This window comes from Oncorhynchus mykiss, chromosome 3, assembly GCF_057628025.1.
Source record: "Oncorhynchus mykiss isolate SJ-2025 chromosome 3, ASM5762802v1, whole genome shotgun sequence".
Classification (NCBI taxonomy): Eukaryota; Metazoa; Chordata; class Actinopteri; order Salmoniformes; family Salmonidae; genus Oncorhynchus; species Oncorhynchus mykiss.
In genome coordinates, this window is record NC_143024.1 from 44,807,810 (window position 1) to 44,932,500 (window position 124,691).

The 124,691-nt window shown below is 44.0% G+C and overlaps 3 protein-coding genes across 12 annotated transcripts in view; 2 read left to right on the plus strand and 1 right to left on the minus strand.

Annotated features, from left to right (window-relative positions):
• Positions 1 to 36,525: 36,525 nt before the first annotated feature.
• Positions 36,526 to 55,455, minus strand: ube3d (ubiquitin protein ligase E3D). Of its 2 annotated transcripts, none has more exons than XR_005043583.2 (10): positions 55,094 to 55,451; positions 51,782 to 51,987; positions 50,681 to 50,771; positions 50,029 to 50,263; positions 49,116 to 49,188; positions 48,683 to 48,761; positions 48,331 to 48,439; positions 48,009 to 48,240; positions 46,406 to 46,544; positions 36,526 to 36,925 (listed from the first exon to the last, which is right to left on the minus strand). XR_005043583.2 is itself a non-coding variant. In XM_036973905.2 (10 exons), the coding sequence occupies exons 1-10, from the start codon at positions 55,168 to 55,170 to the stop codon at positions 36,905 to 36,907; spliced, it is 1,218 nt and encodes a 405-aa protein (XP_036829800.1). In that variant the 5' UTR covers positions 55,171 to 55,455; the 3' UTR covers positions 36,526 to 36,904. The 2 variants fall into 2 exon arrangements, 1 of the variants encoding a protein (XP_036829800.1); XM_036973905.2 differs by having other exon boundaries at positions 48,053 to 48,240; positions 55,094 to 55,455.
• dop1a (DOP1 leucine zipper like protein A) lies at positions 55,442 to 95,893 on the plus strand. 4 transcript variants are annotated; one of them, XM_021596285.3, is made up of 39 exons: positions 55,444 to 55,845; positions 57,210 to 57,405; positions 57,612 to 57,793; positions 58,202 to 58,372; positions 58,570 to 58,759; positions 59,196 to 59,294; positions 59,593 to 59,692; positions 64,780 to 64,889; positions 65,674 to 65,788; positions 66,110 to 66,230; positions 66,323 to 66,442; positions 66,692 to 66,797; positions 67,258 to 67,287; positions 70,254 to 70,475; positions 72,232 to 72,727; positions 72,955 to 73,262; positions 73,647 to 73,799; positions 73,950 to 74,050; positions 78,256 to 78,530; positions 78,803 to 80,086; positions 80,261 to 81,164; positions 82,767 to 82,878; positions 84,146 to 84,328; positions 84,878 to 85,003; positions 85,123 to 85,257; positions 86,114 to 86,169; positions 86,554 to 86,658; positions 87,454 to 87,520; positions 87,887 to 88,031; positions 88,418 to 88,497; positions 89,015 to 89,124; positions 89,332 to 89,481; positions 89,598 to 89,659; positions 89,806 to 89,958; positions 90,145 to 90,281; positions 90,673 to 90,728; positions 91,097 to 91,261; positions 91,620 to 91,749; positions 95,275 to 95,893. In XM_021596285.3, the coding sequence occupies exons 2-39, from the start codon at positions 57,268 to 57,270 to the stop codon at positions 95,566 to 95,568; spliced, it is 7,491 nt and encodes a 2,496-aa protein (XP_021451960.3). In that variant the 5' UTR covers positions 55,444 to 55,845; positions 57,210 to 57,267; the 3' UTR covers positions 95,569 to 95,893. The 4 variants fall into 4 exon arrangements, with proteins under 4 accessions (XP_021451978.3, XP_036829799.2, XP_021451960.3 ...); XM_021596291.3 differs by having other exon boundaries at positions 72,979 to 73,262; XM_021596303.3 differs by lacking the exon at positions 67,258 to 67,287 and having other exon boundaries at positions 55,442 to 55,845.
• Positions 95,894 to 102,312: 6,419 nt separating this feature from the next.
• Positions 102,313 to 124,691, plus strand: part of snap91a (synaptosome associated protein 91a) — a 56,875-nt gene continuing 34,496 nt past the window's right edge. For 4 of the 6 annotated variants that reach the window (XM_021596324.3, XM_090229342.1, XM_036973910.2 and 1 more), the window contains exon 1: positions 121,555 to 121,806. In XM_021596324.3, coding sequence (XP_021451999.2) covers positions 121,674 to 121,806 — 133 coding nt within the window. In that variant the 5' untranslated portion in view covers positions 121,555 to 121,673. Of the gene's footprint in view, positions 102,633 to 103,064; positions 103,295 to 121,554; positions 121,807 to 124,691 lie in introns of those variants that run through there. The other 2 variants (XM_036973907.2, XM_036973908.2) reach the window with 2 other exon arrangements.

The window sequence follows — 124,691 nt, forward strand, 5'->3', positions numbered from 1 at the left end:
AACTACTACCTTTGCATAGCCCCGAGCTACTGTACAAATCCTCTTACCATAACAATGCCCAGACATCCCTCATTCAGTCACTGGTGGTATGTGCTTTTCGGGAAATGTGTTTGAATGTTAAAGTGGCTCTTGTGTAAACATTTTTTTATTTATTTCCCAGGTTTGTGATCATAGCGATTGTCCAAATGAATGCAGTGTGTGGGTGTTAACCATGTTTCTTTGTCCTTCACTCTCAATATAAAGACAGTCTGTTTGCAGGGTCCAACAAGGATAATGCACTATAACCATTACACAGTAGATTCATTTTAACCCCGGATTGACTTATGGAGATGAGTTTAAAATATGTAGGCCTATCACGTATTTCTTATGTCTGCAATCAATCTTCCCAAGGCATTGTTTGCTTTTTATTTTACCTTTACCTTTTTACCAGGCACGTCAGTTAAGAACAAATTCTTATTTTCAATGACGGCCTTGGAACAGTGGGTTAACTGCCTGTTCAGGGGCAGAACGACAGATTTGTACCTTGTCAGCTCGGGGGTTTGAACTTGCAACCTTCCGGTTACTAGTCCAACACTCTAACCACCCTGCTGTCCCTTTTAAATAAGCCAATAAGGTATCAGGAGTAGAGGCTAGCTATCCATTTCAGGAAACATTGTTTTGTCATCTTAATTAGTTTCCAGCCAACCACTGTTGAGAGATACACACACACACACTACCGTTCAAAAGTTTGGTGTCACTTAGAAATGATTTGAAAGAAAAACACTTTTTTTGTCCATTTTAAAATAACATCAAATTGATCAGAAGCACAGTGTAGACATTGTTAGTGTTGTAAATGACTATTGTAGCTGGAAACGGCAGAATGAGAAAAAAAAGAATGAAAAAAAAAAATGGAATATCTACATAGACGTACAGAGGCCCATTATCAGCAAAACCATCACTCTTGTGTTCCAATGGCATGTTGTGTCAGCTAATCCAAGTTTATCACTTTAAAAGGCTAATTGATCATTAGAAAACCCTTTTGCAATTGTTAGCACAGCTGCACAACACCAGTCTCAACGTCAACAGTAAAGAGATGACTCCGGGATGCTAGCCTTCTAGGCAGAGTTCGTCTGTCCACTGTCTGTGTTATTTTGCCCATCTTAATCTTTTCTTTTTATTGGCCAGTCTGAGATTTTGCTTTTTCTTTGCAACTCTGCCTAGAAGGCCAGCATCCCGGAGTCGCCTCTTCACTGTCGACGTTGAGACTGGTGTTTTGCTGGTACTATTTAATGAAGCTGCCAGTTGAGGACTTGAGGTGTCTGTTTCTCAAACTACACACTAATGTATTTGTCCTCTTGCTCAGTTGTGCACCGGTGCCTCCCACTCCTCTTTCTATTCTGGGTAGAGACCGTTTGCGCTGTTCTGTGAAGGGAGTAGTACACGGTGTTGTATGAGATCTTCAGTTTGTTGGCAATTTCTCGCATGGAATAGCCATCATTTCTCAGAACAAAAATAGACTGTTTCAGAAGAAAGGTATTTTGTTTCTGGCCATTTTGAGCCTGTAATCGAACCCACATGCTGATGCTCCAGATACTCAGCTAGTCTAACTTCTTTGGGATAGTTAAGCTAACGTAGGCTAATGCAATTAGCATGAGGTTGTAAGTAACAAGAGAATTTCCCAGGACATAGACAAATCTGATATTGGCCGAAAGCTTAAATTCTTGTTCAAATAACTGTCCAATTTACAGTAGCTATTACAGTGAAATAATTCCATGCTAGTGTTTGAGAGTGCACAGTTTTGAACATGAAAAGTTATTAATAAACAAATTAGGCACATTTGGGCAGGCTTGATGCATCACTTTTAACAGAAATGCAATGGTTCACTGGATCAGTCTAAAACTTTGCACTTTGCACACACTGCTGCCATCTAGTGGCCAAAATCTAAATGGCTCCTGTGGTGGAAAATACATTATGTCCTTTGTCTTGCATTTCAAAGATGATTGTACAAAAAAAGATGAAACAATGTTTTTTTTTTTGTTTTTTTACCAGATCTGTTTTATATTCTTCTACCTTCCTTTCACATGTCCACAAACGTAAGTGTTTCCTTTTCAAATGGTACCAAGAATATGCTTATCCTTGCTTCAGGGCCCGAGCTTCAGGCAGTTAGATTTGGGTGTGTCTTTTTAGGCGAAAATTGAAAAAAAGGAGTGAATACTTAAGAGCCTAAAGAAGGCCGTTTTTATTGCTTATTTAATCAGAACAACAGTTTTTAGCTGTGCAAACGTAATTGCAAAAGGGTTTTCTAATTATCAATTAGCCTTTTTAAAATGATAAACTTGGATTCATTAACACAACGTGTCATTGGAACACAGGAGTGATGGTTGCTGATAGGTGTACAGAGGCCCATTATGTACATATTCCATTCAATCAGCTGTTTCCAGCTACAGTAGTCATTTACAACATTAACAATGTCTACACTATTTCTGATCAATTTGATGTTATTTTAATGGACAAATAGTTTTTCTTTTAAAAAAAATGACATTTCTAACTTACCCCAAGCTTTTGAACAGCTGGAGATCTATATTTGATTTATTTATTAGTGGAGACAGTATTTCTCAGTGCCCCTTTTGAAATGGGATGGGAAATGTTTTGTAGCACTGCCTCTTTGAAACGGGATGGGAAGTGATTTGTAGCACTATCTTTCTGTCTGGTTTCCTGGTGATGTTTCATGGAGGTCACTGGCTGCCTCTACTATCTAAAGATATCTCAAGTGCTTATATGCCCCCTTTTATTTATCCTACGGTTCTGACTTGGTATGCAGGTTGAACACTAACCATGTTCTGAATTCTGTTGCTGTACATTTCAAAAGTGCTGAACAAATGGTTATACGGATCTCTACGTCCGTCCTAGCTCACTCGTACATGTTTTAATCGAAATTACGGATTGCCTCTTATCTGCTTGTCATCCCCTTATGGCATAGTTTGTACATCTCAATTGTCAGTAGAAATCACATTTGTTTAAGCAAGTTAAATATGTTTTTTATAATCCAGTAAATGAGGCTGAATGAACGGTTTCGCTGCTAGACAAGGCGCCACTAAGAGCCAGGTGTAGCAGTGGTAAGGTGTTGGGACAGCTTATGTAGGCCCGAACAGTTTATGGGCACCGTTTTGAGCGCCATTTGTGTGTGTGATTTGATATCTAAGTCAAAAGTTTGGACACCTACTCATTCCAGACTTTCTATATTTTTACTATTTTCTACATATATAAAATGTATTTTGACTTGCTTAATACAATTTTGGTTACTATGTGATTCCATGTGTTATTTCATAGTTTGTTTTCATTTTACAATGTAAAAAATAAAACCCTGTAATGAGTAGGTGTGTCAACATTTGACTGGTATTGTACTTATTGTTTAAGCTACAGATGCCAGTTAAATTGGTGAATGACAGAACAATGATTTAAAACCTATTTCATGCTCAAGTACCATTAACCTCTTAGATGTCAATTCTCCTATTTGGGTGACTGACCGGTTCTGACTGACATTTTGGTGTACAAGGTGCTCTGTGAACGTGGTATGGTCCCGTGTCCTATAGTGCAAGAGCCCCCCCAAAAAATATTAATTTGTTGAGGGGGGGAATAAATTACTTTTAAAAATGTTTATTTAAAGGGAGAATCTGGCAGATGCAACAATACTAGTTTCATCTCTGTGGTATTTTCAGACGGATTTAGAACTAAATAATAAATCATTTCATAGAATTCATTTAAAACCACTTTCTTGGTCACAGATGAATGAAATCCCTTCATGCTTAAATTTGAGATTCTTCAAAGTAGGCACCCTTTGCCTTGACTGCTTTGCATACTCTTGGCATTCTCTCAACCAGCTTCATGAGGTAGTCACCTGGAATGCATTTCAATTAACAGGTGTGCCTTGTTAAGTTCATTTGTGGAATTTCATTCCTTAATTTGTTTGAGCCAATCAGTTGTGTTGTGACAAGGTAGGGAGGTATACAGAAGATTGCCCTATTTGGTTTAAGACCAAGTCCATATTATGGCAAGAACAGCACAAATAACAAAGAGAAATGACAGTCCATTAATACTTTAAGTCAGGAAGGTCAGTCTCAATATGGAATATTTCAAGAAAGTTTCTTCAAGTGCAGTCGCAAAAACCAGCTAGCGCTATGATAAATGGCTCTCATGAGGACCGCCATAGGAACGGAAGGTCATTAGTTAACTGCACCTCAGATTGCAGCCCAAATAAATGCTTCACAGAGTTCAAGTAACAGACAAATCTCAACATCAACAGTTCAGAGGAGACTGCGTGAATCAGGCCTTCGTGGTCGAATTTCTGCAAAGAAACCACTACTAAAGGACATCAATAATAAGAAGAGACTTGCTTAAGCCAAGAAATGCAAGGAATGGACATTAGGGCGGGGGAAATCTGTCCTTTGGTCTGATGAGTCCAAATTTGAGATTTTTGGTTCAAACTGCCGTGTCTTTGTGAGATGCAGAGTAGGTGAACGGATGATCTCTGCATGTGTAGTTCCCACCGTGAAGCGTGGGGGTGCTTTGCTGGTGACACGGTCTGTGATTTATTTAGAAGTCAGTATTTTCTGCTGGCTGGCCCCCATCACCACAGAAAGCACCGAGCTAGGCTGAAACACATGCCTTACTCAAGAAAACAAAACATATACCATGTTTGTATGCAGCTTTATTAACTCAATGATATGTTACATTTTTTGTTACATTGTTTGCAAACTGATGTGAAAAGTAGGGCTCAAAACAATGACGGGTCGCCACTGCATACATTAGATGTTACTCTGGTATACAATGTATGTAGTGTTTTCAGTAATACCATTACCGATCATGAGCTCCTTAATCCCACCCCTCAGCTCCTCTCAGACCATCCCACCATGTCCGGCCTGCTCATTAGGCAGGATTAGAACGCCGTCTATGGCGGTAGATTGACAAGGGCGGAATTTTCTGCGGTAAACTGACCCAAGATGCATCTCCAGAAACACACAACCTGCCAAAAAAACAATGACAATTTCTCTTAACCAGTTGCATGTGGGATTTTTAGTTGATGCCGCTCTGTGACAAGCAGTGCCCACTTCATCAAAGGCAGGGGCGCAAAGTATTTTGTTTGTCCAGTCCCAGCGCGCCTCTCCAGGGTGCTGTTGTAGATACGCATCGCTGCGGCGTTCCACCAACATTGTGTCAAAAAAAGAATCTAACATAAATCATGTAGCAGATATAGGATATGGTAGAACGATTGTGGCCTTTTCTGAAGCCTACAGGCTGGAGATAAAATGTATGACAATGCAATGAGACGCACGCTTTTTTTTACATCATGCAGGTTTCTGTGATCAAATAGCCTAACCTAAATGGCGCTCAATCAAATAAAGAAATGTGCTGTCACGTTAACAAACAACATATCCTAACAACGGGACAGATCAAAGTCAAATGGACCATATGGAACAGACAATCGCAACTGTTGTCCAGGAGTTTCACCCCATTGTCATGATCAGTGGTTTCAAGTTTGTGTCCATCAATTTTTGACAAGCTGATCGCAAAAAAGAAAATACCCCTGCATTTCCCGCTGTGTAAAGACATTGCAAATAGGCTCACGAATATTGCTTGAAAGTTGGGTAGCTGATATTCAGAACTTAAATAGACATTGCTTAGTAACATGAATCAGGACCAATAAAGCCAATGCAACAGCCTGTTTTACAAACGGTGCGCCTACAACATGGATGGGCATTCATAAAATTGCATTTCAGGCAACGCTGTCGGTGACACCTCAGTAAGTACTGCCCAACAGCTTGTTTTGGTGCAGTCCAGACTTAATTTCCACATCCACAGACATTGGTTTTTGGTCCGTCTGGATCAGCCGTGATTTTGGCCCAAACGTAGACGTCTATAAATGACTTATTTTCAACTTTTATTCAGAACCCCAAATTTGCCTGATTTCAGCATCCACAAAATAGATAAGATCAACATCTGCAAAATACATATTTTCAACATACGGAAAATACGTAGCCTATTTACAACTTTCATTCAGATCTGAAAATGAACCTGATTTCAATGTCTGGAGAATATGTATTTTTCAACGTCCGGAAAAGACGCCTTTTCAACATCCTGTAAAATATATTTTAAACAGATGGAAAATACATTTTCACATTGGTTCAATTTAAGTTCTGAATACAAACTTCAACGTCTGGAAAATACGTATATTGTTTAACATCTTTTCAACGTCATTTTGCTTACTTTTTTGGTTTCGCCAAGGGCGGCAGAACGACAAGGACAGGCCCTGCATTCCACCTATCACCGTAGACCACCATCGTGCCATATTTTTCAACTATGCTGTGATGTTTTACATGATTTTTTTATCTTTGTAATCGCATGGTATCCACCAATTTCGAGCTGAAGATGACAACCTTGACAACTATTATTATATAAGTGATTGATTGACTATGGCTTTCCAAATCACCAAACAATGCTATTTGTAGGGTTCATTTTAAATTAATGTTGTGATTGTTTTTGACATTCCTGAATATGTGACCAGAAGCAACATCTCCCTTCGCAGCAAAATATATTTGTATGCTCTATATATACATTGCTCAAAAAAATAAAGGGAACACTTAAACAGCACAATGTAACTCCAAGTCAATCACACTTCTGTGAAATCAAACTGTCCACTTAGGAAGCAACACTGATTGACAATCAATTTCACATGCTGTTGTACAAACGGAATAGACAACAGGTGGAAATTATAGGCAATTAGCAAGACACCCCCAATAAAGGAGTGGTTCTGCAGGTGGTGACCACAGACCACTTCTCAGTTCCTATGCTTCCTGGCTGATGTTTTGGTCACTTTTGAATGCTGGCGGTGCTTTCACTCTAGTGGTAGCATGAGACGGAGTCTACAACCTACACAAGTGGCTCAGGTAGTGCAGCTCATCCAGGATGGCACATCAATGCGAGCTGTGGCAAGATGTGAGTAACTATCTACTTTGTGCATGACACAAGTAATTTTTCCAACAATTGTTTACAGACAGATTATTTCACTTATAATTCACTGTATCACAATTCCAGTGGGTCAGAAGTTTACATACACTAAGGTGAGTGTGCCTTTAAACAGCTTGTAAAATTCTAGAAAATTATTTAATGGCTTTAGAAGCTTCTGAGGCTAATTGACATCATTTGAGTCAATTGGAGGTGTACCTGTGGATGTATGTCAAGACCTACCTTCAAACTCAGTGCCTCTTTGCTTGACATCATGGGAAAATCAAAAGAACTCAGCCACATTTGGAACAATTAATTGTAGACCTCCACAAGTCTGGTTCATCCTTGGGAGCAATTTCCAAATGTGTGAAGGCACCACGTTCATTTGTACAAACAATAGTGCGCTAGTGTAAACGCCATGGGACCACGCAGCCGCCATACCGCTCAGGAAGGAGACGCGTTCTGTCTCCTAGAGATGAATGCACTTTGGTGTGAAAAGTGCAAATCAATCCCAGAACAACAGCAAAGGACCTTGTGAAGATGCTGGAGGAAACGGGTACAAAAGTATCTATATCCACAGTAAAATTGACATAACCTGAAAGGCCGCTCAGCAAGGAAGAAGCCACTGCTCCAAAACCGCCATAAAAAAGCCAGACTACGGTTTGCAACTGCACAGGGGGGGACAAAGATGGTACTTTTTGGAGAAATGTCCTCTGGTCTGATGAAACAAAAATAGAACTGTTTGGCCATGATGACTTATCGTTATGTTTGGAGGAAAAAGTTGCAAGCCTATCCCACCATCCCAACCGTGAAGCACGGGGGTGGCAGCGTCATGTTGTGGGGGTGCTTTGCTGCAGGAGGGACTAGTGCACTACTCAAAAGAGATGGCCTCATGAGGAAGGAAAATTATGTGGATATATTGAAGCAACATCTCAAGACATCAGTCAGAACAGCAGAACTGAAAAAGTGTGTGCGAGTAAGGAGGCCTACGAACCTGACTCGGTTACACCAGCTCTGTCAGGTGGAATGGGCCAAAATTCACCCAACTTATTGTGGGAAGCTGGTGGAAGGCTACCCGAAACATTTGACCCAAGTTAAACAATTTTAAAGGCAATGCTACCAAATACTAATTGAGTGTATGTGAACTTCTGACCCACTGGGAATGTGATGAAAGAAATAAAAGCTGAAATAAATCTCTATTATTCTGACATTTCACATTCTTAAAATAAAGTGGTGATCCTAACTGACCTAAGACAGGGAATTCTTATTAGGATTAAATGTCAGGAATTGTGAAACTGAGTTTAAATGTATTTGGCTAAGGTGTATGTAAACTTTCGACTTCAACTGCATGTCTTCAAAATGTAATTGTGTTTTACTTTTCATATTTTTTTGACAAATGTTTGAATTTTTCTTCCAAATTGACGTTACAGGATATTTTGTGTGGATTGTTGACAACAAAATTACAATTAAATCCATTTTAATCCTACCTTGTAACACAACAAAATTTGGAAAAAGTCAAGGGGTGTGAATACTTTCTGAAGGCACTGTATTTTGTTAATGTGGCTGGACTGGTCTGTGTTAGCACTCAGAATTGGAATAATATTACGTCAACATATTTCAGTTATGTTACCCAAAATATTGTAGTCTGACCTCTCATTTGAAAAGGATTTCACTTGTTCCTTTGTTGGTTTTTGGGTCTGCTAAATCAACCCCCGCCAAAATCAGCTGGGATGGGGTCTTTTTAATAGCAGAGAGCCCTGTGTGTGCGTGCGCGCATGTGGAGACTGGCGAGGAGCCTAGCGCAGGCACCAGTGAATGAATGCCAGCGCACGTACAGTAGCCCCACCTTCTCCTCCCAACTGGGGAGTGTTCTGTCCTTCTGTCCCGGGAGGAGATACAGGTGTATGCTGCACAATACACACTCCATACTACACTATCTCACGTTTCCACAGCGACCATCTCAGCCCTCACTCACACCACTCAATGACTTTCTGTGAGGAACAGCACTCTGCTTATTTTTTATAATAAGGGTATTCTACGCACCCCTGGGCATACTTGGAGGAGCAGGTGTAATTACGTGGGAGACAATGTGAGGAGTTGAACGGGGGCAGGGGGCGGAGAGAGGTGAGACTGATGAGAGGGAGTGTTCTGATTCAATCACACAGACAGTGCCCCTTTTGTGCTTGTTAAAACAGGTCTCCAAACAGCTCCAACAAGTCCCTCATCACACCTGCTTGATTTATGTTGTTGAGGCCAGGCCAGAAAGGCAGGAGTCTATCAGACAAAGAGAAAGCTGTCTCTGGGTTTTTTATTACCACACACCAACACCAGCCTGTTGACAGAATCCAATTCACATTCAGAGAAAGCAGGACTGGTGTTGTTCCTGTCACAGACTAGAAGCCTTGTTACAGATACACTAGGTGAAGGGAGAGTGACAGTGAGACATTCTCCTTCTTCTTTTGCCTCTCCTGTTGCCATCCTCCTTCCCAATATGTTCCCTACAGATTTCCATCTCTCTTCGTCTTCACTTTCTACTAATACAATCCCCCTTGTCTACTCACTCCTCAACAGAACATATACTGTACTTCCAGTAAGATATATATATATATATAAACACACACACACACACACACACACACAGCCCTGCTCACACTCATGTTTGTCAAGCCACATTTCACATGCCAGTGCTCTCTCCCAGTGTCGAAAAATTGAAGTTATCAGATGGTCAGAGTCCCTAATTATACTGAACAAAAATATAAACCTAACATGGAAAGTGTTGGTCCCATGTTTCATGAGCTAAAATAAAAGATCCCTGAAATTTCCCATTTGCACAAAAAGCTTATTTTTCTTACATTTTGTCCACAAATTTGGTACATCCCTGTTAGTGAGCATTTTCTCTTTGCCAAGATAATTCATCCAACTGACAGGGGTGGCATATCACGAAGCTGATTAAACAGCATGATCATTACACAGGTGCACCTTGTGCAGAGGACAACAAAAGGCCACTTCTAAAATGTGCAGTTTTGTCACACAACATAATGCCACAGATGTCACAAGTTTTGAGGGAGCTTGCAATTGTCATGCTGACTGCAGGAATGTCCACCAGAGCTGTTGCCAGATAATCCAATGTTAATTTCTCTACCATAACTCTCTGTGTAATTTGAGAGAATTTGGCAGTCCGCCCAACCGGCCTCGTGTAACCACGCCAGCCCAGGACCTCCACATTCTGCTGCCTTACCTGCGGGATTATCTGAGACCAGCCGCGTGGACAGCTAATGAAACTGGGTTTGCACAGCCAAAATAATTCTGCACAAACTGTCAGAAACCGTCTCAGGGCAGCTCATCGTCCTCAACAGGGTCTTGACCTGACTGCAGTTTGGCATCATAACTGACTTCAGTGGGCAAATACTCACCTTCGATGGGCACTGGCACACTGGAGATGAATCCTGGTTTCAACTGTACCGGGCAGATGGCATCGTGTGAGGGAGCAGTTTGCTGATGTCAACGTATTGAACAGAGTGCGGTGGGGTTATGGTATGGGCAGGCATAAATTACAAACAACTAACACAATTGCATTTTATTAATGGCAATTTGAATGCACAGAGCGCACACACACTGAGTTAGGTGGAATCAGGATTAATATTGCCATGTGACACGATAACAAAACACAATAGTCTTAGAACAATAGATTTGATTTTGTTTAGTCGCTACAGCCAGAGGTGTCACACACCTCATTTCTTTGAAGGGGCTCTGATCAAACTGAGGGGGCCTTGTCCCCCCTCCCCCACATTTTCAATGGTCATAATGCCCCTGGCTGTAGCAGCTCCTCTGACTTTGGCCTTCTCTCTAGCTGGGTGTTGTTGTGTCTGGTCTAGTCCATGATGGGTGTCACCCCCAGCCAGCCCCTCTCTGTAATACGCCTCTCCCTCCACATGGGATGATTCTTTCCATTCTAAAAGGGAATTTATGGTGCCACACATTAGCGGGCTGTGGCAGCAGCCTCCTGTTGGGCCATGCTGGGCTTTATTAAAGATGCATCCTCCCAAATGAAGACAAATTTGATCTGACATCCCTGCCTCGCTGACCCAGGCCTGCCAGGCCACCACTGAGCACCTGCCAGCCAGGAAAGAAGAGAGCTGAGCGGGGAGAGAACAGAAATTAGTGCCAGTGCTGAGGGGGAAGACATTTTCTCACAAAACTCACAAAACTTTATGACATTGTGTAAAAACAGCATCAGCTACATTAGTGTTACATGCATGTACCACTTTGCATGCATGTACCACTTGTTGATTTAACTTCAACATGTCATTTAGAGCATGCTTTTAAATCTTGGTAGTGTAGCCTAATTTATTAGTGTAGGCCTACCATGTAATAGCTCATAAATACTTGTGTTATGTGATTCCTGTCAGACGTACTGTAAGTGTGGGGTCCAAAATTATTGCAACCCTTGATAAAGATTAGCAAAAATGACTGTATAAAATAAATAACTCAAATAATTAGCTATACCCACAGGGCACATTGAGACATTTCAATGTCTAGTTTTTATTTATCAAATAAGGTGAATTTAACATGAAATCAACTAAATAATTAATCGTGTCATTGAATTTAGTTTAAAAGATGGGTGAAAATACTAAATTCCCTTACGTCAATGATTGTTTACAAATCCAATCAGTTTTCCACATTGATTCAACATCACATTTTTTGTGGTTGTAGAAATGACATCGAAAAACATTGATTCCAACCTGTTTTTGCCCAGTGGGTATTGTATGCCCCCCCAAAATTGGGAAATTGTATTATACTATTGCAATTGCTCAGAGAAAGAGATTTGGTTTAACAAGTAATAATCTATTTTCTCAAAAAGTAGGGGTCAAAACTAGTGACACCCTTGTTTTCAATACTGTTCAATAAAAATCTAATCAAATTGTATTTGTCACATGCGCTGAATACAACAGGTGTAGACCTTTACCGTGAAATGTTTACTTACAAGCCCTTAACCAACAATACAGTTTAAGAAAATATTTACTAAATAATCTAAAGTAAAAAATAAAAAAACGTTTTTTAAAAAGTTTTAAAAATCAGCCTGGATTTGAACCAGGGTGTCTGTAGTGACGCCTTTAGCACTGAGATGCAGTACCTTAGACTGCGCCACTCGGGAGCCGAGTGACATAAGTTGCATGGACTCACTCTGTGTGCAATAGTGTTTAACATGATTTTTGAATTACCTAATCTCTGTACCCCACACGCATACAATTATCTGTAAGGTCCCTTACAGATTCAAATACAAAGACCAGGGAGCTTTTCCAATGACTCACAAGGAAGGACACCTATTGTTAGATGGGTAAAAAAAAGCAGACATTGAATATCCCTTTGAGAAATGGTGAAGTTATTAATTATACTTTGGATGGTGTATCAATACACCCAGTCACTACATGCAGGTGTCCTTCCTAACTCAGTTGCCGGAGGGGAAGGAAACCGCGGAGGGACTTCACTCCCACACACACCTTCCTTCCCCAGTGTCTTGTCAATACAGGGACACAGCAGCAAGCGAAAGAAATACAGAGAGAGAGGGGAAGAGAGAGAGAGAGAGAGAGAGAGAGAGAGGGGAGAAAGACTGATTAAGTGAACCTCAACTGTATTTAAACAAAAATAATAATAATCCAAATAAGCAGTGACCGATTTAATGGCTTTGAAGCCTGGGGAAGCTAGGAGTTATTTACAACAGGAGTGGTAAAGAGGTCAAATGGGTTAAAGGAGAACTGCACCTGCTGATTTAGCCTTGTTTTTGGGTGTGCTCCTCAAGAAATGCTGGGGTTCGTGACAGAAACCAAACGTGAGTTGGCTTGGGTGTGCAGTTTGATGTGGATGTTTCTTGGGTGTGTCCCTGCCACGACCAAGACACACCCATCTGTCAGAACCTTGAGGCTGTTTCCCCCAACTCAGTCCCAACCAAAAAAAACTTCTGCAGGTTGAGTTCAATAACTACAGGCACATGTATTGATGCCGGAGGAAGTTTTGAATAGGTCAGTAGCCTACAGAGTAATATGAGAAGACTGCAATTGCTGAATTTATGTAGATATTCTAAACTAAGTGTTTTGATAACTTGCAAATGTTGTAACAGTTCCATGTAGAATAAACAACCCTTTACATAAAACCATAGAATCAGTGTTCTGCTAATATAACAATGTGCACCTTTCATCAGATACTGTGCATATTGGCATTTTGTCTGGTGGTACTGGGGCTAACTTGGTAAACATGTCAGAGTGGTCATACCTTCCTGCGTGGTGTCCCGTATTCAACAGGAGTTCCCTGATCCTGGCGCAGAATACACAGGGTTTCTCCCTCCCCATATTAACTGATAACATTCAATTCAATAATAAAATTAGACAATACAATTAAAAGGTGTGTCTAGTAAAATTGTTATGCCGAGTGCCAGGTCTCTCTCCATTCAGAGACATCAGTATCAAGTCCGTCTGTCATTTTCGATTTCATCACATCTTTCAAGTCTCCTTGTGCTTGCGCCCAATCTATGGGGTTGAAGGCTGAGCTGTATGTCAATGAACAGCATTCTTACAAAGGTATTCCTCTTGTCCAGATGGGATAGGGCAGAGTGCAGTGCCATGGCGATTGCATTGTCCGTGGATCTATTGGGGCGGTATGCAAATTGCAGTGGGTCTATGGTGTCAAGTAAGGTGGAGGTGATATGATCCTTAACTAGCCTCTCAAAGCACTTCATGATGACAGAAGTGAGTGGTACGGGCGATAGTCATTTTGTTCAGTGACCTTTTGTAACGAATGTCTTTGGGTGAAAGTGAAGAGGACCAAGATGCAGCGTGATGATAATCCATATATTAATGGGAATACTTAAACAAAGAACAAAAACAACAAACCGACAAAAGCAACGAAGACGAAACAGTCCCGTAACGTGAACACTGGAACAAGAACAATCACCCACAAAATACTCAAAGAATATGGCTGCCTAAATATGGTTCCCAATCAGAGACAAACGATAGACAGCTGCCTCTAATTGAGAACCAATCTAGGCAACCATAGACTTACAAAAACAGAGATAGGAAACAACCCCATAAACATACAAAACCCCTAGACAACACTAAAACACATACATCACCCATGTCACACCCTGACCTAACCAAAATAACAAAGATTACTAAGGTCAGGGTGTGACACCTTTGCTTTCTTTGGTATACAGTGGCTTGCGAAAGTATTCACCCCCCTTGGCATTTACCCTATTTTGTTGCTTTACAACCTGGAATTAAAATAGATTTTTGGGGGGGTTGTATCATTTGATTTACACGACATGCCTACCACTTTGAAGATGCATTTTTTAAAATTGTGAAACAAACAAGAAATAACACAAAAAAAACAGAACATTTGAGCGTGCATAACTATTCACCTCACCAAAGTCAATACTTTGTGGAGCCACCTTTTGTAGCAATTACAGATGCAAGTCTCTTGGGGTATGTCTCTATAAGCTTGGCACATCTAGCCAATGTGATTTTTGCCCATTCTTTAAGGCAAATCTACTCCAGCTCCTTCAAGTTGGATGGGTTCCACTGGTGTAGAGCAATCTTTAAGTCATACCATAGATTATGGGATTTGACTAGGCCATTCAAAGACATTTAAATGTTTATCCTTAACCACTCGAGTGTTGCTTTAGCAGTATGCTTAGGGTCACTGTCCTGCTGGAAGGTGAACCTCCGTCCCAGTCTCAAATCTTTGGAAGACTGAAACAGGTTTCCCTCAAGAATTTCCTTGTATTTAGCAACATCCATCATTCCTTCAATTCTGACCAGTTTCCCAGTCCCCACAACATCCCCACAGCATGATGCTGCCACCACCATGCTTCACTGGGATGGGTTTCTCGGGGTGATGAGAGGTGTTGGGTTTGCGCCAGACACAGCGGTTTCCTGGAAGGACAAAAAGCTACATTTTTGTCCCATTTGACCCGAGTACCTTCTTCCATATGTTTGGAGAGTCTCCCACATGCCTTTTGGCGAACACCAAACATGTTTGCTTATTTTTTTCTTTAAGCAATGGCTTTTTTTCTGGCCACTCTTCCGTAAAGCCCAGCTCTGTGGAGAGTACGGCTTAAAGTGGTCCCATGGACAGATACTCCATCCTCCTCTGTGGAGCTTTACAGCTCCTTCAGGGTTATCCTCGCTCTCTGTGTTGCCTCTGATTAATGCCCTCCTTGCCTGGTCCATGAGTTTTGGTGGGCGGCCCTCTCTTTGCAGGTTTGTTGTGGTGCCATTTCTGTTTTTCTAATAAGAGATTTAATGGTGCTCTTTGAGATGTTCAAAGTTTCTGATATTTTTTTACAACCTAACTCTGATCTGTACTGCCCCACAACTTTGTCCCTGACCTGTTTGGAGAGTTCATTGGTCTTCATGGTGCCGCTTGCTTGCTGGTACCCCTTGCTTAGTGGTGTTGCAGACTCTGGGCCTTTCAGAACAGGTGTATATATACTGAGATCATGTGACACTTAAATAAAGTCCACCTGTGTGCAATATAACTAATTATGCGACGTCTGAAGGTAATTGGTTGCACCAGATCTTATTTAGGGGCCTCACATGCATGCACCCCTTTCTCATGTTTTTTTTTTTGTGAATTGTTTTAAAACAAGTTATTTTTTAAATTTCACTTCACAAATGTGGACTATTTTGTGTATGTCATACCATAGATTCTGGGATTTGACTAGGCCATTCAAAGACATTTAAATGTTTCTCCTTAACCACTTGAGTGTTGCTTTACATGAAATCCAAATAAAAATCAATTTAAATTACAGGTTGTAATGCAACAAAATAGGAAAAACGCCAAAGGGGATGAACACTTTTGCAAGGCACTGTAGGAACAATGGTGGACATCTTGAAGCAAGTGAGGACAGCAGACTGAGATATGGAGAGATTGAATATGTCCGTAAACACTCCAGTCAGCTAGTCTGTGCATGCTCTGAGGACGCGGCTAGGGAGGCCGCCTGGGCATGCAACTTTGCGAGGGTTAACACACTTAAATGTCTTACGTCTGCTACGGAGAACGAGGGCCCACAGTCCTTGGGAGCAGCCCGTATCGATGGCACAGTGTTATCCTCAGTGGCCGAAAAAGGTGTTTAGCTTCTTTGGGAGCAAGACTTCGGTGTCCGTGATGTGGCTGGTTTTCCATTTGTAATCCGTGATTGTCTGGAGTCCCAGCCTCATACGTCTTGTGTCTGAGCCGCTAAATTACGACTCCACTTTGACTCTGTACTGACGTTTTGCCTGTTTGATTGCCTTATGGAGGGCATAACTAGACTGTTTGTATTCAACCATATTCCTAGTCACCTTGCCATGGTTAAATGCGGTGGTTCGAGCTTTCAGTTTTGTGTGAATCCACGGTTTGGGTAGTCGTCACAGGGCTAACAACACCCCCGATACACTTCCCTATGAACTCAGTCACCGTGTCAGTGTATATGTCAATGTTATTCTCAGAGGCAACCTGGACCATATCCCAGTCTGTGTGATCAAAACAATCTTGAAGCAGGATTCCAATTGGTCAGACCAGCATTGAATAAGCCTTAGCATTGGTACTTCCTGTCTGAGTTTTTGCCTATAGGAAGGGAAGAGCAGAATGGAGTTATGATCTGATTTGCTGAAGGGAGGGCGGGGGAGGGCCTGGTAGCCATCCCGGAAGGGAGAGTAACTATGGTCGAGAGTTTTTGAAGCGCGAGTACTACAGGCAACGTGTTGATAGAACTTTGCTAGCGTTTTTCTCAGAATTGCTTTGTTAAAATCCCCTGCTACAATAAATGTGGCCTCAGGATATGTGGTTTCCAGTTTGCCCAAAGTTCAGTGTAGTTTCTTGAGGGCCTTCGTGGTATCGGCTGGAGGGGGAATATACACGGCTGTGACAATAACCGAAGAGAATTATCTTGGGAGGTAATGCGGTCGGCATTTGATTGTGAGGTATTTTAGGTCGGGCGAACAAAAGGACTCGAGTTGATGTACATTACCACAATCAAATGCTTGATAATGTATGTGATATCAACAGAGGGGTATATTTTCTGGATTATTTAAATATTGACTGGCTTTCATCATGCTGCCCACTCAAGAGAAAGCTTCAAACTGTAACTAGTGCCGGCAACATAGATCAGGTTATCAGTCAACCTACCAGGGTAGTTACAAACAGCACATGCATTGATCACATCTTTACTAATGCTGCAGAAATTAGCTTGAAAGCAGTATCCAAATCCATTGGATGTAGTGATCACAATATAGTAGCCATATCTAGGAAAACCAAGGTTCCAAAGGCTGGCCCTAATATAGTGTATAAGAGGTCATACAATACGTTTTGTAGTGATTCCTATGTTGTTGATGTAAAGAATATTTGTTGGGCAGTAGTGTGTTATGAGAAGCAACCGGCTACTGCACTTTACACATTTTAAGAAATGTCTTAACCCAGTTACTAATAAGCATGCCCCCATTAAAAAATGACTGTAAAAACGGTTAAATCCCTGTGGATTGATGAGGAATTTAAAAAGTGTATGGTTGAGAGGGATGATGCAAAAGAAATAGCAAATAAGTCTGGCTGCCCAACCGATAAGCAAACACACAAAACCCACTGATATTGCCAACTACATGAATGATTTCTTCATTTGCAAGATTAGCAAACTTTGGCATGTCATGCCAGCAACAAATGCTGACACTACACATCCAAGTATATCTGACCAAATTATGAAATACAAGCATTGTAATTTGAATTCCATAAAGTGAGTGTGGAAGAGGTGAAAAAATAATTGTTGTCTATCAACAATGACAAGCCACCATGACAACATGGATGGAAAATGACTGATGATAATAATGGACGATATTGCCACTCCTATATGCCATATCTTCAATTTCGGCTTACTAGAAAGTGTGTGCTCTCAGGCTTGAAGTGATGCAAAAGTAATTCCCCTACCTAAGAATTGTCTAGCCCCTTTACTGGTGGCAGGTAGCCTCGTGGTTAGAGTTTTGGACTAGTAACTGAAAGGTTGCAAGATCGAATCCCTGAGCTGACGAGGTAAAAATCGGTCATTCTGCCCCTGAACAAGCCTAGGCCGTCATTGAAAATAAGAATTTGTTCTTAACTGACTAGCCTAGTTACATAAAATAGCTGACCAATCAGCCTGTTACCAACCCTTAATGTGTTTGACCAGATACAATGCTATTTTACAGTAAAAATAATTGACAGAAGACTTTCAGCACGCTTATAGGGAAGGACATTCAAAAAGCACAGCACTTACACAAATGACTGATGATTGGCTGAGAGAAACTGATGATAAAAAGGATTGTGGGGGCTATTTTGTTAGACTTCAGTGCGGCTTTTGACATTATCGATCATAGTCTGCTGCTGGAAAAATGAAAGTGTTATGGCTTTACACCCCCTGCAATATTGTGGATAAAGAGTTACCTGTTTAACAGAACACAGGGGGTGTTCTTTAATGGAAGACTATCCAACATAATCCCGGTTGAATCAGGAATTCCCCTGGGCAGCTGTTTAGGACCCTTACTCATTTCAATCTTTACTAACGACATGTCACTGGCTTTGAGCAAAGTGTCTACAGTTGAAGTCGGAAGTTTACATACACCTTAGCCAAATACATTTAAACTCAGTTTTTCACAATTGCTGACATTTAATCCTAGTAAAAATTCCCTGTCTTAGGTCAGTTATGATGACCGCTTTATTTTAAGAATGTGAAATGTCAGAATATTAGTAGAGAGAATGATTTATTTAAGCTTTTATTTCTTTCATCACATTCCCAGTGAGTCAGACGTTTACATACACTCAATTAGTATTTGGTAGCATTGCCTTTAAATTGTTTAACTTTGGGTCAAATGTTTTGGGAAGCCTTCCACAAACTTCCCACAATAACTTGGGTGAATTTCTCCTGACAGAGCTGGTGTAACTGAGTCAGGTTTGTAGGCTTCCTTGCTCACACACACTTTTTCAGTTCTGCCCACAAATTTTCTTTAGGATTGAGGTCAGGGCTTTGTGATGGCCATTCCAATACCTTGACTTTGTTGTCCTTAAGCCATTTTGCCACAACTTTGGAAGTATGTTTGGGGTCATTGTCCATTTGGAAAAACCCATTTGCGACCAACCTTTAACTTCCTGACTGATGTCTTGAGATGTTGCTTCAATATATCCACATAATTATCCATCCTCATGATGTCATCTATTTTGTGAAGTGCACCAGTCCCTCCTGCAGCAAAGCACCCCCGTGCTTCACAGTTGGGATGGTGTTCTTCGGCTTGCAAGCCTCCCCCTTTTTCCTACAAATATAACGATGGTCATTATAGCCAAACAGTTCTATTTTGGTTTCATCAGACCAGAGGACATTTCTTAAAGTATGATCTTTGTCCCCATGTGGAATTGCAAACCGTAGTCTGGCTTTGTTATGGCGGTTTTGGAGCAGTGGCTTCCTCCTTTCTGAGCGGCTTTTCAGGTTATGTCGATATAGGACAAATATTTCACTAATCCTCAACTAAATCTTGTAATTAATAATATGGAAATTGAGCAAGTTGAGGAGACTAAACTTCTTGGAGTAACCCTAGATTGTAAACTTATGGTCAAAACATATTGATACAGTAGTTGAGAAGCGGAGAAGTCTGTCCATAATAAAGTGCTGTTCTGCCTTCTTCACATCACTATCAATAAGGCAGGTCCTACAGGCCCTAGTTTTGTTGCACCTGGACTACTGTTCAGTCATGTTGTCAGGTGCCACAAAGAGGGACTTAGGAAAATGTATATTGGCTCAGAAAATGGTAGTTTGGCTGGCCCTTAGATGTACACACAGAGGTAACGTTAATAATATACATGTCAATCACTCCTGGCTCAAAGTGGAAGAGAGACATGACTTCATCACTACTTGTATTTGTGAGAGGTATTGACATGTTGAGTGCACCGAGCTGTCTGTTTGAACTCCTGGCACACAGCTCAGACAGCCATGCATACCCCACAAGACACGCCACCGGAGGTCTCTTCACAGTCCTCAAGTCCAGATCAGACTATGTGAGGTGCACAGTACTACATAGAACCATGACTACATGAAACTCTATTCCACATCAAGTAACACATGCAAGCAGTAAAATTAGATTTAAAAAACAGATAAAAATACACCTTATGGAACTGCGGGGACTGTGAAGCAACACAAACATTTACACAGACAAGTTCCTCTCGAGTGGTGCAGTGATCTAAGGCACTGCATCTCAGTGCTAGCTGCGCCACTAGAGGTCCAGGCTCTGTTGCAGCCGGCCATGATCAGGAGACCCATGGGGCGGCGCACAATTGGCCCAGCATCGTCTGGGTTAGGGGAGGCTTTGGCTGGTTGGGATGTTCCTGTCCCATTGTGCACTAGCAACTCCTGTGGCGGGATGGGCGCAATGCACGCTGAAACGGTTGCCAGGTGTACGGTGTTTCCTCCGAAGCATTGGTGCTTCTGGGGTAAGTGGGTGTTGTGTCAAGAAGCTGAGTTGTTGGCTGGGTTGTTTTGGGGGACGCACGGCTCTCGACCTTCGCCTCTCCTGATGTTCGCCTCTCCTGTAACTCCGTATGGGAGTTGCAGCGATGGGATAGGACTGTAGCTACCAATTGGGTATAATTAACATTCACACTATACACACACGTACCTTTTGGATTTTGTGTTGTAGAAGAGTAGGGGCCTGAGGGTACAAACTTAATGTGTTGTGAAATCTGTTGTGAATGTATCATAATGTTTTTAAAATGTTATAACTGACGTAATTTTGCTGGACCCTGGGAAGAATACCTGCCTTGGCAGCAGCTAATGGGGATCCATAATAAATACAAATACACCATGAGCAGTTAATCATGAAACATATACCTCCCCCTTTCTTTTTCGCAGAGAGTTCTTTATTCCTATCTGCATTTACTGAGAATCCAATGGCTGTATAGACGGGGACAGTATATCCAGAGAAGGCCATGATTCCTTGAAACAGATTATGTTACAGTCCCTGATGTCTCTCTGGAAGGAGATTCTCGCCCTGAGCTCATCTACTTTATTGTCCAGGGACTTTAACATTAGTGAGTAATATACTCGGAAGCCGTAGATGGTGTGCACGCCTCCTGAGTCAAAGTAGAAGTTTACAGCCAAATACCTCTTCTTCTCCGGTGGCGTCTTGGAGCAACCTTAGGGATAAGTTAAATTGCCTTGGAGGTTATGAACAAAGAATCCAATTCGTGAAAGTCGTATTTCTGGTTGGAATGCTAGTGAGTTACTGCCGCTCTGATATCCAAAAGTTATTTCTGGCTGTATGTAATAACGCAAAAAAACTTTCTGGACTAATAATGTAAGAAATAACACACAAAAATGTATATCGGCACCATTTTGCATCTAAAATAAGCAGCAAATAATGTCAGATTACATAAATTATGCTTCATAATTGGGTTATTAAATGTATGAAAGTAATGAAGTGGGTTACCTTTCGTATTTGTACAAATTATGAGTCTGTGAAAGCTGTTGCCACTGACGGGTGAAGGTTGCTGGCCGGATACTTGCCAACATGTGGCTGACTGTTCCATTCATAGGAATGCTCACAGCGAGGGCATGTCTTCATAATGCTGATGATGGCCCCCTTGCTGGTCTTCTCTATTTTGCATGTTCAGATACACCGTTCAAATGCACTTAAATCTTTTGTCTTGCCCATTCACCCTTTGCATGGCACACATAGACATAGCATGTCTCAACGCTTAAAAATCCTACTTTAACCTGTCTCCTCCCCATCGTCGACACTGATTGAAGTGGATTTAACAGGTGACATCAATAAGGGATCATAGCTTTCATCTGGATTTACCTTGGCAATCCTGGCTTTCCCAGTCCTGGCTTTCTCTCTCTCCACAAGCACCATTTTGTTTTGTGATCTGGTTGATGTTTTTTGATTAGGTGCACCGTTCAACACTTATACACGTTTTACCTTCATCCACACTGGATGAAATTAGATGAACAGTATTGATTACTTTTTTCAAATCCAATTCCCACGTTGATTCCACGTCGCAATACATTGACAAATTACGTTGAAACAATGTTTATTCAACCAGTAAAGGTTATTAAACGTATTATTAAACTTCTGGTAATATGATGCAAACCAGTGCATGTCACAGTGAATAATGACATCACCACCACAGAGGCATGGCGGTGGAGGCTAGAGCGTCAGAGGGAGGAAGCTCTACCACGCCGCACGGCACAGCGGAGCCGCTACCAAGGCCAGATGGAGGCAATCATATTAAAAAAATGTATTTCTTCCAAATTAAAATACTCAACAGACCTTGAAGAGGCAATGCGGCAGTCCCTCCTGAATACAAAAGCTGTGTCCCTGCCATTGATCTGTCTGTCTGGATGTTGGAGAACGGTTAAAGCTACTTACGGAAATCTGGCTCTGTGATATTCTATTTGAGATACACTATGATGTTTTACAGTGTTACACACTGGTCCTACACAGATGCTGTGCGAATTGATTCAACTCAAATGCACTTATCCCAAAGGCGTTATGGCTCATACTTGTAAGCCCGGTTGAATATATTAACACGGATCTTATTCTCTATTTAGGTGCCAACGAGTTCCCGCCTGAATCTGAGAGGTGTGGAGTGTTCTATGTCTGAAATGACATGAAACGACATACCATGCCATTCACCACTTACGTGCATTTGTGTGTGTGTGGGTGTGTATCTTTGTGTGTGTGGTGTATGCATTTATGCACTTGCACATTCATGACAACCCCCGAGTCCATCCATGGAACCTGAGTGCTAGTGGAAACACTCCCATACTACATTTCTCTGGTTACAATATCAGCTCCCTGTTGTCAACTGCATCGTCGTTCCGCCCGCCTGATCTCCATCTTGTCATTTTCCATTCTCTTTATGAAATGAGACGAGTCGCCTCACCAGGGAAGCTTACTGGCAGTCGACACGGGGAATAATGAAATAGGCCTGGGACAGTGAGACACAGACACAGACCGCCTCCCGAGTCGCGACAGATGTAATGCAATATTCTTAAAGTGCTGTGTAATCTGAGTATTACATGTAGATATCAGATCAATTATGTGGCACTTGACTAGACCTCCCGCTATAGTCTACAATCCAACGTTTTGTGCAATTATGCCCCTCTCCACTTACTAACCCCTTCCAATTGGCTCATTCTTCCCCCCTCCTCTCCCCTGTAACTATTCCCCAGGTCGTTGCTGTAAATGAGAATGTGTTGTCAGTCAACTTACCTGGTAAAATAAGGGTTAAGTAAATAAATACAAAATAAAAGTCTATGAGCTCAGAGGAGATGACAAGGATTAAAGCTAATTTAGGTTTGCCGGGACTTGCCTATCTCCCTTGTGCCAGCCCATGTCTAACCACAGACCACACCCAGGTACTTTGTTGTTTCAAATACTGACATAAGTGCTCTCCAGTTGCAAGGGTTGACTGTTGTACTCACGACTCGTGATTTCAAAATGGAAATCCAAATTGTCCTGATAAAAGCAAATTCCTGAAATCCGCTGGAGTAGAGCAGAGCTGTAGAGAGGATTAATCTCTTGTGCTCTCCAACAAATCCCCTTAACTATGTGAAAATAAACGGTGAATAGACCAATAGACGGTTAAACTGTTTCTTTTTAAACCCGATACGACAACTTAGCCTTGAGTTTTTACATGTATTTTATTTAACCCTTATTTTACCAGGTAAGTTGACTGAGAACACATTCTCATTTACAGTCAATCAATCAATCAAATGTTTTTATAAAGCCCTACTTACATCACCTGATGTCACAAAGTGCTGTGCAGAAACCCAGCCTAAAACCCCAAACAGCAAGCAATGCATGTGTAGAAGCACGGTGGCTAGGAAAAACTCCCTAAACAGCAACGACCTGGGGAACAATTACAGGAGAGAAGAGGGGGGTGAATGAGCCAACCTCATTCAATAACCTGTCCAGGGACTGCAGTTGAAAATTAGCCGGCTGGCTAAAACCAGGCACTTTTACTGAAACATTGATTCATGTGCACTGTACCTGTAAAAACTCAATAAATTAAAGAAAAAGTTTAATGATAGGGCAACATTTTTATTTCTACCTAAATAGACACCCCAAAAGTATTTTTTTCCCCAAGAGATGGCCATAAACAATCAATCTTTCTGGAACTAAAATAGTAAATTGCTGAGGTGTACTCACTTTTGAGGACCCAAGCTCAAGTACATAGTACAAATATGATGAAAACATGAATATTCTTATTTAACAAAAGTAGGGCAATAGTGCTTGAAATGACTGGAATGCTTTCTAAATATAGTAACAATACAACTTACTATAAGATTCCACATTTCTTATAACTGTAAAATTAGTGGCAGTACAAATTGGCAGTATTTCTTATCACCGCCGGAAAATAATTTTCTCCTAAACGTCCACTGAACTGCACATAGACACCGTTCAAATGTGGCCAGACTCATTACAACTTCAGCTTCAAGCATGAAGGGTTTCATCTATCTGTGACCAAGAGAAAGTGGTCTTAATTTCATTCTATGAAATTATTGACTATTTGCTTCATGTTGAGAGCTCTAAATCCACAGCGAGATTAAACTAGTTTTGTTGCATCTGCCAGATTCTCCCTTTTCATTAAATAATTTATTTCCCCCAAACAAATGAATATTTTGGGAGGGCTATCTTGCAATATAGGACACGGGACCATACTATGTTCACAGAGCACTTTGTACACCAAAATGTCAGTCGGAACCAGTCCGGAACCGGTCTAAGTCCCCCAAATAGGAGACTTGACATCTAAGAGGTTTTAATGGTACTTGAGTGGGTATTTAGGAATCTGTGCCTATAGGTTTCAATCATTGTTATGCTGTCATTCACCAACTTAACTGGCATCTGTAGCTTAAACAATAACAAGTACAGTACCAGTCAAAAGTTTGGACACACCTACTCATTCCACGCTTTTTCTTTATTTGTACTATTTTCTACATTGTAGAATAATAGTGAAGATCATCACAACTATGAAACAACACATATGGAACCATGTAGTAACCAAAAATGTGTTAAACAAATCAAAATATATTTTATATTTGAGATTCTTCAAAGTAGCCAAGGTTTGGGATGAGTTGGCATATGTGGGAACTTCTTCAAGACTGTTGAAAAAGCATTCCAGGTGAAGCTGGTTGATAGAATGCCAAGAGTGTGCAAAGCTGTCATTAAGGCGTGGCTACTTTGAAGAATATAAAATCGAAAACATATTTTGATTTGTTTAACACTTTTTTGGTTACTACATGATTCCATATGTGTTATTTCATAGTTTTGATGTCTTCACTATTATTCTACAATGTAGAAAATAGTAAAAAAAATAAAGAAAAACCCTTGAATGAGTAGGTGTGTCCTAACTTTTAACTTGTACTGTATATTGTGGATACTGTTATAAGCTATAAGAATCAGGAATACGTAATTCCAATAATCTGCTGTGTATGCTCTCTGCCACTGAAAATGAATTTAGGCTGGTCTAAAACTTACTTTATATCCCTCTTATGTTTTCTGTCTCTCTCTTTCTTCTCTCTTTCCCCAGAGCAACTTGAACAATGCTGAATTCAGATGAATCATTTTAATCACATCACAAAAAACAAATATGCCAAGATCTGGGGAGGAAATCTTCTAAAACAATGGCCGCAGGGCACTGTTCCTTCCAAGTGCATGAAGGAGGAACACGATACAGCCCACTGCATGCTGGGAACTATTCTGTAAATATCTCTGTGATTAGAGTGGATATATTATGATCAGAGCAACCACAGGCAGACCATTCAATTCAAATATCTTTCATTCTGCATTTGTATTCAGCTCGGGTCTCCCTTGTTGAGCTCAGTTTGACCATGCAGTGAGAATATCCAAGTGCATTGAAGACTGAAAACAAAGTGCTACGCTACAAGCTCCCTCAGCCCGGCAAGACAGCAGGTGAGGCTCCGGCAGTAATTACGGGGATCGATTACGAAAGACGGATAGAAGAGAGAAAATGTTTGCTGTGAGAGGGAGAGAAAGGGGGGGGGGGGAATCAGGAGGAGGGAATAAAAAGGGGGATCGAGGGGGTTGTAAAGACGGAGTCAAGCTGGCATCTGCTGTGTTAAACGACCGTTTCCTCCACGTGGTTCTCATTAAGCAAACATTTAGGCAATGTCTCATCAACGCTGAGCCACAAAATGAACTCAGAGTGAGGGCTGAGAGGGGGGATGAGTCAGGGACATGACCGCGGGCACCTACATTTTGGAGATATTATGTCACAAAGGAGTAGTAGTTCTGGCCCTGGTGTAAGTATTAAGCTCTCTCTACCTACATCATAATGGCACTCAAACATAATGCAACATCATCAAATATGCTTATACAGAATGTGTATGCATACACGCATCTTTATTTGATTCGTTTGACTTATATGCGTATGAACATACGTCGGTGGCTCACACACATGCACAAACTAATGGCCTTTAGTGTTCTGATGTGAGACAGTGAGTTTGGACTCCACTCCTCACTGCGGTTTGCAGCAGGAAACTCCATTCCAATAATATGGAACCCAGTCAACCCCACAAACCAATCCTCCGGCCCGCTCATCTGAACAGAGTGCCCTGGGATTGCATGGCAGAAACAGGCATCTGAGCAGAGGAATAGAAAGAGAGAGAGATCGAGAGAGAGAGAGAGACATTCTAATTCAGAGATGGAGACAGGCTTGTGAGACGTCAGATGGAGGCTAGGGATAAATGATAGCTAACAGTTCACTATGACAGCCAGAAACTACTGTAAGTGTGAGGGCATATGGAATTTAAAAAAAAATTGAAACTACTGATAGCGAACTGGAATTTTATACTTTTTTTGTGTGTGCGTGAATTAGCAAGGCTATGCCATGGGATACAAATATAAAAATGTGTTAACATGTTGAAAAGCCACATGGTCTCCAGTTACAATACACTACACAATAACTTGAAATATCTCCTAGCTTTTGATGAGAAGCTGTAATTTGAATTTCAGAAGTCAAAATGGCAGCTAACTGACTGATGAAATAAAGATGGATTTTAAAAAAGGAGAAAGCAGCAACACAGCAGCACAGACATTGCATCAAAAGAAAATAGGGTGTCAGGGGGCGCTTTGAAGAGTGAGACCAAGAAATAAATGTATGATGTCCTCTCTATTTGTTAGGGTGAGCCCGCTCACTTCCTCCGCACCCCATTTGGTTAAGTCTGTCAGAAGACACGGTAACATCTCCAACCCAGAATAAAGTCTGCGATCGGATAGAGCGAGCTGCCTCCGAGACCTTTGTTTGGGGTGAACTGCAATCACAGACTGCTCTGTGAGACAGAACTAACAGATCACAAAGCACCTCAGCGCATCAGAATAATGTGGAAAGTGCATGCCTCAATTCAGCAAGCAAAATAAAGGTTTTTGGTTAGGATGACTTTCAAGTATCCTGCCAAACTCAGATGAATCCAGGGAAATGTGCATGAGACTTCTTCTGCAGAATTTAACAGTACTAGGACAACGTTTAGCCATACACAGACACGCATTCGGGATACTGGCCAGCAGGATTATCTGCTGGACATTATTTCATTTGGTTTCCAGCTCTCTTGAGCTAATCACATGAGTGGGATATTGCTCCCGTGTCCTGAGGCTTTGTCTCCCGCACAAACAGCAGCCCCTCTCATCAGGACCATGATAACTGAAAACAGAGAGACGGAGTAGGAGTGGAAGAGTGAGTGGGAGAGAGAGAGAGAGAGAGAGAGAGAGAGAGGGCGAGAGAAAGACATTTCTCTCTACAGACCTAATTTTCTGATCCTGCTATGACCCGGCAGTTTGAGGTGACAGAACATTTTTCCCTCTGTGCCGATGCTCTTACATGGGTAACGTAGGCTCAGGACACAGCTGCTGCAGGGAGGGATGCCACGAGGCAAACAGAAAATACATTGTCCTGCTCAAATAGGGCCATTCATCTTGGCTTTGGATGCTAACAGATTGCCTCGTCCATAACCCCCTCCATTCATCCATGTATCTATTCACCTCTCATGTAGCACTCACCTAGAGAGGTCAAGTCAGCTAAGCAGTTCACTTTACTGGCATGTCATCTGGCACTTGGTGAGAGACTCGTCCCTGTGTTGGGAGTAAGTGGTTATCATCCCAACTTTCTTCTGTCATGGGGACCTCAGCTAGTCTAACTAGTCATACAAACCCTCAGATACCAGAACTCACACAGCCGAAGACCATGTTAATATATACTGAACTAAAAATATAAAACGCAACATGCAATAATTTCAAAGATTATACTGAGTTACAGTTCATATAAGGAAATCAGTCATTGAAATAAATTCATTTGGCCCTAATCTATGGAATTTCACATGACTGGGCAGGGGTGCTGCCAAGGGTGGGCCCGTGTGCGCATAGGCTCTCCCACTGGGGAGCCAGGCCCAGCCAATCAGAATTAGTTTTTGCCCACAAAAAGGCTTTATTACAGACAGAACTACTCCTCAGCACTTTTTTATTTCAGTTCATGAAACATGAGACCGACACTTTACATGTTGCGTTTATATTTCCGTTCAGTGTAGATTGCTATCTTCATTATAGAAACCATTCCTTTTCCATTCACTTACTTCAGCGGTCTGCTCACCAACTTGACTAAGCTACAACCCAGCGTGCATTTTTGTTCCAGCCCTACACTAAAACATAGGATTCTACTTAACACCTACTCATCTCAGGTGTTTTATTGCCAGGCCGCAACCAATGCCTCTATATCCTGTAGGTCTTTATGACCAAGGTTGATCACCACCATATTCTATGGTTACCACATCATGGAACTTTTCCATATTTATACTATGTGTATGTAATGACAGTAATATACACTGAGTATACAAAACATTAAGAACAAACTGGATGGGTGAAAGCTATGATCCCTTATGGATATCACTTGTTAAATCCACTTCAAATCAGTGGAGATAAAAGGGGAGGAGGTTAAAGAAGGAATTCTAAGCCTTGAGACAATTGAGAGATGAATTGTGTATGTGTGCCATTCAGAGGGTGAATGGGCAAGACACAAGATGTTTCGAAAACTCCGTGCATCGAACTTGCCCCTTATGCGGTTGACCTCGGACAGTGACGTTTATATCTCACTCTAAAATACTGAGCAGCTGTTCTGTTCCTCTTGAAAGATAATAAAATATCTACTGCTGCACCGTACAGGCGCTGTACACCCCGGTCTCATCATTACCAACGCTCCAATCTCCTCCTGTCATCTGTCACTGGAAGGTCTATTCTCCTGACTGTCAGGCCTACCCCTCTGACACTCCATCAATCTACTGAGAACTCCACGCTGCTTTTAAGGAAAGGGTTTTAAAAAAAACACTAAAACAACACATTGGTGTTCAAATGTTTCTTATATAGTTTAGATATACAAGTAACTGCCAAAATAAAGAGTATAGAGTGTCTTAATGGGGCGTTGGCTGCCAGAACAGCTTCAATGCACGTGTCTGGTACTCTATTGGAGGGATGCTGTCACGGTCTTCTATATGTGAAAGAGAGTCGGACCAAAATGCGGCGTGTAGATTGCGATCCATGTTTAATAAACAAACGTAAAACACGAATCGATACAAACACTACAAAACAAAGAACGTAATGAACAAAGAACGTAATGAAAACCGAAACAGCCCTATCTGGTGAACAACACAGAGACAGGAACAAGGACATAAGGACACTAAGGACAATCACCCACAAACACACAGTGAAACCCAGGCTACCTAAATATGGTTCCCAATCAGAGACAATGACTAACACCTGCCTCTGATTGAGAACCATATCAGGCCAGACATAGAAATAGACAAACTAGACAATGAAACAGAATGCCCACTCAGCTCACACCCTGACCAACCAAAACATAGAAATATACAAAGTAAACTATGGTCAGGGTGTGACAGTACCCCCCCCCCCCCCCCCCAAGGTGCGGACTCCGCGGCCGCAAAACCTGAACCTATAGGGGAGAGTCTGGGTGGGCATCTGTCCGCTGTGGCGGCTCTGGTGCTGGACGTGGCCCCCACTTCACCTTAGTCTTCCCCCACCTTGTCCTCTTCCGTGACCTCCTCGCCATGGCAACTCTTCTCAATGGACAGAGGGGCGGAAGCTCTGGACAGAGGGGCGGAAGCTCTGGACAGAGGGGCGGAAGCTCCTGGCTGACTGGCGGCCCCTGGCTGACTGGCAGATCTGGAAGAGTCTGGCTGACTGGCAGATCTGGAAGAGTCTGGCTGACTGGCAGATCTGGAAGAGTCTGGCTGACTGGCAGATCTGGAAGCTCCATGCTGACTGGCTGCTCTGGCTGCTCCATGCTGACTGGTTGCTCCATGCTGACTGGCTGCTCCATGCTGACTGGCGGCTCTGGCTGCTCCATGCTGACTGGCGGCCCTGGCTGCTCCATGCTGACTGGCGGCCCTGGCTGCTCCATGCTGACTGGTGGCCCTGGCTGCTCCATGCTGACTGGCGGCCCTGGCTGCTCCATGCTGACTGGCGGCCCTGGCTGCTCCATGCTGACTGGCGGCCCTGGCTGCTCCATGCTGACTGGTGGCTCTGGCTGCTCCATGCGGACTGGCGGCTCTGGCTGCTCCATGCGGACTGGCGGCTCTGGCTGCTCCATGCAGACTGGCAGCTCTGGCGGCTCCATGCAGACTGGCGGCATCCTGCAGACTGGCAGCTCTGGCGGCTCCTTGCAGACTGGCAGCTCTATGCAGACTGGCAGCTCTATGCAGACTGGCAGCTCTATGCAGACTGGCAGCTCCTTGCAGACTGGCAGCGCTAAACAGGCGGGAGACTCCGGCAGCGCTGGAGAGGCGGAAGGCTCCGGCAGCGCTGGACAGGCGAGGCACACTGTAGGCCTGATGCGTGGTGCTGGCACTGGTGGTACTGGGCCGAGAACACGCACAGGAAGCCTGGTGCGGGGAGCTGCTACCGGAGGGCTGGGGTGTGGAGGTGGTACTGGAAAGACCGGACCGTGCAGGCGCACTGGAGCTCTTGAGCACCGAGCCTGCCCAACCTTACCTGGTTGAATGCTCACGGTCACCCTGCCAGTGCGGCGAGGTGGAATAGCCCGCACTGGGCTATGCAGGCGAACCGGAGACACCGAGCGCAAGGCTGGTGCCATGTAAGCCGGCCCAAGGAGACGCACTGGAGACCAGATGCGTAGAGCCGGCTTCATGGCACTTGGCTCGATGCTCACTCTAGCCCGGCCGATATGCGGAGCTGGAATGTACCGCACCGGGCTATGCAGCCGCACTGGAGACACCGTGCGCACCACAGCATAACACGGTGCCTGCCCGGTCTCAACAAAAGGAGGAATGGACATGGGAGGAGGAATTATTCGGAGAAGGACCCTGGGATCAGCCTGGAGAATATCGCCACCCCAAGGAAGAACTGGAGGCGGCGAGAGCTGAGAGGCGCTGGTATGAGGAGGCAGCGCGGCGACGCGGATGGAAGCCTGAGAGTCAGCCCCAAAAATTTATTGGGGGGGGGGGGGGGGCTCACAGGGAGTATGGCTACGCCAGGTAGGAGACCTGGGCAGACTCCCTGCAGACCTGAGTCTGCCCAGGTCTCCTACCTCCTTCCTGTCAGGAAGTTAAAGCTTGGTCGCAAATGGGTCTTCCAAATGGACAATGACCCCAAGCACACTTCCAAAGTTGTGGAAAAATGGCTTAAGGACAACAAAGTCAAGATATTGGAGTGGCCATCACAAAGCCCTGACCTCAATCCTATAGAACATTTGTGGGCAGAACTGAAAAAGCGTGTGCGAGCAAGGAGGCCTCCAAACCTGACAGTTACACCAGCTCTGTCAGGAGGAATGGGCCAAGATTCCCCCAAGTTATTGTGGGAAGCATGAGGAAGGCTACAAAAATTTTTGACCCAAGTTTAAATTGTTTAAGGCAATGCTACCAAATACTAATTGAGTGTATGTAAACTTCTGACCCACTGAGAATGTGATGAAAGAAATAAAAGCTGAAATAAATCATTCTCTCTACTATTATTCTGACATTTCACATTCTTAAAATAAAGTGGTGATCCTAACTGACCCAAGACAGGGAATTTTTAATAGGATTAAATGTCAGGAATTGTGAAAAACTGAGATTAAATGTATTTGGCAAAGGTGTATGTAAACTTCCGACTTCAACTGTAAATCTTTTGGCTTGCCCATTCAGGCTTAAAAATCCTTCTTTATCTTTTAACTCATCAACACTGATTGAAGTGGATTTAATTGACATCAATAAGGGATCATAGCTTTCACCTGGATTCACCTGGTCAGTCTATGTCATGGAAAGAGCAGGTGTTCCTAATGCCTTGTATAAATCATAAAATATAGATACTGAGCGCACAGATGCTGCTTCAGATTGTTTCGATTAGAATGTTAAAATTGACTGACTGAATGCCATCACACCATCTTGTACAATCATGAGTTTTCGTGGACAGCTGTGGGAGTACAACTCGCCAATTAACAGTTAATTAACATGGAACATACATTAGTAGTGTTTATAATTGTAATGTGTGTCTGCTATGCAATTTACCCATATATTATGGCTTTTTATGTTTTGGAGAACAGTAGCACAGAATCCAGAGCAAGATTTAATCTTGAGCATCTCATGCCCACAGATGTAGTGGTACCACCCTTGCCCAGGGGAGGGCTGGCACTACTGAATGCTCAAACCTTTCATCGTGGGCATGGCATTTTCACGGGTTCTCGTTCAGGGGTGGCACCCAGGCCAATGGGCAAAGGAATGAGTCACAGATGACCCGCAGACACACCACGGTGCCATATTAGTGAGCGGTAGGGAGGGAGAGGGAGTAAGGGAGGCGCAGAGGAGAGAGAGGGGGGGGGGGGGGGGGGATGGGGAGAGAGGATAAGGAGCATAGGAGGGTAATAGCGGAAGTAGCTGAAGGTTTGGAGAAGGACAGAGGGGGATGAGGAAGGGGTTAGGAGAGGAAGAGAGGAAGCTGACAATGGAGTCGTAAGAGCAAGAAGAGAAATGTATCAGACGAGAAAATGAAAGAACAAGGCGAATTATAGAAAGATGGGAAGAGTAATAAGCATGCTCAGAGGGAGAAAAGAGAGAAATAAAAGATGGCAATATTATGTTGGCGTGCCCTACAGCAAAGAAAGATATCATATTAATTCCACCTGCTTTTGATGGCATTTATTTTTTACCCATATATTTTAACCCCAGTAATGACACTGATTCACAAAGAGAGAATATCAAAAGGTTCAGGAATCATTTGTAGGGGGAATAAGCTTGAAGATGCACTTAGGCAGAGAAAACATTAGGGCTGGTTGACTGCAGCAGGAACTCTATCCGATGCCTCATTGACTAAAAGAAATGAGGTAGGAGCTCGGTTCCTCTGACTTCATACCGCTGGATCTCACCCTTTACACAGGTCACATGTAATCGCAGACACCACCCGTCCCAGTTAATCTAAAAATAATACAGAACGAATTCATTTGGGCACATGCCTGGAACATCCAATCTGAAAATGATATCGTAAAGCTCTGAATGGGTCTGTCCATACGTATGTGATGTTATCTAATAATGGACTATCTACAATGGGAGTTGGGAGAAAACTGAAAACACTAGCAGGAGTTGGAGAGTAAAATGGGGTATCAGTGTCTTATTCTCACTGGACTGTTTCCAAGACACAGATAATTTTTTTTTACAAAATCAGTCTCCATTGAAAATATGTCTTAGTCCCAGATTGGACTTAATCTGTGTCTGTTTTGAGGGCACTGAGAGCTCGAGAAGTCAGTGAGGAAGGGGAGAAATATCTATGAAATGTGTTAATGCCATCCACAACTGAATGAGTTTGAATGGGTCCCCTTTCTTAAATTGGTGTGTGTTCTCCAGAAGTAGTGTGTGCCTAATCTCCCATGCAACACATTTTCAATCTTGCAATCACATACAAGCTCCCTGATTGACAAACACACAGTCGCACGCAGCCAGTGTTACCCCTTAGATTAGATACAAATGTAAGACCGTAATCACATTTGAGAGTTACAGTAATAAAGGCTAGTTATAACCTTTTATTCTCTCAAGGTGGGTTTTGATCTCTTCCTTTCTACCTTTCTAAACGGCATCCTCTGAGATGAAAAAACCTGTCAAGCCATATCCAAATCATAGGTCGAAATAGGAAGAAAATTATTCCTGATTTTCAGTTGTGCATCTCTCTTGACATAACTAGCTGAGGAGCCTAATGAGCAGTACAATGACAACACGGGGCAGCCCGACGTCACCTTGGAGGATCATTTTTTCCCATTTGATACCGTTTTCTTTGATCAAAGATGAGGGGAATGAAAGAAGCTGCAAAACGCAGTGATTCCCTACAATAAACACTGTTAATGTATCTGTCGTGTGTGTGTGTGTGTCTTCAGAACGAGGGCAACTCTTCCAGTACCTCTTCCCACTCAGTCTGCTTCGGTTCACGCTGATGGTTTATTTAGAGCTCACATAATTGTCTCTCGTGTGACAAGGGCTGGAAAGAGAGCCGAGACCCTCTTGACTGTTCAACACTGGATATATTTAATTAGCCAATTCACTCTCTGCTTTGCCACCTCAGTGAGCACACAATGTGCCTTTGTATTGTTGCCGCATCAGCACATGGCAGATCCAGGGAGGCAAACAGGGGTATCTACATCTTCTGGGGAGCTTGTAAAAATAACATGACACCTTACGTTGGCAGAGACAATGCTGAATCGTCTCTCATTGTCTGCTATATAACCTATGCAGATAGCTTGTCTTAATCACAAGACAATGGAGAGGGGTAGGCCTGAATAGCTCCAAAACAGAGACAGCAAAAAAATTATCCAGGAATAGAGCTTAGTGCTTGATACATTTGTTCTTTCTGTTGGATCCGTGTTGAGAAGCTCAGCCCCCCCCCCCCCCCTTTATACAGTACTGTTATCGTCTACCTCTGATCTTACTATAGACAGATACAAGCTGGTCTGACTCTGCATCAGCTAGGGTAGACCCTGTTACAGTTCCTTGCTGTTGTACAGCTACCAACAAGGACCACCTTATACTGTACCCGTGTTGGGATTCACTATAGTTGTGTCCTTATATTGGTTAACAAAACCATGAGACAAGATGGGTCTGAAAAGCCTCAAAATAGAGCACAAAAAAAGTACAAATCAGTACATTTGGGTAACTTAGTTTTTCATGAAGCTCAGCTCCTGCTATTCAAATCATGACCTTTCAGCTTCCTAACTATAGACATTAAGTGATACTGAATATAACTCTTCCCTTATTCTTAGTAGTGCAGACCCTGTTCCACTTCATTGCCATTCGGTTTACAGTTGCTACCAACAATGACCTCCTTATAGCCCATGGGGATGCACAATGTGTGTCCTATTATTGGCTATGCCCTGTTTATAGAGCCACTGTAAGAGAACATTAAAATCCTCAAAATGAAACCGAATCACACTGGCTTTCCTTGAGACGAATGGAGCTTTTGAAGAATATTCTGCATAATGTATAATCATTCTGCATCGACCATATGTTGTCATGTAAAGCTGGCTGATTTTCTAGTGCACATGAATCTAGGGAAGTATTTGTAATTATAGCTTTGCTAGCTGACATTCAGAAAACTCTAACGTTCGATCTCATAACCAACCACATAATTACTAGCTCTCTGGTAAAATATGTTTTAAAAAAAAAGTAATTATAGCGGTTATTATAATGACTCTGTCAGCTGATTTTCCTCTCACACAGCAGTAGGTAGTGTGGTTGAGAGGTAAAATGAAAAGCCTGTCCAAAAAGGTACCGCCTGTCACAGAGGTTACATACAGTGCCCTCCGTAATTATTGGGACAGTGAAGCATTATTTCCTCTTTTGGCTCTACACTTCAATAGTTTGGATTTGAAATCAAACAATGACTGAGGTTAAAGTGCAGACTGTCAGCTTTAATTTGAGGGTATTTTCATCCATATCGGGTGAACCGTTTTTGTTGTTGCACATAGACCCCCCATTTTAGGGGAGCAAAAGTATTGGGACAAATTTACTTTTGTGTATTAAAGTAGTAAAAAGTGAAGTATTTGGTCCCATATCCATAGCATGCATTGACTACATCAAGCTTGTGACTACAATTTTTTGGATGCATTTGCTGTTTGTTTTGGTTGTGTTTCAAATGATTTTGTGCCCAACAGAAATGAATGTAAATAATGTGTCATTTGAGTCACTTTTATTGTAAAAAAAAAAAAAAAGAATAGACGGATAATCCTGAAGGAATCGTGAACAATGATGAGTGAGAAAGTTAGACGCACAAATATCATACCTACCACCAAGCCATTTTTTTTTGGGGGGGGGGGGGGTGTATGATATTTGTGCATCTGTAACTTTGTCACTCATCATTATTCACGATTCATTCAGGATTATCCATAATCATGGTAACAACCACATTCATGCCGAAGTGTTTCGAAACATATTCTTTCCTTATTTACAATAAAAGTGACCCCCCCTCGCGCTAAAAAACATGAACTTCAACACGGGCATGTTAGTCAGATTCACTATTTAATCTGGGCAGGTCATCAATAACTCAGTCATTCCATTGGAATGATTAGTTACAAGTCTTTATTTTTTATTTTTTACATAGTCTGCATTACAGCAGCTATCAGGGTCATGTTCAGTAGGACCAAATTGAAGAAACCTTTTCAAAACGTATAACAGAATGATCGTTCTTTTAGGAGGAGAATGCTCGACTCGGAGGTATGCACCAGCTGAACTTGGGCAATGGAACTTGGTTTTCCATTACGTGCGTCTTGAACACAGCCTAAGACAGATAAGTAACTGTACTCTTAGTGTTCCAGTGTTTCTTCTGCTGATCCTCCCTCTAGGAAAGATGAGTGGATCCATGGCTCTTGACCTCTGACATTACAGTCTCATATATGCCACCTGTAAACAATTCAGACAGATCGGGTTAGATCTCTAGTGTAACAATAAGAGATACAGTATTACTTTTCTCACCTGTATATGTAGATTCAGATATACAGCCAGAAAAAAAACATATATCTTCATTACGTACAATGAATCTGACTTATGATGAGTATACTGTATGGATTGTGTTAAAACAAACGAAAAAAAACAGTGACATTTAGGTAAACAATGTGTTCAGATGAAATGTGGATATTTTGTCGGCTCGTGGCACATCCTGTCCTCTCTTACACGGTCACATACACGCACACATACAACTTAAAGCCATCTCCTAGTCCTGGTTGTTTGCCTGGAAGAGGGTCACAGCTCTGCCTGACTGGATCTCCTGTGAGACCGCTATATTGGGATGATGGATGAGGGCATTGGCTTCACTCAAGGCTCCCCCCGAAACTCATGACTCAGCCTGCACACCGCATCAACACTCATTAACACAAATGATAACAAATTAGTATGTGACGGCAGATTAAGCCCAGAGGTGAACGTGCTACAAAATAGCTAAGCCCCCAAAGAAAAATACAAGGTAAAACGTAGCAAGAAACAAGCTACTATTAATTCCCTTTGACTTAAGAGAGTGAACCTCAACCTCTAACGTTAACGCTTTCAAGTATGTACCTTTGAACCAGCTGCTGTCATTGATAGATGGTTGCAATCAGGGATGCAAACTGGTGAGGACCCAAAAAGGTGACCCTTTTTTTTTGCACTGAAACATGCAACAAACAAAAAATCCTCGCCAGGGAGAAATGCAGGTTTTAACTAATTAAAACAGAGAATATGATCTGCAGGATCAGTCTCTGTGTGTCAAATATAAAGTGGTTCATGTGAACCGAACCCACAGCTAAAAATAATGTAAAGAAAGCAACCCAATGTTATGTGTTGCCTAGACTTTACTGCAAATGACACTCAAGTCTTAAGAAAAAACAACACACTAATATTGCAGTTAGCCTTTATAATAGAACGCTTGTGACCACACACACACACACACACACACACAAATATTGCACTTGGGGGGAAAAAAACACCATCTTAAGTAGAAATAGAATGAAACAAACAGGCACAAATTGCTCTATTATAGTGGACACTATAGACGTCGATCAAGTGAACAAGGCTACATGTGTGCAAAAATAACGTTCACTGAGTAAAAACAATTATAACCCCCCCCTCACTTACGCACACGTGTTACTGTCAAGTTCAACACAACAAAAACTATCTTTGGGCTACACTGCATATTATTACATTGTACACGTTCTGCCTGTGGACATCTGTTCTCCAATGTGCCAGCAAAAGTGAGAAAGAGGGAAAGTGTGTGGTGTTCCTTTCACCTCTATAGCGGCATCCAGGTTAAACCAGGCCCAGTTCCAGCTACACTTGATCCCTGAATTCACTTGTTTAACAAGCAACGGCTCATTTTCACCTAATTCTCTCGTTCCGAAAATTAACCACATACTGTAGAGGGAAAACATTAGTTAACATATAGTGGTTAGTTCGTTAACTAGTTAACATTTCACACATATTTCCAGGGTCCAGTAAGCAACTAACACGTTACAACTTGAGGAACGGCAAGGACTCGTATACTAGTTAATACTATCGCGAATTGGTTACATGCTGACCACACCGCTTGCATCGTGTGCGTTGCAAAATACATTTTAACATACACGTCATTCAGCGATTGCACCCACACTGCTCGCGCGTGCCAATGGCCGTCTGTGTTGCCAAGGGCTGACACCGTACCCACACCGGCTGCACGCATGCACCATCGTGCTGAAATTAATTTTGTCCCCTCACACCAAACGCGATCAAGACGCATGTTAAAATATCAAAACAAACTCTAAACCAAATATATTCATTTGGGGACAAGTCGAAAAGCATTAAACATTTATGACAATTTAGATAGCTAGCTTGCAGTTGCTAGCTAATTTGTCCAATTAAGCTAGCTTTCTGTTGCTAGCTAATTTGTCCTGTGATATAAACATTGAGTTGTTATTTTACTTGAAATGCACAAGGTCCTCTACTCCGACAATTAATCCACACATAAAAACGGTCAACCCGAATCGTTTATAGCCATCTCTCCTCCTTCCAGGCCTTTTCTTCTTTGGACTTATATACTTAAATCTAATACTTCTTCCACCACACTTTCTCCCTCACCTCAAACTTTCCAAATGCCAGTTGGTTTTCAGTTACTGCTCATGAAGTATGCTTCATCACCTTCTCACCCCCGTCTCTGTGGCCAGGCTTCTCACCTAACATGCTGACCGTGTTGCGTGCCTCGCAAAATGAATTTAAACATGCATGTTATTCAACTATTGCACCCACACTGCTCGAGTGCGCCAACGAGCGTCTGCGTTGCCAAGCGCTAAAATAGAAGTCAGTTCTATTTGTGACGCTGAACACGGTGCAAGTCCTGCCTCTCCCATCTCATTGGTTTATAGAAGCAGATACCCACGTGCCATCTCCTCATTGGTTATACCCACGTGGGTGATTGAAAGATGAACTGAGTTTGGTCATCGTTGTGGTAACTGCAAGCTAGCTAAATTGCCATGAATGTTTAATGCTTTAAGATCTCTCCCCAAATGAATATAATTGGTTCAGTTTGTTTTGATATTTCAACCTGTGTGTCGTGATTGCGTTTGGTGTGGGGGGACAAAATCAATTTGCAAGCTGCCAGTTTGGGTACGGTGTTACTCGTTATTGTTCAGGGGACGCGCTGCTGTAACTGACAAGCTGCCTTTCCAGAGCACGCACTGATGTTGTAACGCATAAATTGGTTGTCTCTTCTTTCTTCAGTCGCGTGCTGCTCTGCATTCTGTTGTTATGTGAACGATTGGCTGAGCTTTAGATAAAGCCAGTATTGCTCCAAACGCGCATCACTCGATCAGCCAGTAGTGACCCCCCCCCAAAAAAAACTCATTGGATCTACACAAATCACGTAGGTCACCTATTTCGGATTCAAAACAGTAAATTCCACTGAAAGGTGACTAGTTTTCATCCCTGTGCAATAGTGCCTAGTGGCAGACTTGGTAGTTTACTCCTGCAAACTTAATAATTAAGTGTTTATGTGCATTCTAAAATAACAAACTTTGTTTTTTGTATTGAACACATCTAGTTTTTCTTTTTTAAATCAACAACATTAAATTAGTTAACATATTTGACTACTTCTGGCTAATAATTTGGATTCAAATACCAGCTCAGATCCTTATATCTCTTCTTATCTACTGCGCCAAAGGCTGAACCAAAAGATACAGAAATGTCAGCAACTATCGCTCACTACACCCAATGATTCCTCAGATGTTTATGAACATATTAAAACAACCCTGTGGGGCCTCCCGGGTGGCGCAGTGGTTAAGGGCGCTGTACTGCAGCGCCAGCTGTGCCATCAGAGTCCCTGGGTTCGCGCCCAGGCTCTGTCGTAATCGGCCGCGACCGGGAGGTCCGTGGGGCGACGCACAATTGGCCTAGCGTCGCCCGGGTTAGGGAGGGCTTGGTCGGTAGGGGTGTCCTTGTCTCATCGCGCACCAGCGACTCCTGTGGCGGGCAGGGCGCAGTGTGCGCTAACCAAGGTGGCCAGGTGCACGGTGTTTCCTCCGGCGCATTGGTGCGGCTGGCTTCCGGGTTGGATGTGCGCTGTGTTAAGAAGCAGTTGGTTGGGTTGTGTATCGGAGGACGCACAACTTTCAACCTTCTCTCCCGAGCCCGTACGGGAGTTGTAGCGATGAGACAAGATAGTAGCTACTACAACAATTGGATACCACGAAATTGGGGAGAAAAAGGGGTAAAAAAACAAACAAAAAAAACCAAAAACAACCCTTTGCAGGATCCTCTGGAAAAACTGCAGACGGCGAGGACGAATGGGCGGTAGGAGACTAATGAACAGACTTAAATATTTTGTGTGCACTCGCAATGCGAACAGTAGATCATGCACACCGGATATGGATGATAAAGGACAAAGGCCAGTTCTGCAGGTTCCCCCTCAGGCAACTTCCAAAGTAATTCAACCGAGGCTTTTAAATGTATCCATAAACAACAAAGGCTTACTAATGAATGACATCACTGATAGAGGTCGAGACATTCACTGTGAAGTCTACTCCAGTACCAGCCGTCTCATCTTTCGAGTGCATGGCTTTCAAAATCACTGGCTCTGTATCAGTACTTGCTGTGCTGATTTATCGGCCTCCTAAACTCACCCAACTTTCTTGTGGAACTATCTGCGGCTCAATATAAACACTGCCTTGGCCTCCCTACTGGATGAAGTTGCTCCTTTGAAAAACCCACCTGGTGTCTTTCTCCAAATCTTCTCCCTGGTACACTGAGGAGCTACACTCTCTCAAAGCAACGGGCCGTCGTCTAGAACGACAGTATCAGAAAACTGTTGCTAACAGTACATGCGCAGATGTTTGAGCAACATCAGCAAGAACACAAACAGACCATAAATGCAGCTTGGGCAATCTACCTCCCCCAACTGCTCAGGACCTTGCAGTGGTAAACTCCCGGGTGCTGTTCTTTACTGTGAGTAAGCTCCTCCAACCTGACAACAATTCGGTTACCTCAGCCTCCCTAGAACAGTGCAACAAATACCCGTGCTTCTTCCAAAGCAAAACGTAAAACCTCAAAACACCATCCTGTCCTCTCCAGCCCCTGTAGTTGATCTACCCAGTCCTACGCTCCGAGTCAAGGTCTTCCACCTTCACCACAGTCACTGCAGCTGATGTAAGCTGGCTAGAACAATGAGGCCCACCACTTGCTCACTTGACCCTATCCCCACCTCCCTTGTAAACACCTGCTTACCTGCTCTAGAGCCTTTCTTCACAGAAATGATCAACAAGTCCCTCATCCCTGGATGTGTCCCTCCTCAGCTCAAAATTGTTTGCAGTCACAGCAGTACTTAAAAGGCCTGAATATGACCCTAACAACCTCCAGAAATACAGGCCTATTTCCAACCTGCCATTCCTGAATAAGCTCCTTCCTCGAATGTGCCGTTTCTGACCAACTCCAAAACCACCCGGCCACTCACAACCTACTTGAGCCCTTCCAGTTGGGTTTCAGAGCTAGACACAGCACCAAGACTGGCCCGGTAAGGGCCACCAATGACCTCCTCATGAATGCTAACTCTGAGGCTGCCATCATCCTCATACTCGACACGGTCAGCCACACCATCATGCTGGACTGCATGGAGAAGCACCTGGGCCTGTCAGGACCTGAACAGTGTCTCTCTCACTGCTCACTACCAGTTTGTAGCCATCGGTCCTAGTAGGTGAGACAGTTGTGGTCCAACAAGGTGTCCCCCTCAAGCTTGGTTCTGGGGCCACTATTGTTTTGCATCTACATGCTGCCACTGAGAAACATCTTGAGGAAACACGGACTGGGATTTCACTTCTATGCTGACAACACTCAGCTGTATGTCTCCACAAACACCGACAATGCAGTTTAGTTTCCTGCAGAACCTCAAGGATTAGCCCCTTTTTAACATTTTCACCTAAAATGACATACCCAAATCTAACTGCCTGTAGCTCAGGCCCTGAAGCAAGGAGAAAGGAAACACTGACATTTATAGAAATGTGAAAGGAATGCAGTAGAATATAACACAATAGATCTGGCAAAAGATAATACAAAGAAAAAACAACAACCGTTCTTTCGTATTTTTTTAACAATCTTTGAAATGCAAGAGAAAGGCCATAATGTATTATTCCAGCCCAGGTTCAATTTAGATATCGGCTACTAGATGGCATCAGCGTATGTCTTAAGTTTTAGACTGATCCAATGAACCATTGCATTTCTGTTAAATTTTGTATCAAGACTGCCCAAATGTGCCTAATTTGTTTATTAATAAACTTTATGTTCAAAATTGTGTACTCTTCTCAAACAATAGAATAGTATTATTTCACCCTAATAGCTACTGTAAATTGGACAGTGCAGTTAGATTAACAAGAATTTAAGCTTTTTGCCAATATCAGATATGTCTATTTCCTGGGAAAGTTTCTTGTCACTTACAACCTCATGCTAATCGCATTAGCCTACATTAGCTCAACCGTCCCGTGGTAGGGACACCGATACTGAAGATGTCTTTTTAGACAGAGGTCGTCTTGATTGGCACTCACATCATCATTGACTAAATCAGCATCTACAGCCTTAATATTGATGGTGTCAAGGTCCTCCCCTCCAGTGAGGTTCACAACCTGGGTGTGATATTTAAGTCCGCTCTCGTTTGAAGCCCACATCAAGAGTGTGGCCAAAGTCAAATTTTCCCATCTTTGAAACATTGCCAGGTTACAACCTATGCTATCAAAACCTACAGCTGAGCGACTCATCCAGTTTTATCTTAAAACACCCCTTTTGTTGCCGTAGCTACCAAGTGCCTAAACAGGCTACAATATGTCCAGAATGTGTCCTCACCCACACCTCCCCCCGTGAGCACATCAATCCAGCGCTATTCGACTTCCACTGGCTCCACATATGGTCACGCATCAACTACAAAATCCTGTTTCACACCTACCAACCTATCCTAAACTCTGGACACAAGTACCTGTCTGACCTTGTTCTATCCTCCTGCCTCACACGCCCCCTTCACTCCCTCCAGGCCCGTCTCCCTTCAGCAGCCCCGCAGCAGACTAAAAAACTATAGGTGACAGGGCTCACACTATTATGGTAGAGTCTCTTCCAGACATTATTAGTGCAGTGTCTCGGCCCTCCTTGAAAACACAGCTCAAGACAGTGCTGTTCACAAAAGCTTTTCACGGACCTCTGCTAATTCCGTCCTCATGTCCTCCGGACCTGATTGATACCTGTGTATAGCTTTGTTTCTTGTCCGTGTCCACGTTCTGTTTCTTTGGATTGTTTTTATTATTTCAAAGAAAATGCCACCTTGGGTGTGAGACAAACACTTTCAATGAAATGAATTATTATTGACATAAGGTCCTGCTACATTCCAAGAATAGTTGTGATGTGCTGATGTACTACCCAGGGGTGAAACGGTTTCTCATCACAGCTTCGTCGTGAGCTCACCGCAGTTACAAATTCTAATAATGGAAATACAATTTCAGCCCGCCTCGTTGAAAAACGTCTACTCCTAGGGATATTATATATTTTTTTTAGATACATGAGAGAAACACTTCTTCCCCTACCGGGAGATTGCATTTGCCAGTACAGTTTATTTCCTTTCCATCACTGTACTATGGCTCTTTTTGTCAGAGGTAGTAGTATTCACAGCGGGGTGTTTATCTGTCAGCATTAAAAAGGGCTGATACGACTAGAGAAGAGAAGCCTCAGAAGCTAAATGCTCAGCGTCGGTGCTCTCGTACAGGCGTTCTGTTATCACAACACTCAACATCTTGGCGAGGTGACAGAGGGAATATTATTTACTCCACTTGATGAGAAATATAACTGGGGGGAGGGGGGGGGGCACAAATGACGTGTGAATGGTGCTGCTGAAGTGAAAGCAGTTTGCCTACACTGAAACTGTGTTCTGTAGGGAATAAGGCATTTCTGAAAGTGTGGTCTAAGCTACTGACTGAGGGATTCTGATTGAGGAGTGCCACAGCAACTGACCGAGTAATCTAAATTATGGGGACCAGCCACACTGACTGAGTGTCACAAGCAATTCAGTCTAATACAATACAGTGCTGGTTAGCAGAGAATTCTTCTTCCGACAAATCCCATTTTTCATGCATTCCCTTACCTCCCTCAGGCGCGTGTACCTGAGGGAGGTAAATCGTTTCAACAATACGACACAGGAGTGTGCAAGACATCGTCAGGGTGAGACTTGATATAGATCTAATTTTTCCAGCATGTTGCCCCTTGCCTTTTTCTGTCCAGTTTTTATCTTCCTGTGTGCCTCTCTGTGTGGAGATTAATGAGCTGGCAAGCGGGGGGGTCTGTGGCAGGGGTGGCACGCTGCACTGGGAGTACTTTACACCCCATTACACCACAGCACAGCTCGGAGGTGGAACACAACATCCCAGACAACACACCATTCCTCCTCCAGTAATGAGAGGCTAGATCTGGTTAGGAGGGCTAACACAATAGACTGGCACTGGAAGGCCCACTCACCATTTCACATGCCCACACACACACTATTAGGGCTACATTATCAATTTGGGAGTTTTCAGCCCTCATCCGCTGTAACTCTATCTGACTACGTGATCGCATTACTCTCTGGTACTCCTAGGTCTACAGCAGAGCAGTGAATCCATCTCTCTAGTGGAGGTATTTAAGTGGCTAAATCAGACACTCTTCATCACCCCCCTTGGTCCCTCTCGTCTCTTCCCCATTTTAGTGACATGCAGTCAGTCTAAAGTACCCCCGTCCTAAAACAAGTCCCTTTTCAGCAGTAGCATAATCACTCACGGTCAGGACAAGACATTGATATCCTCGATTTCCAGACTTTCCAGCTGAGTGATGAACGGGACTTGGGAATATGGTAACATGGGGGGAGTATGGCATCGCAACTGTAGACAATTGATGGTTTCTCTGGATTTTTTTTTTTTTACTAAAAATACTTATTGCAACACCTGGAATGTACAGAATGACTCACTCTTAACACCCTACAAGCCTATCAGACTGAAATACGACAAACTGAAGATAAATGGAAAAAGTAAGGAAAGAAGTTCTCTCCAATCCCCTCCATCTAAGTGGAATTGATAGCGTCTGCCAGAGTCAAAATGAGTTCCTCCTTCCCTGTACAGACCCAGAGGGCAAGTAACAGAGTTTTGTGAAAGAGGGAAGGAACACAAAATATGAGATTGCAGAGCGTGGGAGAGAAAGAGAGGGAGTGCTGAAATATAATAAGCAGTCTCGTAGAGGTTTGGTAACATAGTAGTGGTGGGAAGTGAAAACAGTAACTGGTAAGCATTTTAATCAAAGGGCCCAGAGTCATGATAACTATATAATGAGACAGGAGCCAGTGGCCTTATTTTCAGCCACGTTGAATATGCAGGAGCTCAAATGTTTGATTACATTATTTTAAAAAAATGTTAGGCTACTTCAACTTCTCAAACCTGACGTCGAGCTCGCAGGTGAGTGCTGCTCTGACAGGTAAAGAGGCAGGGATGAGACAATGGTGGTAATTACTGTGCAACTGTCTGGAATGTCTCTGGAGAGTCCCAGGTGAAGTCAGCCAAGTTTACAACTCCTAGTCTTGCCTTGGTGCAAGAAAACTCTCCCTTTTTGTACTGTAGAGGAGACTGTTGTTGTGGGCACTAAAACGTTAGACTGCCCAGCAGTATTGGTGCATTGTATTGGTCCAGCATCTTCTAAGAATAGTTTGTCACAAAATCCCTCTGAACCTCTTTTCGAAAATGTGCTTAATTTTATTAATTTTTTTAAATGGTCGCAACGATAGCTACTAGGGTAGAGGCTGTAAATAATGGATATCAGCCATATGGAATCAAACAGTGTCATGTTCATCCTGCCAAGGGGACAAGCTCTGCCTACATTACCCAGAGGCTCTCTCACCTGGTAGGAGTTCATGGAATGCAGCGACGGAGGGAGACAGGAAGTACTGGCTGTCAGCACCGACAACAGCTCCTGGCACGTGGTCAGGGGCAGTTCTAGGGGGTGGACACCGATGTCCTTCTCCCAGGTGTCTACAACACTGGACACACACAGAGATAAGGGATAGCGAGAGAAAGAAAAATAATGAGACCGAGAGAAAGACACGATGAAAGAGAGAAAATGTACAACACTGCATCAGTCAGAATAATACATAAAAAGTCAAATATCTCCCAGAGGTTCACATCTTCTAGGCAAGGGGACATAAATCCCAGTTTGAAGCATTACGATGCTAATCAAATCATTATAATCTATCACTGGGTAGTGTTGAAAGTTTGAAAGGGATGGAGGAATGAGAAATTGAGGGAGAGATTGATTCCCTGTCACAGGTCGTGGAAGCGATCTAGGTTTTTTCATTACATTTGGCCATCTGTGCAGTGGCTCTGCGACAGACACTCTGAGTTAAAATGCTGATAAGTCCTTAGTATAGAAAGTAACACTCACTTAGTATACAGTGAATGCTACTGCTTTTACAGTAAAGAAAATCCTAACACATACAGCGCTGGTTATAAAACCTCAACGGTCACCCAAGGGTGTAGTGTTTAGGAACCATTGTCCAAAAAGAAACAAATGGGCCGAAACAGGGAGGGACTAACCTGAACTTGTCCAATGAGAAACCCTCGTATTCGTAGCAAAATGTTTTGCTACGGTTTGTACTAATGAAAACACCGCTGGTAGTAAATTTGATTAGTTCTGCAGCCGTCAACTCCACACTAATCAAGTCATCGCCCTCGGTGACAGTCACAATTCAATTAAGCAGAGGCTCACTGATTCTCCTACCAATTAGAGACACGTTACTGGTGTGCATCTCCAACGTCACCTCCAGTGTGTTCAACCAAGACAGACGGTGCTCAGTGACTTACGCGGCTGACTGAATTAAAACATGGTCAGGGATGAATGTCACGTATGTAACAGTATGTAGGGCCTAGAGGAAACAGATGTTTCTCTAACACTTCCCCACCTTCATACAAGCTGTGTCAGCCAACCGCCACGTTGTTTTCTTCCAAAATGTTGGAGGAGTGATCCGGTTTAAGCTAGTGTAGGTCAGGGCTCTCCAACCCCTGAGCTAGTGTCATACTTAAAACAGCAGGCAATTTCCCATCCTACACGCAGTCAACAGCGGTGATGTGCTGAGCTACGCTGTACTGGAGTGCCGTGCGGAAAGAAGTCCTCTCCTTTCATCTACAGTTTGTTAATTACAGCTCTGCTGCCAGTCTGCTGGAGGGGCTGTCACGTTATACGAAGCAAAACAAGACGAAGGTGAAGCGGGAGAGGAAGAAGGAAATCATAACAGAAGAGAAGAATCCTCCTGCGGGGAACTCAGCACGGAGGAACATGGAGCACCCACCACATCTATCCGTGACTCATTTCTGTTCTCAGTTGCAAAACACAATTTTATAATAAAAATAATACCAATAGAACAAATACCCGTTATAGTCAAATATCCTGAACAAACTGCACTGAAAGACAACCCCCCCCCCCCCAACTAAAAAAAAAATAATCATACTCTATCAGAAATGCAGCAGGAGATGGGTATGTAGGCTGTCTTACTCCTGGTGTGTGCTGGCAGAGGGAGAACAGGGGAGATAGAGAACTTTGACGGCGCTGCCAGCCTCAGTGGGTGATTGATGCTCAGAACACTGGCGGTGGCCGGGAGAGGTGACAGCATCACCTCTGACAGTCAATGACGGAGTGGCAGAGAACGAGGCAATGAGGGAGTCGCTGTTCAGGAGCCAGAGCTGAGGATCAGAAGACGTTATTTAACACTTCACACCCGCTCTGTTAAAGCCACACACACACACACACACACACACACACACACCTCTTACCAATATGAAGGCTTTTCCATCTGAGGCCTGGATAGAGAAACGAAACACGCTCTGTGAGGAGGACAGCTCCACCAGTCTGGCAGCTATGGTCTGTTCCAGGAACAGTGACCTGTGGAAGAGTAGGGCATGGTTAACCCTCAATAAGAATTCTACCTAGCTATGTCTAAAATAATATTCTACATCGCTCACTGGCATTGTAGCAACAAAAGGTCCTATATTGCATCTGCATAGTGAAAAACTATAGATTTACATCGATTTGCACTTTGAGAAGCTGAGTATCCGAATGATGAGGATGAGTATCCACAGATGTTACAGCAACATGCACCAGTCTGAGAAGCAGCACCATAGTTACCTGTCTGGAGAGGTATCAAACTGGCTGTCTCCCACACTGGGTCTCACCGTCACCTCTGTGATGTAGAGTTTCAAGGTCCCTGCAACGTTTATAGAAACGGTTGAACCAACCCTCATGCAGACAGAACCTGACCTGGGCATCTTTTCTAATGCAATGCAACTTTCTTATGGTTCAAGTCCCAGGGTAAATGATACAAGTGGGAATTGAACTGGCAAATGAAGGGCTGCTGGTCCCATGCCATTCACTGCCTTTGTGCCCTTGAGCAAGGAAGTTAAGCCCTAAAATTGCTCCGGTAGTGCCACTCTAAGGTAGACGCTGTGCTGCTCCCAACCAGTGTGTGTATGTGTGTGTATGACGTTGGGTATTATGACAGCAAATCAATAAATTCCTTTTTTTACAATATACAGTATCTATTCTATAATGACTTATGTACCTGGTGCCACAGCCTCTCCCAGGCCGGCTGTGCAGCTCTTACAGGAGACAAGCGTACGCCTGCGGTTGGGTTTCTACAAAAAAGAACAGAAAAATACTAAATAAAGCTAAAAGACAAGAACACACAGTTCTAATTTAAGTTCCTCCAAAACGGAAATCGATAACCACAATCAAACAACCTAAAAAGAGGAGAGAGCAATGGGCAGGCATAATTCTTCTCCTCGTCCCTCTTTCCACTTCCCATCCACTCAACCACAGCCACACTAAAAGGCCCAGGCTGAGCCACAGATAGTGACTAATAGATGGAGAGCGAAATCAATCCCACTCCAGATAGTGATGGAGCGAGAGAGAGAGAGGCAGAGAGAGTGAGAGAAAGAGAGGCAGAGAGAGAGAGAGAGGCAGAGAGAGAGAGAGAGCGAGAGGCAGAGAGAGAGAGAAAAAAATAAGTTTGGCTTCAAACACCAGGCCTGGCTGTAGGCTCGGGTTAAAGTGGCTCACGATGTGTGTTGATGTGCTGCCTGTCTGCCCGCCTCCTCAAGTTTCCTCTCTAAAAAGAGAGTGCTGCTAGCTGCTGCTGCTTGTGAAGTAGAGTGTGTCCATCTCATCCTGCCAGTCTCAGGCCCAGTGGGATGGGGGTATACAGATAGTCTCACACTAACAAGGAGCCTGAAGCACAGACACTGCTGATGTAACTACAGTACACTTCCCGACAAACATGAGGGAAACTTTTGAAAATGACCAATGTTTTAGCTTTACTTTTCGGTAAGTATACAGCACATTGGGGAGGGAGTGAGAGCGAAGTGAAATGCCAAAATCCTAAATTATGTTTCTAACGAACATCAACGTGATGATCAAGGCTAAAACGGCATTGATCTTCTGCCACGGACGTTCCTTCCTCCCTTGCCTCCTCTCACCGGTGTGTCCTGATTTTGACCATCAGCCATTTTGTTGGTGATGGGGCTGAGCTCCTGGGTGAGAGTCTCCTCACAGCCTCTATCCAGGGGCACAAGGAGGTGAGTGTCGCCCAGTAAACAGTCCTCCGCTCGGGGCAGCAGCTTCAGGTTGGCAAAGGGGTCCGGATGGCAGCACCAGTCATCCACCAGGGAGCTCCAGTTGCAGTTGGGGAGAGGGAGCACTCGCTTGAACACCCTGAGAAAAATCAATGACATTACATTGCTATACAATGGAGACTATTTGTACTGTGATGAAATGAATTGATAACTTCAATCAAAAACCTATTTGCACGAATCAATCAAAAATATATTTGCATTAACAGGGAAAGCTGGGCAATATTCCAATTTTACCCATTTTCCGTGACAATGTCACAAACATATGTATTCGCTACGTTTTGGCAGGTGTGTGTGGATGTGCATGTATCCACCTATCCAATGTCAACATGACATTGGGAGATGAGACAGAGCACAGCATCGTCCTTTAGCTCAAACAGCCATCCATCTCCCTGACTGAACCCATCTTCTCCACTACTGTGAGCGGCACCACTTCCTGTGTCTGAACGGAGGACGTAAATGAACCAACAAACCAACTTCCTCCCTGTGGTCGTCTCACCTCTCTTCCAGCACCCTGGTCCCACAGGACTGGCAGTGGAAGGAATAACTCTCTCGGACCTGCAGCCTCTCCATCACACTCCCCAGGGCCCCTGTTAGGAGAGAGTAGCCACAGAGCACATAAACAACTCTTATCGACGGAAAAGAGCTTCACCTCGAGACAGAGCAAAACTCGATAAACAGAGTGAACACGGACAGAGAGATGAAGGCCTGGGGTATTAGGGGTCTGGGCCCACATCCACAAAGCTTTTCAAAGGAGTGCTCAAAAACAGATTCATTGCCACCTTTCTTCCAAGCTGCTTTCCCCTCTGCCAGTCCGCCACCACCCCAGTGTTTATCCAATTTACCCCCGTAGATCAGATATCTTTGTGGATACGGGCCCTGTTCTCTCTGGGAGAGAGACATGGGGGGAATCTCCTCCGGTTCCCAGGTCAGTGCAGTGACTCTACAGTTAATATAAGCAAGACCTGATGGAGTGAGACAAAGTAAACCCAGGGTGTATTCATTTGACACCAAACGGAATAAAACAGACTGACTACCTGAACCAATAAGAAACTCTAGTTTTGTTTTCCGTTCCCTGCACAGTAGCACCAAAAACATGCACTCAGTTCTTTCTCAGGGAAGATGGTAGAGTATTAATCCACGAAAAATCAGGTTACAGCTGATTCAGGTCAAAGATTCACAGTGTCTGTATATCCATCAGTGGGTGTAGTTTTAGGCACCAGACATGACGGGCAAATTACTGAGCTCATGACTCAGTCCTTTATAGATCAGTACTGTGTGGGCTGATCAGGCTACAGGGGAAACACAGGAGGACTCCTCCACTGTCTCAGTTCGAGGGAAGGCTTCACAGCCACGGAGTAACTGACTCAAGCCAGATGAGAATATATTATATAATCAGCCATAAATAAGAAATGATCTACTGATACTGTTCTGTCTTACCTGAAGTGGAGATGGTAATTAGGCTATGATATGTGAGAAACAAACATTTACATGGGAGTAATTCTGTCTCTGTTTGTTGTGTGTGTGTGTGTGTGTGTGTGTGTGTGTGTGTGTGTGTGTGTGTGTGTGTGTGTGTCCATACAGCTAGCCTCACCATTACCTGTGTCATCTGTGTGCTGGTCCACATTGAGGCGCATTCTGAAGTGTATCTCATCTCCTCTTTCAGGTGCCTCCCTGCAGGAGCCCTCCACGAGGCTGACCCCTGCTGGCAGCTCCACGATTAGCAGGCCCCGAGGAGTCCGGATGTGGAGGGACGAATCTCCTCCTGTAACCCTCACCTCTGCATAGCTCTTCGCCACATCTCTCCTGAGGGAGGGACAGACAGACAGACATGGTGTTCAGCAACATGTCATATTTTGATACGGACAGGTAAACCTGGTTACAAAACATATACAATTGGATTAATTATTCAGCGTAATGGCAGGCCTCTGCGCAATGGCTGAGACACAAATGGGACTGCGTTCCTTGACAAGTGGATGACAAACAAGTGAATGGTAGACCAGTGTGTGTGTGTGTGTGTGACAGTACTAAAGTCATTTATCATAACCTTCCAACTTGTCCTTATCCCCCTCTACCTCCTGCCTGTTGCTGTCTCAGCTCAAAGTAGAAGTCTAATGAGTTAGAGGAACGTTTGCAGAGAGGATTCACTCACTGCTCTGATGGAAGAAGGGCAAAGGAAAACAGCCGTAGGCCAACTGAAGAGATAGAGGGAGAGAGAAATAAAGCGATATATATTGTGTGTGTGTGTGTGAGACAAAGGAAGAAAAAAAGAATAAAATGGTGTGTAGGGTAAAGTGCATGTACAATATTTGGCTAATCCAGATATTTTTTTCTCTTGCAGTGACAGCCCTGATGCACTGATGCACGGAAGATACGTTGCCCTCTGCTCAATCTCTGGGTTCGATGCAATTATTTTCACTAGCCATGCAATGCGTCTCTGTCCATGCTTGACACAAGTGCTGTCGCCCAGGAAGAAAAACATTACCCAGCGAAGGCCGCTTTAAAATCACAACTTGGTTGGCTGCATTGAATTCTCTCACTTCCAACCGAGTGGAGGAAGCAACAGCAAACAACTGGAAGGAACTATAGCCAGGAACCACAGTAGCAGCCTGTCACACCAGACAATACACAAGCGACTGGTAAAACAAGAGTCTCTAAACAGTAAACCAGCTCTTTTTAACAAGATATTATCCAACTATAGAACAATTAGGCAATGCAGCAAAGCACAGACTAGGCTATAGGCCTAACCTACAGAATCCCACACCAATGTTTACAAGTATCAAATGTAGAGGCTCCCAAAGGATCCAGCACCTGGACACGATTCTATTTATGGTGCATTTTCATTCAGGATTTACCCAAGTGTTTAACCCGAAAGGCTTAGACTTTTCTATTTCCTGCTACACGGGACAGCACCCGTGTCTCACTAGGCCATGACTAGACCTGCTCTCACTTGGGGGAAAAGCCAGGCCACTGGAACTTTTCAGACTGCATTTACATAACAATGGCTAACTTTAACACTTTCTCACAAATAAACTGTCTTAATTACCTATGCAAAGGCGGTTGATTCTGTTATTTTTTATTTATTTAACTAGCCAGGGACAGTTAAGGACAAATTATTTACAATTGACGACCTACACCGGCCAAACCCGGACGACGCTAGGCCAACTGTGTGCCGCCCTATGGGACTCCCAATCACGGCCGGTTGTGATACAGCCTGGATTCAAACCAGGGTGTCTGTGCCTCAAGCACTGAGATGCAGTGCCTTAGACCACTGTTCCACTTGGGAGACACTTAAGTGAGAAGAGTGTACACTTATTTTCAGAGATGGAAAGATTCGTTAAATTCATAAAACATGGATTTAAGCCAACATTTTTTTTTAAATCCAATTTATGTCAATTTATCTCAAGTCTGAATAGGGCCCTAAATGCTGCTTTGGGTATAGTTGAAAAGCAGCAGAGCCCTATTAAAACAAAACATTATGACTTACGTCAATGTTTTATGGACTCAAGTTCATGTTAAGTCTGACTCACTGCCACAGCTTGAATGGCCCATTTATTTATTTATTTATTTTAAATTGATGAAAATGTTAATTTCCTACTCCACAACCCCACCTGGTGTCAAAATATAGCATTACATCCATGAGAACATCTTGGCCCAATAGATGAATAAACATCAGCGAAGCTCAACAGGTAGGCTGTAGGCCTAATGTATGTGTGTGTGTGTAGAGAATATCTGAATTGCTTTCATTTGCTAGACTAATTGTAACCAAATATCCAAACGGAGATTCACTGAAAACAAAAATCGGACATTGACTGATTTATCAAGATGAGCTCCCATGCGTAACCCAAGACAGGCAATGACGCTGTCTCAATCAAAACGGTGCTGGTATTATCAGTTGACCACATACGGCAATGGCTTTGCATTTATTATAAACAGTGGTGTAGTGCAATATTTTAGGTTGCCTAACGGAGCGTAATTTTGTATTACGTCACTCCTGAATGAAAATTGGCACCGATATGAAGCCTATTGTATAAAAATCATTTTAGAATATACATACAATGCATCATCCAAATTACACGATTATACCGCGTAGGCAATCACAGTATGTACGTGGCTCAAGGAAAACGCTCTATTTTTTAAATCCTAAAACACCAATTACTATAAATTAGGCCGTCTTCGCGATTCGTTCGTGAATGAGAATCCTTCACGTTTTACATATTAAAACACCCATGCTGCATGCATGCCAACCATTTAATCCCAATCCGTTCCATGGGAATATTCATTTCGACCTTCTAGGGATGGCTAACCGGCCTAACTACTATTTAATCGAATTTTCTAGCAGATGGAGTTCCAACAGAACAAAACAAAAATGCAACAACTTCAGCACGATTATCTTAAAACGGACATAAAAAAATAGGTGTTTTTTGGTATAACAGTAACCGGATATTATCTATGCCATTATGTTTGTCATGTAGAATACTAATTAAATCATCAAAGTGATCTTCGAGAAGTGGCGGAGCGTCGCTACGCACCAGCAGCACTACACCCCTGACTATAACGGTTGGATGACTTCGGGTGTTATACGTAACCACCGCTCTATGAACGGAGTGGTGCATTCAGTTGACGAACAGTAGTACAACTGTTTTACACCATTGCAGCAGCGCAAACGATTCGTGGTTGACCCAAAATCATCCAGGTCCTGATGAAGTCCCTGATGTAGGGCTCGGAGTTGATGTTGTACAAATGTAGGCTAAGAATCACACGTGTGTGTGGTCCTTGAGATGTTAAATACATGTATATGCGTTTGTTCACAGGAACGCGTCCTCAAACCTGTCCTGCTAGCGCAACCAGCCGACATTAGCTAAGACTAGATACCTAGCTAGTGGTAGCTTACTATTTCGCAAATAATTACCAGATAACAAGAAGACCACTTTGCAACCGCTTCCTTAGTTCGAGAAACACTCCAGGTCCTTTGGCATTTTCGCCCATGGTGTGTGTCGTTATCTTCTATTGCTCGCAATGGCTAGCTGGCTAACCTGGTTTAACAACGAAGACACGTGCAGTTGACTTTTCGCTCTAATACAGGTAACGGAGTCCAAAGCGAAATGGCTTCGTACATCTGATTGTCAGTATGGCGAATTAAAGCAAATGTAGCAATACAAATCATCAGCCTATAAATTTAAAACAGCAAAGACTTCTACGGCATATATTTCACTAGCTATCAACACGAGCCGGAACCTTTCTACCGCCAGGAGGGATTGCAGTCGGACAAATGAAGGAGGCGTACAAGCAATCTGCAACGCAGTCTGGGACAATTGTGAACGCGATTGTTTGGCTCTGTGAACCTGAACGTTTGGCAGGTGTGGTTTTGATGTTGGTTTGTTTTTCAAGCAAAGACAAAGACATCGATACCTTGAAATATGTAGGATACACTTATTATTTAACCCGTGAGCGTTGTATGCTTACTTGACAAGTGACACGGTTTAACCGAGTCGACGTCGGGGGCCCGGCAGCAGCAACAACATCATCAATAATACGGACATAGCTATCAAGGATACATTTCCCACTGAGCCATTTGGCGCAGGCTGAATTTTTATTTAATTTTTAATTCGTCAAGCGGGATACATTTACTGACAGTGTGGGTTTACAAATATCCTTCTAACGGTAAGCATTTATCGTCGGCTGTCGCGGCCGATAAATAAGACAGTCGTTGCTACGCTAGTTTCGGGACACAACATCGGGAGTTAGTCAGGCTGTAACGTTACGTCTAACTAAGTTACTTGGTACTATTGTAGCCACCTGGGTGTTGTATCGCTGCCTTGGCTGAGTTAGCAAGCTAGCACATTTAACTTACATGGAGGGCAGGTTTCGATATTGCTGACCACGCAGGACTTATTACGATAGGTGATGTCATTCATGTTTGGTTGCGAGTTATGTCCGATGCCTTTAAGTGTTTAACGTTGTTGGCTATAGAAATTAATTATATATATTTTTTGTATCCATCTTGTTAAATAGATGACTTGCTAGATAGTTTGATCTAGCGTTTTATAATTTGCATGTCATTGTATTGTTCTTGTTAGTATATCTAGTAGGTGTGTCGTCCTAAAATTAGGCTCTCTTTCCAAATATTTCAACTCGTGACAACTAGCTAGAGATCCATATAGATGCAACTACAAACACCAGGGCTGTCATTTAGTTTCCTGTGTCCCCCACCCCACCAAGAACACATTTCATTGTGAGGCATTGGGCAGGGCTGACATGTGATGCATGTACTGTACCACTCAGGTCTGTCCCTTCCCTGATTACCAGGTGGGAGGAATTTAGGTTTCTGCCTTGGATAAAAATTCCATGAAAAAATCAGTTTTTGGTGAAAGGATGACATTGTACTGGCACTCCCTATATATAGGCATGTTATTTTTACTTTGTTTTATTTTTTTTGCTGTTCACTGTGCCACTTTCTTTATTATTATTTTTAATCTTTAACTCTGCTCTGTTGGAAATGGACCCATAAGTAAGCATTTCATTGTTAGTCTACACCTGTTGTCTACGAAGCGTGTGACAAATAAAATGTGATTTTATTGTAGTTGGAACCCAACCCTCTCATGTACATCTCTTTGTTCACTTGACTTCTATAATGTCTGTTGAAGCACATCTATCTACCTCTCCCATCCCCAAGGCATCTGTTTCACTAAGACATGTCTGGAGGAAGACACCAATGATTTAGCACTATCTTCACATACCAACATTAACCTTATCAAATTCTTGTAATCTGTCAGACTTTGCTCCTAATTAACATTTGTCATTTGTACATGACTGGTCAATAAACAGCTCCATCTGTGCACCATCATCAACCCATGTGCTTCTCCTCTGTAACTCTCATTCTGACAGATTGACTGGCGCTGGCCTGCACATTAAGGACACGTAGTTTGAGACTAATGCTTCCATACGTAAAGTTCTGATTAATCAATCCACTCACTATGACTCAGAGTAACAATACCCCCCCCCCCCCCCTTACCCATTCACTCCAGGTGTGATGTGTGTATGTGAGCCTGGTGTTGGCAAGTAGCTGAATAACCACCCAGGAGGATGAATGCAGAGGAAGTGGAGCTGCTCAGTGACTCCAAGTACAGGAATTATGTGGCGGCGGTGGACAAGGCCCTCAAGAACTTTGAGTACTCCAGCGAATGGGCAGACCTCATCTCTGCACTGGGCAAACTCAACAAGGTAACGACCACAAACATTTACCTGTTTGGATATTTCACATATGTACATTTTGGTTTGGAATGGATACACAATGACCACATCCGCAATTAAAACCGGATCTGCATAGTCTCTAATGCACTAAATGCATATATTTTTACCGCCAGCTATTGTGGAAAGATATGGATTGATCTGGTACCCCACGTCTGATGTTTGAATCTGTTTCTCAGGTATTGCAAAGCAATGCTAAGTACCAGGTGGTGCCCAAGAAGCTGACGATAGGCAAGCGTCTGGCTCAATGCCTCCACCCAGCTCTGCCCAGCGGGGTGCACCGCAAGGCCCTGGAGACCTACGAGATCATCTTCAAGATCATTGGGCCCAAGAGGCTGGCCAAAGACCTCTTCCTCTACAGGTACTGACTAGGCTACAGGATGTCAACACTTGTTTAGGACAGTAGTAGTAGTAGAGAAGTACAGTAGCTTTATTGTAACTGGCGAACATGTCATAAACTGAATTTGAACTAGTAAAGTAAGTAAATAAGCCTTGTCCAAGCCAGAATGGTCCATAGGGCAGAAGCCTGTTGCTCCTGTTTCTATAGCGTGAGGCAGCTTGATGTACAAGTACACCCCCTGAACAGAACGCTAGTCTATTGCAGGGCCTTACCCTTAATCCATCTCCTTTGAACTAGTAAGATAATAAAATTAATGCATGTGGATTTTGTTCAATAGTTATTTTTCTTCAGTTGACCTATCAACCCTATAATTTCCCCTTTACTCTATTACCCCACTGCCTAAAACCTCTACCCTGCTTTCTGTTTCAGCTCTGGGCTGTTCCCTCTACTCTCCAATGCTGCTATGTCTGTGAAGCCAGTGCTGTTGGGCCTGTATGAGACCTACTACCTGCCCCTGGGAAAGACCCTCAAACCTGGCCTGCAGGGGCTCCTGACTGGGGTACTACCAGGCCTGGAGGAGGGCTCTGAATACTATGATAGGTAAGAGATGGAGGGCTGGAGAAAGAGAAATGGATGTCATTGAATGAAGTGAATTGCTAATTACGAGAGAAAAAATACAAATATATATATTCAGTCAGAATCAGCCTTAGTAACAATTCAATCATCTGGGATTCAATTGTCTTGTCAATGTATGCAACCCAAATGAATTGATTTCAATTTGATGCAATCCTCTCCAGGACCAACACGTTGCTGGAGAAGGTGGCTGTGGCGGTGGAGCAGTCGGCCTTCTACAGCGCCCTCTGGGGCAGCATCCTGACCAGCCCCGCCGTGCGTCTGCCCGGGGTCACCTTTGTTCTGCTACACCTCAACCGCAAACTCTCCATGGAGGACCAGCTCTACGTCATGGGCAGTGACATCGAGCTCATGGTACACGAAAAGAATAATCGTTTTCAGAGACCCTTATCTTTTTCCTTTATCCCAACCCCCCAAGAAAAAAACACACACACACACACACACACACACACACACACACACACACACACACACCAAGTAGAGCTTGAAGTGCCTGTGTTTGGGGAACATTTAGAAATCATTAGTAGTGTATTCATGATGCAGACTGAGAAATTAAGTCACGTGAACTTGTATTGAGTAGGGCCAAGAGTTTTTCCTAATAAAAAAAAAAAATCAAACTGAAAAAACTTTGGGCCCTAATTTTTTCCTGAAGAACAAGCAGAAAATGCAATATGAGTCAACCAAGTCTGGTTGTTCTGAAATTCTACATATGCATCACAAATGTATTTGCTAGATAGATAGATGTAAATGGGGCTTGATTTAACCCTGTGTGTTGTGTCGCTCCCTGCAGGTGGAGGCAGTCAGCATATCGGTGCAGGACTCCAGTGTTCTGGTCCAGAGGAGCACCCTGGACCTGATCCTCTTCTGCTTCCCATTTCACATGAGTCAGGTAAGGACAGATATGCTCAACTGTCAGCACTGCTCAGCACACAAGACCGCAGTCACAGCACTTTTGGGAACTGGCCATTCTTGATGATGAGGCTATCTGACATCTAGTTAGAGGGAGAGAGAGCATGCAGTGACTCAGAGGATGCTTGTTTGGCCGTTCACCTCTCTATTCAATCATCGAAGCACAATGTGCCTCAGAGCCCAAACAGCCCAAATTACGGCATCCTTTCTTCTAAGTCAGAACTCATCTGAAATCTCCTATTATTTCCTTATTTTTGTTGTGTGTGTTGCTGTTCCAGGCCACCCGTCCAGACATGATTCGGATCCTCTCTGCAGCGCTGCACGTGGTTCTGAGGAGGGACATGTCACTCAACCGCAGACTATACGCCTGGCTGCTGGGTAAAAGACACATTCATGTACATGCTAGGGTTTCCGTTAGCCGGTAATTTCCGGCTGTTGGCAGACACATTTTTTTGAAAATCCGATGAATAAAATTGACGCCGGCCAATTGTCCAGGAGAAGAGAAGAACAAAAAAAATTCCCATTGTGAAGTAATGCTTTTTAGCCTATTCATTGATGGAAATACCAGTCTATGTAAATACATTTTACTGGTCATGTTTATCGGTCTTTAAGTTAATTGACATAATTTAGTGGAATTAAATTGGCGCGTGTACAGTATATTATTTGTCACATTCGTACAGCATCTAGACACAGAGCCTTTCAGTGGAGAATCTGTCAGATAGTGCGATAGCTGCTGCTACATCATCTCAAACAGCAAAGGCATAGACAATGGAAGGCAGGCTTCATCAGTGTGTCACACCAATTTGCAATGCGTTGTGTCAAGTTGGCTGGATGTCGTTTGGCTGGTGGACCATTCTTGATACTCACAGGAAACTGTTGAGTGTGGAAAAACCCAGCATCGTTCCAGTCCTTGACACAAACCGGTACACCTGGCACCTACCATCATACCTTGTTCAAAGGCACTTCAGTCTTTTGTCTTGCCCATTCACCCTCTGAATGGCACACACACAATCTGTGTCTCAAGGCTTAACAATCCTTCTTTAACCTGTCTCCTCCCCTTCATCTACACTGATTGAAGTGGATTTAACAAGTGACATCAATAAGGAATCATAGCCTTCACCTGGATTCACCTGGTTAGTCTGTCACGGAAAGAGCAGGTATTTTCAACTTTCTTTTGTTGTCCATTAGCCAAAGGCGCAATCCTAGTCATATTAGCAACCCATGCTACAGGCTGCATATTAGATCTCCCCTCTCCCTGTCACATGAAACCACTAGAATGTGCGTTGAGCTTTCGACCACTGTGTTTTCCCACTAATTGCGTAATGTAACGAACATTCACGCCTAACCCGCTGCCTTGTGCGCATTGCTGCGCTTATAATGTGAAGAAATAATAGTTGATCAACATTTGAAGCTCAACATTCTGATCTGTTGCATCGGAATCTTTGCTTTTTAACTTATTTATTTTTTAAATGTAGCCTAGGTCTACTGGTTGTATGAATTTAGGCTCTATCGTCCCACAACAGTCCCAGCGTCTGTTGGGAATAGGTTATTTCTTTCTCGCACAGAACGACAAGATGACCAATAGAATAGGTCAACTTTTCTACTATGGAGGGGGTAGTAGATTGACATAGGCTAGTGATTTGGGCTGTTTGTCACTCGCTCGCCTTGTTGGCTGAGGAAAAGTAAATATGGACAGTTATTCTAACATCTTCAAAGTGCACATCAGAATTTGGTAAGAACGTTGTTGCATCTTCGTCTTGCATGTTCTTTTTGATTTTTTTAATGTATTTATTTCACCTTTAATTTAACCAGGTAGGCCAGTTGAGAACAAGTTCTCATTTACAACTGCGACCTGGCCAAGATAAAGCAAAGCAGTGCGACAAAAACACAGAGTTACACAAACAAACGTACGGTCAATAACACAATAGAAAGAAATAGTAGAAAAATCTATGTACAGTGTGGAAGGTAGGCAATAGAAGAGTAGGGAGGTAGGCAATAAATAGGCCCTAGAGGTGAAAATAATGACAATTTAGCATTAATACTGGAGTGATAGATGTGCAGATGATGATGTGCAAGTAATAATATGGGGATGAGGTAGTTGGGTGTGCTATTTACAGATTAGCTGTGTGAGAGGTACAGTGATCGGTAAGCTGCTCTGACAGATGATCCTTAAAGTTAGAGAGGGAGATATAAGACTCCAGCTTCAGTGATTTTTGAAATTCGTTCCAGTCATTGGCAGCAGAGAACTGGAAGGAAAGTCGGCCAAAGTAAGTTTTGGCTTTGGGGGTGATCAGTGCAATATACCTGCTGGAGCACGTGCTACGGGTGGGTGTTGCTATGGTGACCTGTGAGTTGAGATAAGGCGGGGCTTTACCTAGCAAAGACTTATAGATGGCCTGGAAGCAGTGGGTTTGGCGACGCATATGTGGTGAGGGCCAGCCGACTAGAGCATACAGGTCGCAGTGGTGGGTAGTACTTGGGGCTTTGATGACAAAGCGGATGGTACTATGATAGACTACATACAGTTTGCTGAGTAGAGTGTTGGAGGCTATTTTGTAGATGACATCGCCGAAGTCAAGGATCGGTAGGATAGTCAGCTTTTCAAGAGTATGTTTGGCGGCGTGAGTGAAGGATGCTTTGTTCCAAAATAGGAAGCCAATTCTAAATTTAATTTTGGATTGGAGATGCTTAATGTGAGTCTGGAAGGAGAATTTACAGTCTAACCAGACACCTAGGTATTTGTAGTTGTCCACATATTCTAGGTCAGAACCGTCCAGAGTAGTGATGCTAGTTGGGCAGGAGGGTGCAGGCAGCAATCGGTTGAAGAGCATGCACTTAGTTTTACTAGCATTTAAAAGCAGTTGGAGGCCACTGAAGGAGTGTTGTATGGCATTGAAGCCTTTTTGGAGGTTTGTTAGCACAGTGTCCAAAGAAGGACCAGATGTATACAGAATGGTGTCGTCTGCGTAGAGGTGGATCAGAGAATCACCAACAGCAATAGCGTCATCATTGATATATACAGAGAAAAGAGTCGGCCCGAGAATTGAACCCTGTGGCACCCCCATAGGAGACTGCTAGAGGTCCAGACAACAGGACCTCCAATTTGACACACTGAAATCTATCTGAAAAGTAGTTGGTGAACCAGGTGAGGCAGTCATTTGAGGAGCCAAGGCTATTGATTCTGCCGAAACAATGCGGTGATTGACAGAGTCGAAAGCCTTGGCCAGGTCAATGAAGACAGCTTCACAGCACTGTCTTTTATCGATGGCGGTTATGATATCGTTTAGGACCGTGAGCGTGGCTGAGGTGCACCCATGACCAGCTTGATAACCAGATTGCATATTGATAAGAATTTTATGAATAATGACTAAACAATATCTATATTTAAATAATGGGGCGGCAGGGTAGCCTAGTGGTTAGAGCGATGGACTAGTAACCGAAAGGTTGCAAGTTCAAATCCCCGAGCTGACAAGGTATCTGTGGTTCTGCCCCTGAACAGGCAGTTAACCCACTGTTCCTAGGCCGTCATTGAAAATAAGAATTTATTTATTTGACTTGCCTAGTTAAATAAAGGTAAAAAAAAAAAAAATAGAACTCTAACTAATTAAACTCTACCCTGTTTTACAATATCTGATTAATAATGTTAATTCATAAGGAAGAGATTATGTAGCATGAACAAGGAGTAATTAAATATAATAAACACCATTCCAACTTAGTTGGAGAGGTATGTGTGGTGTGTTTGAAGAAAGCAAAGGGGATCATTAACCTATGTCTGAACCCACTCAGCTATAACTCTGTGGCGGTTAAATAAGACAGCGAGAGCCTCTCCAGGTTTTCCGTATCCGGAACTGTCTGCTAAGTAATGGTAGATAATGGTGAGACTTCAGAAGTTAATCTTGATATAGTGTGTGTGTCAGGATTGTGCGCTAGTGGGTTGGAATAAACTTTTGAACCTGCTTTGTCTTGGTCGAGAGGAGGAGATTCATTCTATAACCAATGATGTCATATTTTGTATATAAACTGTTGTTCTTGGTTCTATGGCAGCGCGCTCCGAGAATAAATACTATTATCTAATTTTATGCAAATAAGAATCTTACAAATTCTTAGAAACAGACAGTGATTTTAGTTAATGAACACATATAGGAATTATGAAATTCCGTTGACACATAGTGGAGAAGGTACGGTGGGATTCGAAATGGTCGGTGATCTGTTTATTAACTTGGATTTTTAGAAAGGCAGGGCAGGAAAGATATAGGTCTATAACAGTTTGGGTCTAGAGTGTCTCCCCCTTTGAAGAGGGGGATGAGCGCTGCAGCTTTCCAATCTTTGGGGATCTCAGACGATACGAAAGAGAGGTTGAATAGGCTAGTAATAGAAACAATTTCGGCAGATCATTTTAGAAAGAGAGGGTCCAGATTGTCTAGCCCAGCTGATTAGTAGGGATCCAGATTTTGCCGATCTTTCAGAACATCAGCTGTCTGGATTTCGGTGAAGAAGAAGCGGGGGGGGGGGGGGGGGGGTTTGCTGCAGATTGCTGCAGGGGGTTCTGAGATGTTGGCCAGGGTAGGGGTAGCCAGGTGGAAAGTATGGCCAGCCGTGGAAAAATGCTTATTGCAGTTATCGATTATCGTAGATTTATCGGTGGTGACAGTGTTTCCTATCCTCAGTGCAGTGGGCAGCTGGGAGGATGTGCTCTTATTCTCCATGGACTTTAGTGTCCAAAAACCTTTTGAATTAGTGCTACAGGAAGCAAATTTATGTTTGAAAAAGCTAGCCTTAGCTTTCCTAACTGACTGAGTATATTGGTTCCTGACCTCCCTGAAAAGTTGCATATCGCGGGGGCTATTCAATGCTAAAAGGATGTTTTTGTGCTGGTCAAGGGTAGTCAAGTCTGGGGTGAATATGAAATACCATAATCTAAATGTGATTTATGTCATTCTGATCACCGTGGGTGGAAGCCCTAATCAGGTCACGCACCCAATGCATATTGGTCCAGTATATTTCCGGTAAATTAAAGTGCTGCCGGTCAAAAGTCCGGCGCCACATTTTCATAATGGGAACCCTGGTACACATGCACAAACAAGCACATGCACACATACATACCACTGCATGCGTTCTGTACAACTTCGTATTGTTGAGCTGTTGGACTTTACCTGTTGGAATGATCATCTGGCCATATGTCTTGTGCAGTAACATGTCTTGTTGTCATATATCCCAGTGCTTATTTCCCTACTTTGTTTTGTCTTATTTGCCTCTTACTCGCTGTGGATTTAAAAAAAATGCTGGTAAGTGTCTACTTGGCTGAGCAGGGCTCATGTTTTTACACTCAGAAAAAGCTTGATTGTTTGCTGAATGACTGGTAACTCAATCTCACCCCACCCTCTTCTCCCTTGTCTTTTGTCATCTTGTGTGTGTGTGTGTGTGTGTGTGTGGTGTGTGTGTGTGTGTGTGTACTGTACTCCTAGGCTTTGACAACAATGGTGTGAGGACAGGCCCTCGCAGCTCTCGACAGAGCAACCCTGAGGACCACGCTACCCACTATTTCAATACCTACTCCAAAGACATGCTGGTCCAGGTACGCCTTGAACGCACACAAACCCACCCACCTACACATTCACACAGTTATTTGCATAAATTATTATTTTCAAAGACCTCAAAGTTTGAGTGGGTCTTCTGAAAGGGAACAAGGTAAATGCCTTACATTTTTCAGCAGGTGAAATTCAGACCCCTACTGCCCCCCCTCTGTGCCCCCTTTCAATCTCTAAACTACCCCCCCTCCCACCCCCACCTACACACACACACACACACCCTTAGGGGTTTGCCTGTAATGCCTGTAGCCCCCTACTTCCACACCCCTCCTAATCCCAGGGGCCTTCCCTTTGAAGCTCTCCCAAACTCTGCTCCATGCCTGGGCCACGATCACACACTCACACACTATTCCCCCTTGTAATTAAGTATTACGCTCCAACAGCATTGGCCCTTATGATGGCATGTGATGTGTCCTGTTACTCCAGGGGTTGGGACAGACAGACCAGGGCTTTAATTTGTTCATCTGCCATCTGTTCATGGACACTTGTTGGGTCTCCCCCCGCTGGGAAATGGGGCTACTGCCTGTTCCTTGGGCCCCATCCGCTTTTGTGTTAGACGAGGCGTGTGAAACACACACACACTGAAGGACAAAAAGAAGACTTGCTGTGGAAAATGTCCTCCGGCCCTAACCCAAAAATGTAATCCCAACCAGAAACTAGATCGCTAACCAGCTGAGTCCATGTTCTGCAGTCTGTCTCGGGAGTTGCTTTGGTCGTTCCGTTTTTTTTTTAATGCTGTTTGATCCAGAAGTTTTGACCGTGTGTGCGCAGGCAATGGTGGGGATCCTGCAAGGGAAGGCACGAGGCGGGGAGGAGGAGAGCGTCCTGATGCATGACCTCAAGCCTTTCCGCATTCTCATCAGCCTGCTGGACAAACCTGAACTCGGTACGGTATCTTACTACATCAGATCAATGCAGCTCATATCATTCATGTCACTGTTACACACTGAATAGAACACACACAACATTTTGGTCATCGTGACCCACATATCACTACTGGGCTGTGTTCAGTAGGGAACATCATAGCAAAACATTTCACAGAGGACAACTAAAATTAGCACTTATTGCACAAATCCAGGTAGTCACTCCCCGTTTCAGTCCATTTCCTTCCATTTGGTGCCTAATGACCCTCTTTCCCTGTGACTGTTCCAGATACATTTGTAAATGGACATGATCAGTGACTGATTTGTAATCCTGTGTGTTCCAGGACCAGCCATCCTGGAGGACGTTCTGATCGAGGTGTTCAGGACATTACACACACAGTGCCGAGCAGAGCTGGACCTGCAGAACCACCACCCGTTCAGCAAGGACCATGCTCATCTCAGCAGGTGTGTGTGTGTGTGTTTGTGTGTGTGTGTAAAAAAATCCAAAGCTTTAATAACCATTGTAAGCTAAGGGTCGCATTGATCGTTTCCCTCAGCAAACTGCGAGAGAACAAGAAAACTGCAGAGCTTATCAAAACAGCCAATCTCCTCTTCAACTCTTTTGAGCCATACTACATGTGGGACTACATCGCTCGCTGGTTGGAGGACTGCTGCAGGTCTGTGTGCATGTGCTGCTCCATGTGTGTATGCTGACATGGTAAGATTGCGAGATAGAACCCGACTCGGTGTCCATTAGGCCACACCATAGCAAAATGTTTCGCAACAGACAATAAATTTAAGCATTTCTTATTGGACATGTTTTACCCTTTTTTCTTTTTTTCTGCGGGATGAACACCATCCTGTTTTGTGTTTGTAAATGGGAGAGCTGAGTTTGACGTAAATGGGTCACTCTGTCCATCTTGCAGGAAGGCAGAAAATGGACCAGGGAATGCTGGGAGCACGGATTCCTCAGGGCTCTCATTGGTGGAGTTCTGTCAGCTGGTGGACTTCCTACTGGACATTGTGTCCTTGGTGAGACACACTTCTCACCCCGCCTTCCTTTCTCAATCATACTATAGTCTCTCAAAACAGAACAACAGCCATTGAAATATCAGCACTCATACAATAGAATGTTTACTAATTATAGGTCTGTTTCTGAATGTGAGTGCTCATGGCAATCCCTTATTGTGTGTGTGTGTGCGTGCGTGCGTGCGTGCAATGCATTAACAGGTTGTAGACCTGCCTGTCTTCTGTGTAATTGCATCTTCTAGTAGAGAGAATGCTTCTCTTCATTTCCATTCAGACTAGGTTGGAAAGCCCCTGACACCTGTACTACTGTGCGTGTCTGTGTGTGATTGCTTGCGGCCGTGCGCAGGTGTGCGTGCGTGCAGATGTTTCTGTGCGTGGGTATGTTCGGCACACAAAGTGTCCTCTGGCCTATGCTCTGCTTGCTCCTGTCTGTTCAATCTATCTGCTCTCTCTCTCCTTGAAGCCTACTAGAAGCATGAGGGTAATCTGCCAGGTAAAGTACGGCTGTCTCCTGCTTCTTCACCCTTCATCCCGCCTGCCTGGTTTACTATGGCTTGGATAACATTTTAGCAACGTCCCAGCAATATTCCTAAAGCCAAATTTGAATTTCTGTTATTTTTCTTGTTTTGAGTATGGTTATTGTACTCCAGAGTGAGTGAAATAGGCCTGTATTATTGGGAATATGGTGGAATTTCTACCTAGACCAGTTGAATTGGGATTTTTTTCTTGGGAATATACTATATATATATATATATATTCATAGTTTGGTGGGGGATGTTGTGAAAATGAAATTTCAGCCTGGTGTGTCATTGTCCTGCATGCACAGAATAATATGCTCCCATTGCTCACATATTTTAAGTAGCCTATGGCTTTTTGAACATTTCACGTGTGTTTATTCTTCATTTGCCCATTGTTCTTTCTTCTTTTAGCATTACTTTTGTTAAAGTCGTTTGTAAAGACAATGCCCATTACAATATTCAAGGAAAAGGTACAATGTAAGATGACAATGATTTGAGGAAGCCTGCTCATGATTAAATATTTTAGTTGGGGTTGTATTTTTCAAAGGTCTAACCTCGTAAACTTTGACGGCCTCTGATGGCTTTTACTAAAACAATGCGTAATATTGTGTACCACCCTCATAAAATACAATGCTTTCAGAAAGTATTCCCACCCCTTGACTTTTTCCCCCAAAAATTATTTTTACAAAATGAGATGAAAAAATTGATTTAGTTGTAATTTTTTGTCAACTGTCAACACAAAATACTCATGTCAAAGCCTAATATTTGTTTAATGGAAAATAAAACAATAATACATATTGATTAGATTCCCTGAGCCAATACTTGTTAGAATCACCTTCGGCAGCGTCTATAGCTGTGAGTCTTTCTGGGTAAGTCTCCAAGAGCTTTGCACACCTGGATTGTACAATATTTGCACCTTATTCTTTTAACAATTCTTCAAGCTCTGTCAACTTGGTTGGTGATCATTGCTAGACTGCCATTTTCAAGTCTTGCCATAGATCTTCTAGCAGATTTAAGTCAAAACTCTCAGGCCTCTCAGGAACATTCAATGTTATCTTGGTCAGCAACTCCAGTGTAGATTTGGCCTTGTGTTTTAGGTTATCGTCCTGCTGAAAGGTGAATTTGTCTTCCAGTGTCCGTTGGAAAGCAGACTGAACCAGGTTTTCCTCAAGGATTTTGCCTGTGCCTGGCTTCTGCTAATTTTTATCCCCCAAAAAACTCACTAGTCCATAACATGATGCAGCCGCTACCATACTTGGAAGTATGAAGAGTGGTACTCGCTGATGGGTTTGGTTGGATTTGCCCCAACATAACGCTTTTGTTTTCAGGACAAAAAGTTCATTTCTTTGCCACATTTCTTGCAGTATTACAAGTGCCTTATTTAAAACAGGATGCATGCTTTGGGATATTTATGTTTTGTACAAGCTTTAGTATTTTGGATTTATGTTAGTGTTAGAGCCGCACTCAGTTATCTCCTATCACGGCCATTAAACTCTGTAACTGTTTTGAAATCACCTTTGGGCATTGGCAACTGATTTGGAAAGAGCATCTGTATCTTTTGTAGTGAGTGTAAAATGAATAACTGACACCATTCTCAAAGGGATATTCGAATGTCAACTTTTTTATTTTCTGGGCAAACCATTGGAAAGCCTCCCTGGTCTTTGTGGTTGAATCTGTGCATGAAATTCACTGCTGGACTGAGGGACCTTAGATAATTGTATGATAATTGTACAGAGATGGGGGTAGTCGTTTAAAAAGCATGTTAAACACTTATTGCGCACAGTGAGTCCAGTCAACTTATGTGACTTGTTAAGCATATTTTTACGCCTACATTTCTTTACGCTTGCCATAACAAGTAGGTTGAATACTTATTGACTCAAGATATTTCAGCTTTTTGTTTTTAACCAATTTGTAAACATTTCTAAAAGCAGACTGCACCAGGCTTTCCTCTTGGGTTTTGCTGGTGCTTAGCCATATTCCATTTATTTGTATTAACAAAAAGACCTCCCTCGTCCTAGCCAGTGACACAATCTCAATGCAGGCTGTAACACAACAAAATGTGGGAAAGGGGGTGTGAATACTTTCTGAAGGCGCTATACATTTTAAGTTTCAAAACTTTAAAGTCCTACAAGCACCTGCTTAGTACTGTTAGAAAGGTAAGAACGGTTGGATTCTTGTAAAGAGAAACAACGTGACGACTACAGAGCCCGAGATGCAGCAGGCAAACAACAAGAAAGAAATGTACCAGTTTTTTTTGCCTTGCCTCCATTTTTTGTCTTGATGGAAGGATATACAATGCCTTCAGAAAGTATTTATACCCCTTGACTTATTCCACATTTTGTTGTTTACAGCTTGAATTCAAAATGGATCAAATAGATTTTTTTCTCTCACCCATTTACACACAATACCCCATAATGACAAAGTGAAAACATGTTCATAGAATGTGTTGCAAATTTATTGAAAATGAAATTCAGAAATATATCTCATTGACACAAGTATTCAGACACATTTGAGTTTTTTTTGTTGCATTCTGTTATACAACTGACTAGGTGTCCCCCTTTCACTCATTGGACGTGGTACTGGGGTCCAAAACAACCACAGATTATTTCTCTAATGTGTAGACTTATTTTAAAGAATCGAGAGGCTAACCACAGCATTGTGCCGATAGCTAATAATAATAAACATCTAATATAGATTCGGAATTGGATTTGAATTACATCAATCTCCAACAAGAGCTTTCTCAGGCATACTTGATGCTGCCTATTTATTTTATGACGTTTATTTGACAGGGACTATTTACAGCTTTTAAACACAAATCAAGTAATGTGATGCATTGTACCAGATGAATCTAGGCATCTAATTTCCATCTCCAGTCACCAGGTGAGTGGCGACTCCCCTATTCTCCAGAGCCCTCTCACCCTCCTCTTCCTCCTCCCTTCAGGAGACCTACATAGAGATCCAGACGGAGCACCTTCCCCAGCTGCTGCTGCGCATGGTGTCTGCCCTGACCTCTCACCTCCCGGCCCTGGGCCTTGGGGAGCTCACCCACTGCCTGCGCCTCTGCTCCAAGATCCTCAGCAAGGTGCAGCCCCCCTTGGTGTCCCCCCTGTCCCTGCCCACGGGCCCCCTCGCCTCCACAGCCTCTGCTAAGGAGGAGAAACGGGTAAGAAGTACTGAGATGGTGCCCCAGCCCGGTACACCTATACGAGTTAGATTAACCTTGGTTGTTACAGCCAGAGCATATTCTATAGCTTTTGTTGTTTATTTGTGATTTTTTTTTTTATCATTGTATGCATATGTAGAATGTATGTAAAATAGATGCTTAGATTTATGATGAATCAATATTTTCTGAAGACATTTCCCTGGTAATAAGGATAATCTTTTGGCTAACTTTTCATGACATAACCAACTGTCTATCCTGACTTACGCATTTCACCCAGTTCCATTTGATCCCGTAAAGCTTTTGGTGGTGATGAATGAGCTTCAATCATGACCTCTGCCAAGTCTGAAAGCATCCTGTTGTCAACCCTAGTTCTTCCCTGCCTTAATTAACACAGTTTGCTTTAGCGTATTGTCTCTGAGTGTTTGGTTGATCATAAAAGAAAACGTTTCCTTTTATCTCTGAACAGAATGTGAAATCCATGCGAAGGTTAAATCGTTTTTGCCTTTTGTCTTTGTCCAGCGGAGATGAAATGGAACCTAATTACGTTCAAAAGCAAACATACTTCCCCCTACACACCCACGTTCATTGATTCTCACTTTGAAAATTAAAACTTTGTCCATCTTTCAGTTCCAAGCTGATGACTGACTACCTTTGATAGTCCACGAATGTCACTTCTTTCACTTCCTGCCAAATAAAATCATCAGAGCAGGGTTCCTCTGTTGTTGACCTAGCAGAGACGACAGCAGTTTGGTCTGCTTCCCTCGCCCTCAAAAACATAAACAACCATCCAAGGCCCTCATGGTGTCCCCTGGTCCCTGAGCTGGCCCCCACCCTTCTACCCCCTCAATTTGGCTGGGTGGTCCCCGCTCCAGGACTGGAGGGTAGCTGGAGAACTGTCCCTCCCTCTCTCCCCAGACAGAGGTGTTAGAAGCTGGGATCAGTCTAATTTCTCCGCCCCCCTGTCTGTTACCTGGCGGTCTGGTAGTGTTTCAGTGCTCAGTAAGGCTTGACTAAAAGCTGACAGAATCCTAGGCTGGAGGTAGAGGCCTGGGAGAGGTGCAGGCGAGGGGAGCACATAGAGACACACACAAGTGGTAACTAACAAACAGCTGAGCCTCTCTTTCTCTCCGAGGAGGATCAGCCTACCCGATGGTTTCCCCTTGGGTCTGTCTGCTCCATTGGTGTGGAAGGCTTCCTTCCCTCCCTTCTGCTCTATCCCCCCCCCCTCTCCCTTCCTCCTGTTTTCCAGCTACCCTCCTGGGGACATTTACAGGATGTTGTTTGCCATCTGAGTCCTGGCGCCAGAATGTGTAGCCTCAGCCTGCTGCACTGCATGCTGAGAATGCCCTGGGGCTTTCTTGTGGCATGGCAATGTGGGATTGGGGCTGTCTGTCGATCTGTCCTAAGCTGGCTGGCATGATGCAGGGAGGGAGCTTCATGTAGGGTGTAGTGAGTCCATTCAGTTTGGGGCATCAGCTGTGCACTTCCCTGTCTGCTGTGGGTGCCCAAGGTGGAGGGGGGGGTCTGTCAGTGAGTGCTTAGAAATCCTCTCCCTCCTAGTCTCCTGAGAGACATGCACTCTTATCTTGACCTGATGCACTTTGGTCCCCACTGGCCATCCTAAAACAGGGGTACTGTTTTCGGTTTCCAGATTTAAGATGGACGCCTTTTGTTTCCACTCCTGATATGTATTGTTACTGTCTGTGTTTGATTCTCTTCTCCTTTCTCCTCTCTTCTTACTGCTCTCTCTCCCCAGCCCCTGCCCGCTACTCTGGAGCTCCCCACTGGCGAGGTGTTTGAGACAGGGGAGAACCCCAACAGCAGTCGCTCCTCTGAGAGTGGCTTCACAGACTTTGTCCAGTACCAGGCCTCTGAGGAACCAGCACCCACTCAGCCTTGCCTCAAGACGGGCTGCAGCAGCTCCCTCCCAGCCTCCCAGAACAAGCCGCAGGACAAGCCTGTCATGCAGTGCTGCCTGGAGCACTTCCAGCACTTCCTCTCCCGCCTGGTCACCCTTTACATCACCCCGGGGATGGTAGAGGGAGCTGGGGGCGAGAGGAGCGATGTGGTGCGAGCGGAACCAGAGGGCGGTGCCCAGCACAACGGGCGTGACGTGGTTGAGGTCCCGGGGCAAAGGGAGTGTCTGGCGGCTTTTACTGCTGCCTGCCAGCTCTTCCTGGAGTGCTCCAGCTTCCCCGTCTACATCGCCGAGGGCAACCTCAAGTCAACGTCTCCGCCTAAGGAGCAGACTGGTAAGACAGACGGACTGTCTGACTACGTTTTAGTTACAATACCGGCTCTGTGCAGATTAACAGATTTTCACTATGGCTGGAGAAGCAGTTAACTACATTCCAGTTTGATATGATAATCCCATACCCTTCTCCATAAGTTAAGCATATGGTCTCTCTTTGTGTTAGATGAGCACATCTGGACTACAGCTATTTACTGTTGTATGTCTTCTCCCCTTTTCTCAATACAGTATCGTTTCTATTCTCTCCTGCAGACAGCGAGCAGATGTGTCCTGCCATGTGGCTGCAGACTCTGATGGACGCCTGCTGCCTGGCCAGTGACTTCAGCGTCCAGGCCGTGGCCATCTCCCTGGTCATGGACCTGGTGGGCCTCACCCAGTCTGTCGCCATGGTCACCGCCGAGGGCAGCATTGCCGGCGGCAACCCCGACTCCACCCAGCCCATGAGCCCTAGCCAGGGCCGCGTTGCTGTGGTGATCAGGCCACCACTCACGCAGGGAATCCTGAAGTACATCGCAGAGAAGACGGACTTCTTCAAGGTAAGTCACAGGGAGGAAATTTGTGGCTTATTTGCATCTGATATGGTTGAGATGCTTAGAGGTGGTTCAGTACAGAGGACACAGAATGTAGCTCAGCATGATAAATGGAAGAAACTTTCTCTTTGTCATTGCTCACCATGGTAAATGGTCAAAATTGATGTTTATAAATCTGTTTTCCAATATGATAAATGGTAAATGTATGTTGATAAGTACATTTTTCAGCATGATAAATGGTAGAAATGTATGTTAAGTACATTTTTCAACATGATAAATGGTAATAAACCTATCCTAAGAAATCTCTCCGTTGCTCACCATGACACATCTTGGAAGCTTTAGGTCTCTCTCTAACACGACCTCCCTCCTCCTTCCCCCTCACCTCTCCAGAGTGTGGCCCTTATCCTGTGGGGACAGTTGGGGGAGGGGGCCCCTCAGCACCACCAGCGCAGCGTGGAGCTCTTCTACCAGCTCCACAACCTGGTGCCTTCCTCCAGCACCTGTGAGGACGTCATCAGCCAGCAGCTCATGCACAGAGACAAGGTTGGTCTGCCCAGTACATGTGCAGTCAGACACATAGGAACACACACAGCTTCACGGTATGCTTGTAAGAGTCCTGTATGCCTGAAGGAATATGCTCCGACACACACGCGTTCCACACACGTCAGCTAAGACTTCTGTGTGTTTTCTCAGAAAATCCGTCTCGAGGCCCATGTGAAGTTCTCTGTGCTTTGGCATCTGACCAGAGACTTGAACATCACCAAGTCTTCCCCTTTCAACCGTACCTTTGACAGGTAGGCCTTCCCTCTCTATTGACTCGCCACTAAAGTTTGGTTTTGTCCCTTGTTTTATCAAGGGTGGACAAAACAGCTGCTAATATATTAATGTGATACATGTCTCATATTCTTTCTGTCTCTCACACACGCACGCACACACACATACCGTTCGGACGCTACAGATGTTTTTGTGAGAGGACCAATTTTCGGGATGTCTCATGGTCCGACCAACGCCACTGTAGCTCGGCCACCTTCCACCGCAGATGCGGATGGCCGACATTGGATGGATTGAGATGCAGCCCAGGCTAAAAACATGTCTCTACCATAATCTGACCCATTTTGATAGGGGTCTTTTTTTAAATGAGGTTACTTAGATTGACGCTTGGTGGATTATTAATATACTCCATCACAATAAATCCATGAAGAAACATATGAATGGAATGTGTCTCAGAAGAACTGAATAGCATAGAATAGAATGGCAGCCTAGGCTGTAGACTAGTTCATTGAGCAGACAAGATATGCTTATAATTCCCATACCATTATTTTATAATATATTATTTTAGAGTTATACAAATATATTTGATCTTAGCCGGGAATAAAATAGAAAGGACATTTTCCCCAAACGATTATTGAGCCGAGTGCGTACATGGAGGTCCTGTACGGTTGATTTATAGTTATTTGGCAACTTTAACTGTGAATGATTGTTTTTGACTTAGAATGGTGCCATTATCAGCTAGGCAGGAACAGGGGGAAAAAAGACAAGTCATCCGTATGCACTCTAATAGGATATGGAGGATGCGCTTTCCCATGGTTCCCTTTTCAATCATGCCGGGTAGGCTACTCCAGTTGTAGGCTACAGCGGGATTGCATGTACAAATTTGTGGGCTTATAAGAATGTCTTTCACTCCACGCATTAACCAGCGTATGCCAGACTCCAACCCTGTCCTTGCAAGCTACCCTGTACTTAATTTGGTAACGGACAGTAGCCCACTTAAGCCACAACATCGAAAACCAAGTGAAATCTATTCGGGAACATCGCTAGTAAACCCCCACCCCCCTTTGCCCTCAGAACAGCCTCAATTCATTGGGACTCAAGTGTCAAGCGTTCCACAGGGATGCTGGCCCAAGTTGAATCCAATGCTTCCCACAGTTGTCTGGATGTCCTTTGGCTGGTGGACTGTTCTCAATCCGAACGGGAAGCTGTTGAGTGTGTGAACCCCAGCAGCGTTGCAGTTCTTGACACAAACCAGTGCGCCTGGCACCTACTAACATATGCCGTTCGAAGGCACTTAAATCTTTTGTTGATGGAGTGTCAGAGGGGTAGGCCTGACAGTCAGGAGAATAGACCTTCCAGTGACAGATGACAGGAGGAGATTGGAGCGTTGGTAATGATGAGACCGGGGTGTACAGCGCCTGTACGGTGCAGCAGTAGATATTTTATTATCTTTCAAGAGGAACAGAACAGCTGCTCAGTATTTTAGAGTGAGATATAAACGTCACTGTCCGAGGTCAACCGCATAAGGGCATTTAGATACACAAGATGTTTAGATAACTCAGTGTCTTGCCCATTCACCCTCTGAATAGCACACATACACAATCCATGGCTCTATTGCCTTGAGTCTTAATACTCCTTCTTTAACCGGTGCCCTCCCCTTCATCTACACTGATTTGAACTGGATTTAACAAGTGACATCAATAAGGGATCATGGATTTACCTGGTCAGTCTGTCATGGAAAAAGCAGGTGTCCTTAATGTTTTGTACACTCAGTGTATGTATAAGCTTTAAGATAGCCTTAGGCAGAGCTATATGTATTTTATAACAGCACAATAATGATTTTTATTGAGGCTTTTTTGGGGGGCTTGGGTTCATATATATGTACATTCTTATTCATTCCTTTACACTTGTGTGTATAAGTTTGTTAGATATTACTGCACTGTCGGAACTAGAAGCACAAGCATTTCGCTGCACTCGCATTAACATCTGCCAACCATGTGTATGTGACGAATAAGATTTGATTTATAGGCTTATACATATGCATGAGCTCTAATATGCGCATGTGACGTCTTAAATGCTTTGAATTAATCATCAGCTTAGAAAGCGCTGTCAATTTATTGCGGCTTTGAAACAAGATCCATGACTACCATGTTTTCCCACTCAGTTTCAACCTGTTGTTTAATTTCTTTCTTCGAATTGATTGATCACAATGAGGTCAACCATTGTAGCCTAATGCTGAGTTTTACAAGCATGATACTCCCTAACAGCCACCCAAAATAATTTGACCGCCATTGATGAAGATGAATGAACTCCCGCCATCACCACTTTCAGATTCTTATAATTTAGTCTTGAAATGTTTGATGGGATTATTGCTGTCATTTTTTTTGTCAGTCGGATTAGAGGGACAATAGAGTGCTGAGTACCAGGCCGTTAGCGAGTTGGGTACTACCAATACATCAACTACAGAAGCGGGGAATAGGAGCAGATTACTGTGACTCAGCGGTCACGTGGATTTTGACTGCGGTCATGACTATATACAGTGCCTTGCGAAAGTATTCGGCCCCCTTGAACTTTGCGACCTTTTGCCACATTTCAGGCTTCAAACATAAAGATATAAAACTGTATTTTTTTGTGAAGAATCAACAACAAGTGGGACACAATCCTGAAGTGGAACGACATTTATTGGATATTTCAAACTTTTTTAACAAATCAAAAACTGAAAAATTGGGCGTGCAAAATTATTCAGCCCCTTTACTTTCAGTGCAGCAAACTCTCTCCAGAAGTTCAGTGAGGATCTCTGAATGATCCAATGTTGACCTAAATGACTAATGATGATAAATACAATCCACCTGTGTGTAATCAAGTCTCCGTATAAATGCACCTGCACTGTGATAGTCTCAGAGGTCCGTTAAAAGCGCAGAGAGCATCATGAAGAACAAGGAACACACCAGGCAGGTCCGAGATACTGTTGTGAAGAAGTTTAAAGCCGGATTTGGATACAAAAAGATTTCCCAAGCTTTAAACATCCCAAGGAGCACTGTGCAAGCGATAATATTGAAATGGAAGGAGTATCAGACCACTGCAAATCTACCAAGACCTGGCCGTCCCTCTAAACTTTCAGCTCATACAAGGAGAAGACTGATCAGAGATGCAGCCAAGAGGCCCATGATCACTCTGGATGAACTGCAGAGATCTACAGCTGAGGTGGGAGACTCTGTCCATAGGACAACAATCAGTCGTATATTGCACAAATCTGGCCTTTATGGAAGAGTGGCAAGAAGAAAGCCATTTCTTAAAGATATCCATAAAAAGTGTTGTTTAAAGTTTGCCACAAGCCACCTGGGAGACACACCAAACATGTGGAAGAAGGTGCTCTGGTCAGATGAAACCAAAATGGAACTTTTTGGCAACAATGCAAAACGTTATGTTTGGCGTAAAAGCAACACAGCTGAACACACCATCCCCACTGTCAAACATGGTGGTGTCAGCATCATGGTTTGGGCCTGCTTTTCTTCAGCAGGGACAGGGAAGATGGTTAAAATTGATGGGAAGATGGATGGAGCCAAATACAGGACCATTCTGGAAGAAAACCTGATGGAGTCTGCAAAAGACCTGAGACTGGGACAGAGATTTGTCTTCCAACAAGACAATGATCCAAAACATAAAGCAAAATCTACAATGGAATGGTTCAAAAATAAACATATAGAATGGCCAAGTCAAAGTCCAGACCTGAATCTAATCGAGAATCTGTGGAAAGAACTGAAAACTGCTGTTCACAAATGCTCTCCATCCAACCTCACTGAGCTCGAGCTGTTTTGCAAGGAGGAATGGGAAAAAATGTCAGTCTCTCAATGTGCAAAACTGATAGAGACATACCCCAAGCGACTTACAGCTGTAATCGCAGCAAAAGGTGGCGCTACAAAGTATTAACTTAAGGGGGCTGAATAATTTTGCACGCCCAACTTTTCAGTTTTTGATTTGTTAAAAAAGTTTGAAATATCCAATAAATGTCGTTCCACTTCATGATTGTGTCCCACTTGTTGTTGATTCTTCACAAAAAAAATACAGTTTTATATCTTTATGTTTGAAGCCTGAAATGTGGCAAAAGGTCGCAAAGTTCAAAGGGGCCGAATACTTTATATATATATATATATATATATGACACGCTACCCCTTTGCGATTACAAATGAATATCTTCTGTCTTCTTTTCTCTCTCTCTCCCTCCCAGGTCTCTGTTCATCATGCTGGACAGTCTAAGTTACTGGGATGCGTCGGCCAGCGCAGTGGGCCGGGCCTGGCTCAACCAGGTGCTCCAGAGACACGACATCGCCCGGGTCCTGGAGCCCCTCCTGCTGCTGCTGCTGCACCCCAAGACCCACCGTGTGTCCATCCAGCGCGTCCAGGCCCAGCGCCACTGGGCCCAGGAGGTCCCTAACCACAACGCCCAGGCCGAACAGGACACCTCAGAACCCATCTACATGAGGGACTCGGGAGTCTGTGACAGTGAGTAGAGGGGAGACACGGGTTAGAATGGTGGTGGACAGGACAGCCATGGCCGTGAAGAGATGCAGGATTTTGTTCCAGCCCAGCACTAATAGATTCAACACTCATTTCATGATTGTTTAATGTTGGGCTGGAAGAAAAGCCTGTAGCTCTAAAGGATCAGTGTATTTTGGTGAACATTGGTTTGGAGTGAATCTAGTTCACGGTTCATTTCGACGCCCTAATTTATTTGCATAAACAGTATGACACATCCTTTTCTCTTCTTCTCTCAGACTTCGGCCAGATGCCAGGGGACTCTCTGAAGTCAGGGCTCCGAGGGCTACCATTGGGCGACATGGAGCCCTTCTGCCTGACAGTCAACCCTCTGAGTGACAGCCTGTCCCTGCTCAGCCTGAGCAGTGAGAACCTGGTGCTGAGGGGTGACTGCCATCCTCCTGACCAGCAGGGGGAACCCCACCACCATGGCTCTGAGTCCAGCAGCTCGCACTCCTCCTCCATAGACAATGGCAGCTTCGAGGAGCCAGACAGCACCTGCAGCACAGTGAACGGATGTGGTTCCGACCAAGTCCCTTTCCTTATAGAGTCAGACAATATGGTTCCTGATGAGGAGGGTTCACTAGAAGAGGCTGTGTTGTCAGTGTTAAATGAGTTGATAGACAGGGTGGTGGGTATGGGAGATGATGAGGAGGGGCCACCTGAAACGCCGTCCCCCTCTGAAGCGTGGGCGCAGACGGACTCCGATAGCTCCTCGTCAGATACGCCGACCGGTCTTCGGCTCGATTCAGAACCCCAAGCCCCCTCTCACCGCCTCGAGATGTTAGCGGGTGGCACCCTGGGGTTCTTCCATGTCACCCCACCGGACCAGACAGGGGAGGAGGGGGAGAGGCACCACGAGGTCATCACTCGCCACAGCTCGTCCCCCTCCATCGTGACCCTACCGGATAGCTCGGGCCCGGCCACCCCTCACGACCAGAGCCTCCGTTTGGACGTTGTGGACCAGCGGGCCCGTAAGCGCTCCCACAGCAGCACCCAGCTCAGCCTCAAGGGGAAGATCATGGAGCGTCTGCAAGACAAGTCCACCGGCGCCAAGCCCAAGGTGAAGAAGAGCAAGAAGAAGGACGAGGAGAGACAGAGGAAAGCTGTGCAGGCCGAGAAGCTCCGGCCGCCCAGCATCTTCTTCGGAGACAGCCTGGATCTGGAGAACTGGTACAGCTGCGGAGAAGGTGAGGTGTCCGAGATCGAGAGTGACACCGGCTCGCCCAGTGGGGGCGGAGACGTGAGCGGGGACATTGGTCCCAACGGGAGAGTGGGGCGTAGAGCTTCCGCCTCGCCGCCTCGGTTCAACATCCACCCCCTCTACCAGCACGTGCTACTCTACCTACAGCTGTACGACTCGTCTCGCACGCTGCACGCCCTTTCGGCCATTGCCAGCATGCTGCGGGCGGTGCCATCGGACTTCGTGGACGCCATCTCCACCACCAGCATCAACAACACCTACACACCCCAGCTGTCACTGCTGCAAAACCTGCTGGCACGCCACCGCGTCTCCGTCATGGGCAAGTCATATTTATAAATACACAGATAAAGGACAGTTAAACACAAATGAACTAAACAATTAAAATGTATTCCGGAGGTGCTGGATAAGAGCTACCCTAAAAACCATACAATCGGATGTTTTCTTGTTATTAGAATGTAGAATAATGTGGTGTTCAATCTCCTTCTCCTCCCAGGTAAGGACTTCTACTGCCCCATCTCCCAGGAAAGCCACTCCCACTCGTTCCGCAGCGCCATGTTCCTAGAGATCATCATCTCCCTCTGCCTCTACTTCCTGCGCTCCTACTACTCTGCCCACGTGGGCACGGCTGCCACCGACCTGGCGGGCAACCGTGCCATGCAGCTGACCAGTTTGGAGGTCCTCACCCTCCTCTTCAGCGAGCTGTCCAAGGTGACCGGCGGCTCAGCCAAAGGCTTCGCCAGCTTCATCAGCGATGTGCTGTCCAAGTGTAAGGTCCAGAAGGTGGTGCTCCACTGCCTGCTCTCCTCCATCTTCTCGGCCCAGAAGTGGCACGAGCAACGGGTGGCCTCCGTCAACGTGGCCTCCCAGGAGGAGGGTCTCTCAGAGGACAGTGTCATCAACCTCTCAGAAGATCAAATGGATGGCTGCAGCGCCGTTCAGTCCCAGCTGCTGAGGCTTCTCCAGAGCCTGGTGGTGCTGGAGCACAGGGTCCTAGTGCCCGCTGAGGAGGGCGGTGACGGGGGGCCCGTGGTCGTCTCGGGGGGTGGAACATTAGGTGGTGTAACGTTAGGGACGGGGAGCGGGGCAGGGTCGGGCTTCGAACTGCTGGGAGGAGAGGTGGAGCACATGAACCCACAGCAGCCAATGACGTCGCTGCAGTACCTTCACGGGCAGCCTATCACGGCGCAGGGCATGTTCTTGTGTGCGGTGATCCGGGCGCTGCACCAGCACCACGCGTGTAAGATGCACCCGCAGTGGATCGGCCTGATCACGGCCACGCTGCCCTATATGGGCAAGGTACTGCGCAGGGTGGTGGCCTCGGTCACACTGCAGCTCTGTAGGAACCTGGATAACCTCATTCAGCAGTACCGCTATGAGACCGCCATCACAGATACCAGGTAACTGCTATAGGATAGTTTCTTATAGGCCCATATGAGCTAGGCATTTTGAGATGGTGCTGAGACATCCATATCCACCCATCCATCAGTACTGGTTAGTGGCTGTATTGAAGGGTTTGTGTGTGTTTTAGGTCTACCTATTTAAGTTGAATGCACTGATTGTAAGTCACTCTGGATGAAAGTGTCTGATAAATAACTGAAATGTAAAAGTGGGAATATTGTTGTACCAGGATCTGGTGTGAAGACAATTACAAGCAGATTGTTAGTAACCAGGTTTCCATCCAACCGTTTCATGAATTACCTGAAGTCACGACCGGGCTAATAGAAGCAGGAAATGTTGGGACAATTTCATAAATGTCGGGGGACAATTTGTTGATTTGACATGGTGGGACCTTTTTGTGTCAGTAAAATGTGGATTTATGCGCAAATATTTGATATAATAACCAAAGTAAACTTGGAGTCACGCGATGATATGTGGTGTGGTCCTCCCACTACCACTCGGAGAAAGCATGCAGTTTATTAGGCTACAGATGAAATAAGTTATGATGAACTTCAAAAGGTTGGTGAAAGTGCACGGTGATGAGCTTGGTGCGCCTTTACAATAAATATCAGTGGTCTTATTCTGGTGACATGATAATCGATGCCATTTGACAAATAAAACTGATCTCCATAATAATGTCACCATATAGGTATCTGCAAACTGTTGTCTACAGCGCACGTGCCAAGACCATAGTGGGCACATTTGCTATTTAACAGTTTTTGTGACAAACCCATCGGTCCAGTTGAAAATGAGATGATGACACATTGAACTATATATTTCTATTTGTTACATGAAACTTTAAAGGGATAGTTTATCTATTTCCCCAAAATCAGATGAACTACCATATTTATGTCTGTCTCTGCATCCAGTATGAAGGAAGTTAGAGGTAGTTTTGTGAGCCAATGCTAACTAGCGTTAGCGCAATGACTTGAGGTCTACAGGAACACCTGGCATGCTTGCTGTTCCCATAGACCTCCAGGCATTGCGCTAACGCTAGTTAGCGACTTCCTTCAAACTGCAAACGGCGACATAAAAATGGTGTCCTCGAGTTCATCTGGCTCTGGGAAAGTAGATAAAGGGCTTCATTTGCAAAATCTCAAACCATCCCTTTAAGAAGAAAAAACATACCTTTTTATGTGCTCTTCTTCTTCGTTCATGCATTTTTATCTACAGCCAGTCAGTTTGGTGGAAGCACCACTGGTGGGATAATACAAAGTTATTTTATACAGATTTTTGAGTATTCGCCTGTAAATCTGTCGCCTATTGGATGAACCTAGCTAGTGAAGTATTTGTATGAGGATGAATTGGTTTATTTAAGTACATATCCATGGCAATAGATTTACAGCTGCTTTGTAGCACAGGGTTTGTTGAGTGATGCTGCCACAAGATGGCTCTCTTGACCAGCAGTTGCCTCAAATTACCCACCTTTGACTAATGCCTTTGTAGATTCTACATTGTTACTGTATATTCTATGGCAACATAGAATTGTTTATGGCAAAATCGTTTTTTTTATACCAAACGGTGGCTATTAATTTATACTTTCCCCACTATCCCTCTTCCAGACCTCAGTGGATGGCCCTGTGCATCCCCCCAGATTTGATTCTAACAGTACTGGAAGGAGTGACAGCCATCATCCACTACTGTCTACTGGACCCATCCTCCCAGTATCACCAGGTGAGGGCGCTAGTCAGCCACGCTGCACTGCCAAGTAGACAGACATGTCATATCTGCATTGATTTAATGCTGATGTCACTTATTTACACATCGATAGACCGCCTTCATTGCATGCACGCACTCTGACTCATTCCTCCCTACTTCTTCTCAGAGAGCTATGTGTGCTTGTTCTTTTACATCATTTTATGTCTTTTGTATGTATTTTACTCTGTCACAGGATTTGCGTGTGCTGACAGTGCCTCCTGAAAGTCTGCACACCTCTTGCACAGTCTTCACATTTTGCTGCCTTAAAATTGTATCTAAAGAGTATGACATTATCTGTACAGATCTACACAACCTACTACAGCATTTTCAAAGTGAAAGAAAATTTATAGGACATTTTCCCAAATGAATAAATAAAAAAATACAATATCTTGATTGCGTATGTCCTCACACTCCAGAGTTAATAGTTGGTGGAAGCACCTTTGGCAGCCATTAAAGCTGTAAATCATTCTGAATAAGATTTTACCAACTTTGCACTTACGGCAACATATATCCATTGTTATTGTCAAAATTGCTCAAGCTCAGTGTATTTGGTTTGGAGTCATTGGTGGGCAGCAATATTCAAACCGTGATTGCTATTATCATGGCTTTTGTGGTAGCAGCATCAAGTTATGGGTATGCTTGTCACCGGCAGGGACTGGGAGGTTTGTCATGATCAAAATAAATATGAAAGAAGCAAAGCCCAGGTAAAAAAAATTAGAGGGAAACCCAATAGAGGGGTTTCTCTACCCTGGGATAGAGTTGTATTTTTCAGTGTGACAATTACACAAGCTTTAATGCTGAAGACACACCAGAATGGCTTTCCCAAGAGGTGGTGAGTGTTCCTGAACAGTCCAGTCTCAGTCCTGACTTGAAAATCTGCTTGGAAATGTAGAGACAAGGTTTGAATATTGCTGTCCATCAATGTCTCCCATCCACATTTACTGAGTTGAGCAATTAAAAAAAAAATAAAAATGGCTGCCAATGGTGTTTCCACCAAGTGTTAACTCTGGGGTGTGAGGACAACACATCTTCCTTTTACATTTTTTTTATTAATTTGTTCATGTTTCTATAATTTTTCTTTAACTTTGAAATTGTGGAGTAGGTTGTGTATGTTGGTAGGGGGAAAAAATCAAATGTAATCCCTTTTCAGATGTAATTTTAAGGCAGCTAAACGTGAAGACTGCAAGGGGTGTGCAGACTTTCACCAGTGACTGTATCTCCATGTCCCTATCTCTCCTCTCAGCTGCAGGCGAGTGTGGACCAGAAGCACCTGGCGGAGGCTCGCTCAGGGATCCTGTACATCCTCCACACCATCATGTCCTCCGTCACCCTGCTGTGGAGCGTCCTGTACCAGGCCGACAGCTCTGACCGGCCAGCCGCCGCCTCCGCTGCATCCACTTCCAACATCAACCTGGGATCCACCAAGGTACTGCGTCTACACCCTGACCCTAAGCCTTTTCACAGTACTGAATCGAACTAAGGCGAGCCGAACCAAGCTGTACTGAGCTGCTCTGGTTACTCATCCATCCAGAGTTGCTGGAACTGTGCTGAAATGGACAATGTGATAATAGCCAGCACAGTTCAGTCTGGGTCTACACGATACTGTGAAAAGAGTGCCTGCAGTTGATACCTAGATCATTGTTCTTCAATATAATCAAAACAAAGTTTTTCTTGGTAGTGGACACAGTTTAGCAGGTGTCATAGTGGATGCAGCAAAATGCTTATGTTACTAGCTCGTAACTATCCTGCTCCTAGGCCCCCTACAGGATGTGCAGGCTTTTGTTTCTGCCCAGTACTCCTGATTTGAGGATTTGGCTAAGTATCCATTAGCGCTGGACTGGAACAAAAGCTTGCACAACATGTGTTTCCCCAGGACCATAACATTGTTGAAGGAGGATGGACCGTCCACTGCCCGTCGGCCTGGTCTTATTTCTGACACTGCGTAGAGCGCTCAATCCTTCCTCTTTCTCCTCAGAACTTGCGTCAGCAGATCCTGGAGCTGCTAGGACCCATCTCCATGAACCACGGAGCCCACTTCATGGCAGCTATCGCCTACGTGTGGAACGAGAGGAAGCAGGTCAAGACCACTGCCGCTTACAAGGTAAGCTCCAGAAACCAACATGGCAGAAACCCTTACTAAACACATACACTTTGTGGTTAATGGCAGGGCACAGAGGTCTCTTACCCCGTCTGTGTCCATGTTCGCACACGTGTGTGTAGGTGATCCCCACTGCCAGTGAGGAGCAGCTGTTGCTGGTGGAGCTGGTACGGTCGGTCAGCGCCATGAGGACTGAGACCGTGATGCAGACGGTCAAAGAGGTCCTGAAGCAGCCGCCGGCCATCGCCAAAGAGAAGGTTGGTGCTGCGGTCTCCCAATAGCCTGCAATCTAAACTGGCATGCTCTGTTTTACCGTCGAAACCAGGCATATTCGTTTCCCAATACATACCCTTAGAACACACTGTGCTACGCTAACCTTGTTACAGTTTATGACTATATACAAAGCTGCACGACTCCTAGCCTCCTGCTTGCGTTAGTCCTAATTCACTCTAATGTCGGCCCTCTGTTACTATTACATGTTACCATTAAGCTGGGACCGAGAGATTTACAAACAGCTTCTATCTCAATGCCATCAGACTGCTAAACAGCCATCACTAAGTCAGAGAGGCTGCTGCCTACAATGAGACCCAATCACTGGACACTTTAATAAATGGATCACTAGTCACTTTAAACAATGCCACTTTAAACAATGCCACTTTAATAATGTTTACATATCTTATATTACTCATACCACATGTATATACTGTATTTTATACCATCTATTGCACCTTGCCTATGCTGCTCGGCCATCGCTCATCCATATACTTATATGTACATATTCTCATTCACCCCTTTAGATTTGTGTGTATTAAGTAGATGTTGGGGAATTGTTAGATTACTTGTTAGATAATACTGCACTGTCAGAACTAGAAGCACCAGCATTTCGCTACACTCGCATTAACATCTGCTAACCATGTGTATGTGACCAATAAAATTCGTTTTTGATTTGATTGGACAGATGCCATGTTATTGTTACAGGATATCAAAGTAAACTGGCAGCTTCCCTGCCACGACCTCATTATGTTCTAATGAAATGTAATGTAGTCCAGTGTCACCTCTTCCTCAACCCTCTCCTCCCCCTCTCTCACTCGTCTTCCCTCTTTCTCACCGTAGAAGCATCTGTCTCTGGAGGTGTGCATGCTGCAATTCTTCTATGCCTACGTTCAGAGGTGAGACCAACGGCCCTCCTCCACCTGTCTGTCAAGTGTGTTGAGCATAGGTAGCAAATATATGAGATGTTGGCAATGAAAATCCATGTGAATCGTAAAAAAATCAATTCGTTTGAGTTTTTCCTCTTTTGTAGTTTAGTTCATGTGATGTCATGTATAGGTTGACATTTTTAGACGTAAAGTGTGTTGAGCATGCAGAATACAATTGATTTAATTTCAGATAAAACCCCTGAATTTCGTTACTTTGATTGTCCAATTCATTGAGTTCTGTAGCGTGACTATTATTGTTACTAAACTGTTTATAAAGGTATCGGACTTAAATTAGTACTTGACCCATCATTAGAACATTGTTTGTGACTGTATCCTGCTTGTCGGTCTATGTAGGATCCCTGTGTCCGGTCTGGTGGACAGTTGGCCGTCTCTGCTGGCCCTACTGAAGGACTCGGTACAGCTGGGGCTGCCTGCTCCTGGACAGTTCCTCATACTGGGGTTAGACCACACACACACACCAGTTCCCGGGGTGGCACAGCGGTCTAAGGCACTGCATCTCAGTGCAAGAGGCGTCACTACTGTCCTTGGTTCGAACCCAGGCTGTATCACATCCGGCCATGATTGGGAGTCCCATAGGGGCGCCTCAGTGTCGCCCGGCTTTGGCCGGGGGAGGCAGTCATTGTAAATAAGAATTTGTTCTTAACTGACTTGCCTAGTTAAATAAAATAAATATAAATTATACCAGGCACTACCTCTAGTGATCAAGCTACCGAAGACCAGTCAATTTCAATAAGGGGAAGAAGACACAAGGATACATTTAAGCAATAAGGCCCGAGGAGGTGTGGTATATGGCCAATATACCACAGCTAAGGGGTGTTCTTACGCGCAACGTGCCTGGACACATCCCTTAGCCGTGGTATATTGGCCATATACCACAAATCCCCAGGTGCCTTATTACTATTATAATCTGCTTACTAAAGTAATTAGAGCACCTGATATACCACAGCTGTCAGCCAATCAGCATTCAGGGCTCGAATTAGCTAATCGTAGGAGGAGGGAGAATCTTGCAAGCTATTGTTGACACTGCTGGATACGCGGATATCCAACGTGACATTGTGAGCCTGTTTGGAAGCTACAACCACAAAGGGGAAGACCTCTGCGATTCCTTACTATAACTGCGCTTTACAACACACTGAGACTGCCCTCTCTCACTTCCAACATCACTCCCGTCCCCTTATCTACGCTGTACATACGCAGCCACCAGACTAACCTATCCATCTGTCTCTTCCCCAGAGTTCTGAATGAGTTCATCCTCAAGAACCCGAACCTGGAGAGCAAGAAGGACCAGCGGGAGCTGCAAGTAAGCCTCAGTCCCATGCAAAAGGATTCACTATTATTTTATCTTAAAGATGACATAATTCACAATTCTTATATCCTAGAAAATATAAGATAATATTCATCGAGGTAAGCCCCATCGAGGACCATTTCGGAATCAAGTGTTTTGAATAATACTTGTATGTGCTATCTTCTGGGAATACAATGTACATATTGCTGAACATGTTTTTACCCAAATAAATTCAATTCAAGAGTTCCGTTCCATTATTTACCCCATCATACCAATTGGATTGAAGCAATGTATTGGGCATGTGTTTTACTTAAGTGGTATGGCAGTATTGTAATGAAGCCAGTATGATTATTCACTGTCTGTGTCTGTGTGTGTGTGCAGGATGTGACCCACAAGGTGGTGGAGGCCATCGGAACCATCGCAGGCTCCTCTCTGGAGCAGACCACCTGGCTGAGGAGGAACCTGGAGGTCAAGGCGTCGCCACAGATCGTGGTGGACGGGACCAGCCTGGAGCAAGATGTAGAGGGTAGGAGCGATGAGAGGACCCTTTATAGTACTTGCTAGTTGTGTACAATACGTCAGTTTCATGTTCATTGGGGCACCAAATTCTTATTGGACAAGTCCAGGGAAGTCCCTCCCTGTTTCAGTCCGTTTTCTTCCGTTTGGCCCCTAATAAACACACCCTTAATCAGGAATGTGCAGATTTCAGAGGTGTTTCTTGTGTGACTGAATGTATAGCTGTGTTTCAATATCCACACTATCATACCACTTAGAATGACCCGATGTATTGGGAATGCATTCAAAATGGTAGGTTATGTTAGTGTGGACATTTGATTGTGCTCACGTACAGCGTGCGTCTGCATGTGTGTCTGTGCTGCGTGTGATGTGTCACTAATGGCGTGTGTGTTTCAGATCTAATGCTCACAGTGATGGAGGCGTCCAGCTTCACTCCATCTGTGTACAGCGTTCACGCCCTCACACTGCTAGCGGAGGTAAAACACCAAGCGCTCTGTCTGGCCGCCTTGTCTGTCGGGGTGTGTCCGTCCATCCGTGCGTCCTCTCCACTCACGGCTACCAACAGCCTTGCTTCTGCTATTAGGACCCATGCACAGTCGACTCGCACTCAGCTGATTTACGATCAGCTCTCCCTCCCCCAGGCCCAACCTCAATCACTATTAGCAAAGCAATAAATCCTTCTCTGGACACAGTCGCTGTTGAAGCCAAATATAAACCGGAGCCACTGACTCTGCCTCTCTTGCTTTAGTGTCATAAACAGCCCTCCCTCTCTTCCCGTTGTTTAGGCTTATGTCACTCTCATGTGACCTGTTTATTCATTGCGTTGCGTGAGTGTTTATTGGTCGCTTTATGTCTGCTGTAGTGCACGGATGTATCTTTAAAGCAATATTGCAATGTGCTAGGTTTTATAGTACTTTTTAGGGTAGCACGCTGTTGCCATGTATCCTATCTGAACAGTGCCAAGTATTGAGAGTAGCGGTTGTGTGTTGTCAGGTGCTGGCCCATCTCCTAGACATGGTGTTCTACAGTGATGAGAAAGAGCGGGTGATCCCTCTACTGGTGAACATTATGCACTATGTCGTGCCCTACCTCCGCAACCACAGGTAGGGATGGACCAGCCAATACACTACACTCCTCCGCTAGAGCCTTGAGCACTCCCGGCTCCTCAGTTACACTAAATAACATGCCCATGGGATCTGCCTAGGAAACACTCCCACGCTGTATGACTAGGGCCCAGTATTTCCTGGTCTGGTCATGTCTGGGTCCTATCTCTAATGTGCACTGTGTCTCTGTGCCCTCTTCCTTGGCAGTGCCCACAACGCCCCCAGCTACCGGGCGTGTATCCAGCTGCTGAGCAGCCTGAGTGGGTACCAGTACACCCGGCGGGCCTGGAAGAAAGAAGCCTTCGACCTCTTCATGGACCACACCTTTTTCCAGATGGATTCCTCCTGTGTCAGCCAGTGAGTTGAGGATTGTTGAATGTGTGTGTGGGGGAGGGGACAGGGGTTTGTGTATTCTTGTTATATGTGCTTCATATAATAGGATTTTATCTGACATCCTCTCCTGCATTTTCCAGTTGGAGAGCCATCATTGATCATCTTATGACCCACGACAAGACCACGTTTAGAGATCTTATGAGTAAGTATAATTAGTAGCCTGATTCTTCTAAATGAGAATTTCTGTGTGTAGTTGTATGTGAGGTTTACAGGTAAATATATGGGTCGACTTTATATTATAATTGTTATAGTATAGTAGTTAAGGAGTGTGTGTGTGTGTGTCTGCAGCTCGTGTGGCGGTGGCTCAGAGCAGCTCTCTGAATCTGTTCTCTAACCGAGACGCAGAGCTGGAGCAGAGAGCCATGCTGCTCAAACGCCTGGCCTTCACCATCTACAGCAGCGAGGTGGACCAGTACCAGAAATACCTACCTGACATACAGGGTAAACACGCACATGCAGACAGGCTTGCACGCAAACACCCCCCCTCCCCGCTTACAAACACACACACACAACTAAGACACAAACACACACATCCTTCTGTTTTCAAATATTTACACACACACACACACACACACACACACAGCGGATGGCGTATTGACTTACATGAGCGTGTGTTTCCCCCATCAGAGCGGCTGGTGGAGAGCCTGCGTCTGCCCCAGGTGCCCATCCTCCATGCCCAAGTGTTCCTGTTCTTCAGAGTTCTACTGCTGCGCATGTCTCCTCAACACCTCACCTCACTGTGGCCCACCATGATCACTGAACTGGTGAGAGAGAGCTAGAGCACGCTACAGAACACACACCGCACTTAGTCACACACAGACACAAGCGCCATCTGCCGATGGGCAGCCTGATGAAGGCCTACGCCAAGCCTCAAACACCTCTGCGTTTGTTTGTCCCGCTGTTTATAAATATTTTGATAGAATTTCCAAGAGATAATGTCGGCTTTTTAAGTGAAGTAATGGGTGTCTTGATTGGATAAAAAAGCCCAACTGTTGTTCTTGCAATACTTTTTCGATTACTGAGTTGTGGCGATCATCCCCTTTTTCTCGAACTACTGTACTATAGATCGTCGACCAAGGTAATAGATCGTTATATATAATCCTAAGTGTGTGGCTTTTTTCCTATTTGCTTACCTATGTATTCCCTCCCTCTCAGGTTCAGGTCTTTTTACTCATGGAGCAGGAGCTTACTGCAGATGAGGACATGTCAAGGTAACTGTCAATCCACCAAATGGGAGTGGACATTGATTAATACATGACAGTGAGAGAATGTGTGTTTTTCCTGCCATAGAAATGATGTGCCCTGATGATGATGGCTTGGATTTGAGTTTCAGGTGCTCAACGCGCTTTAGATTGTATGGTGGGGAAACTTCCACTACCAATGTGTATCTTCAACCTGTAGGGCTGGTTTCCTGGACACAGATTAAGAGTAGACCTGAATTTAAACGCATGTTCAATGGAGATTCTCCGTTTGACAGAAAGTGCATTTGAATCCAGGGCTAGGTTTAATCTGTGTCCAGGAAACTGGTCTATGCCGTGTGTATGCGTTGGTCATGTTTCCATCTGGGTTTGACCTGTAGGACGTCGGGTCCATCGGTGGCTGGCCTGGAGACCACCTACTCTGGGGGGAACGGTTTCTCCACCTCCTACAACAGCCAGCGCTGGCTCAACCTCTACCTGTCTGCCTGCAAACTGCTGGACCTGGCCCTGGCACTGCCCTCCGAGAGCCTGCCCCAGTTCCAGATGTGTGTACTAACCCACTACTCCTGCCTGGGTTCATACACTCGCATGCAGTACATTCATCTGAAGACTGTAATGCACACTGCACTCTCTCCTTTAGATTTGTGTTTGGAAGGTTATAAAAGGTTTAAGCACAGATTGTGTTTCAGAACACATGAAAGAAAGTATGTCGCATCACTTTTACCCAGTGAGGTCCTCAAGCCTTTTCACACGTTTCATACTGAACGAAATCATTCAGTGATGGCTCCTATATTTTCCTGTCACTTTGTCCTTTCCGTCATACATTATGTGTTTTTTGCTCAGAAGTGTGAAAAGGATTGTGTGTGTGTGTAATGTTTGGGCATTGGTTGTGTTCTTTCTTAGGTACCGCTGGGCCTTTATCCCCGAGGCATCTGATGACTCGGGCCTGGAGGTGAGACGTCAGGGGACCCACCAGAGAGAGTTCAAACCCTACGTTGTCCGACTAGCCAAGCTGCTGAGGAAACGAGCCAAGGTAACTGCTCTGGTCTACCTTCAGAGCAACATAATGCAAGGCTAGACATAGACCCACATTAGCAAAAGTGACCAATTGCAATGACCTTGGTAACTTTAGCTATTACTGACATTTGGGACAACTTAGTGTACCCCTAAGGCCAGTAGTGTAGCAGCCTGAAAATCTTTTCTGAAGGCCATCAGTGGGTGAACATCAGCTGCAGTCCCCGCGGTGTGTTCCAGGGGACACCTGCCGGTGGTCAAGAGTGAGGCAGTCTTTCACGATTCAACATGTAGAATCTTGGATGAGCGTCAGGGATAACTTCACACCCTTGAGCCAATCAGAGCGCTAGGGCACTTTCCCCACGTGACAACAAAAATGAAACTTGAGAAATGTAAATGTCAGCTGCTAATTTGAAAAATGAAAAAATTCTGGCAGACAATCAAGTCAGATAATGGCACCAACAAAGCACATAGAGTTGAAGTCGGAAGTTTACATACTTAGGTTGGAGACCTTAAAACTCGTTTTTCAACCACTCCACAAATTTCTTGTTAACAAACTATAGTATTGGCAAGTCGGTTTGGATGTATACTTTGTGCATGACACAAGTAATTTTTCCAACAATTGTTTACAGACAGATTAATTCACTGTATCACAATTCCAGTGGGTCAGAAGTTGACACACTAAATTGTCTGTGCCTTTCCAGAAAATCATGTCATGGCTTTAGAAGCCTCTGATAGGCTAATTGACATCATTTGAATCAATTGGAGGTGTACCTGTGGATGTATTTCAAGGCCTACCTTCAAACTCAGTGCCTCTTTGCTTGACATCATGGGAAAATCAAAAGAAATCAGCCAAGACCTCAGGAAAGAAAATTGTAGACCTCCACAAGTCTGGTTAATCCTATGGAGCAATTTCCAAACACCTGAAGATACCACGTTCATCTGTACAAACAATAGTACGTAAATACAAACAGTATAAACACAATTTTTGGAGAACTGTCCTCTGGTCTGATGAAACAAAAATAGAACTGTTTGGCCAAAATGACCATCGTTACATTTGGAGGAATAATGGGGAGGATTGCGAGACCATCCCAAACGTGAAGCACAGGGGTGGCAGCATCATGTTGGGGTGTTTTGCTGCAGGAGGAACTGGTGCACTTCACAAAATAGATGGCATCACGATGTTTGAAAATTCTGGATATACTGTAGCAACATCTCAAGACATCATTAAAGCTTGGTTGCAAATGGGTCTTGCAAATGGACAATGACCCCAAGTATACTTCCGAAGTTGTGGCAAAATGGCTTAAGGACAAGAAAGTCAAGGTATTGGAGTGGCCATCACAATGCCCTGACCTCAATCTTATAGAAAATGTGTGGGCAGAACTGAAAATGTGTGCGTGAGCAAGGAGGCCTACAAACCTGACTCAGTTACACCAGCTCTGTCAGGAAGAATGGGCCAAAATTCACCCAACTTATTGTGAGATGCCTGTGGAAGGCTACTCGAAACGTTTGTCCCAAGTTAAACAATTTAAAGGCAATGCTACCAAATACTAATTGAGTGTATGTGAACTTCTGACCCACTGGGAATGTGATGAAAGAAAGCAAAGCTGAAATAAATCATTCTCTCTCTTATTCTGACATTTCACATTCTTAAAATAAAGTGCTGATCCTAACTGACCTAAGACAGGGAATTTTTACTAGGAATTGTTAAAAACTGAGTTTTAAATGTATTTGGCTAAGGTGTATGTAAACTTCCGACTTCAACTGTCCTCTCACTGTCAACTGGGTTTATTTTCAGCAAACTTAACGTGTAAATATTTGTATGAACATAAGATTTAACAACTGAGACATGAACAAGTTCCACAGACATGTGACTAACAAAAATTGAATTATGTGTCCCTGAAGAAAGGGGGGGCCAAAATCAAAAGTAACAGTCGGTATCTGGTGTGGCCACCAGCTGCATTAAGTGCTGCATTGCATCACCTCCTCATGGACTGCACCAGATTTGCCAGTTATTGCTGTGAGATGTTACCCCACTCTTCCACTAAGGCACCTGCAATTTCTCTGACATTTCTGGGGGGAATGGCCCTAGCCCTCACCCTCCGATCCAGCAGTTCCCAGACGTGCTCAATGGGATTGAGATCCGGGCTCTTCGCTGGACATGGCAGAACACTGACATTCCTGTCTTGCAGGACATCATGCACAGAACGAGCAGTATGGCTGATGGAATTGTCATGCTGGAGGGTCATGTCAGGATGAGCCTGCAGGAAGTGTACCACATGAGGGAGGAGATTGCGTTGAGATTGCCTGCAATGACAACAAGCTCAGTCTGATGATGTTGTGACACACCGACCCAGACCATGACGGACCCTCCACGTCCAAATTGATCCCGCTCCAGAGTACAGGCCTCGGTGTAACGCTCATTCCTTCGACGATAAACTCGAATCCGACCATCACCCCTGGTGAGACAAAACCGCGGCTCGTCAGTGAAGTGCACTTTTTGTCAGTCGTGTCTGGTCGAGCGACGGTGGGTTTGTGCCCATAGGCAACGTTGTTGCCAGTGATGTCTGGTGAGGACCTGCCTTACGACAGGCCTACAAGCCCTCAGTCCAGCCTTTCTCAGCCTATTGCGGACAGTCTGAGCACTGATGGAGGGATTGTTCGTTCCTGGAGTAACTTGGGCAGTTGTTGTTGCCGTCCTGTACCTGTTCCGCAGGTGTGATGTTCAGATGTACCGATCCTCTGCAGGTGTTGTTACACGTGGTTTGCCACTGTGAGGACGATCAGCTGTCCGTCCTGTCTCCCTGTATCGCTGATAAAATGAATCCCTTACTTTTGATGATCTTCATATGGTGGCACTCAGAAGACATTCATTTACTCAATAAATGTTCCTTTTTTTCGATTAAGTCTCTTTATATCCAAAAACCTCAGTTTTGTTTGTGTGTTTTCTTCAGTAATCCACAGGCTCAAACGCAGTCAAAACAGGCAGACAAAAAAATCAAAATTGTATCTGTAAAGTTCATAGAAACATGTCAAACGATGTTTATATTTAATCCTCAGGTTGTTTTTAGCCTAAATGATCTATAATATTTCAACCGGACAATAATGTTGTCAATATAAAAGGTAAACAACATTGAATAGAAAACTATAAAACCAACAAAAAAAACAACTTCCTGACTTCCTCAGGTTTTCACCTGCCAAATCAGTTCTGTTATACTCAGACACTATTTTAACAGTTTTGGAAACTTTAGAGTGTTTTCTATCCAAATCTACCAGGTGTGTACATATCATATCTTCTGGGCCCGAGTAGCAGGCTGTTTAATTTGGGCATGCTTTTCATCCAAAATTCCGAATGCTGCCCCCTACCCTAGAGAAGTTAAACCTTTTATAATGAAGATCTGTGAAGTTATTTGGATTTTTACGAATGATCTTTGAAAGACAGGGTCTTTTTTTGTTGAGTTTAATATGTGTAGTCATAGCTATATAAAGTCACATCTCTTTGCTCATTCTGCTGTCATCTGTTTCCATCCATTCCTTCCCATAGAAGAACCCAGAGGAGGACTGTTCCCTGCGTACTCTGTCCTGGGAACCGGGCCACCTCACCCTGACGCTCTACGTGATCCGCAGTATGGAGCAGCTCCTCCCTTTCTTCAACCTGCTCAGCCAGGTGTTCAACAGTAAGGCCAGCAGCCGCAATGCCGCCCCCAGCCACTCTGGGCCCTCCTTCCCCAACAAGGAGGGCAAGCTGGAGAGCCAAAAAGTGTTCTGGAGTCGGGCACGGCAAAACATTGAGGAGATGGTGGAGAAAGACTTTCTAGAGGGCCTTATCAAGACGTGAACACGAGGGACAGAGGGAAATGTATTTTCCGAAGGGAAATAAATTAATAAAAAGCACTAGTGAATAAAACTCATATTGTATATAAGGGAACATATTAGGGACATAAACAATGGGTACTAAAAATAAATCAAGTTTGTACATTTTATTTCTTCTATTTATAATGACTGTATTTTACTTTTCAAAGGCTTTTAATTATTTGTATATACAGGGCAGCTGTGAAGACTGACTGACAGTTTGTGCAAGCCCTTTCTGGGACAATGTGAAGATGCTGTGCAATTCTATATTGTTGTGACTTACTGAATTAAAGACGTATCATGAGATCTTACATGCCATGTGTGTCTCGGTCTCACCCTCACCATGGACAGACAAGTTATTTGAAAGGGTTTGAGCATCATAGAGAGTGGAAAGCACTTAAAGGTCCAGTGCAGTTGTTTTTATCTCAATATCAAATTTTCTTACTGTGATTGTTTTCAATTAAAATTGTCGAAAAATATGAATAGCTTCTTCGCAAAGAGCAATTTCTCAAGCAAGAATTTCGCTAGGACTGTCGAAGTGGAGAGGGGAAAACTGAAAGCTAGCTGTTATTTGCGGAGAGGTTTGGAACTCTTTCTTATTGGTCTATTCACCGAACAGGCTGATATTTCACTGTGTCTCCTGTGGTTGAGAGCTAGAATTTCTGGCAATATGAATGGTGCAAGGCAAGAGAGAGGGCAGACATGAACATAAATTGTGTCTATCAAACATTTCCCTCCCAACTTTTCTGTTTACTGTAATGACTGTCCATGTTGAGGCATTGGAAGTACAGTCGTGGCCAAAAGTTTTGAGAATGACGCAAATATTAATTTTCACAAATCTGCTGCCTCAGTTTGTATGATGGCAATTTGCATATACTCCAGAATGTTATGAAGAGTGATTAGAGGGATTGCAATTAATTTGCCAAGTCCCTCTTTGCCATGCAAATGAACTGAATCAACAAAAACATTTCCACTGCATTTCAGCCCTGCCACAAAAGGACCAGGTGACATCATGTCAGTGATTCTCTCGTTAACACAGGTGTGAGTGTTGACAAGAACAATGCTGGAGATCACTCTGTCATGCTGATTGAGTTCAAATAACAGACTGGAAGCTTCAAAAGGAGGGTGGTGCTTGGAATCATTGTTCTTCCTCTGTCATCCATGGTTACCTGCAAGGAAACACGTGCCGTCATCATTGCTTTGCACAAAAAGGGCTTCACAGGCAAGGATATTGCTGCCAGTAAGATTGCACCTAAATCAACCATTTATCGGATCATCAAGAACTTCAAGGAGAGTGGTTCAATTGTTGTGAAGAAGGCTTCAGGGCGCCCAAGAAAGTCCAAGCACCAGGGCCGTCTCCTAAAGTTGATTCAGCTGCGGGATCGGGGCACCACCAGTACAGAGCTTGCTCAGGAATGGCAGCAGACAGGTGTGAGTGCATCTGCATGCACAGTGAGGTGAAGACCTTTGGAGGATGGCCTGGTGTTACGAAGGCCAGCAAAGAAGCTACTTCTCGCCAGGAAAAACATCAGGGACAGACTGATATTCTGCAAAAGGTACATGGATTGGACTGCTGAGGACTGGAGTAAAGTCATTTTCTCTGATGAATCCCCTTTCCGATTGTTTGGGGCATCCGGAAAAAAGCTTGTCCGGAGAAGACATGGTGAGCGCTACCATCAGTCCTGTGTCATGTCAACAGTAAAGCATCCTGAGACCATTCATGTGTGGAGTTGCTTCTCAGCCAAGGGAGTGGGCTCACTCACAATTTTGCCTAAGAACACAGCCATGAATGAAGAATGGTACCAACACATCCTCCGAGAGCATCTTCTCCCAACCATCCAGGAACAGTTTGGTGACGAACAATGCCTTTTCCAGCATGACCGAGCACCTTGCCATAAGGCAAAAGTGATAACTAATTGGCTCGGGGAACAAAACATTGATATTTTGGCCAGGAAACTCCCCAGACCTTAATCCCATTGAGAACTTGTCAATCCTCAAGAGGCGGGTGGACAAACAAAACCCCAAAAATTCTGACAAACTCCAAGCATTGATTATGCAAGAATGGGCTGCCATCAGTCAGGATGTGGCCCAGAAGTTAATTGACAGCATGCCAGGGCAGATTGCAGAGGTCTTGAAAAAGAATGGTCAGCACTGCAAATATTGACTCTTTGCATCAACTTCATGTAATTGTCAAAAATAGCCTTTGACACTTATGAAATGCTTGTAATTATACTTCAGTATTCCATAGTAACATCTGACAAAAATATCTAAAGACACTGAAGCAGCAAACTTAGTGAAAATTAATATTTTTCATTCTCAAAACTTTTGGCCACGACGGTACATTAAAGGCCCAAATCATTCTTGATTGGCAGATTAAAATGTAAAGATAGTTTCATTTTATGTACACAGTTAAACATAACCATATACTAAAGGGGTCTTATTGTATGGACTTACAAATTCAGTAGTCATCCTCGTGGACAATCTTTACCTGGTCCCATGCTGCCTCTGAGGCCTGGCTGTTATTTATATACTGTATATACAGTGCCTTCGGAAAGTATTCAGATCCCTTCACTGACATTTCCACATTTTCTTAGGTTACAGCCTAAATCATTTTTTTACCTAATCAATCCACACACAATACTCCATAATGACAAAGCAAAAACAGTTGTAATTTTTGTGTGTGTTAATTATCTTTAATAAAACTGATATCACATTTACATAACTATTCAGACCCTTTACTCAGTACTTTGTTAAAGCACCTTTGGCAGCGATTACCGATTTGAGTCTTCTTGGGTGTGACGCTGAAAGCTTGGCACACCTGTATTCGGAGAGTTTCTCCCATTCTTCCTTCAAGTCCGGGCTCGGGTTGGGCCACTCAATGACATTGAGACTTGTCCTGAAGCCACTCCTGCGTTGTCTTGGCTGTGTGCTTTGGGTCATTGTCCTGTTGCAAGCTGAACCTTCGTCCCAGTTTGAGGTCCTGAGTACTCTGAAGCAGGTTTTCATCAAGGATCTCTCTGTACTTTGCTCCATTCATCTTTGCTTCGATCCTGACTTGTCTCCCAGTTCCTGCCGCTGAAAAACATTCCCACAGCATGATGATGCCACCACCATGCTTCAATCAAGCAATCAAAAGTATTTATAAAGCCTTTTTTACATCAGCCGATGTCACAAAGTGCTATACAGAAACCTAGCCTAAATCCCAAAAAGCAAGCAATGCAGATGTAGAAGCACGGTGGCTAGGAAAAACTCCCTAGCAAGGCTACCATTAATGAGATTTTTTTTTTTTATCAAATCAATTAACTATATTTACTTATTATGATGATTAAAGTAATCATGTAACAATGAACTCCTTAGCAATCTTGGGGCACCACGGAAAAAGTTGGTTTCATGAGTTACCGTTTCCCGAATTAACTCTAAAGATATAAATACACTACCGTTCAAAAGTTTGGGGTCACTTAGAAATGTCCTTATTTTTGAAAGAAAAGCTAATTTGTTGTCCATTAAAATAACATCAAATTGATCAGAAATACAGTGAAGACATTGTTAATGTTGTAAATGACTATTGTAGCTGGAAACAGCTAATTCTTTATGGAATGTCTACATAGGCGTACAGAGGCCCATTATCAGCAACCATCACTCGTGTGTTCCAATGGCACATCGTGTTAGCTAATCCAAGTTTATAATTTTAAAAGGCTAATTGATCATTAGAAAACCCTTTTGCAATTATGTGAGTACAGCTGAAAAGTGTTGTTCTGATTAAGGAAGCTATAAAACGGGCCTTCTTTAGACTAGTTGAGTATCTGGAACATCAGCATTTGTGTGTTCGATTACAGGCTCAAAATGGCCAGAAACCAGGAACTTTCTTCTGAAACTCAACAGTCAATTCTTGTTCTGAGAAATGAATTGCCAAAGAACTGAAGATCTCGTACAACGCTGTGTACTACTCCCTTCACAGAACAGTGCAAACGGGCTCTAACCAGAATAGAAAGAGGATTGGGAGGCCCCGGTGCACAACTGAGCAAGAGGACAAGTACATTAGAGTGCCTCGTTTGAGAAACAGACGCCTCACAAGTCCTCAACTGGCAGCTTCATTAAATAGTACCCGCAAACACCAGTCTCAACTTCAACAGTGAAGAGGCAACTTCGGATGCTGGTCTTCTAGGAAGAGTTGCTCAGAAAAAGCAATATCTCAGACTGGCCAATAAAAAGAAAAGATTAAGATGGGCAAAATAACACAGACAGTGGACAGAGGAACTCTGCCTAGAAGGCCAGCATCCCGGAGTCGCCTCTTCACTGTTGACGTTGAGACTGATGTTTTGTGGGTGCTATTCAATGAAGTTGAGGGCTTGTGAGGTGTCTGTGACCCCAAACCTTTGAACGATAGTGTATATCATTATACCAATCATCCGTGAATTATCATTATTACCTCATCATTCTCATTCTGAACGTTGTTGACTTCAAATCTGCACGAACCATGATGAATCAGCGATACACAAATTGGCTTAATTATTTATTTACTAACTAAATAATCACACAGAATTACATAAACACACACAGAATAGATTATACATTGATTACTAACATGATGCAATGAAAAGTCTCTAGTGGACTAACCCGATATGACGGCTTGTTACACAATGAAAGGGGGCGGGAAGAAAGAGCGGAAGGAGGAGAGACAAAGGAATTCAACTTTCAAACATGCAGTTGAATAATACGCTCATCGTAAATGTGGATATTTAGCACCATAAAAACCGCTCGATCTGATTTAGAAATGCAAAGTACATATTTACGCTTGTATGTCTTTGTCGTCTCTTTCTGGTGAAATCAACCTGTCCATCTATGGAGAGTAGTTCATCAGAAGTCTCTGGTTGTCCACCAGAGGTCACCATGTCCTTAGTAGTTGTAGTAGGTTGGTCTCAGAGTGTCTGTTAGAACATATCTTCCAGAGGTGTACCATGCGGTGTTCAGTGGGCTTTATTCTTCACTCTGCTTGATTAGAATAGATACCCTAGAGATACCTATAGTGGTGAGAGGAAATTGTTCTTTGTCTCTCGTCTTCGGTCAAGTTTCCTAGGCTAACAGTGCATAAACAGCTGCAGACTGAATGTTCCTGTGTAGTTTTACCATTTTCTGGTATTGTAGTTTCAAACCTTTTTGCCATATCCAGCTCTCGCTGTACTTTGGCTGGTCTTTAGTTTGAAACCATTTCTCAGCCGCGTAGCCACCGCTTCACGCTGTCTGGTCCGGGAGAGATTTTCTTCTTCTCTGTTGAAAGTTTCAGAGTTTCTAACCACTTCGTAACTTTCAGCTCATGCTGTCGGTCACGCTGGTCTAATATGTTCATTCTTCAGCGAGTCCTTTTAAGCACTCGCCTTGGAGGGCGGTTCCATCCCATTGCCACAATGTCTGTGCTCACGTGGGCGGGGTCACTGACTTGGCAAAAGTCTTTTGATGTTACAGTATTGTCTCATTTAGAAGGCAAGAATAACATTTAATTTTCTCACAAATAGTTTCATATTGAATCATATAAGTTCTACAACATTTAGATGTAAAGCTGATAACTGGGACGCATACATTTGTAGAGCTACCATTATGTGGTTATACAGTCCTTAATTGTATCACGAAACAACAACTTATTTGACGTGATTATTGTTTACAGCCCCACGAACCATTTACCACTTTATTTACATCAGAAATATTGTTTCAATGTCTAACCTTTTGATGTTACAGTACTGCAAAATCTCTCTGTTGTAACAAAGGGATGTTTAACTTCCTTTATGCAGAGCGGGGGAGAGAAAATTCACCCAACTTATTGTGGGAAGCTTGTGGAAGCCTACCCGAAACGTTTGAGACAAGTTAAACAATTTAAAGGCAATACTACCAATATTAATTGGGTGTATGTAAACTTCTGACCCACTGGGAATGTGATGAAAGTTATAAAAGCTGAAATAAATCATTCTCTCTACTATTATTCTGACATTTCACATTCTTATAATAAAGTGGTGATCCTAACTGACCTAAGACAAGGATCTTTTACCAGGATGAAATGTCAGGAATTGTGAAATACTGAGTTTACATGTATTTGGCTAAGGTGTATGTAAACTTCCGACTTCAACTGTATATGTAATGATGAGATCGTCTTGTCTCCACCCTAACAACGGTAGTCCTCCCAAAGGCCTGAAGGCAGGTGGTCTGCTTATTGTGGACAGATTTTCACTGGAGTAAACCCTCTCTCTTCGTCTCTTCATCTTTGGTAGAAACCAATTGAGGACAGCGCCATGATGCTGAAATGGTTCGAGACCCATAGACTCGGCAGCACATGTGGATAGCGCAATGGTGCTGAAATGGTTCTAATATAAATAACTGAAGGTTTCTCTATCATCACCAATAGTTGCGCAAACATGTAATTGTGAACAAACAATTATTGTCAGGGACTCCAGAGGAAAAGGAAGACTTCCAACAGGGATTACATATGAAAGCATAATAAGCAGCGTAACACAATACAGTTGAGTCAGGGAGCTTTCCACATCCTTCTCATGTACTGGCCAGATCCGCTTTTGATTACTCGTGCGCATCTGCCTATCAGTTGCATCGTTGGCTTCTGTGGTCCCCTTTAACCCTTTAAGAACTAGTCTCGCCATGGGGACGCTGCCCGCTGCTTATAGGGATGCAGCCACTAGCCTACTGGGTTCTTAAATGACGTGTCATCTGAATCAGACGAGGGGGAGGAGTGAGATAATAAATAAAGAAACAAACAAGGCAAGTCCACCGAAACGCCACCATCCACCTCCTCTGTTTCAAGCATCGTCGGCGGTGCACGGTGGGATCACTGGGGGGAAAGAACGCCACTGTTATTTAATGGCCCATAAATTGAGAGGCAAAAGAGTTGGCTGAATAACGGGGGTCCTTGGCGAGGATTATAGTCCTTCGCAGGAAGAGAGAAGGACGCCTTGTCCGTCGAGCATCATCCACAGCGAACCGTCATTGTATAAGGAGGCAACCATCCAAACCGTTACAGTAAGGACTTTAGAATATAATAGCCTACAGGTAATTGAACGGATATTTCATTGTAAAACATGTATTACTAATGTAGAAGTATACAAATCAAACATAGCAAAAAACAAATACCCGTTTATAGACAATTACAACGAGAAGGTATCATAAAAAATAAATCGATCTCATCTCTCCCTTTGCCTTGTTGTATTGCATATTCAGGATAAATTACACCTCTGATAACCTATAGACCAATCTTATTTATCAAATCGAGTTCATATAGCATGGGCCAGGCCCAAGTAAGGTATAGGCTATCGGTAAATTGGACTCGATAGGAAAGCACGACGCAACTGTATTTGCCATTATCCATGTCAAGCATCCTTTTCAACTTGTCGTTTAATTTCCGATCTCAGATAGGGGCCTAATATCCCACAGCATTTCCCCATATCTAGGCTGAGAGTATTTTTCCAATATCCACCTCCCCAGTGGATTTTTAGGGGCAGCCTGGAATACGACGACTGGTTGTGCTTTGGGGGGGGACCATTTTTGACGTTTGATTCGTGAGGTTGGACGCCACGGAGAGAAGATGTCGGGACAGACGCTGACGGACCGCATTGCCGCGGCGCAATACAGCTTGACGGGATCGGAGGTTGCTAGAGCTGTCTGCAAAGCCACCACTCATGAGCAGACAGCACCCAAGAAAAAACACCTGGAATGTAAGCATGGCCTCCCCTCCCATCTCTACACACACCTTACAAGTACTGGTTCCCTGCCTGTGTGTGTGTGTGTGTGTGTGTGTGTGTGTGTGTGTGTGTGTGTGTGTGTGTGTGTGTGTGTGTGTTTGTGTGTGTGTTTGTGTGTGTGTGTTCCTGTGGAAGTTCCCATGGTATTATACCTATCAGTGGAGGCTGCTAAGGGGAGGACAGCTCATAATGGAGCAAATGGAATGGCATCAAACTATGCGTTTCATGTATTTGATACTAGTCTACTCATTTTGCTCCAGCCATTACCATGAGTCTGTCCTCCTCAATTAAGGTGCCACCAACCTCCTGTGATACCTATACCCATATTATAATATTATTACATCAATAATAATGGTTCCCCATCTTTATTTGCTTGTGTGAAACACATTTCTTCATTATGTAGACCTAAAACAAGTCAAGTTTTGCTTTAGCCAGACTATCCAGGCCCCTTGCCAGGCATCACCGATCAATAGTGATACCTGCTGTGCAGTTAGACTAGAAGTAGTCAACTCCGAGCCAGGACATTGAACAGAACAGAGCCACCAGCCTCCTACCCCTGCTACTCTCTACATCCCTCCTTCCACCCTCATCTGAGAAATAAGTGATCTGATATGGTTGGAATGGTGGAAGCTATGGGATAGAACCATGGCTTACACTTAGCAATTTTCGTTAGATCAGGGATTACCTCAAATAAGAATGGAAGGAAGGAAAGAAGGAAGGAAGGCTGTGTTTTTAAAGCATTGGATCATGGCCTCTATCTCAGTCTGAATAATGGATTCCTGCTCCAGTGCTGCTAAATGAATATTGCAAAAGGTCAAAGGTCCTGTGGTCACTACCAGTAACACAGACCTGTATCTGGGGACCAGGCCAGTTTGAGTAGGTACAGGAGGCGGAGTGGCACTGTCTGTCAGCCCTTAACCCCGAGTTAGAAGCTGTGTCTAGTATCAAAGCCCCACTTTTTTTCATGGTGAGGAGAATAAGAGTTTTTTTTTGCGGGTTTTGCCTTACAGTAACATAGGAAACCTGATGTCTTGAATTTAGTTCTTAGTTTCAGAGTTGTATTTTATCACATGTCTGAAATCCCCAATATACACTGAGTATACCAAACATTAGGAACACCTTGTTGTACCCCCAACTTTTTGCCCTCAGAACAGCTTCAATTTGTCAGGGCGTGGACTCTACATGGTGTTGAAAGCGTTCCACAGGGATCCTGGCCCATGTTGACTCCAATGCTTCCCACAGTTGTGTCAAGTTGGCTGGATGTCCTTTGGGTGGTGGACCATTCTTGATACACACAGGAAACTGTTGAAGGTGAAAAATCCATCAGTGAGCACACTGGTGCGCCCTGTTCAAAGGCCCTGTTCAAAGGCACTTAAATCTTTTGTCTTGCCCATTCATCCTCTCAATGGCACACATACACGATCCATGTCTCAATTGTCGCAAGGCTTCAAAATCATTCTATAACCGGTCTCCTCCCCTTCATCTACACTGATTGAATTGGATTAAACAAGTGACATCAATAAGGGATCATATAGCTTTCACCTGGATTCACCTGGCCAGTCTATGTCATGGAACAAGCAGGTATTCTTAATGCTTTGTATACTAAATGTATACCCCTGTATGTGATATGTGTAAGCATTTTAAAGATCATTCACACCTACTGTACCTGAGAGAATCTTTGTCAGGGGTTCCCAGGCACCAGATCAATTTCATTCAAAGGCCTCTGATTTGCATCAGGCCGACATTATCCATGATGGCAGATGGCTTGTTTGCCACGCTTTCTCCATACAGAACCATTCGTGATCAGTCTGTGGCAATTAGGCCAAGAGAGTCTGCTTGCCTGGATGGTAGCCCAATACTGTGCCAGCTAGGTAACCTAAGGCTATAGTTTCTCATCAATATGAAAACCAAGAGTGACCTGGGCAATACATAACTCAAAACCCCACTAGGAAAAATCTAACCACCCAATCCATCCTCCTTGAGTCTGGGAGTAAAGCATATTTATGTACTCCACTTAATCATGGGATTGGGCGATTGGAAAGTCCACCCCCGGCCAATGATGTGTCAGCAATCTTTTGACATCTCGGAAAGTGCTGACTCAGTGTCCTCTGCTCTTCATAGCCAGTCGCTCTCGTTTAGTGCTTTGAGTGCTTTGAATGTTCTCCAGTGAATACACAACAGGTTCACACACACACACACACACACACACACACACACACACACACACACACACACACACACACACACACACACACACACACACACACACACACACACACACACACACACACACACACACACACACACACACACGAAATAGTACATATAAGTCTAATACAAATGCAATATAATCACATATATTCACTTTTTGGTGGGAGGGTAGGAGAGGGAAAGGGGGTGGTTTATATGAGTTGCGATCTGGCAGGGCTCTTGGGAAATGTAGTTTTTTTTGTTTTTTTTACATACTGTATTCAATTCTGTATTCTATACTTTTTATTTACTTTAAAATGGGATTGGACTCATTACTACATTTGCAACAAAGTATTTTCCAGATGTTTAATGGTTAAGCTAACTGTGCTTTCTTGTAATTTACAGGGCATAAGAGGAGAAATCAAAGCGTACTATTTGTTTTGATATTATGAATAGGAAAGGAGTAGATATTGCCATGCTCCAGGAAACTCATATAAGGAAGGATGATATAAGCACAATAGAAAACAACAACTTCAAGGTGGCTGCCTTTTCTTCTGTTAATAATAAAACAAAAGTGGTAATGGTTGTTTTTGGCCGTAATCTCAAGTTTCAATGGTCAAGAAGGGAGGATTGCCTATGTGAAAGAAATGTTTTCTGGCAAATGTACAGTACCAGTCAAAAGTTTGGACACACCTACTCATTCAAGGGGTTTTCTCTATTTTGACTATTTTCTACATTGTAGAATAATAAGTGAAGACATCAAAACTATGAAATAACACATATGGAATCATGTAGAAACCAAAAAAGTGTTAAACAAATCAAAATCTATTTTATATTTGAGATTCTTCAAAGTAGCCACGCATTGCCTTGATGACAGCTTTGCACACTCTTGGCATTCGCTCAACTAGCTTCATGATGTAGTCACCTAGGATGTATTTTAATTAATAGGTGTGCCTTGTTAAAAGTTAATTTGTGGAATTTCTTTCCTTCTTAATGCGTTTGAGCCAATCAGTTTTGTTGTGACAAGGTAGGGGGGTATACAGAAGATAGCACTATTTGGTTATTAAAGACCAAGTCCATGTTATGGCAAGGACAGCTCAAAAAAGCTAAGGGAAATTACAGTCCATCATTACTTTAAGACATGAAGGTCAGTCAATCCGGAAGATTTCAAGAACTTTTAATGTTTCTTCAAATGCAGTCGCCAAAAACCAGTCGCCAAAAACCATCAAGCAGTATGATGAAACTGGCTCTCATGAGGACCGCCACAAGAAAAGGAAGACCCAGAGTTATCTACCGCTGCAGAGGATACGTTCATTAGAGTTAACAGTACCTTAGATTGCAGCCCAAATAAATGCTTCACAGAGTTCAAGTAACAGACATATTTCAACATCAACTGTTCAGAGGAGACTGTGAATCAGGCCTTCATGGTCGAATTTCTGCAAAGAAAGCACTACTAAAGGACACCAATAAGAAGAAGTGACTTGCTTGGGCCAAGAAACACGAGCAATTGACATTTGACAGGTGGAAATCTGTCCTTTGGTCTGATGAGTCCAAATTTGAGATTTATGGTTCCAACTGCTGTGTCTTTGTGAGACACAGAGTAGGTGAACGGATGATGTCCACATGTATGGTTCCCACCATGAAGCATGGGGGAGGAGGTGTGATGTTGTGGGGGTGCTTTTCTGGTGACACTGTCAGTGATTTATTTAGCATTCAAGGCACACTTCACCAGCATGGCTACCACAGCGATACACCATTACATCTGGTTATCATTTGTTTTTCAATAGGACAATAACCCAACACATCTCCAGGCTGTGCATGGTTTATTTGACCAAGAAGGAGAGTGATGGAGTGCTGCATCAGATGACCTGGCCTCCACAATGACCCGACCTCAACCCAATTGAGATGGTTTGGGATGAGTTGGACCGCAGAGTGAAGGAAAATCAGCCAACAAGTGCTCAGCATACGTGGGAACTCCTTCAAGACTTTTGGAAAACATTCCTCATGAAGCTGGTTGAGAGAATGCCAAGAGTATGCAAAGCTGTCATCAAGGCAAAGGGTGGCTACTTTGAAGAATCTAAAATCTAAAATATATTTAGAATTGTTTAACACTTTTTTTGGTTACTACATGATTCCATGTGTTATTTCATAGTTTTGATGTCTTCACTATTATTATTCAATGTAGAAAATAGTCAAATAAAGAAAACCCCTTGAATGAGTAGTTGTGTCCAAACTTTTGACTGGTACTGTGTATATTTTTGTTTCTGCATATGCCCCCAATACTTACGATTATTCATTTTTTTGTTTCTCTACACATAATAGTTGCTGGAATATCTGATTTCCATGTGGTCTTAGGTGGTGACATGAATACAACCGTAAACCCGACAATGGATAAATCTAACAAATCTGGTACTGCACCACTAGCCACTTAGCAAAAATAGCATAGCAAAATATAGTTTCTGATTTTTCACTAGTAGATATACAATATGTGCATAATCCGCAACTGAAAGAAGTTCTCTTGCATGATTCACCGTCAATCAATTTACATTGAAAAAAAATGTGTTAGGAAAAAAGTACACAGTTCTGAAGTACAAAATACAGCAGGAAGCAAGAGACCCTTTTTCGAGGGCTTGAATCTACCGCAACTCTCCTTCGATGGCACACACTCTAAATGCACCTACAGTAGTGTAATGCTCAATGAACTGCACGATGCATCGAAAGACATGAACTGAGGCAAATCCCCTGGATGGGATGGCATCCCACCGGAATTCTATTTAAGCTTTTGGTCTGAACTTGGCTCGATATTATCAGAAATGGTACAAACATCTATTCAACTGGGCCTTTCACTAGTGATGTTAATACTGCAATTATCTCTCTGTTACATAAAAAAAAAACGGTAAAGATACAACTCTCTATCCAAGTCATAGGCCTCTCTCCCCCATTAACAGTGACATGAAATTGTACGCAAAGGTTCTAGCCAAACGTCTTAAAACCATTTTCCCAACCTAGTTAATCCTGATCGAACAGGTTTTTTCAAACATAGACTGGCGTCAAACGATCGGAGACGTCTCCTATGGATAATGCACATGGCTCCTAATATACCATCCCCCTGTGCGGTCATGCGAATTGATGCGGAGAAGGCCTTTGACCGTCTCTGGTAGTCTGTGAAAAGAATGGTATTTGGCTAAATATTTATGACTATGTATCGTAACCCCTTTGCGATGTTCTTGATGAGCAATAAATGCTCCGCACAGTTCGCCATCAAATGGGAAACTCGTCAACGCTGTCCAGCGTCCAGCCTCCTATTTGCCCTATTACTGGAGCCTTTAGCTAAAAAGATATGTCAATCCCAAGATATAGAGCAAATATCAGTTGAGGACACGGACCACCAAATCTCATTATATGCAGATGACATACATTTGGAAAGTACTCAGAACCCTTGACTTTTTTGACATTTTGTTACATTACAGCCTTATCCTAAAATGGAATAAATTGTATTTTTTCCTCATCAATCTACACACAATACCTCATAATGACAAAGCAAAAACAGGGTTTACATTTTTTTATATAAATATTACATTTACATAAGTATTCAGACCCTTTACTCAGTACTTTGGTGGCAGCGATTACAGCCTTGAGTCTTCTTGGGTATGGCCCTACAAGCTTGGCGCATCTGTATTTGGGGAGTTTCTCCCATTCTTCTCTGCAAATCCTCTCAAACTCTGTCAGGTTGGATGGGGAGCGTTGCTGCACAGCTATTTTCAGATCTCTCCAGAGATGTTAGATCGGGTTCAAGTCCGGGCTCAGGCTGGGCCACTCAAGGACGTTCAGAGACTTGTCCCGACGTCTTGGCTGTGTGCTTAGGGTCATTGTCCCGTTGGAAGGTGAACCTTCGCCTGAGTCTGAAGTCCTGAGCCCTCTGGAGCAGGTGTTCATCAAGGATCTCTCTGTACTTTGCACTATTCATCTTTCCCTCAATCCTGACTAGTCTTCCAGTTCCTGCCGCTGAAAAACATCCTCACAGCATGATGCTGCCACCACCATGCTTCACCGTAGGGATAGTGCCAGGTTTCCTCCAGACGTGATGCTTGGCATTCAGGCCAAAGAGTTCAAAATTGCTTTCATCAGACCAGAGAATCTTGTTTCTCATGGTCTGAGAGAGAGTCCTTTAGGTGCCTTTTGGCAATCTCCAAGTGGACAGTCATGTGCTTTTTACTGAGGAGTGGCTTCCGTCTGGCCACTCTACCATAAATGTCTGATTGGTGGAGTGCTGCAGAGATGGTTGTTTTTCTGGAAGGTTCTCCCATCTCCACAGAGGAAGTCTGGAGCTGTGTCAGAGTGACCATCGGGTTCTTGGTCACCTACCTGACCCAGGCCCTTCTCCCCCGATTTCTCAGTTTGGCTGGACGGTCACCTCTAGGAAGAGTCTTGGCGGTTCCAAGCTTCTTCCATTTAAGAATGATGGAGGCCACTGTGTTCTTGGGGACCTTAAATGCTGCAGACATTTTTCTCACCCTTCCCCAGATCTGTGCCTCGACACAATCCTGTCTCGGAGCTCTATGGACAATTCCTTTGACCTCATGGCTTGGTTTTTGCTCTGACATGCACTGTCAACTGTGGAACCTTATATAGACAGGTGTGTGCCCTTCCAAATCATGTCCAATCAATTGAATTTACCACAGGTGGACTCTAATAAAGATGTAGAAACATCTCAAGGACGATCAATGGAAACAGGATTCACCTAAGCTCAATTTTGAGTGTCATAGCAAAGGGTCTGAATACTTATGTAAATAAGGTATTTCTGTTTTTATATTTAATACATTTGCAAAAAAATTCTAACAACTTGTTTTTGCTTTGTCATTATGGGGTATTGTGTGTAGATTGATGAAGATTTTTATTTATTAACTCCATTCTAGAATAAGGCTGTAATTTAACAAAATGTGGGAAAAGGGAAAGTGTCTGAATATTTCCAAATGCACTGTGTTATTGTAACTGACCATGTATCACAATCCCTCCCTAATGTATTAAGTATATTCAGACAATTCAGCAGTATATGAAGTTGTAAGATTAACCTCACTAAATCATCTCTGCTTCCACTTAACGAAGCAATGTTCAACCTCAATATAGAATTGAAGATACCAATTGTGACCCATTTTAAATACCTAGGCATTGACATTTTTCCTTCTCTATATCAAATTGTTTAGAAGAACTACAAACAAGTCCCAGCTGCAATTACAGCCGATCTCAACAGATGGTTTAATCTACGATGAACTTTATCAGGTCGAATTTCAAAAGTTTAAATGAATGTCTTGCCTCGACTCAATTTCTTTGTTGGCAATCTTCCTTTGCCCACGCCATTAGGGTACTGGGAAAATATTAAAAGTTCAGTCTTGAATTTTATATGGAAAGGGAAATGTCCCAGAATTAAAATGACTGAACTCCAGCAATCCAACGATTTGGGGGTCTAGGATTACCCAACTTCAAGTAATATACTTTGTCTCTAGTGCGCCGCCCACTTAAGAAATGGTTTGATCAAGATAAATGTCTTCCTTGGTTGGAAATTGAGGAAAATATAGTGTCGCCATTTACATTGAGAGATACACTATTCTCTTCCTTATCTCCTAAGTTTTGCTGTACTCAGTTAGAACCAATCATCTCCCACACAATACAGACCTGGCAACAAATAGAAAAAATGAGTAATTGGGAAGTGCAATGGCGTACCCAAACACCACTATTTAGAAATAACTCCCTACTTTTGGGAGGGAAACCTATTATTTTTAAACAATGGTCTGAACAAACAATTCATAGATTTTCAGACATAAGGAATGATGAAGGTTTATTATCCTTTCATGACCTAAAAACATATGTATAATTTGGTGTGTCATTTTTTTAAACATTTGCGGTTAAGAACCGCTATGCGCACTTATGAACACCATTCCATCCACTCACTGAGTTTTGGAACCTACATGCACATGATGTGGGATTGCCACAGTGTAAGACTTTATAGTCACAGGTTGCCAGGTCTGTGTCGAGCATAGTTGGTGCTATCCTTCCCCATCTCCCCAGTATTTTATTGTTGAACGATGACACTTCATTGACTTTCACAGTACCCCGGAAACGAGAATGTTTGTCTGGACTGACTGCGGCAAGAAGAACGTTAGTGACCAGACGCAAGCCTCCACATAACGCAATGGCTACAAAACGTCCTTGACGTTCTTTCCCTATAGCTCTCCATAGCTCGTGTGAACAGTGCCAAGGAAACAACATTAGATACATTCAATAGAGTAGTCGAAAATGTAGAATTGTTTGAATTTATCAATTGTATTTTGAATGTCGGTATAGAGTATCGATGCATGCAGGCTGATTCTATTCATGTGTGCCTTGGTCCCACAATTCTTTTGGAAACATAAGATGAGTTACCCATGATGTTTTGTTTTGTGCATAGATATGTCCCCAACATGAGCTCATGGGGGGAGAGGGTAGGGGGAGGGAGTCGGGAGTCGGGAATAGGAATGGGAGGCACGTACTAAAAGGGGGAGGGGCGGGGAGATGGGACAGACAAGACAAATAATATATATATATTTTTTAATTGTTTAAAAAAAATTGTATATACGTACTTAAAAAAAATATATTATTGCAGGTCTGTGATCTGAACCCCTCACAAGATCTAACAACATTATGCATTTAATAACTTTCGCATCCAGCAGATTTTCCACTCAGAACTCAATTAATTGAGAGAAGAAAAAGGAAGTAGACAAGAAGCAGGATTTTTACAGAACAACATGAGTTAGTCTCAAATGAATGGTGAATGTTCTTTTAACTCTTTCATTTCAACTCTTGAGCAAAATGGGAATCCTACTGTTTTATTGTTTATTTCTAACTAGTTGCGATGACGTCCTTCCAAGTCTTGTTCATCAAGGCTTCCCCATCGGCTAGAGGAGGACTGGAAATTGATATTCATTCAGAATATGTTCTTGCCTGATTGATGTACACCAAAGCACACTTAACGTTAAGGCCTTTCCCAATCCTATGTGTTATCTTGTGATGAAGGACTAGCTTGTCTGGATATAGAGTGGTGCCATCTAAAAATCTGAAAGGTCTCGCAGGTCTTTTTCATTTGAAGACTGTGCATCCATGGTGATTTCGTGAGTGTGATATGTCAAGCACCAGGCCTGTGAGCTTTCCATGCTGACCCATAAGCGAGAGAGAGAGAGAGAGAGAGAGGGAGAGAGGCTCTCTCTCCCCATCCTCCTTACCCCGCCCCTATTCATTCTCTCCCAGTAGAGAGTGAAATGATGCAGTGCTAGTAGTGTGCTGCAGTAAGGAGAGAGAGAGAGAGAGAGAGAGAGCCTCCAACCCCTCTCAGGTGTCCAACCCTCACTGGACAAGGGCTTTCACTACACATAATACAGTAGTAGTGTAATAGGACACCAGTGTAGTAGCTGAACTAGGTCACCTGGGTCGTGTTCAGTAGGGTACTCCGTAGCAAAACATTTTCTAATGGAAAGCAACATTTTGCATTTAAAATCTCCCTATTTCAAAACGTTTTCTCTCTTGAGAACGTGACTCTGAACAGAAATGAGTCCTCCTCCTGCCAGACAACACAGTAGACCTGTAATGGTCCGTCTGTCAGGATTCCTCAGAGCCCACCTTCACACCTAGAAGATGGTGTAGACGCCCTTGTAACCAGCTTCACACCACAGCTGAACGCCTTGAAAAGAGTGGGATGTCAGGTCAGCTATCATCTTAGCAGGGGATTGGAGACACACCTGTGTGAAAGATCCATGTGTCACTTATTTTAGAACTGTGATCATTACAGCTGAACAGCAAGGAGGTGCCTTAGCACCTTTCCACACTCTTGATGGTGGCTCGACAGGGCCTGCTTGTGTCTTCAGTGCAGGCTCCAGCAATCTTACAGCAGTTGCACTGCTTGTGTGTGAATGAATGCCAAGTACGTTCTCCTGCCAAGTTCTCATTGTGTGGAAGGAGATAGAGAACACAACTGTATGGGGACGCTATGGATTAAGAAGCCCAGCTGTGTGTCTCTATGCCACTCATGGTTGTAATGAACACTTTGGGAGACAGAGAGCTGGTTTCAAGCGCAGGGCGCAGCAGGTGTTTCTTGGTAAAGGACCACAGGAGGAGGCAAGTAGCTGGGTCCAGGGGCAGGCAGAAGGTCATACACAGGGGGTCCAAAAAGGCAACAGTACAGGTAGGGAATAGGCAAAATGCGTTGTTAGTGTGGCAGGCAAAAACTATCATACATGAGAGGATTAAATCACGGGAAAAACAGAGCTCCGGCTAGAAGTGTGTCACAAAACAAACAATACCTCACAACGATGGGGTGCAAAGAACTGAAATAAATAGTGTGTGGATAATGTCATACCTGATCAGAATTCCAGTGATTGGGATCTGGAGAGTGAGCTGCGTTCAGGGGATCTACGTGTTTGAGAGTGTGACCTGGACAGTGGGCTGGAGAGTGAGCTGCGTTCAAGGGATCTACGTGTTTCAGAGTGTGAGCTGGACAGTGGGCTGGAGAGTGAGCTGCGTTCAGGGGATCTACGTGTTTCAGAGTGTGAGCTGGACAGTGGGCTGGAGAGTGAGATGTGTTCAGGGGATCTACGTGTTTGAGAGTGTGAGTTGGAAGCAGATGTTACAATGGCCCCCAGTTGCCTGGGCACAAGTCTTGGGCAACTTTGAACCTCTTCGTGACTCTCAGATCAACTTGTTTATTTGCGGCCATGTTGGAATTTTAGCTTCTACCATGTTTTTTGGTCCCTATGGTCAGAAAAACGGATGGTTTTCATGCTGACTTCAAAGGTTACGGCTCTAGTAAGAGGATGAGAAGGACAGCCTTAGCCTGAGCCCAGAGGGAGGTAGTGCACTGGCAGGATTTGGATTACTGCCAAATTAGATGGTTCAGAAGGAGGAGACCTCCCACCCTGCTGCTCAGAAGAACCACCATCTTTATGCAATGCAGTTTTAACAATATGGCTTCTATCCTCTTGCCCTGTGTCACGGCTGGCTGAAGGACTGGACCAAGGTGCAGCATGGTAAGCGTACATTTGAACTTTATTTAAAAATGACGCTGACAAAACGAAGAACAAAAAAACAAACCGTGAAGCTTTGGGCTATGTGCCCCGAACAACTACAAAGTTAACTTCCCACAAAACAGGTGGGGGAAAAGGGTACCTAAGTATGGTTCTCAATCAGAGACAACGATAGTCAGCTGTCCCTGACTGAGAACCATACCAGGCCAAGACATACAAAACATAGAAAAAAGGACATAGAATGCCCACCCTAGTTACACCCTGGCCTAACCAAAATAGAGAATAAAAAGCCTCTCTATGGCCAGGGCATGACACCCTGCTACAACAGCTGTTTGAGGAGTGTACATGAGTCAAGAGCAGGGTTATGGACACACACGCACACACGTACACACACCAACAACACACACACGCAGTCAACAACACACACACACGCAGTCAATATTAATGATTATATCTTCTATCATGACATCCGACAGTCATTTGTAGCAGAATACCAATCTGTGTGTTTGTGTGTGTGTGTGTGTATGATGTTAATTATCACCAGCACTGTTAATTATCACCTGCACTGCCTAAATCTAAATCAACAGTCATTCCAATTAACAGGTTTTATGTAGTACATTGTTACATTTAATAAAATTAGAGAGTCAGAAATAGAAGATGGTATATCATACACTGCAGTTGAGGAACAATGGAAAAGTTATTCTGCTTTGAAAGTGAATGAACTTGTAATGCCACTATTGAGAAAATGGACCTTAAATGTTTTGGTACACCTACTGGAGAGCTCTTCTTTGTCTACACCCATTCAGCATTGTTCACGCCATCTTAAACCTTAGCCCCACCCATCTCTTTAAGGATTCATATATGAGGCCATGTGCTAAACAGAGTGAATAAGGTAGTGTAGTAAACAACCAAATATTTCAAGACTAAAAGTAGTAGCAAAAAGTAGTAGTACAAATACACTTGATCTAGTCCTTGGCCAATATCCTAATCTAACTTTGGTGCAGGTCATGTTGTTCTTCACATTACCATCTCTGGTTAACATGTACTAGATCAAATAAAATCAAGTTCATTTTCACATGCAGAGGATGCAAAAGATCTAAACGGTACAGTGAAATGGTTACTTGTATAGGGGAGTCTTTTGTTTAGACATGTAGCTAGCTAGCTAAACAATGAACCATAATCCCATGCACCATGCATGAATCTGCAGGTAGCTAAAGCTAACCAACTACCTAACCAATTAGGCCATAACTAGCCATGCAAATGGCTTTCTGAGAGATGATTAATATTACTACACAGATCATACACATAACGTAGCTAACTAACTGTACGCTTTAACTTGCAATGAAAACGATAATATCTGAAAATGTAGCTAGGCTCTTACCCGTCCGTATACATGGACGAGTGCTTCCCCCTCTCTGCCATGGTTGCCCTTAGTTTGAATATGTTATCCAGAGACGTGTTTTATACAACAGCCTTCTGTGTTATCTGTTCGACTCACTCTGCATTTTCAATTATCTTTCTGCTTCCACCGGGCATTCCACTGATTTCAAAACACGGTCAACGTCTTCCGTGACAGCAACACCGGTGATCACCGTTTCTTCCCCATCACTGTCATCAGAAGACTCGACAATGTTTGGTTCAATGAAAATGTTTTTACATAAATCAGGGATTTCCTCATCGTCTGATTCATTTTCAGAGTCAGAGAGTGCCAGCATGGCACGATCGTCCTCCAGAAAGTAGTCCATCATAACGTTTTTCCCACTGATCTTTGTCGATAGCGCCTGTTAAATTCAGGGCAGCTATGTTGAGAGCAGTAGCAACACTTTAGCAGTTCTTCATGATGTCTTTCAAATAAAGGCGTAGTAGAAAGTGTTATTTACACATACTGAGCAGCTCATGTTATAGAAAGAAGCATGCTACATGGCAAACCAATCCGAACTCATCTCTCGGCATTTCCAGCCCATCCATTATCTCAGACAATCATGGCTAGCGGGAAGGTTCCTGTATTTTTCCCATGTCTAAACTAACTAGGATCGTTATTTAACAATTTTATTCATATTTACAGATGGCATACAAGTTTGGTATTAAGGCACATGAAAGTTCAAATATTCCATATTGATAAAACATTGTTTTCCAAGTATCTCTCCTGTGAAGTAGTGACATGCAAACATTTTTATTTAACTAGGGAAGTCAGTCAGTTAACAACAAATTCATATTTATAATGACAGCCTACCAGTGAACAGTGGGTTAACTGCCCTGTTCAGAATGACAGATTTTTACCTTGTCATCTCGGGATTCGATCCAGCAACCTTTCAGTTATTGGCCCCACACTCTAACCACTAGGCTACCTGCCACCCCAGCCATACACCTATCTTCTTGAAACAGGTCACATACTCCATGAACAGTGTGTTCGGGGGGGGGGGGGATCAGGTCCTCCCTGTCCCTTATTCAGTACAATCTAGGTCATGTGTAGGGCCCTGAGTTTTTCCTGACTATGTGAACCAACCAGGAAAAACTCCCCTGACTGTAGTTACAGTGGCAAGAAAAAAATATGTGAACCCTTTGGAATTACCTGGATTACTGCATAAATTGGTCGTAACATTTGATCTGATCATCATCTAAGTTCCAACAATAGACAAACGCAGTCTGCTTAAACTAATAACACACAAACAGTTATATGTTGTCATGTCTTTATTGAACACACCGTGTAAACATTCACAGTGCAGGGTGGGAAAAGTATGTGAACCCTGATTTAATAGCTGCTCCTTTGGCAGCAATAATCTCAACCGTAGTTGTGGATCAGACCTGCACGGTCAGGATACATTTTGGACCATTCGTCTTTACAAAACTGTTTCAGTTATTCTTCAATATTCTTGGGATGTCTGGTGTGAACCGCTCTCTTGAGGTCATGACACAGCATCTCAATCGGGTTGAGGTCAGGACTCTGACTGGGCCACTCCAGAAGGTGTATTGTTGTTGATTTACTTCTGTGTTTTGGGTCGTTGTCTTGTTGCATCACCCAACTCCTGTTGAGCTTCAATTGGCGGACAGATAGCCTTACATTCTCCTGTAAAATGTCTTGATGAGCTTGGGAATTCATTTTTACGTCGATGATAGCATGCAGCAAAGCAGGCCCAAACCGTGATGCTCCCTCCACCATACTTTACAGTTGGGATGAGGTTTTGATGTTGGTGTGCTGTGCATTTTTTTTCCCCACACCTAGTGTTGTGTGTTCCTTCCAAACAACTCAATTTTAGTTTAATCTGTCCACAGAATATTTTGCCAGTAGCACTGTGGAACATCCAGGAGCTCTTTTGCGAACTTCAGACGTGCAGCAATGTTTTTTTTGGACAGCAGTGGCTTCTTCCGTGGTGTCCTCCCATGAACACCATTCTTGTTTAGTGTTTTATGTATCGTGGACTCATCAAAAGAGATGGTATTATGTTCTATAGATTTATGTAAGTCTTTAGCTTACAATCTAGGATTATTTTTAACCTCATTGGGCCTTCTGCGCTGTGCTCTTGCAGTCTTCTTTGCAGGACGGCCACTCCTAGGGAGAGTAGCAACAGTGCTAAACTTTCTCCATTTATAGACAATTTGTCTTACCATGGACTGATGAACATCAAGGCTTTTAGAGATGCTTTTGTAACCCTTTCCAGCTTTATGCAAGTCAACAATTCTTAATCTTAGGTCTTCTGAGATCTCTTTTGTTCAAGGCATGGTTCACATCAGGCAATGCCTCTTGTAAATCACAAACTCAAATTGTGTCCATGTTTTTTACAGGGCAGGGCAACTCTAACCAACATATCCAATCTCATCTCATTGATTGGACTCCAGGTTAGCTGACTCCTGACTCCAATTAGCTTTGGAGAAGTCATTAGCCTAGGGGTTCACATACTTTTTCCAACCTACACAAATGTTTAAATGATGTATTCCATGTAGATGAGAAAAATACAATATTTTGTGTGTTATTAGTTTAAGCACACTGTGCTTGTCTGTTGTTGTGACTTAGATGAAGATCATATCAAATTTTAGGACCAATTAATGCAGAAATCCAGGTAGTTCCAAAGGGTTCACATTATTTTTCTTGCCACTGTATGAGTAAAGGAGCTGTATTTATGTACTATGTTGCTCCCCTAGATTGAGCAAGCTCACTTTGTGAGATGTATGGAGTGTTAGTATAGTAAGAATAAATAAGAGGGAGAGGTAGTGCTAAGTGGTGCAGCTACGCCCCCCCAACTTCCTTGTGCACTTTCCATTTTTCTCCATCTTTTCCTTGCTGCTTGTTAGGCTCTCTCTCCCCTCATCCTTACCCCACCCCTATTCATTTTCTCCCAGTGGAGAACAGTGAGATTATGCAGTGCTAGTAGTGTGCTGCAGTGAGAAGAGGGATAGAAGAAGGATAGAGAGAGAAAGAGGAATATAAAATTGAGACCGTTAATACTGTGGTAAAATAACATGCTCCCTTTATTCAAACTATTGTGCTGCATCTACAGCTGCGCCATGGGTGGTGTGTCACTACAGACCCTGGTTCAATTCTAGGCTGTATCAAAACAGGCTGTGATTGAGAGTCCCATAGGGCGGTGCACAATTGGCCCAGCGTTGTTTGGGTAGGCCATCATTGTAAATAAAATAAAAATCTTAACTAACTTGCCTAGTTAAAATAAAAAATACTAACACTGGTAGTGCTATTGACCTGGTTTTATGGATATTAAGTCCTGTTATGGAAGGGAAAGGGGATACCTAGTCAGTTGTACAACTGAATGCATTCAACTGAAATATGTATTCTGCATTTAACCCAACCCCTCTGAATCAGAGGTGTGGGTGACTTCCTTAATTGACATCCACGTCATCGGCGCCAGGGGAACAGTGGGAAGGACAGATTTGGACCTTCTCAGATCAGAGATTGGATCCAGCAAACTTTCGGTTACGTCTGGGGTGTAGCTCATAGCAATGCTCCAGGAGCTCTGTGGTTAGTTTAGGCTTAGACTGGTCACATATACGTATTCTCAGACATTCTGAAATCCCATTGAAACATGACCTACTGCTCTAGCACAGATATCGACCAGCAGGCCTATGACGAATAGATGTTTTGCTGCTTCTGTGACTGACCAGCGCTCAAACCCAGGCCACAAGACTTTTAGCCTGCTGAGCTAAAGACTATTAGTCTGCTGAGCTAAACACTGTGCAAGCCCACTGAGCTACAATAATTTAGGGACGCTTGTGTTTCCTGTTTATTCACCCTGGAGCCTCACCGCTTTGCTCCCAGGGGCACTGCTACAAGCACCCGGGAGGGAACCCGGGGCAGGGCAGCCCCATGGGGATGGTGAAGGGGGAGGAGGAGGGAAACCGGGGCAGGGCAGCCCCATGGAGATGGTGAAGGGGGAGGAGGAGGGAACCCGGGACAGGGCAGCCCCATGGGGATGGTGAAGGGGGAGGAGGAGGGAACCCGGGGCAGGGCAGCCCCATGGGGATGGTGAAGGGGGAGGAGGAGGGAACCCGGGGCAGGGCAGCCTCATGGGGATGGTGAAGGGGGAGGGGGAGGGAACCTGGGGCAGGGCAGCCCCATGGGGATGGTGAAGGGGGAGGAGGAGGGAAACCGGGGCAGGGCAGCCCCATGGAGATGGTGAAGGGGGAGGAGGAGGGAACCCGGGACAGGGCAGCCCCATGGGGATGGTGAAGGGGGAGGAGGAGGGAACCCGGGGCAGGGCAGCCCCATGGGGATGGTGAAGGGGGAGGAGGAGGGAACCCGGGGCAGGGCAGCCTCATGGGGATGGTGAAGGGGGAGGGGGAGGGAACCTGGGGCAGGGCAGCCCCATGGGGATGGTGAAGGGGGAGGGGAGGGAACCCGGGGCAGGGCAGCCCCATGGGGATGGTGAATGGGGAGGAGGAGGGAACCCAGGCAGGGCAGCCCCATGGGGATGGTGAATGGGGAGGAGGAGGGAACCCAGGCAGGGCAGCCCCATGGGGATGGTGAAGGGGGAGGAGGAGGGAACCCAGGCAGGGCAGCCCCATGGGGATGGTGAAGGGGGAGGAGGACGGAACCCAGGCAGGGCAGCCCCATGGGGATGGTGAAGGGGGAGGAGGAGGGAACCCGGGGCAGGGCAGCCCCATGGGGATGGTGAAGGGGGAGGAGGAGGGAACCCGGGGCAGGGCAGCCTCATGGGGATGGTGAAGGGGGAGGGGGAGGGAACCTGGGGCAGGGCAGCCCCATGGGGATGGTGAAGGGGGAGGGGAGGGAACCCAGGGCAGGGCAGCCCCATGGGGATGGTGAATGGGGAGGAGGAGGGAACCCAGGCAGGGCAGCCCCATGGGGATGGTGAATGGGGAGGAGGAGGGAACCCAGGCAGGGCAGCCCCATGGGGATGGTGAAGGGGGAGGAGGAGGGAACCCAGGCAGGGCAGCCCCATGGGGATGGTGAAGGGGGAGGAGGAGGGAACCCAGGCAGGGCAGCCCCATGGGGATGGTGAAGGGGGAGGAGGAGGGAACCCGGGGCAGGGCAGCCCCATGGGGATGGTGAAGGGGGAGGAGGAGAGGATTTAGACCCATCGGGAGTGAAGGGATAGTAGGACATGTAGGAAGTGGGAGTAGGCAGAGTGTCGGATGCTTAGGGAGAGGTGGTAGGCTGAATGTATGGTCACTATGGTGCTTAGGGAGTGAGGGTGGTAGGGTAGGTGTCGGATAGTAGGATGTACAGAATGGGATAATGTACGTGATTCACAGTGGTACACACAAGGGATTAAAATCAGAGTGCTCTGGAAGTGACAGTGACAGATGTATTCCTCAAATGTGTGTCTCTCTTTCCCCAATGTCCCTGTCCTCTCGTTGTCTGCTCTGGATTACGCTGGTTCTCTCTTGGCTGATATGCTTGCAATCGGCTGGCCAGGGGGGGTTTCTGGGTAATTTGACCTGTTCTGCTCGGGGAAGAGGTCTATAAATAACATGGGCCTTTCATGGTCCATTCATGTGCAGTGGAACATGATCTTACTGTGCATGCCTCTAACAGATACTAGACCACTCCCGGAGACAGGACCTTTTACATGCTTCGGTTAAATGGTTTGATTTTCCGGTGTATCTGACTCCAATCAATATGGACATACTGAAGAGAGGGCATGGCATATATTGAAATCATTATTTTTTCGAATCCATTTGTATTGTCCATTGGATTGCATTTTATACCTTTGGTGATACACTTTGTCATGCACTGTTATATGAAATGGGGTAGATTGGGACATGAAAAATCAGGTAAACTTGTGTTTCTGTGTAGTCTGGCATTACTATGTTATGTCTACAACTGTTGCAGTGAAAATATATACCTGTAACACGTTCTGCAAAGGTATTTTACTGCAACCTTGATGCCAGGCAAAAATATGAGAGATTTCTAGTTGCCAAGGAAACAGTATTGGCTCATCCCCATTTGTACTCTAAACCCGTTTATAAAAAAAGACTGTGTGAGTGAGTGTGCACATGCATGTGTGCCTATGTACAGTATGTATGTATGTATGTATGTATGTATGTGTGTGTGTGTGTGTGTGTGTGTGTGCGCCCGTGTGACTTTGTGTGTCCCTTTTGTGTCCTGTGGCACCAGTATCACTTTCAGCTATTGATGAATGAAATGGGCATGTTCGATTCAGTTTGGACGTATGGCAGGGTGTTGTGGTGTGGTTTTCACTGACATGATATCAACGACATGATATCGGTCAATAGATCGCGCACGCACGCACGCACGCACGCACACACACACACACACACACACACACACACACACACACACACACACACACACACACACACACACACACACACACACACACACACACACACACACACACACACATGGCTCTGCAGTAAAAGCTGTGCCAATGAGAGCTCATTGGATCAGTAGCAAGCGCCATGTCTGTGTTTAGCCTTGGTCTGAACCCGTGCTTAGAGTAAGCAACCTCAACGTAAGTTCCAGTCACATTGTACCACTACACCTGCTTCCGAGATGAATAAGTGATGAAAGCACAACGTGAGCAGCGGTATGGCTGTGTGATGATGATACTGTGTGGGGGTTGGACGTTCTCTGTCTTGTCATGCATGATAACAGCAGAGTGTGTGTGCAATGTCCCCGTCAACGTCGTGGCTAATTGACTGACGTACTGAGCCCCGGTGTAAGCGATGGATGCATTTTAGGTAGAGTAGTAGTATCCTTGACGCTGACAGGTTTCCCTGCCTACTCCTCCCCCTTCCTGCCTTTGTTTCCAGTACAACAAGAGGATGAGATTATGTCAGACCCGTGATGTTCCTCTTCTGCTCGCTCTGCTGCACGATGACGCCTCAGGTGGCGGGGCTTTATAAATAGAGCAGTGTGTAGTATGTGTACTGTGTTTGTGTATGCTTAGTGGTGGAGACACATGTCCCTATGCTTGTGCGATGAATAACCTTGCCTTAAATCAATCCTGAAAACACGCATACGTTTTAGCTCAGTGGGCTAACACTGTCTTTCTGTGCAAATTTTCACTAACACTCTTGTCACCTTGTCTGTTCCTCCTTATGTCAATATGACTAGGCTATTTCAACTAGGCAATTATACTTGATCCACGACAGGAATCTTTAGAATCCCTCCTCCTTCATGTGTTGGCTCCAGTAGTGTCACAGGGTGGTGATTCACCCTGTCTGTCTCATGCAAGTACACCACATGCAAGTAGTCCCTAATAACTCGGGCAGTGTTACTGCCGTTACCAACGGTGCTGCTGCTATGACAACATTGTCTACGTGCATGCATGACTCTGTGTGCATACTCATGTGTTGGTATTTGTATAGTGTGAGTAGCTACTGTACATCCCTTGTGGGTCTAAGCTTCATGCATGGGACTTTGTGAACAGGGGTTATTCGTGAAACACACACACACACACACACACAATATATCTCTCTCTCATCTCTCTCAGTATGAATAATGGAGAGAGGGGTACAGTGTGCTGGGGTTCCCGCAGCTCAGCATCCCAATCCGAATAGCTCAGCCCTGAGTCACGTTTCTCCTCACCTCTAATCCACCCTTTCTCTCTCTCTACGCTCTCTTCCTCCTCTCTCTCTCCATCTCCATTCACTCTCTATCTCTATGCTCTCTCTCCCTGCTCTTTCTCTTTTCTTCCTCTCCCCCGTTCTCACTCTCTCTCTCTCTAAATGTTATTTAAATGATCTCTTTCTACCTTCCTCGCTCTCCCTCTCTATTTCCCTCACTCCCTCTCTATTTCCCCCACTCCCTCTCTATTTCCCTCACTCCCTCTCTATTTCCCTCACTCCCTCTCCCATGTTGATGCATCTCTGTGAATGTATTATTGTGACTGCTCTGGCTGTTATGTGGATCCCTCTGACCATAGTGGATGTCTATGTGAGAAGAAACAGACTTCCACATAGTCTATCTCTGGACTTGTCGTGCTCTGATATGTCGCTCTGGGAACAGCGCGTGTTACTTCCTGTGCCCAGATCATCCAGAGGAAGCAGCAGGATTGGTCTAACAAGGCACGGAGATTAGCTGCAATGATTAGAACAAAGGTCAGGTAATTAACGGTGCTGGATTTATTATCCGTGTAATGATGCCTGGGGGATCCTATCTGTTTGTCATTCAACTTTATCCTATCCAACCTGCACGTTGTGGGTCTTCATTTATGCTAGTTTGGTGAATGCCTAGGCTCAGCAGCGTAACACAGATTTGAGGCACCCGGGAGACTCGGCTTTGAACCACAATCAGCCACACTGGCTTGGGTCTCTGCGAGGAGTTGAGTTGAAGTCGCCATTGGTTAGCCCCCAAAATTGCCCCAGACATTATGCGTAATTATGCGTAACCTCACTGGAGGGGACATCCACACCAATCAGCCCTTGTGTGACCTTTATTCAACTAGGCAAGTCCGTTAAGAACAAATTCTTATTTACATTGACGGCCTACCAGGGAACAGTGCCTTGTTTAGGGGCAGAACGACAGATTTGTACCTTGTCAGCTCAGGGATTCGATCCAGCAAACCTTTCGCTTACTGGCCCAACGCTGTAACCGCCAGGCTACCTGCCACCCCATAATGATGATAGCATGATGCTAAAAGGTTGAAGGAGACATCGTACTGTAACATGTCGGTGACCGAACTCTGACCTTC

Excerpts from the sequence above, each read along its gene's own strand:
- dop1a (XM_021596285.3), top strand. The coding sequence starts at position 57,268 with ATGAATGCAGAGGAAGTGGAGCTGCTCAGTGACTCCAAGTACAGGAAT. Across the intron at positions 59,295-59,592 it reads TCCCATTTCACATGAGTCAG|GCCACCCGTCCAGACATGAT; the intron begins GTAAGGACAGAT and ends TTGCTGTTCCAG. Across the intron at positions 84,329-84,877 it reads TCAACCTGGGATCCACCAAG|AACTTGCGTCAGCAGATCCT; the intron begins GTACTGCGTCTA and ends CTTTCTCCTCAG.
- ube3d (XM_036973905.2), bottom strand. The coding sequence starts at position 55,170 with ATGGGCGAAAATGCCAAAGGACCTGGAGTGTTTCTCGAACTAAGGAAG. Across the intron at positions 51,988-55,093 it reads AGTGGTCTTCTTGTTATCTG|GAGAGATGTGGCGAAGAGCT; the intron begins GTAATTATTTGC and ends TCCCTCCCTCAG. Across the intron at positions 48,241-48,330 it reads ATGGAAAAGCCTTCATATTG|CTCTGGCTCCTGAACAGCGA; the intron begins GTAAGAGGTGTG and ends TCTGATCCTCAG.